At 34.4% G+C, this 136,263-nt stretch overlaps 3 protein-coding genes and 1 long non-coding RNA gene across 7 annotated transcripts; 3 read left to right on the forward strand and 1 right to left on the reverse strand.

Moving 5' to 3' along the window:
* The first annotated feature begins 17,663 nt into the window (after positions 1–17,663).
* On the forward strand, positions 17,664–24,835 carry LOC120348267 (glial fibrillary acidic protein). The gene is made up of 10 exons (XM_078110892.1): positions 17,664–18,058; positions 18,703–18,795; positions 19,515–19,716; positions 19,958–20,114; positions 20,544–20,705; positions 20,899–21,024; positions 22,912–22,973; positions 23,197–23,358; positions 23,711–23,803; positions 23,959–24,835. The coding sequence occupies exons 1-10, from the start codon at positions 17,848–17,850 to the stop codon at positions 24,047–24,049; spliced, it is 1,359 nt and encodes a 452-aa protein (XP_077967018.1). The 5' UTR covers positions 17,664–17,847; the 3' UTR covers positions 24,050–24,835.
* A 9,668-nt stretch (positions 24,836–34,503) lies between these two features.
* Positions 34,504–34,905, forward strand: LOC144427165 (general transcription factor II-I repeat domain-containing protein 2A-like). The gene has a single exon (XM_078115934.1). The coding sequence runs from the start codon at positions 34,504–34,506 to the stop codon at positions 34,903–34,905; it is 402 nt and encodes a 133-aa protein (XP_077972060.1).
* A 10,609-nt stretch (positions 34,906–45,514) lies between these two features.
* LOC120340235 (ikaros family zinc finger protein-like) lies at positions 45,515–70,196 on the forward strand. Of its 4 annotated transcripts, none has more exons than XM_078110902.1 (12): positions 45,515–45,603; positions 45,943–46,097; positions 61,318–61,576; positions 62,282–62,455; positions 63,011–63,148; positions 63,337–63,504; positions 63,840–64,007; positions 64,625–64,732; positions 65,030–65,622; positions 65,914–65,971; positions 66,375–66,505; positions 66,686–70,196. In XM_078110902.1, exons 3-12 carry the CDS (start codon positions 61,396–61,398, stop codon positions 67,361–67,363), a joined length of 2,397 nt encoding a protein of 798 aa, XP_077967028.1. In that variant the 5' UTR covers positions 45,515–45,603; positions 45,943–46,097; positions 61,318–61,395; the 3' UTR covers positions 67,364–70,196. The 4 variants fall into 4 exon arrangements, with proteins under 4 accessions (XP_077967028.1, XP_039264478.1, XP_039264477.1 ...); XM_039408544.2 differs by lacking the exon at positions 45,515–45,603 and adding an exon at positions 50,291–50,339 and having other exon boundaries at positions 45,901–46,097; XM_039408543.2 differs by lacking the exon at positions 45,515–45,603 and having other exon boundaries at positions 45,902–46,097.
* A 5,472-nt stretch (positions 70,197–75,668) lies between these two features.
* Positions 75,669–84,406, reverse strand: LOC144420967 (uncharacterized). The gene is made up of 3 exons (XR_013474811.1): positions 77,516–84,406; positions 77,131–77,204; positions 75,669–76,977 (listed from the first exon to the last, which is right to left on the reverse strand). It is a non-coding gene; the product is annotated as an uncharacterized LOC144420967 (long non-coding RNA).
* Positions 84,407–136,263: the final 51,857 nt, after the last annotated feature.

Raw genomic sequence — 136,263 nt, forward strand, 5'->3', positions numbered from 1 at the left:
TGCTAAAACGCTTAAAACAGTGAAAAACCGTCAAAAACACCAATAACCCTGCTAAAACGCTTAAAAACAGTGAAAAACCGTCAAAAAACACCAATAACCTTGCTAAAACGCTTAAAAACAGTGAAAACCGTCAAAAAACACCGATAACCCTGCTTAAACGCTTAGAAACAGTGAAAAACCGTCAAAAACACCAATAACCCTGCTAAAACGCTTAAAAACAGTGAAAAACCGTCAAAAAACACCAATAACCTTGCTAAAACGCTTAAAAACAGTGAAAACCCGTCAAAAAACACCAATAACCCTGCTAAAACGCTTAAAAACAGTGAAAAACCGTCAAAAAACACCAATAACCCTGCTAAAATGCTTAAAAACAGTGAAAAACCGTCAAAAAACACCAATAACCTGCTAAAACGCCTAAAAACAGTGAAAAACCGTCAAAAAACACCAATAACCCTGCTAAAACGCTTAAAAACAGTGAAAAACCGTCAAAAAACACCAATGACCCTGCTAAAACGCTTAAAAACAGTGAAAAACCGTCAAAAAACACCAATGACCCTGCTAATACGCTTAAAAACAGTGAAAACCCGTCAAAAAACACCAATAACCTTGCTAAAACGCTTAAAACAGTGAAAAACCGTCAAAAAACACCAATAAACCTGCTAAAACGCTTAAAAACAGTAAAAAACCGTCAAAAACACCAATAACCCTGCTAAAACGCTTAAAAACAGTGAAAAACCGTCAAAAAACACCAATACCCCTGCTTTGAACGCTTAAAAACAGTGAAAAACCGTCAAAAAACACCAATAACCCTGCTAAAACGCTTAAAAACAGTGAAAAACCGTCAAAAAACACCAATAACCTTGCTAAAACGCTTAAAAACAGTGAAAAACCGTCAAAAAACACCAATAACCCTGCTAAAACGCTTAAAAACAGTGGAAAACCGTCAAAAAACACCAATAACCCTGCTGAAACGCTCAAAAACAGTGAAAAACCGTCAAAAAAACACGAATAACCCTGCTAAAACGCTTAAAAACAGTGAAAAACCGTCAAAAAACACCAATAACCCTGCTAAAACGCTTAAGAACAGTGAAAAACCGTCGAAAAACACCAATAACCCTGCTAAAACGCTTAAAAACAGTGAAAAACCGTCAAAAAACACCAATAACCCTGCTAAAACGCTTAAAAACAGTGAAAAACCGTCGAAAAACACCAATAACCCTGCTAAAACGCTTAAAAACAGTGAAAAACCGTCAAAAAACACCAATAACCCTGCTAAAACGCTTAAAAACAGTGAAAAACCGTCGAAAAACACCAATAACCCTGCTAAAACGCTTAAAAACAGTGAAAAACCGTCAAAAAACACCAATAACCCTGCTAAAACGCTTAAAAACAGTGAAAAACCGTCAAAAACACCAATAACCCTGCTAAAACGCTTAAAAACAGTGAAAAACCGTCAAAAAACACCAATAACCCTGCTAAAACGCTTAAAAACAGTGAAAAACCGTCAAAAAACACCAATAACCTTGCTAAAACGCTTAAAAACAGTGAAAAACCGTCAAAAAACACCAATAACCCTGCTAAAACGCTTAAAAACAGTGAAAAACCGTCAAAAAACACCAATAACCCTGCTAAAACGCTTAAAAACAGTGGAAAACCGTCAATAAACACCAATAACCCTGCTAAAACGCTTAAAAACAGTGAAAAACCGTCAAAAAACACCGATAACCCTGCTAAAACGCTTAAAAACAGTGAAAAACCGTCAAAAAACACCAATAACTCTGCTAAAACGCTTAAAAACAGTGAAAAACCGTCAAAAAACACCAATACCTCTGCTAAAACGCTTAAAAACAGTGAAAAACCGTCAAAAAACACCAATAACTCTGCTAAAACGCTTAAAAACAGTAAAAAACCGTCAAAAAACACCAATAACCTTGCTAAAACGCTTAAAAACAGTGAAAAACCGTCAAAAAACACCAATAACCCTGCTAAAACGCTTAAAAACAGTGAAAAACCGTCAAAAAACACCAATAACCCTGCTAAAACGCTCAAAAACAGTGAAAAACCGTCAAAAAACACCAATAACCCTGCTAAAACGCTTAAAAACAGTGGAAAACCGTCAAAAAACACCAATAACCCTGCTAAAACGCTTAAAAACAGTGAAAAACCGTCAAAAAACACCGATAACCCTGCTTAAATGCTTAGAAACAGTGAAAAACCGTCAAAAACACCAATAACCCTGCTAAAACGCTTAAAAACAGTGAAAAACCGTCAAAAAACACCAATAACCTTGCTAAAACGCTTAAAAACAGTGAAAACCCGTCAAAAAACACCGATAACCCTGCTTAAACGCTTAGAAACAGTGAAAAACCGTCAAAAACACCAATAACCCTGCTAAAACGCTTAAAAACAGTGAAAAACCGTCAAAAAACACCAATAACCTTGCTAAAACGCTTAAAAACAGTGAAAACCCGTCAAAAAACACCAATAACCCTGCTAAAACGCTTAAAAACAGTAAAAAACCGTCAAAAAACACCAATAACCCTGCTAAAACGCTTAAAAACAGTGAAAAACCGTCAAAAAACACCAATAACCTTGCTAAAACGCTTAAAAACAGTGAAAAACCGTCAAAAAACACCAATAACCCTGCTAAAACGCTTAAAAACAGTGAAAAACCGTCAAAAAACACCAATGACCCTGCTAATACGCTTAAAAACAGTGAAAACCCGTCAAAAAACACCAATAACCTTGCTAAAACGCTTAAAAACAGTGAAAAACCGTCAAAAAACACCAATAAACCTGCTAAAACGCTTAAAAACAGTAAAAAACCGTCAAAAAACACCAATAACCCTGCTAAAACGCTTAAAAACAGTGAGAAACCGTCAAAAAACACCAATACCCCTGCTTTAAACGCTTAAAAACAGTGAAAAACCGTCAAAAAACACCAATAACCCTGCTAAAACGCTTAAAAACAGTGAAAAACCGTCAAAAAACACCAATAACCTTGCTAAAACGCTTAAAAACAGTGAAAAACCGTCAAAAAACACCAATAACCCTGCTAAAACGCTTAAAAACAGTGGAAAACCGTCAAAAAACACCAATAACCCTGCTAAAACGCTCAAAAACAGTGAAAAACCGTCAAAAAAACACGAATAACCCTGCTAAAACGCTTAAAAACAGTGAAAAACCGTCAAAAAACACCAATAACCTGCTAAAACGCTTAAGAACAGTGAAAAACCGTCGAAAAACACCAATAACCCTGCTAAAACGCTTAAAAACAGTGAAAAACCGTCAAAAAACACCAATAACCCTGCTAAAACGCTTAAAAACAGTGAAAAACCGTCGAAAAACACCAATAACCCTGCTAAAACGCTTAAAAACAGTGAAAAACCGTCAAAAACACCAATAACCCTGCTAAAACGCTTAAAAACTGTGAAAAACCGTCAAAAAACACCAATAACCCTGCTAAAACGCTTAAAAACAGTGAAAAACCGTCAAAAAACACCGATAACCTTGCTATAACGCTTAAAAACAGTGAAAAACCGTCAAAAAACACCAATAACCCTGCTAAAACGCTTAAAAACAGTGAAAAACCGTCAAAAAACACCAATAACCCTGCTAAAACGCTTAAAAACAGTGGAAAACCGTCAAAAAACACCAATAACCCTGCTAAAACGCTTAAAAACAGTGAAAACCCGTCAAAAAACACCAATAACCCTGCTAAAACGTTTAAAAACAGTGAAAAACCGTCAAAAAACACCAATAACTCTGCTAAAACGCTTAAAAACAGTGAAAAACCGTCCATAAACACCAATAACCTTGCTAAAACGCTTAAAAACAGTGAAAACCGTAAAAAAACACCAATAACCCTGCTAAAACGCTTAAAAACAGTGAAAAACCGTCAAAAAACACCAACAACCCTGCTAAAACGCTCAAAAACAGTGAAAAACCGTCAAAAAACACCAATAACCCTGCTAAAACGCTTAAAAACAGTGAAAAACCCTCAAAAAACACGAATAACCCTGCTAAAACGCTTAAAAACAGTGAAAAACCGTCAAAAAACACCAATAACCCTGCTAAAACGCTCAAAAACAGTGAAAAACCGTCAAAAAACACCAATAACCCTGCTAAAACGCTTAAAAACAGTGGAAAACCGTCAAAAAACACCAATAACCCTGCTAAAACGCTTGAAAACAGTGAAAAACCGTCAAAAAACACCGATAACCCTGCTTAAACGCTTAGAAACAGTGAAAAACCGTCAATAACACCAATAACCCTGCTAAAACGCTTAAAAACAGTGAAAAACCGTCAAAAAACACCAATAACCTTGCTAAAACGCTTAAAAACAGTGAAAACCCGTCAAAAAACACCGATAACCCTGCTTAAACGCTTAGAAACAGTGAAAAACCGTCAAAAACACCAATAACCCTGCTAAAACGCTTAAAAACAGTGAAAAACCGTCAAAAAACACCAATAACCTTGCTAAAACGCTCAAAAACAGTGAAAACCCGTCAAAAAACACCAATAATCCTGCTAAAACGCTTAAAAACAGTGAAAAACCGTCAAAAAACACCAATAACCCTGCTAAAACGCTTAAAAACAGTGAAAAACCGTCAAAAAACACCAATAACCTAGCTAAAACGCTTAAAAACAGTGAAAAACCGTCAAAAAACACCAATAACCCTGCTAAAACGCTTAAAAACAGTGAAAAACTGTCAAAAAACACCAACAACCCTGCTAAAACGCTTAAAAACAGTGAAAAACCGTCAAAAAACAACAATAACCCTGCTAAAACGCTTAAAAACAGTGAAAACCCTTCAAAAAACACCAATAACCCTGCTAAAACGCTTGAAAACAGTGAAAAACCGTCAAAAAACACCAATAACCCTGCTAAAACGCTTAAAAACAGTGAAAAACCGTCCAAAAACACCAATAACCCTGCTAATACGCTTAAAAACAATGAAAACCCGTCAAAAAACACCAATAACCTTGCTAAAACGCTTAAAAACAATGAAAAACCGTCAAAAAACACCAATAACCCTGCTAAAACGCTTAAAAACAGTGAAAAACCGTCAAAAAACACCAATAACCCTGCTAAAACGCTTAAAAACAGTGAAAAACCGTCAAAAAACACCAATAACCCTGCTAAAACGCTTAAAAACAGTGAAAAACCGTCAAAAAACACCAATAACCTTGCTAAAACGCTTAAAAACAGTGAAAAACCGTCAAAAAACACCAATAACCCCGCTAAAACGCTTAAAAACAGTGAAAAACCGTCAAAAAACACCAATAACCCTGCTAAAACGCTTAAAAACAGTGGAAAACCGTCAAAAAACACCAATAACCCTGCTAAAACGCTTAAAAACAGTGAAAAAACGTCTAAAGACACTGGAAACCTTGCTAAAACGCTATAAAGACAGTGAAAAACCGTCTAAAAACACTGGAAACCTTGCTAGAACGCTAAAAAACAGTGAAAACCAGTCCAAAAATACTAGAAAATTGCTAAAACGCTTGAAAGCTGTGGATTTTCGACTAAAACACTGGAAACCTTGCTAAAACGCCTAAAATCAGTGAAAACCCGTCTAAAAACACTAGGAACCTTGGTAAAACGCTTAAAAACAGTGAAAATCCGTCTAAAAACACTTGAAAACTTGCTAAAACGCTTAACAAGGTGGAAACCGGCAATAGCACTAGAAATCTTGCTGAAACGCCTAAAAACTGTGAAAACCCGGTTAAAAACACTTGAAACTTTGCTAAAATGCTTAAAAACAGTGAAAAATCGTCAAAAAACACTACAAACCTTGCTAAAACGCTTATAAACAGTGGAAAACCGTCTAAAAACACTGGAAACCTTGCTAAAACGCTTAAAAACCGTCTAAAAACACTAGAAATCTTGCTAAAACTCTTAAAAACAATGAAAAAACGTCTAAAACACTAGAAATCTTGCTAAAACGCCTAAAAACTGTGAAAACCCACCCATTAAAAACACATGAAACTTTGCTAAAACGCTTGAAAACAGTGAAAAACAGTCTAAAAATACTGAAAACCTTGCTAAAACGCTTAAAAACAGTGAATAACCAACTAAAAACACTAGAAATCTTGTTGAAACGCTTAACAACAGTTAAAAAACGTCTAAGAACACCTGTAACCCAGCTGAACGCTAAAAAACAATGAAAAACCGTCTAGAATCACTAGAAATCTTGCTAAAACGCCTAAAAACAGTGCAAAATCGTCTAAAAACACTAGAAACCTTGCTAAAACGCTATAAAAACAGTGAAAAACCGTCTAAAAACACAAAAATCTTGCTTAAACGCCTAAAAACAGTGAAAAACCGTCTAAAAAAACGACAAATCTTGCTAAAACGCTTAACAACAGTGAAAAAACGTCTAAAAACACTGGAAACCTTGCAAAAATGTTTAAAAACATTGAAAAATCGTCTAAAAACACTAGAAATCTTGCTAAAACGCTTATAAACAGTGGAAAACCGTCAAAAAACACTAGAAACCTTGCTTAAACGCCTAAAACAGTGAAAAACCGTCTAAAAACACTAAAAATCTTGCTAAAACGCCTAAAAACAGTGAAAACCCGTCTAAACACACTAGAAACCTAGGTAAAACGCCTAAAAACACTGAAAAACCGTCTAAAAACACTGGAAACCTTGCTAAAATGCTTAAAGACAGTAAAAACCCGTCCAAAAACACTTGAAAACTTGATAAAACGCTTAAAACAGTGGAAAACCGTCAAAAACACTAGAATTATTTCTAAAACGCCTAAAAACTGTGAAAACCCGGTAAAAACACTAGAAACTTTGCTAAAACGCTTAAAAACAGTGAAAACCCGTCAAAAAACACTAGAAATCTTGCTAAAACGCTTATAAACAGTAGAAAACCGTCAAAAAACACTGGAAACCTTGCTAAAACGCTTAAAAACAGTGAAAAAACGTCTAAAAACATCAGAAACCTTGCTTAAACGCCTAAAAACAATGAAAACCCGTCTAGAAACACTAGAAATCTTGCTAAAACGCTTAAAAACAGTGAAAACCCGTCTAAAAGACTAGAAATCTTGCTAAAACGCTCAAAAACAGTGAAAAACCGACAAAAAACACTGGAAACCTTGCTAAAACGCATAAAAACACTAGAAATCTTGCTAAAACGCTTAAAAACAGTGAAAAACCGTCTAAAAAAAAAATCTTGCTAAAACGCTTAAAAACAGTGAAAAAACAACTAAAAACACTGGAAACCTTGCTAAAATGCTTAAAAACACTGAAAACACGTCTAAAAACACTAGAAAACTTGCTAAAACGCTTAAAACAGTGGAAAACCGTCAAAAACACTAGAAATATTGCTAAAACGCCTAAAAACTGTGAAAACCCGGTAAAAACACTAGAAACTTTGCTAAAACGCTTAAAAACAGAGAAAACCCGTCAAAAGACACTAGAAATCTTGCTAAAACGCTTATAAACAGTGGAAAACCGTCAAAAAACACTGGAAACCTTGCTAAAACGCTTAAAAACAGTGAAAAAACGTCTAAAAACACTAGAAACCTTGCTTAAACGCTTAAAACAGTGAAAAACCGTCTAAAAACAATAGAAATCTTGCTAATACGCCTAAAAACAGTGAAAACCCGTCTAAAAACACTAGAAACCTTGATAAAACGCTTAAAAACACTGAGAACCGTCTGAAAACACTAGAAATCTTGCTAAAACGCTTAACAACAGTTAAAAAACGTCTAAAAACACCTGTAACCCTGCTTGAACGCTAAAAAACAATGAAAAACCGCTAGAAACACTAGAAAGATTGCAAAAACGCCTAAAAACAGTGAAAAAAACGTCTAAAAACACTGGAAACCTTGCTAAAATGCGTAAAAACAGTGGAATATCGTCTAAAAACACTAGAAACCTTGCTAAAACGATTGAAAACAGTGAAATACCATCTAAAAACACTAGAAAACTTGCTAAAACACCTAAAAACTGTGAAATCCCATTAAAAACACTTGAAACTTTGCTAAAACGCTTGAAACCAGTGAAAAATCGTCTAAAAACACTGAAAACCTTGCTGAAACGCTCAAAAACAGTGAAAACCGTTTGAAAACACTAGAAATCTTGCCAAAACGCTTAACAACAGTGAAAAACCGTCTAAAAACACTAGAACCCTTGCTAAAACGCTTAAAAACAGCGAAAAAACGTCTAAAAACACTGTAAACCTTGCTAAAACGGTTGAAAACAGTGAAATACCATCTAAAAACACTAGAAAACTTGCTAAAACGCTCAAAAACAGTGAAAACCCGTCAAAAAATACTAGAAAATTGCTAAAACGCTTAAAAGCTGTGGAAAACCGTATAAAAACACTGGAAACCTTGCTAAAACGCCTAAAAACAGTTAAAACCCGTCGAAAAACACTTGAAAACTTGTCAAAACGCTTAAAACAGTGGAAAACCGTCTAAAACACTAGAAATCTTGCAAAAACGCCTAAAAACTGTGAAAACCCGTTAAAAACACTAGAAACTTTGCTAAGACAGTGAAAAACCGTCAAAAAACACTACAAACCTTGCTAAAACGCTTAAAAACAGTGAAAAAACCTCTATAAACATTGAAAAATTGTCTAAAAACAGTGGAAATCTTGCTAAAACGCATAAGAAGCAATGAAAAAAGGTCTAAAAACACTAGAAATCTTGCTAAAACGCCTAAAAATAGTGTAAAAACGTCTAAAAACTCTAGAAACCTTGGTAAAACGTTTAAAAACACTGGAAAACCGTCTAAAAACACTAGAAACCCTGCTAAAACGCTTAAAAACAGAGAAAAACCGTCTAAAAACACTAGAAATCTTGCTAAAACGCCTAAAAATAGTGAAAACCCGTTAAAAATAGTGAAAACCCGTTTAAAAACACTAGAAACCTTGCTTAAACGCTTAAAAACAGTGAAAAACCATGTAAAAACACTGGAGACCTTGCTAGAACGCTAAAAAACAGTGAAAACCAGTCCAAAAATACTAGAAAATTGCTAAAACGCTTGAAAGCTGTGGATTTTCGACTAAAACACTGGAAACCTTGCTAAAACGCCTAAAATCAGTGAAAACCCGTCTAAAAACACTAGGAACCTTGGTAAAACGCTTAAAAACAGTGAAAATCCGTCTAAAAACACTTGAAAACTTGCTAAAACGCTTAACAAGGTGGAAACCGGCAATAGCACTAGAAATCTTGCTGAAACGCCTAAAAACTGTGAAAACCCGGTTAAAAACACTTGAAACTTTGCTAAAATGCTTAAAAACAGTGAAAAATCGTCAAAAAACACTACAAACCTTGCTAAAACGCTTATAAACAGTGGAAAACCGTCTAAAAACACTGGAAACCTTGCTAAAACGCTTAAAAACCGTCTAAAAACACTAGAAATCTTGCTAAAACTCTTAAAAACAATGAAAAAACGTCTAAAACACTAGAAATCTTGCTAAAACGCCTAAAAACTGTGAAAACCCACCCATTAAAAACACATGAAACTTTGCTAAAACGCTTGAAAACAGTGAAAAACAGTCTAAAAATACTGAAAACCTTGCTAAAACGCTTAAAAACAGTGAATAACCAACTAAAAACACTAGAAATCTTGTTGAAACGCTTAACAACAGTTAAAAAACGTCTAAGAACACCTGTAACCCAGCTGAACGCTAAAAAACAATGAAAAACCGTCTAGAATCACTAGAAATCTTGCTAAAACGCCTAAAAACAGTGCAAAATCGTCTAAAAACACTAGAAACCTTGCTAAAACGCTATAAAAACAGTGAAAAACCGTCTAAAAACACAAAAATCTTGCTTAAACGCCTAAAAACAGTGAAAAACCGTCTAAAAAAACGACAAATCTTGCTAAAACGCTTAACAACAGTGAAAAAACGTCTAAAAACACTGGAAACCTTGCAAAAATGTTTAAAAACATTGAAAAATCGTCTAAAAACACTAGAAATCTTGCTAAAACGCTTATAAACAGTGGAAAACCGTCAAAAAACACTAGAAACCTTGCTTAAACGCCTAAAACAGTGAAAAACCGTCTAAAAACACTAAAAATCTTGCTAAAACGCCTAAAAACAGTGAAAACCCGTCTAAACACACTAGAAACCTAGGTAAAACGCCTAAAAACACTGAAAAACCGTCTAAAAACACTGGAAACCTTGCTAAAATGCTTAAAGACAGTAAAAACCCGTCCAAAAACACTTGAAAACTTGATAAAACGCTTAAAACAGTGGAAAACCGTCAAAAACACTAGAAATATTTCTAAAACGCCTAAAAACTGTGAAAACCCGGTAAAAACACTAGAAACTTTGCTAAAACGCTTAAAAACAGTGAAAACCCGTCAAAAAACACTAGAAATCTTGCTAAAACGCTTATAAACAGTAGAAAACCGTCAAAAAACACTGGAAACCTTGCTAAAACGCTTAAAAACAGTGAAAAAACGTCTAAAAACATCAGAAACCTTGCTTAAACGCTTAAAAACAATGAAAACCCGTCTAGAAACACTAGAAATCTTGCTAAAACGCTTAAAAACAGTGAAAACCCGTCTAAAAGACTAGAAATCTTGCTAAAACGCTCAAAAACAGTGAAAAACCGACAAAAAACACTGGAAACCTTGCTAAAACGCATAAAAACACTAGAAATCTTGCTAAAACGCTTAAAAACAGTGAAAAACCGTCTAAAAAAAAAATCTTGCTAAAACGCTTAAAAACAGTGAAAAAACAACTAAAACACTGGAAACCTTGCTAAAATGCTTAAAAACACTGAAAACCCGTCTAAAAACACTAGAAAACTTGCTAAAACGCTTAAAACAGTGGAAAACCGTCAAAAACACTAGAAATATTGCTAAAACGCCTAAAAACTGTGAAAACCCGGTAAAAACACTAGAAACTTTGCTAAAACGCTTAAAAACAGAGAAAACCCGTCAAAAGACACTAGAAATCTTGCTAAAACGCTTATAAACAGTGGAAAACCGTCAAAAAACACTGGAAACCTTGCTAAAACGCTTAAAAACAGTGAAAAAACGTCTAAAAACACTAGAAACCTTGCTTAAACGCTTAAAACAGTGAAAAACCGTCTAAAAACAATAGAAATCTTGCTAATACGCCTAAAAACAGTGAAAACCCGTCTAAAAACACTAGAAACCTTGATAAAACGCTTAAAAACACTGAGAACCGTCTGAAAACACTAGAAATCTTGCTAAAACGCTTAACAACAGTTAAAAAACGTCTAAAAACACCTGTAACCCTGCTTGAACGCTAAAAAACAATGAAAAACCGCTAGAAACACTAGAAAGATTGCAAAAACGCCTAAAAACAGTGAAAAAAACGTCTAAAAACACTGGAAACCTTGCTAAAATGCGTAAAAACAGTGGAATATCGTCTAAAAACACTAGAAACCTTGCTAAAACGATTGAAAACAGTGAAATACCATCTAAAAACACTAGAAAACTTGCTAAAACACCTAAAAACTGTGAAATCCCATTAAAAACACTTGAAACTTTGCTAAAACGCTTGAAACCAGTGAAAAATCGTCTGAAAACACTGAAAACCTTGCTGAAACGCTCAAAAACAGTGAAAACCGTTTGAAAACACTAGAAATCTTGCCAAAACGCTTAACAACAGTGAAAAACCGTCTAAAAACACTAGAACCCTTGCTAAAACGCTTAAAAACAGCGAAAAAACGTCTAAAAACACTGGAAACCTTGCTAAAACGGTTGAAAACAGTGAAATACCATCTAAAAACACTAGAAAACTTGCTAAAACGCTCAAAAACAGTGAAAACCCGTCAAAAAATACTAGAAAATTGCTAAAACGCTTAAAAGCTGTGGAAAACCGTATAAAAACACTGAAAACCTTGCTAAAACGCCTAAAAACAGTTAAAACCCGTCGAAAAACACTTGAAAACTTGTCAAAACGCTTAAAACAGTGGAAAACCGTCTAAAACACTAGAAATCTTGCAAAAACGCCTAAAAACTGTGAAAACCCGTTAAAAACACTAGAAACTTTGCTAAGACAGTGAAAAACCGTCAAAAAACACTACAAACCTTGCTAAAACGCTTAAAAACAGTGAAAAAACCTCTATAAACATTGAAAAATTGTCTAAAAACAGTGGAAATCTTGCTAAAACGCATAAGAAGCAATGAAAAAAGGTCTAAAAACACTAGAAACTTTGCTAAAACGCTTAAAAACAGAGAAAACCCGTCAAAAGACACTAGAAATCTTGCTAAAACGCTTATAAACAGTGGAAAACCGTCAAAAAACACTGGAAACCTTGCTAAAACGCTTAAAAACAGTGAAAAAACGTCTAAAAACACTAGAAACCTTGCTTAAACGCTTAAAATAGTGAAAAACCGTCTAAAAACAATAGAAATCTTGCTAATACGCCTAAAAACAGTGAAAACCCGTCTAAAAACACTAGAAACCTTGATAAAACGCTTAAAAACACTGAGAACCGTCTGAAAACACTAGAAATCTTGCTAAAACGCTTAACAACAGTTAAAAAACGTCTAAAAACACCTGTAACCCTGCTTGAACGCTAAAAAACAATGAAAAACCGCTAGAAACACTAGAAAGATTGCAAAAACGCCTAAAAACAGTGAAAAAAACGTCTAAAAACACTGGAAACCTTGCTAAAATGCGTAAAAACAGTGGAATATCGTCTAAAAACACTAGAAACCTTGCTAAAACGATTGAAAACAGTGAAATACCATCTAAAAACACTAGAAAACTTGCTAAAACACCTAAAAACTGTGAAATCCCATTAAAAACACTTGAAACTTTGCTAAAACGCTTGAAACCAGTGAAAAATCGTCTAAAAACACTGAAAACCTTGCTGAAACGCTCAAAAACAGTGAAAACCGTTTGAAAACACTAGAAATCTTGCCAAAACGCTTAACAACAGTGAAAAACCGTCTAAAAACACTAGAACCCTTGCTAAAACGCTTAAAAACAGCGAAAAAACGTCTAAAAACACTGGAAACCTTGCTAAAACGGTTGAAAACAGTGAAATACCATCTAAAAACACTAGAAAACTTGCTAAAACGCTCAAAAACAGTGAAAACCCGTCAAAAAATACTAGAAAATTGCTAAAACGCTTAAAAGCTGTGGAAAACCGTATAAAAACACTGGAAACCTTGCTAAAACGCCTAAAAACAGTTAAAACCCGTCGAAAAACACTTGAAAACTTGTCAAAACGCTTAAAACAGTGGAAAACCGTCTAAAACACTAGAAATCTTGCAAAAACGCCTAAAAACTGTGAAAACCCGTTAAAAACACTAGAAACTTTGCTAAGACAGTGAAAAACCGTCAAAAAACACTACAAACCTTGCTAAAACGCTTAAAAACAGTGAAAAAACCTCTATAAACATTGAAAAATTGTCTAAAAACAGTGGAAATCTTGCTAAAACGCATAAGAAGCAATGAAAAAAGGTCTAAAAACACTAGAAATCTTGCTAAAACGCCTAAAAATAGTGTAAAAACGTCTAAAAACTCTAGAAACCTTGGTAAAACGTTTAAAAACACTGGAAAACCGTCTAAAAACACTAGAAACCCTGCTAAAACGCTTAAAAACAGTGAAAAACCGTCTAAAAACACTAGAAATCTTGCTAAAACGCCTAAAAATAGTGAAAACCCGTTAAAAATAGTGAAAACCCGTTTAAAAACACTAGAAACCTTGCTTAAACGCTTAAAAACAGTGAAAAACCATGTAAAAACACTGGAGACCTTGCTAAAACGCTTGAAAACAGTGAAAAACCGTCAAAAAACACTAAAAACCTTGCTAAAAGGCTAAAAACAGTTGAAAACCGTCAAAAAACACTAGAAACCTTGCTAAAACGCTTGAAAACAGTAGAAAGACGTCTAAAAACACCAGAAACCTTGCTAAAACGCTTGAAAACAGTGAAAAACCGTCTAAAAGCACTAGAAACATTGCTAACATGGTTATAAACAGTGTAATACCGTCAAAACTTGCTAAAACAGTCAAAAACAGTGACAAATCGTCTAAAAACACCAGAAACCTTGCTAAAACTCTTGAAAACAGTGAGGACCGTCTAAAAACCCTGGAAACCTCGCTAAAACGCTTGAAAACAGAGAAAAACCTCAACAAACACTAGAAACCTTGCTAAAACGCTTAAAAACAGTGAAAAAACGTCTAAAAACACTAGAAACCTCGCTAAAACGCTTAAAAACAGTAAAAACCGTCTATAAACACTAGTAACCTTGCTAAAACGCCAAAAACAGTGAAAAATCGTCAAAAAACACTTGAAACCTTTCTTAAACGCTTAAAAACAAGGAAAACCCGTCTAAAAACACTAGAAATATTGCTAAAACGCTTAATAACAGTGAAAACCCGTCTAAAAACACTGGAAATATTGCTAAAACGCTTAAAAACAGTGAAAAACCGTCTAAAAACACTAGAAACCTTGCTAAAAAGCTTTAAAACAGTGAAAAAACGTCCAAAAACACTAGAAACATTCCTAACATGGTTATAAACAGTGAAATACCGTCTAAAAACACGTGCAAGCATACTTACCTAACCCTAGGTAAGGCCTGTAAGAGCGAAAAACTGAGCTAACTCGAGTGAGCCGATGGCGGCGGGCGGGGCCGGGCGCGCCCCCTCGGCGGCGCGCGAGAGAGTGCTGCTTCGCCGGCATCGGCGTCGAGAGAAGCCGAGCCGCAAAAAGTTAAGAGACCGCACGTGCAAGTATACTAACCCAACCCTAGGTAAAGCCTGTAAGAGCAAAAGACAGAGCTAACTCGAGTGAGCCGAGAGCGGCGGGAGTGGCCGGGCGTGCGCCCTCGGCGGCGGGCGAGAAAGTGCTGCGTCGCCGGCAACGTCGTCGAGAGAAGCCGAACCGAAAAAAGTTAAGAGACCGCACTTGCAAGCATACTTACCTAACCCTAGGTAAGGCCTGTAAGAGCGAAAGACAGAGCTAACTCGGGTGAGCCGAGAGCGGCGGGCGAGGCCGGGCGCGCCCCCTCGGCGGCGGGCGAGAGAATGCTGCGTCGCCCGCATCGGCGTCGAGAGAAGCAGACTTGAAAAAAGGTAAGAGACCGCACGTGCAAGCATACTAACCTAACCCTAGGTAAAGCCCGTAAGAGCGAAAGACAGAGCTAACTCGAGTGAGCCGAAAGCGGCGGGCCGGCCGGGCGCGCCCCCTTGGCGGCGGGCGAGAGAGTGCTGCGTCGCCGGCATCGACGTCGAGAGAAGCCGAGCCAAAAAAAAGTTAAGGGACCGTACGTGCAAGCATACTAACCTAACTCTAGGTAAGGCCTGTGGGAGCGAAAGACAGAGCTAACTCGAGTGTGTCGATGGCTGCGGGCGGGGCCGGGCGCGCCCCCTCGGCAGCCGGCGAGAGAGTGCTGCGTCGCTGGCATCTGTTTAGATAGATTGAAAAAAAAACGGCAGAATTTGTAATGTTAGGGCCCAGGCCATAACATCAATATTCAGTTATCATACATAAGTCAACGTAGGCTAATAGGTTTTGCATTAAATTTTTAGTTTTCTACGATGCCTACATTGTTGGCATATATTTCCGACCATAAAGATAGAAAGTCAGTTAACAATTTAGACTAGCCAAGCACATCATTCATCTTCGCTCGTCCTAATACTTGTCAATTCAGGTATATTAGTGATGTAACAATAAGTCAAAATGTTTCTTTGGTTATTTTTATGACTAAACAACACCAAATGCGATTTATTTGATTAAACCCCAGCAAATACAATGCGGGCCACAAAAAATGAGACTGTTGGCCACATATTCAACTTCGCTAGTCGCATCAGCTACCCATACCACTAGTCAATTCAGTGACATTAGTCATTTAACAATATGTCAAATGATTTTTCTGGTTCTTTTTATGACGAAACAAAACCAAATGCGATTTTTTTATTTGCCCTTGCGCAAATGCGACGATGGTCACAAATAAAAAAAGGCGGGGCACATGTGGCCCGCGGGCCTGGGTTTGTACTACCCTGGGCTAGAACATAATTTACGTATGTATAAATTTGGTGCTCCCGAAGCATCAGTATCAAGATGGCACACAGCCTGAACATAGTATGTGTACCAGCAGGTTAGGGTTGTTCAGGTTGTGCGTCATCTTGGTACAAATACTTCCGGAGCGCAGAAACTTTTGGGTAATATTCCATATTGAATACATACTTATTTATAATCAAAAAATAAATCGTTTTCTTTGTTGTGTAACAGTAGTATTAAGTACGGAGGATGCCAGATATTTTGCTAGAGTCGCAAACAAATCCCAGCTAAAAAAGGTAGTCCACCCCAAGTTTTGTTAATTCGCTACAGAGTGTCATTTCGTCAGGCGATTCCACAATTATTCAAGAAACTGAATATAGGGCATCTTTTTATATACGAATATTCTGCAAAATATGTTCCTTTATTGCAAATGAATTCGAGAAACGAAACAGATTTATTCGTGTCATTGGAGCAATCGTTAGAAATACGTGGGAATTTTATCGCTAGTGAATAAGTGCCAAAGGCATGAAAAATAGTGTCGTTAAATTTTTTCAAAGTGCTAGACAGTTTACAACAATTATGCCCCAAGGCAACAACGCTACGTCAAGAAAAGTATTACTAGTTATGACACGCCCAAAATAGTCTCAGAGTTGCTTCAATGAAAGCTGTATGAATATTACAAGTTGCCAGACAATTACGGGAACGTTATTTATATTTAACATCAAGAAACAAGTAGCAAAGAGTTCGCGATGACAGCATATTTTCTTTTGTGCAGTATTTAAAAGAAATTATTTAGAAACTACGCAAAAGACATTTTAATGCAGGAATTTGCTGTGATGAATGAACTGCGACAAATTATTCATACATAAACCTTTGTCATTCAGGTAGTACACACAGCATAGTTTCAGTGAATGTATAGCTCGCGCCCGGTTCAAACTGCAATTTGCAACAAATGTCTAATAACAATGGCTTTTATTGTGCAAAATTATCGTGGTGATACATATACTATAGATATATAATATGACAATGACTTTATATGTATTAAAATCAGGACCTTAGGCAATACACGTTTATGGCAATTTTGTTCAAGTATGTCCTTAATCGAAAGCAAAGTATAGTATACCAAATGCCGCACTTCCAGTAAATTGCAATGCCGTAAACTCACTGGCAACGACCATTATACCAGTTGTTTTTATTTATTTTTCATTTTTAAATATATATACCCATGCAATTACACGTTGACACTGATTGTTACTTGCATTGTTTGAAGTAATTACCCTTCTGTAACTGCCGATTAAATATAAATCGGTAAAAACTTTCAGACGGAGTCATTTGCTTCTTTCAAATGTGATGCTCAAAAGCGTTACACGCAATCAAGTGGTAATTTATATATATTGCCGCTTTTTGTTACTGAAATTAAACAAATATAAATTTATATTTACGTGGTAGTAAGTTAATGACTTCAATCCAATAACAAGAACACTGTCAAATAGACCTCAATAATCTCAGTAGCTGTAAAGGAAGATGCGTTATTAAACATTTTTTGGTATAAGACAAGTGGAAGTTTGCTAGCAGATGATCTATATTCATGATACATAATATACAAATAAGTATATAAATATGACAATATAAAAGTGGTACACTACGCATTATTCATCGCTCTTTTAATTATAAACAGCACAATTTGATATAAATCAACACGACGAAATAATCCACGACTTGTTCATATTTCAATGACTAAAATAATAAGCTTATTACTCGTGATCAAAAGAAAGGAAATAATGTGGAACTAAATTTATTTCTTCATTCTTGCTAATATTTTGGACTCGACTATTAATCATTCTGTACAGTACTTATCACAGTAACTGAAACAAATTAACAATATGAATACCAGAGGACGAAACTCAAGCTACAGGCGTACTTTCGGAGGACAAACCGCATATTCAACAGCTGGATCAAAGGGATTTGGTTCTCGTCTTATCCATGAAACTCCGATTGTTTCGAAAAGGGTTTCATACTCTTATTCTTCAAGTGGGGGTGTAGGTGGGAGCGCAGGAGCTTCAATGGGAATATCTGCTTCTGGCATGTCCGCAGGTAACTTTCTCATTCGTGACATTGTCCAGTATATTTATAAAATGACAAAAACATTTGTAATTCTTCAAAGATATTCCTGCATTTATTTCATAATAAGCATTTTAAGATATTTCATCGTACAAAGACTGCGACATATATTGAATTTTATGCAAAAAGATAAATTTTCAGCTTGAATGTTGCATTTTATATATTAATAATGAAAGACATTTTCACGAGTCTATCCAATTTCAAAACTCTTTTCCAAATCTTTTCCGCACGATGTGAGCGAACACAGCGACATAACGTACAAAACTAAAAATGCTTGGTTTAGGTTGGAATGTCCTGATTGTTTTTCAGTGATATTACATTGGTTAACACCAATGTTTTGATACAAAAGTAAAATATTACCAGGTCGTAAGTTTCCATCAAGTTCATGCATATGAAAACGAATAACTGGCTAACTAATCTCATACCCGACATGAACGAGATATATGGACCGGACGAGAGGCCGTGTATCGCTATATGATTAAACCGTCTTATTGACTTTCCTCTCTTCCCGAATAAATATCGTATCCTACCTAATTCCATAAGTAGATATTCACTGTTTTATATCTGTACAACAATTCGTAGCAAAAATATCACTTATATTTCGTATTCGTTTTCAGGTGGCATTGAAGGTGGTTTTAGCTCACTGAAATTGAATGAGAAGGAACTTTTGAATGGACTCAATTCTCGGTTTGCATCATACGTCGAAAAAGGTAAGAGATTTCAACATAAACATGTTTTCCTTATGCCAAATTTTTACATAGTCATAAATCACGTAATATATTATCTTCTAGACCAGGGGTGGGCAACATACGACCCGCGGGCCGGGTCTGGCCCGGGACGAGATCTTGACCGGCCCGCTGACTGTACATCAGTACATTATGATATCACATTATTACACTTTTAGTACATTATGATAAATTCATTATGTGTTTTTTGGTCTCTATTTTTTATAATATTCAAACTTTACTTTAAATGCGATTTATAATTTTCTTTCTTGCATTAGCGAATAAATATGTGATTAAGATATTGGATACTATTCATGTTATAATCCGGCCCACCGAGGACTTCATTTTCTCACATCTGTCCCGCCGACAAGAGAAGTTGCCCACCCCTGTTCTAGACTATGCTGTTTTTCATGTTCGAATTCTCTCAAAAACAAACCACTATTCTACATATCAATACCCTTTCAATATTTAATGCCATCATGCGATATCTTGTTGTTGCCATTTGAAACAAATTTAATAACCCATCATATATCCGACCTTCGCCTAACTGTCATACAAAATAATGACTTATATTTTATGTTGCGGAAATGACTGTTGTTGTCATGTACCTTTTATATCAAATCTTATCACAGATGTGACCTTACGATGTCAGTTTGAGAACAGGTAAAATATTTAAATGCATTGAACTTTTTATGATTATTTAGTTCGTTATTTGGAGGAACAAAACCAAATGCTTGAAAAGAAGATCCGTGAAGCAAGTGCTAAGAAAGATGTTGACTTGGGTGAAGATAAACGTGAAAACTTACGAAAACTCCGTGCTCAAATAGACGATGCCACGGTTGCCAAAATAAAAGCTGAAATGGCAAGAGATAACTTGAGAGGAGAAGCATCAGAATTGAAATGGAAGTGAGTACAACCTTCTCATTGGTCAATTTGGTAACTACGCAAATTTCATGCTTGCTTCCATTTCATGAAACTATCAGTCATTTATTGCTTACCATAAGCTGATATATTTAATTCCGCTCCTCTTATATCAGTTTAGTAGTGACTAATCTGTTTCTTCCCAAGTACGGGATAAAACTTCATAACGTGGATGGTCTATTATAAATTAGAACTTTACCAAAATCGGTAATTCTTTTGTTGTTAGACTTGACTTCGAAGGTCAACAACGTCAAGAATTGGACGATGAACTTGCAAGATTGCGTAAAGACGTTGATGACGCAACAATGGTGCGCGTTGATCTTGAGCGAAAGATTGAAACCTTACGCGAAGAACTTGAATACAACCGAAAGATACATGACGAAGTGAGAATATATTTAGATTAATATACTGCATAATTTCACTTGCTCAAGTGCAGGCTTGTTTAGTAAACGAACAATCAAATGTAGAATAAATATCCCACAACAAACTGAATAATACCACTAATATGAATAAAACACTGGAATATTACCCAATTGAACTATAACCTTACCGTATTCATTTATGATACATAACAAATTCGTGATAAAATAGGGTCAAAGCATGGCATTGGCAAACTATTTACCTAATTGACTGAACTAAAACTTGTTGCATTGCTTCAGGCGTGCAATTGATGAACCGATTGTTAAAAAATAATAATTATATGATTTCAGGATCGTGGTATGAATTGCCTGCTTTTAGGTACGAGCGAATGATTTAAGATCTAACGTCCACACGAATGTACATAAATTTAAATATAAATGAATATTTGACAGGAAATTGAAGATCTTAAGAAACAAATTGCTGAACAAGGAGTTAACATTGAAGTTGATGGAATCGCTCCTGACGTTGGAGAACTTTTGCGACAGATTAGAGCTCAATACGAAGATATTGTGATTCAGAACAGAGATGAAGCTGAAGCTTGGTATAAGAAGAAGGTAAAAAAAGTTATTCTAGAGATTTGCAAGTGGAGGATTAACAACGCATATATAGTTTCAAACAATGCGGTTCGGTTAAAAACGTCAGTTTGCGTGACCCATTTTTTATTGAGACAAAATTTTGAGCCGAATAGTTTAAGTGTTTGCCGAATGCCATTATCAGTTATAAATTGCAAATGATTTCTACTTCTAGTTCGAAGATCTTGAAGATAAAGCAAAGTCAAACCAAGGCGACCTTGAAAAGGTACAAGGAGACATTGGAGAATACAGAAAACAAGTTACTCAACTCGAAATGGAGCTTGAATCTCTTCGAGGAACGGTGAGACAAATGTACTTTTTGACTGCTCATACTACTTACTATTTTAGTGTTTTGTTCACACTAACTAATTTTTGCACTCATGGGTTATATATAGATTTTTAAATTATCACAAAAATAGTGCCCAAAATCACATTTTGCAAGTTTCATTTATATCATTCTTATATTTAACATAAACACCGTTGTTGAACTACCAAAGAAATTTGCTGAGCATCACTCAGATATTACTAGTAGGGTTTTGTTGTTTATTAATTCTAAAAAAAAACTCGTGTTTTAAAAGAGGGGCTTGTTTTAAATCAATTTTTTTTTACCAAAGTCAAAAGATTTCACCCGGAATGTTTAGCAGAGATATCAGAGAGACGTTTTGAGTCGCGATAATGAAGAATATGCTTATATCGGCGGTGATCTACTGATATGAACGATGAGACACCCTAGCCTAGCATATGTTAATAGCCTATGTTAAGAGTCCTCTGATGCAAAGACGCCACAACTAATCTGTTATGACGCCATAATATGGATTTCTAGGTCATGTATTGATCTCATAAAATGAAGTCATTGTTACTGTTAATACTGTTCGGATAATTTGTGCTTAGCATACTTTGTTTTTTAAGGTTGAAGTGAGTTTTTCAAGGTTATACAAACTCGTTTATTCGATCGCATTTCAATTTTCGCAAGGTGGTTTCATCGCAGCAGGGTCGTTCACGTAATGGGTTATCGGTTGCGTCTTACTGCGCCAACCACTGAAGTACAGCTTGAGAAGGTGTGCATGAGCCTCTATCGATATTTGTGGCGTTTTGAAAAATTTATTGCAAGTTTTCACATCCATTTTTCTTCATGAGCCTCTATCGATATTTGTGGCGTTTTGAAAAATTTATTGCAAGTTTTTACATCCATTCTTCTTCAACTTATTTAATACAAAAAAATCAAATAGTACAGCCATTTTGAACAAAACAGGCAAAAAAAACTTGATTTAAAATAATTGTTTCAAAACAATTCTTTTTGAACAAATCCCTAAACTAGCCTACTTTCTTAGTTGAAATGCATGCAATTTAAGCAGCACAGGTTAAACGTGAAGATTATTAAACTCTGTAATTTCAAATGGATAATGTATATATACATACGGTATATTTGAAACATAGCTTTTACAATACGATATCAGCGGTCTTCTCGACTGGTTGTGGGAAAGATGCATACAACAGTCTAAGCCTCGGGGCAAAGAGAACCGGCCGGCACTGCGTTAGCGATTTGCGTTGTTTAGCGGCTTATCGTATTACATTCCTTATATGGTTACATCGCGTGGTAATAAAATCATACATATTTATATTTCGCGATAAGGTGTTGTGAATCGAAGTCAAATAGCGTCAAAATAACATGTAACTTGGTGAACAGTCCATGCCACATAACTTGTGGAGTGCAACAATGAGCAAAACTATAATGTGACAATTTGGTTGAAATATGGTATTCACGACGGTTATGGATATGATTCATAAATGCCTGTTTGTTGAAAATTGTAAAAATTATTAGGTAATCAAATTTTATCAGTTTGACAGCTATATTTTAACGGATACACTCTCAGTTCCACCAGTCTTTCTAAAATACCAACAAAGTATATCTAAAATTTAATTGTAGTTGATGCTATGCCCTCAGGTGACGATCATTCTCTAATCACCTCATCAGATACTCGTAAAAGTTGACGCGCGTTCGTTTTGTTTACGGCTCGGTATACCATCCACAATTTTTGTGCAATAAGTTGTGGCTAAATAACCGAATTGATCAATTGTAAATTGAAACGAAGATTCTGGCAAACGACATAATACCACTCTTCATTTATGAATCCGTATTGATTCACTTCCTCCACTTAAAATTTTGATAAATTTTACTTTTTTTCAGAATGACTACTTGGAGCGCAATCTGGCTGATGTGGAGAAACGTTATGAATCAGAAGTTACAAGGTGGTTCTCAATCTTTGTGTTTCAGTATTGGTCTGAACTGCACACATTTGTATAACAAGAATGTACAAATGTTTAAACAAACCGGCGCTTGAGCCTTTCGTTGTAATAATGTAATTTTGGTGTATTGCCGTTCTTGAGATGACCTGGAAGTCTTACTAATGTTCGCGTTTGAAAAAAAATTCAAATGTTCAAGTGATTATATGCAAACATTTTATTTTTATAGGTATCAAGATCGACTTGCTCGCATAGGCACCGACTTGGAGCATGCTACTGGTGAAATGAAACGTCATCTTGCGGAATATAAGCGTCTAATGAGCGTCAAACTATCTCTTGAGAAGGAAATCAGAACATACCGGCGCCTACTTGAGGGAGAAGGAGACGGAAAGTACGTCTCTTTATGAGTTTATTGATCAATCGGAATTAGATAAATTACCCAAATATAAATCTTGTTCAAATAAGTTATCAAGTATTTATTAGTTATATGCAATAGACTACAAATGTCGTATTTCTGTCGAAGATTATATTAAATAATTGTCCTTCAGCGTTTTTTTTATTTTTTTTTCAAATGCATTCAATATTAGACTTACCATACGTCCCGTTTTAGGCGGGACAGTTCCACTTTTCAACGTCTTGTCCCGGCGTCCCGACCGGTCAGCCAAAAATCTCGCTTTTGCGTTCCTTTTTATTATCATTCGCATTACGTGGAGTAATTAACTCAAAATTACACATGTTTTCAGGCTTTCAAGCAGCTCGAGTTCGGAAAGTGATGACGAGGTTTCTACAAAAACCAAAACTTCAAAGAAGGTTATAATCAAGACAATAGAAACTAGGTGAGATATTTCTATGCTTCCAGGCACAGAGTAGAGAATTCTCGTGCGATGCAACACATATCTTTTCAACGTATTTCTTTTCTAATAGAGATGCAGTTATATTTAAAAAACCTTTTTACGATTAAATGTTCACGCTAATTGACACTCTTCTTCAGGGATGGCAAAATTGTATCTTCTAAGACATCTGAAAAAAGAGTCGATAGATCCAGCGAATCTTCATCTTCATCATCTGACGAAGAAGAGTAGAAAGAAAGGAATCTTAAACGTCCACTTGGAAACTTTTGCTTGAACAAATCTCACAAAAAAAGAATTTAACAATATTGTAGGAAACGATCAATATTGAAATATAAGTTTTCCAAAATCATTCCTGACCTTCTCTCATTAGGCCAAGCTCTCATTAGGCCAAGGCCTCATGAACACTCTCTACTTTCATACTTAATTGTGTGTAGATCTCTGTAATTTCACTAATTTGGCAAATTTTCTGAAAAATGGCAAAGAAAAGTAAAGTCTCCCCTAACCATATTAATGTCTTTAACATTGAGCATACGAAGATTAACGTTAGTATTCTATATATAAGACTTATGTCAACATTTTAATCAACTACTATTGCTTTACTACGCTTCCACCATTTTACATAAATCATGGAGAAAGTTTAAGTTACATATGACTTATAATCTACAGATATTTTATTACCACCTCAATGGCATTTTCGAGAGCATGTATTATATACTTTTAAGTAACATCTTTAATGCCAAAATGTGTTTACAGATTAGTTTAATTATTTGCCAAACAAACGATCGCTGCCTTATGTATACATATATCAAAAAAAATATTATTTAGCCTTTATTCGACTTCATGGCTGAAACACGCCGATATACTGTTAAAATATATTGCCCGCATGAAATAATGTGTTGTATATAAAAATTTAAATTTGGGATTTTGCTATCGAGTTATTCGAGATTTAAAACTTAATGATCAAATGTAACTGATCTTATTATTGAATAACCCGAGTAAAATATCATAATACACAGATTTTCGTTTCATTAGTTGTATTAGATCAACAAAAAGCTCACGCAAAACTAAACCACGGGCGCGCTAAATTATTAAGGCAGTTGGAATTATAGGCGATTAGTTGGTTAGCAGACGATTTTTTGCCAATTCACTTATCGGTACGTCTCATACATTTTGTATGCAATTCAATATCAATATCTTTCACTTCAGACGGATATGTGGTAAAAACATTGAACAGAGGTTTATTTCTTTGTATTTTACAACCGTGATTACATCTATTGGGTAGTAATTTAAACTTTATACAAATTATAGCACAGTAATAAGAATTGAGATATACTCAGGGACTACAGAAGTACTGGTACTGTTATTTGCTATCCCGTACCCAGTCAGTCTCTCATCCTATAGATACTGGACATTTAGCCGAGCAAAATTGATAAATATCGAAATCCCATCTACCTTAGGTAAGAGCCAGAAGTCAAGTCAAGTTTATTTTTCCAACCAGTAAAAAAAATATCACAAGCACAAACAAATTACGAGAAAATGATAATTCACACAGTTTTACTGGGGAAGAGAAGTCGCGTTGAACCAAAGCTGGTCATAGAGCAGAGACACCCAAGGTTATAATATTTAATTCAAAAGTTAGAATTCTAGAGTTTTGAAACTACTTGTGATGAACCTAATACAGAAAGGAACAAACTTGTATACTTGCTTTTATTATCTCAAAGTCAACTAATAGTCTTAGGCAGCACAACGCAAAGAATGACTTTCAAATCAATACACCATGGTATTAAAGGATGAACACTATACGACAGCAGGGTCAAATGTCGTGACTGTTTTATGCGTTGATAGATTTTAAGACAAAAATCACCACAATCTCCCCAGCTGATAAAAGTAAAACAATAAAAGTATAATAATAACAGAAGCATGGAAACATTAATCTTGAATAAAGGAATTCAAAAGTCGCCCCAGTCTACATAATGATCGGGCGCCCTTTTTAAACGACTCGGCCGAGGAATAGGAATCTTTTCCTTCTTAATTGGAGTAGAACTTTTATCTGCTACCTCAACTAAGTCATCAGAAGGAATTGTGTCATCGTTCTTCAAATCGGGAACCTCAAAACTGAATAGCGCATCCTGACGGGCTAATTCCGATACGGATTAAATCTTTTCAATTTCCAATTGCTTGCTGTCAGATTAAACAGTTTCAGGGAATCGCGCCAGATCACTCGTTGAAACCGTCTATTCTCGACCATCAGGATAACGGATTAACGAGTACTTGGTTTTAGCTTCAAGAAGCTCAACTTTTTCACAAATCGGGTCACTTTTTGCTCGTACGAATTTGTGTAAGAGTACTTTACCGTCATTCAATAGCCAGAATCGTACAGAGTTTCCAAGCATAAAGCGTCATTCAAAATTGAACAAGCGATTATGTGGCGTAGTATCAGTGGAGGTGCAAAAAAGTGATCTTGTCGCATGTAAAGCGTCTGGTAGAACTTCCTCTCAAGCACTTTCGGGCAGATTTTCTTGATAAGAGCATTAGTTTGATAGTTTCTCATATGGCCTGATTTGCTCTTTCGCATTGGGAATTTCATTTCGGATGATAATGAGTTGTATTGCTAATTGCATTACCCAAATAGGAAGTTCCTCTGTCGCTGTGATCATACTCCGGTAAATCAAACAAAGAAAATAATGATGCGAGACATTTAGTATGATTGCAGTCATGTCCGCACATGGGTATACAAAAGGAAATCTACTATACTCCAATATCACAAGTAAATATCGTCGTTTTCTTGCGACGATACATTCAAAATCAATACTAACTCTCTCCCAGGCCCGAGTAGCTCTAACCAAATGATAGCTACCATCGAATCTATAAAAGTTGGGTTTTATTTGACCACATTGTCGACGATTAGCGCATTTCCTGTTCACATCGTCAACAGAAAAGAGCAGAGATTGAGAGCGTATGAAATGAAGTAGTCGACGAACACCATGATTTTTCTACTGTCGGATGCCTCATTCCTGATTTCATGAGTGTTCGAGAGTTAAATGCGACCGGCCTTCCTCTTTGACTCAAAATGGCTGCAATGGTAAATTTGGACGCACCACACTCAATAACAAACGGTTCATCTTCATATGTGCACCCCTAGCACGCTTTGAACAAATCAGCTTTCAATTGATTAAAATAAGATTAAGCTTTGTCTTTAAGGGGAAACAATGTATTAGTCGTAAGTGGCTTGAATATTTCAGAAAATTTAGATATCCATTTCGAATAGTAAGCAAACAATCCCAAGCAACGTTATAATGGTGTTTTAAGATTAATAAGAGGTTGTAAATGATCAGGATCTGGCCGAATTTTGCCATGTGATACCAAATGCCCAAAGAATTTTAGTTCAGTCACTGAAAATACAGACTTATTTTTATTTAATGTTAAACCTTGCCCCTCCACAGCATTTATAAGAGCTTTCAATCGTTTATCATGTTGTGGTTGATCATCCCCATAAATTGTGATGTTATCTAAATAATTGTGGCGGGACTGGAATTGTGCGATTTTTTATTGTTTTATTTATATTTCTTGTCTAGTTATTGCATATGCGTTGGTGTGTGAATTCTGAGCCCTAATTCGCCCGACAGTTAGATCCAGTTACTCGACTCCAACCACCACTGCATATGTGAACTGTGCTGCGCAATAGTGTTGATTCAGGACTTCGGCAGTGTTTTCAGCAAACAGGATCGGATCAGGAGTGGGAATATTCTCGGTTGCCCGGAGTCAATCAGGAGTCCCAACTAAATCTATAATATAACCGATAGAAGTACCATACGTACAGGCATAATTTAAATTTTAAACGGACTTAAATTATCTGTACATAAATATTAAAACACAATCGTGCCTCGTTAGACTGACACCATTGGTGAATCCGTGTTTACCACTGGGGTACAAGCTTGAACCAGATGTAATATTTAACAGAATTCTGGGTTGCCAAGTAGTAGCGAAAACTCGCATGCCTGTATGTGCCGTTAATTTGTTGTGCATTACCGGTGCCAAAGAAATGCACCGTACCGGTATCGTATAACCGGGACTGTTCACTGTTATGTTGAACACTATAACCTGGTACCGGTAGCTGTATAACGAACAGATGAAACATTCTTTTGGCGAAGAATAATGTTAAATACTTGAATGTAATTGTGGCTATGCAGCATTAGTTCTATGCAGACTTTGCAATGGTTAAATGTGATTGTAGCGAACACTGAATTCATGGGACTGTGGGTTGGCCAAGCCTCAAGCAAACTATTATTCCCAAGCATTGGTAAAAATTGTTTTAGCATATGGTAATCAAATATGCATTAAATTGAGTCATGTTTGAAAGACAGCGCCTAGATATACCGTTTGAATTAGAAAATGTGTAAAGTTTTGGTTGGTTGCCTTTTTTCCATATTTTTCGATAATTGGATAAATGCATTTTTCAATCATACTGTGGGGTTAAAATTACTCAAATTTTCAAATGAAACTTCTAAATTATTCCTGAAATAGGGACTATAACTAATTTTTTATACGATTCCTGACTATAATCAGATAATGCATGAATGCCACATAGTTATAAATGCAGCGCTACTTTGTTTTCATAGTGTTTTGATGTGCTGGCAACTGGCAGTCAACCTGATTATTCATAGGTGCCATTTGATCTCACAATATAATATTGATGTTTTATTGAACATAGTAATGAGTGTGTGCTAGCGTACGTAATACCGCAGACTTTGCAATGTTTAGATCAGTTGTAGTGAACACTGATACATAGTCACTCCCTATGTGGTTTTTGTTACAGGCAGCAATGTAAATTTCAGCGATTCAAAAAAAAACTATTAACAAAGTTTAAATGTGAGTTTGGGAAATATAATAATGAATATTTTCAAATGTTTCAGATGTTTGTAGTGTGTGTAATGAACATAAAATACATCAACGCAGCATGTTTTTGATGTAGTGAACACTAAAATATGTCAAAATTAGATTTGTCAACAGGAGCGAAACATGAGTCATAGTTTTCCTTGTTCGGAGTCGGACTCAGAATTCGAATATCGTTTTCGGATCAGGACAGAGTCGGAGTCTGAAAATCCTGACTCCGCTCATCTCTGCTGCGCAACCCTGTGCAACTAACTTGTCCCATTGTGGCGTGGCTTTTTTAAGGCCAAATTAGCCATTTTCGACTTTTTTCAAACACGTTTGGCGTCAGAATTTCTGTTTGGCTATTTGGCCTTTTTTGGCTTATTTAATTCTTTTCTAGTGTCTATTATTAAAATCTTAGGAAATACAATATTTAGTGTATAATAATAGTACCTTGTTTACTTAACGCCTAAACATAACCAACAAGAAAATCATTGCAGTTTCTGCACCCGTTCAGGCAGGGTTGTAAGCATTTTCTCGTTTTTATAGTTTTGCGTGTTATTTGTCAGTTTTTAGTTCTGTTTCCAAAAGATAATTGTATAACTTAATTTTCATGATGACTTAGGCTATGTGGAGCTTTAGTTTAGTTGCAGTAATCAAAATTTAGTCTCACGAACGATCAACGATGTGATTAACTACCGTAAAATTAGCTATCAGTAGTCAGTCCCCCTGTAAGCCCCACGTAGTTAGATAATTTTTCTATAAAATTAATGATTTCGATATTTAAAAAAGGAAAAATTTTTCCATAGTCAAGTATGGTATAAAGACAATTTTTTAGGTACCGGTATATCACAAGTTTAAGCAGAAACATGTAGTTATACAGGTAGTCTATATCAGTGGTTCCCAAACTTTTTGTACCATCGCCCCCCTAAACTAGTTTATACAACTTCATCGCCCCCCCGGCACTGCAAAAAAAATTTGAAATTCTGAAACGAATATATTACAGACCAAATAAGAAGACAAATCATAGTTTATAGTGTTTTTCAATGAGATTGATGAGCTTGGTGTTCTTCGGCGAGTTTTTTATTATATCTATAATTACCCCGTTTACTGATGGAATAGCGATTTAGTTGTTTTGATAGCAATAGTGTCACGCATATAGCATTTAACTCCCTAAATTCACCCCGTTTCAAATTGAAGGAATGAAAACAAAATTAAATTTTCAAAACTTATAATAATAATTTAGGTACATCCCTAAAGCCTGATGACCTTCACCAAAATACATGATATATAACGGTATTCGGTAAAAGTCATCCCCATTCCTCATCCTACCACGTCCTACAGTCCGATCACCAGTTCATAGAATTAATCAGCCATTTGTTTTGGATTTGTGGACTCGGATGGTTCAGGAGTCGGCAAATTTTAAGTCGCTCGCAGGACAAAATTTAGGATTGCTATTCTTTTGCGAATCGCATATATTTTTTGAAAGTTAAAAACGGAACATCGTGCAAAAACTCCGACAATTCGTGAACTCAACTCAGTCATCTTATTAAAAAATTATTACAATGACATTTAATGTGACACTGTCTTGTTGCTGCATCACGCTTGATAGCTTTACGACGCCAAGATTGGAAGATTTTCTAAATCCTAGTCACTAATCCTAGTTCTTTGCTTGTTCTTTGTAATGTTCATTTTCAAAAACAAGAGAGCTAGGCCCAAATATATGGACACGTCTGTTCGCAGTCTACAAATATATTCACACCAAGCGAAGCAGTACAGTAGGACACAAAATGGCGTCCGATGTCGGCAGAACGTTTAATGATGTCATAGCAAACAAAAACAAATCTCACAGAGCTAACAGAAATATTTGAATTAAATAAAAGTAATAGCCTTTATCTTTTAACCAGTAAAAATTTCGAAGCAATCGGTCCAGTAATGAAAGAGAAAAGCGGTTTTTTAGATTTTCCACTAGATGTCCAAAAAGTGTCAAAGAGCAACAACAAGACCAACATAATATTGAAACGATCGTTATGTCCACTTCGTGTCCAATAATTGTTCGCCCAAATATGTACTTCCACACATCGAAGTGAATGTTTTCGCATGGTTTGTGAAATTTTGATAAAGATTTTCTTTAAAAAGATACATTCTTACAAAAATTAAGCAGTGATGAATCTCTCGAATAAAATATGAATTTTTGCCCCTATTGCAATCAATCAATCATTTATTCGTCGTCACAAAAACATCAAATGCACAAAAAATTGGTACAATAAATAATAATAATGATATTTGTGCGACAGGAGTCGCGAGGGACCATATTAGGTCTTCAAGCAGCGACACCTAAAGCGTTGTTACTGGTTCAGTGTAAAAAAATAACTACATTTGCTACAAACATTGACTATGCAATAGTCGTTATGATGAACATATTGTGAATCATTGAAAAAATTCGCAGCAAACGCAACTTTACTAAAATCATATAATAGAGAAAAAAAAAGAAAAACACAACTCAACTATAAATTTATAAAAAAGGCATATTTGAATAAATGTATATAAGTTACATAAAAGACAAACGACAAGCGAGGGGAAAATGGTTAGACCAAAGACAAAATTGTAAGTGATTAATTGAATAGAAGTTGGTAAGCTCTAGTAAATCATAAAACGTTGATATGTATGTATATATATATATATATATATACAATACGCTCCACAGTAAGTGGCCATAAAATTTACGAAAGAATGGTAGGCATATGCTTGCTCAATAAATTAAAATATAACGAATTTTGGCATTTTAGTGTAGAGGTTGCACCAAGGTTGGTAAAGTTAAAGTACCGGGTACTTTAGAAATAGACTCCTTACACCTATAGTTCCTCCGGCTTTTTGGGCAGCCATGGCGACAGTCTACAAATGCGACTACTAGGCTATGGACAGAAGATGGCGAATCATACTGAATACTCCAATCAATGGCTGATGGAAGAGAGATAATAACTAATATATTTACTTTTTAGATATAATTTGAAACCGTAATAGCCTAAAGATTTAATTGTACTTGGTAAGGCATTCCACAGTTTCACACCCGTGTATTTTATGGATTTCTGTGTCCTGCTTGATGAATATCTTGGGACATAATATGAACTTGACGATGCTGTCGCAGTCACTGGCGTTCTCTCTTTTTTGATGTTAACTATTCGACCAATTAGGTCCCGAGTGGATCTAATATCACCACTGACCTGTTTAATTTTATTAAAGTAGTACATTTTGTTGGCCTTGTTTATGAGAACTGCCAGTAAATTGCTATAAGTTTTATACGTTCTATATTGCGTGTTAGTACCATTTTTGAAGTGAGTTTTATACATTTTATGTTTCCTTTTAACTGAAACACGAATTCCCTTGGTTATCCAAGGTTTGGCTAGAAGTCTAGTTTTATGCCGACTCAATGGTTTTATTGGTGCGTGAGCATCAATGCTTAATGATTTAATAATTGCTACAAATGAGTCAAATAAAATATTTAAATTATCACATGTAATTTGGCAATTTGATATTGGGAGGATAGATGATTCTATGTCAGATCTATACATATCAATAAAGAAATTTCTCATATCACGCCTGAAAATTTGATTTTGTCTTCTTGTAAATATTGGAGTAGAGACGGTGCAAAATTGTGGGTAATTGTCACTTATATCAGTTAAAATAACAAAGCTCGATAAATCATAGTTTATGGCGTTGGTGAAAATATTATCGATTAGTGTGCTGGAGGTGCGAATTCCTTCTTGTTGGTTTTGTAATTAAGGGCAATGACAAATTGGCAAGATGCGTATCTATATATTTCATAGTGGCCAAATAATACTAATAATACCTACTAATAATATTCAAATCTGACACTTCTATGTTTTGGCATCGACATCTACTCAGTTCATTAAGCACTTTAAAATTATTAGCAAAAGCACCATGAAACTTTTGATTTGATTGCATTGCAATATATTCGAATATTTACTGCGCTATTAAACCCCTGCACTCAGCATCAACTTTTCTGCGTGTTTTCATTTGTCTAATTGTAATTAAATTGTATAGGCGAGTTAAACGAGTTCAATATTCAATGTTCAATATAATTTTTAGGATATGATAAAAATTTAGTTTGAACGTGTCTCACGATAAATTCTGTTACGTAAAAAATGTAATTTACTCTTCGAGCGTAGATAATAAATAAAATTAATTCATCGGTAAAACCGCCGTTTTGGATGTTTCCCCTGGCATAGACTTCCTTGTTTACTTTGGTGACATTGGCCAATCAACAAGATGCAAAAATAAACGTAACAATGCCCCCTTTCGCATCCACTCAGACACATTCCTCACTCAGCCAGACTTTCAGGCGTGGTCGTGAACATTACCTCATTTTTGCGATTTTGAATAATATTCGTTAGTTTTTAGTTGTTTTTCGGAAATTTAAATAAAATAAGTCAATGATCACCTTGTCATCCTAGGAGTTTTAATTTAATTGCAGTAATCAAAAATTAGTGTAGAAATAGCTGTGATAGACTAGGCTAAAATTCTTTACCGGTACTTTTAAAAAACAGATTGTTGAATGGTATGAATTAGAATGATAGTTTGAAACAAATCCTTCATTTTATAGGCAACAACTCGCGAAACCACTCCTAAAATAAGCATCGAAAATTTTAGAATGGTAAAGTATGGGAAGAATTTTCCGTGGTCAAAGGTCGGGGAAAGGTCCATTCAGCGTCCCTGGCCAGATTACCCGACCACTGGGATACGCAAATTACCGTACCTCACTGCGAAGACGAGTCCAGCAATCCCTTCGCGTGTGAGATCGCCCATGTGATTCAAACCCACGAAAGCACGCATAGTACAGTAATCAAGTGCACGATGCGCCGAGCAAAACCAGTTTTCGCGAAATCGCCCCCTTCGACTTTTTCGCCCCCTTCTGTATCATTTTCGCCCACCGGGGGGCGATATCGCCCCCTTTGGGAATCACTGCTCTAGAATATAAAAAGGTTATTTTTTTATGCACAGTTCAAGAAAAATTCTTCAAAATCGGCACATGCAATGAAACACCCGCTTACCGGCGATAAACTCGCGTGGGTATCATCGTTGGATAAAGTTCATAAACACCCTGATATGCAAATATTTTTGATGTGCATTATTTATGTTACCATATCTGTTCCATTCATTATGATACATAAAAACATTCAATTATTTTATCGAATACATGCTTTAGAGCAGGGGTCGGCAGCCTACGGACCGGATCCGGCCTGCGGAGCAACGTAATCCGGCCCGCGACGCTTCATCAAAATTTAGAGCCAAAACGTCGAATTTGTGAATTTTGCGAAAGGGTAAATTTTTACCATAACTTAATTTTACAATATACGCTCGAGGAGCATGTTATTAAACACAGAGCTATGGATTGTTTCGTTAATATCTGGTTTTTATTAATTAAACGGTATTACTTTTATTTATTTCAAATATTTCTGTGAGCTCTATGGGATTCGTTTTTCGTGTGCTACGACACGTCTCCAAAATGTGCTGCTTTATGGCGTTTCCTCGAACGCGTATCCCAAAGCATCCCAAATTTTCAGAACTAGATAGCCAAAGGAGGAAGGACAAGATAAAACAATTAAAAGACAGTTTAGAAAAGCAAAGTTCTTTCTTCCTGAAAGAAAAATTGGAGTGGAAAAATTAATTGCAGAACACATGGAGCCCTTTGTAGATGCCAAATTCGTTGGTATTGTAAGTTCTGATAAAAAAAAAAGTTGTTCTCAAATATCAGCCTTTCTGCTAGAACCGTGACTCGGCGAATAGAAGAAATGTCAAGAGATGTGAAACGTCGCCAGAAGGATATCATCAAGAACTTACAATTCTTCTCAATAGCAATTGACGCGGGTACGGATGCGGCAGACACAGCTCAGGTTTCAGTTTTCGTGCGCGGAGTAAAAGAAGCTTTTGACGTTGTTGAAGAGATTGTCGAACTAGTTCCTACGAAGGGAACTACAACAGGTGCAAATATTCTGAGCGCATTGCTGCTATGCATTGGAGACATGGACCTCGATCTATCAAATATGATATCAATATCCACTGATGGAGCCCCGGCAGTGACTGGTAAAAATCGAGGCGGGAGTTACGAAGCGATTTTTCCTCCCGCTTTGCTGACTTTAGTTCTCTTGAAAACGAATTCAGGCTGTTTAGTACTCCGTTTGATGTCAACGTAGTAACGTTTGCAAAAAATATTCAAATGCAGCTTCTTGAGATGCAATGCATAGAGGAAATGAAATCCTTCTATTCGAGAGATGTGTCACTGGTTGATTTTATAAAAAGTATCTTCTTGAGGGAAATCTCTATCCGAATTTGATAAACCATGCGAAAAAAAATCACATCGATGATTGGAAGCATATATGCGTGCAAATTATTATTTTCCAATATGAACATTACAAAGATTCATAATTTTCTTAAAAAAATATGGGCGCTCCGGAAGTATGTGTACCAAGATGGCGCACAACCTGAACATAGTATGTGTACTAAATTAGAGTTCAGGTTGTGCGTCATCTTGCTACACATACTTCGGGAGCGCCAAAATATGTCCGGCCCGCCAGTATTTGCAACCTTTAATTTTGGCCCGCGAGTGCCAAAAGGTTGCCGACCCCTGCTTTAGAGTTTAGAATCTAGATGCATCGCCATTTTGCTTATTCGTGATAATTGATTCAAGCATTGCCTTTACAAATGAGAATATCGGTCGGAGAGCGAAGACTTATCGATTGAAAGTTAGGGGATCCTCCAAAACAGAAACTGCGGTTTCGATTCATTCGCCCTGACTCCATAGTGACACCGCGTGTCCCATCACTAATTAATTAATTACTTGCTAATTATACGACATGATATATCCAAAATCAATAGGTCACTTCTGGTCCGAGATATGATAATTGCACATGCAAAATTTGGAGCAGATTCGACCTCGCGTTCGTGAGCTATCGCGTAAGATACGAAAGTGTCTAACAGACAGACAGACAAACAAACAAACAAACAAACAGACAGACAGACAGACAGACAAATACCTATCAACATAGCCTACTTACCGATCAAGATCGATAAGTAATAACCTGAAATCGCATTAGTATATTTCTGATTAGGTCATATTCTCCTGTGTTTAATGGTCAATTTATTCATCACAAGCGTTGTTGTGTGTTACCATTTCTGACGTTATTTTCCGCCTGTACAATAAACGGTAAAACAGTATAGCTTACCACAAGAAGCGAATAATCAATGAACAAACATTTTTTCGTTTTTCCTTCTCGTTTATTTTTCTTGACTTCTTTTACACCATTGTCGCGAACGAGATCTCAGGCAAGCAGTCACCATTATATAACGTGCTATGTCTGTTATATTGATAGGAAGCCTAACAAATTCAATACACCCTGGACGAGTGGGTGGAATTTGAACACTAACAGTTGTTTAATCTGTGACACCAGCATAGTTTATTGTATCGGATGGAACAATTTTGTTTATTTCATCTAAATTATATATGCAATTCGAAACATCACACATGATATTGTATCTTGAACAGTGGTCATGTTCAGAATACACGTTTACTACCATATTTGGCAATTGGATACAGCAGGGGTGGCCAACACGTCGATCGCGTTCGACCTGTCGATCGCCGCGTCTTGAGTAGTCGATCGCGTCTGATGTTGAGAAAAGTTGATAACATCCCTCAAAAAATTGCATTGAACCAGTTTCATGCAAGTTTGAGGAATTTTCAACACTTACGACTAAAAATTAGGCAAGTCCTAAATCAGGAATTGTATGATTCAAATAAATCCTAAATAAATGATGAAGCATTTACTCCGGGTACAATTATATAATCAAATTAACAAATTAAATGGAACATAAAAAATAAATTAAAAGATGGCGATTTCTTTAAGAATGCACCCAAAGAGCCAGGCTTACTGGCAGCGGCGGAAATTTTTGTATACGTGTATGCAGTTATCTGCATAATCACTACTCATTTGTTTTTGTACAGGACCTACATACCGATCAGTCAGTCCATCGCGAAATGTTTTGACGATTTTAGTCGATCGCGGTCGCGAGTATGTTGGCTATCCCCTATAAAATCAATGTCATCACATCCAGCGATAGGTATTCTCAGTTTATATTTTGGGAATTTGGCGTTATCAGTCTATCATATTTATGTGACCACAGGCTTGGATCTTTTCATTTCTAATCTTACACGTCCCCGCACCTTTGCACGAACCTGTCTGCAAAATTCCTAATTATTACCCCTTTACTTTGAAATTCCAAGCCTTCGTCAGTCTTTCCGCTTGAGCAAAGCCAACGGGATGCGAATGCAGATTTGAAGTTTTACTGCACGCTATTTCGTTTCAACACACTGCACACGCTGCTCAACAACTGCTCCAATTCATTGGAAAAATTATCTCGAATAAGATATCAGGTTTGGTTGGATACTGAACCATCCTGGCCATGATTGGTTATTGACAGGCTAATCCTGTTTTATTATGTAACCCACATTCCAAAATTAATTCCTTAGGAGTTCTAAAGACTACCTCGCGTGCGAAATATCAAAAATAGAGTTATTAACATTTTTGGAATACAAATTTGTGATTCAATTTGTTCACCTCCTGAAGTTCTTCTTATTTGTACACAATATTTGCTATCTAATTTAATAAAACTACTATCAATTATATGATCCTATGTTAATGGACGTATTAATCGCTCTGAAAGATGATTGTTAAAATTTGGAAAACCCCACTCTAGGATCGAGACAAAATTTATATAATATAGTCAACAATATATATTACGCATATAGCATCAACTAGGTACTATGATTTGGGGGTCAACAAAAATATGCATTTCTTCTAGTAAGTGATCGATTACTTCTAGTAAGTGATGTCATTCGAGAACGGCGTTTCATTCAATCAGAATTGGGAATGACTTTGTCTTTGCGATATGATCTAAAATGAAATGATCTATTCTTGGATAAAGAAGTATTGTTAATGTACAGTTTTCAGTTTGCATCATCCGAAATGAGCATTTAGGTATCGAGCTCGGCAGTTTTTTTACATTGTTTGTTTTTTATATACTAAATATGTATATATATTATCTTACATATATATATGAAATCGATTCGCAAGCATAAAACATTACGCGACAAATATTGCTTTTGTGTCAGTGGCGTCGGCGCGTGTTGCATGCACCGTTTGATGCCAGCTTAGCAGACAAAAATACTCAAATGGTACGTTTAGAAATGCTATGTGATTCAAAACATAATGCTACTGGGATTTTAGATTTTTACTTTTATCTGTCTGAGCAATACAACTGTATTTCATATATATGTAATTTAAATAGGAAAAGAATAGAGAAAAAGAATAGATCGAAATATCTTTATAATACTGTCTCGTCATCCTTGTGGAAACTGACACATACGGATCCGAAGCAGGAGGTGAACAAGTATAATTGACTTGCACGCTAGTAACCTCTAGTTATGTTTTTTGTTGTCATAGCAAAATTTTGTTCGCAAACGTTCCGGATAATTCTGTAAAATAATTCATGTTTTTTTTTTGTAATTAATACTGTGAATTGAAGTAATAATAAAATACAATAAATTAGCATGTAAATGTCATTTAATATAATATTTAAAAAATAAACACACATTGTCAGGGTCATAAATAACACTGCAGTATATGTCTCAGATTAAACCTAACAAAAATATGTTATAAAATTAAATTATAAAAAAAATCGTAGATTGCATGCGACCTCGGCACGATTGCCAACTTGGAAAGTGACCGCCCCAGAAGCCTGCGAGTTTGACACTCCTGTTTTAAGTTATGTTATTCGATGACGCCTTTTCATCCAATCAGAATCGGGAGTAATTTTATCGGTATCGGGAGTGATTTTATTTTTGCGGTATGATATACAAACGACTTCCAGTCATTTATTCTTGGATAGATAAATCTTTTCTAATGTACGGTTCTCATATTTTTGCATTCCAAATTAACACGTAGGCATTTCAAAGGTTCTGAGATATGTGCAAAATATAACCATGCACCAGGCTGTTTGGCGTTTTCGTTCGCCTGAATCAAGTTTCACCTTTTTTAAAGTGTTTGTTTTGGTTCGTTACACTTCTGCATTCACAAAAATCCAACTGATGTTCTGTGTGTACCAATAAAATATGGCTATACAACACACGCCGAATTAACAAGCGTATATTAGCATAGCTCGAACTACATAAAAGTGAAGTGCAATCACCACGCAAAATAATATTTAATTCATGTATTTGCATAAAACTTGTATTGCCTATTGTTTTTATATGTACATTTTAGTCGCACGATTTTGTCTATTTTGAAGAGGTCAGTGGGTTACTCCGAAATCTATCCATTGTTATGTGTCGTCAATAGAAAGGACCGTGGTTCCGTGGTGCAGTCCGTCCATAGAGGTCTCTTGGATCGAAAAATCAATGATTTGAACAATTTCGATTCATGAATGCATCCTTCAGCAATCCGATGCGTAATTCAAACACATTCTGTATAAGCTCTCCTTAATTAATATGCCTTAAATCCTCCCTTGAATTCCACTGTTATATTTGAAACAATTGGAAGCTATTGTTGCTAACTTATAGATTATACGCTGTAAACTTGTATTTTCGTGCCTGTTTTTGCTAGAATCGTGACGGCTTTTTAACATCATCTGCAAGTCGAGGAAAACTTGACGAACAATACTGTAACGTATGTATGTGTGTGTGTGTGTGTGTGTGTGTGTGTGTGTGTGTGTGTGTGTGTGTGTGTGTATGTGTGTGTGTGTGTGTGTGTGTGTGTGTGTGTGTATGTATGTATGTTTATTTGCCTCAAAAATGTAACAGTATCTGCATAATAATTAAACGGTATAACAGCGGCGGGATACATGTTCAAGACCTTACTGGCCTAAGGCCAGATGTGCGACATGCACCCCGTAATAAGGTAATAATAAGGTAACTTCGTCAATATGTCTATTTTGACCTCACTTTAACATTAATTTGTATCAATCAAGTAAATCATTCAATTCATTTGTTATTAACGCATAAACACTGATTATCAAGATATTGTATAATGAGAAAAGTAAATTGGGTATCTGGTAACACGTGAAATACATGAGAAGGATGCCCGAAGTTCAGACATTAATTAGAATTAAAGAGAAATGTACTCGAATCAAATCAATTACATTCACATAACTGTTGAACGTAATATAAACAAATGATGATTAACAAAAACATAGTACTGAGTTGAGAGCCCATTCATCAACAGTGTATCTTCCTTTTTTTTAAATACGCGCCCCTGAGTTGGTGTCCATACGATGAGAAATACATAACAATCAATATACTTAGCACGAAGCATACACATACATCTTTAATAGCTTGAAATTGAAAAAATTTAACATGTAAAAATATACCATGAGAGTCAGCGCTATTGCCACTGTCGATTTGTAGATATCGGTACAAGCGAAAGCTACGTCTGTTATCCACAGAAACACTAGAAAATTGAATTCCGAATTGTGTCATACTTTTTCATAAAAGAGCAATGTGCGGAGAATACATATGGCATTTCGTGTATCATCATCATCAAATCTGTAGATGAATTTTAACGACCCTAACTATACCCCGTACTATATCATGCATTTCCAGATATTTGCTAACATAATCCGGGGGTTGTTAAATATGCTCGAATATTGATGAGTGCAATATACGTAAAAAAGCAAGCAATGTCGCATTGTCAATTGTTTTTTAGGCAATTACAAACTCATATATCAATAAAGCAAAGTATCTAACCCTAAATAAAAATTTTAACTTTGCGTTTGGAAATGGATTATCGTGCATATGGCTTATTCAACGGTTCTTTCCATGTTTGATATTTATAGTTGTTTCGCTCCAAACCTAAAAGTTGTTTTATCTTTATGAATCAGTGAAAACGCTAAGAAAATTGAAAAACTCTGACACATTGAACAATCAGAAAAAAGGTCGTTGTTTTATCATCAACGCAAACCTTGGTTGCAATTCGGAGGGATGTCAATGTCCGTGATTAATGTTTGTAAGTCTAGCCAAAGTCGTACCACTCACTGCCAATCAATGAGTATAGTTTGTTAAAATGAGCAATTTTTTAAAAGGCCGTTCTTGAACAAGTTTACTCTGTAATGCAGAAGCTAATTACATGGGCTGAATGAACTACCGTGTATGCTAGGTTATCTCTATTATACAAACATTGGCGCAACTATGGAACCAGTTTTATTTATTCAGTTATCAAAATTACGAGGACTCTGACCTGCTTGGTTTGGAAAAACAATGGCGCCGACGTCTCCGAAAATATGCTCATGTTAGTGATTTTTACCGCGCCTTTGTATGCGATGTGAATGCAATGCGTTTCCACATCTCATGCTTTGAAATTTACTGGAAATTCCATTTCTCAACTGAACTTAATTTATAATAGATGTCAGTCTTATGCAAATAAAAATTTTCTAAATATATATTCAATGACCCAGTGTACTGAATCTGTATTTAAATCCAGATATTAAATATTCTACATGTTAAACTTCATCAAATATATATCTCAAATGTTTGTTTATTGCGCTTTCGTTGTTATTCGATTAGACATTATTTTTGGCGAGCGAGAACGGGAAGTGGAACTGAGAACTTTGTCACAGAACCCACTTAATAAATAGTCAATCATCAGGCTATTTGCAGCCTTCCAAGTTATCACCAGGTATTGTAAACTTTCGATAATCTGATGCAAGTCAATATTAGCAGCCCACGTCAGTGTTCCCGGGTTAAACATAACATTTGAGTCAAACATAAATAAAAATCACAATGCGTTTTTTTCGTATTTTATAGTTACAGTAGTGTAAACTTTATATCTAAATAGGGTGTCCTCTTTACAAATTCTCTGTAAAATTTAAATAATTATTTCATATTTCTGAGTATTGTATGGGAACATGGCATCCATTTCTTGTGTGGAATGACAGTGTTGCAATGCCCACGTAATGCACACAATGCGTTGATAAGTTACAAAAAGAATTTGATTTAATCTGTAGTGCTAAAACAAAGAGTTCAGATAATTAACCTTTAATTAGGTTTACAAAGCCACCCTGACTAGCTGATTAGATAATAATAGGCATTCCATGTATTTCAATACGTGCTTCAATTCGAAATAATTCCCTCGGAAATGAATAAACCTTTTCACTTAGTCCAGGTCTGTTAAACATTGCAGGTAAAAATCAGGAATAAATTTTTATAAACCGAAATATTGAAAAGAAAAGAGCATGTAGGCAACAGTTGTCATCAGATCGCACATGCAAACTACGGGGACACGTGCTGTGTTAATTAGCAGGATAGGAACAGCAATTCAAACTGCGTTTAGATGTAATCGAGACTAAATGGGTAGGCAGAACTCGGTGCCTCGATTTCTCTGAATGCATGCATACGCACGTTCATGATAACATCTGATAAAATACGTATTTTTGGTGTTGAGATTGTGTTTTTTTAGCGATTTTTTGCTGTGTATAGTTTTCTTATTTTGATATATTTTGCCATATTCCGTTAATTTCATAGATTAATTGTTAGAAGGAAATCCGGTTATTAACTTGGTTTTGAATGTTTAGTCAGGCAGCGACTTTCTGAGCAACTTTCTGTTTCTCCGAGAGAAACCAATTGCCTCAAATCTGACATTTGTCTCTGTCTGAAGATGCATTCAAAAATTCATATTCCACTAAATCTACCAGTGGACTTCCGAGAATTGTTTTAGTGTTGCGTTTTCAACGCCACGTGACTCGTATACGGAACACGCGATATTACCCTGCGCGCAAATCGCTCTTTGGCTTACGGCATATTAAATGGAATTTCGTCGGCGTGGTGTCCACTAAAATTTTTTGTTTCGTTATGTCGACTATCAAAGCACTCGTGGGAAGACGTAAATCTAGATTTCATTGATATTTATATTTAATAATATTATTGCTTGTTTTTATGCTACGTTCATGTTATTTTAATTAAAAATACAATCCATCCTGCTTTCCGAATTACCCAAATCAAGCAAATGGCGCATTCTTTGTAATGAAATTATCTAGTTACGGGCTTGAAAAACGAGTCTGGACCAAACACGTCTAACATTTAATTATCACAGTTTTGTTTCGATTACTACGTGGCATTATCGTACTGTGGAAATTTGCTTAGTTATACAATTAAGCAAGTGACACGTTTTCCAAAATGTTACATCCGAAAATGTAACTTCTTATTGAGTTCACGGGAGTTCATTTCTGTAATCCATACCTCTGGATAATTCTGTCTATAAATCAAACTTTAGCCAATTGTTGCATACCGGATTATCCCACGGGATGCGTGCGGTGGGTTTTTTTAACTACCGTTTTACTGTAGCATAAAGATATTTTTTGAAGGATTTCAAGTGTTTTTACCAAACCATTTCACTTGAAGATACTTGTTCCTCTGTAACTGAAATACCATTTGAAGAAGAGGCCGACTGTACTTTTAACAACAACTGTTGAATAATTACGATAACTGGTAAGATATCAAAACCTAAGTAACTAGTTGTTTTAATATTTTTCACCCCTGCATCAAAAAATTGCCAATACATTGTGAAATAGACACAATTGGTTGAATGGAAGCAATTTTTCTCGCTGGAAAGATTGCATTTCATGGCAAAATCAGTTGTGATCAGTGTTTGGAGACTCTTCAAACCACAGTACCAGTGGTGTGCATTTTTTTTCTTCGTGTCATTCCTATTTTTACAGATGGAATATCGTGCGATACCTTGGTGCCTCCTTTGTTAAACTGCCCCGCAGGCATTGAGACAAGATTGTGGGCTATGGAAATTACTGAAAATCTTTGTCTTTTCGCAAAAGAAGATGGAGAAAGGGAAACCTCTATTAGCAGTCGTACACGACAGGTCATCCACGCGCGTTTTCCTGACAGAATAAACCCACGCGCACTCTTTGGAACATATCTATACAAAGTGCTTCGGTTGAAACAACAATGACGGATTCCTTTTGTTTTAGTTCACCAAGGTTCCTGATTGCAGTATGGAAATGCATATGGTATGTACGCAAACCGGAATAGATGAATAGCTGAACATTCCAGGTAGAACGTACTAGAAGTTAGTCTAAAATGAAATATCATTTACACCGAACTGACCTGTAACGTTATAACAGAGTTGCTTATATCAAAGACTAAGAGAAGGTATGTTAATGTTTGCATTAATTTTATAGCATCATACATGACATTAAACACATCAGAGTGTGGTGTAGAGGCCCATTGCAGGAAATTAAGCATATATTCAAATAAAAAATTATGTCATAATTTTAATAAAAATAAAAATCGTATGAAGAGTAACAAAAATTGGAATTTGTTTCTATTCTGGGGATATATTTGAAAGTAGATTTGGATAAATATTATATACCATATAAAAAAGAAATTACTAAAAAATTGTAAGTAAACAGAAAACGTTAGTGTGATTCATCGTCATAGTGACAGAGTATAGTGTTCACGTAATTTAAAAAACAATTGTGTTTGTTTTAAAAATATTTTTGTATGCCTATTTATTTATATACTTAAAAGTATTTGACCATATTCTAACCATTGATGTCCGTATTCAAAAGTATCAGAATTCTAAAAAATCAAAATTTACCAAATTTTCGCATTAAATCCTATATATTCTGAATATGATGATGTTTGCATGTCAGAAAACTTTCTATAAATATCACTCATTACACAGATCACTTCCCTTTGATATTTATTAGATTTTGTTGTTAGCCTAGAGTTAAATAAAATATATTTTCAGCTACAGACAAGAAAGTCCAACAACGAAAGAGAATACGAGATATTATATTAAACTTAAACTATATGATTCACTGTAAAATTCCTGTTAATTTTGCGATTTTTTAATAACATGACTAAATATGTTGTGTCGAGTATGGTATACGACTTAGTTGAGGCTCTGCCCATCATTGTTATAAGCACGGATTAGTATTCGCTCATATCAAAATCCCATCTTCATTATGTCACACTTTCTGGCTTGCTTGACTGTACGCAAATTAAACTTAAATCACCCTAATCGGCGATGACCAATGGTGTGCAATGGAGCATTTTTTACAAAATTTCCTGATTTCGTCTTTTACAACTTTGCGTACTCCATTGTACGCGGAAACTACTTTATGTTAAACGCGTTTAACCCAAGGTGAAAAATTTCGATTTATGTTTTTGTAACTGCACTTTTTCCAATTGGCCTTTAGTCTGACCTATAGCGCACGGTTCTTTATAAAAAAAAATCACGTATTTTATTGTTTTAATTTTATGGCATAAGGACTTTGTCGTACCCGCTAACCATATCATAATTAGTCGCAAATGTAGCTACGCTAAGGTGTCATATTTTTGATTAATAGGATACTATTATAGCGCATTAGTTCGGAAAACTGCTGGCTTAAAGCATAGACACAAACATGTACTATGAAGTCAGTAAGATTAAGCTGCATTCACTATGAAAAGAATGTAGCAAAATTGATGGCAATCTGACTTTGATTTTCGTATAGAGTAGAATAACTAACAATATTTTTGAAGTAAATCTATGCCACCTGGAGTTTCAACTGAACTGCAAGATTTATAATATTTTGATCCAAACAGGCAGTAGCATCCCAGTAATGAAACGCATCTGTAATATTAAGTACAAGGTTTAAAAGAGTGAAATTACTCATGTTATTTATAGAGAAGTGTTGTATTAGTTAGGAGCAGGGAATGCGTGTGCAGTCCTATTCGAAAATTTAAATTTTTTTTTCACTACATTAGCGTTCTCAATTTTTCTATCAAAGTAAATACATAATATTAATGCTTCATGACGCCATGATTATAATTTAAAAAAATATTAATTGTGGTAAGTATTGAATTACGTTAAATTAAACCCTGTATGTATATATATATAAGTATAAACAAAAGTATTCGTAGTAATTGTGTCAAGGCCAAGTATTTCTAATTCATTGGCCGGAGAGTTACAACAGTTGGTAATTAGACATTACTACTTAGCAGTAAAAAATCTAGAAACGAGAATGGAATCAAACAATATTAATAATTCCAATATATGAAGAAACAGACTTCCAATTTGAAATAGTGTGATAGAATGTGTTATAAAAAGATTACTCTGTGTAAGTGTTACCTCTGTGATGTTTTTACAGTGATTTCCTTAGCTATTTAAAATATTTTCAACCATTAACAGCCGATGGTCAAAAATAATAATCAAAGATCCAAAAGTGGACAAGCAGAATTTGATGAGAAATTTCAGGCTTGTGAATCATTTATTCAAGGTGTCATTGTGAAATACATTTTAAGTGTCATAAATTGTTAGATGTATCACGTGCAACTTGTGAAAAGGTAGGAACTGGATTTGAATTTTTGTCGTTCGTCTTCCAATTTGATAACGTTTATTCAAAGTAAACTTCTCTCGTTTTGAGTTTTTTCTCATTCATACGAAATGACATTGTCTCCCAAGCCAAGCCGTCGAAACAATAAACACGAAAGTATTAGATACATTCTGGTATAAAATCGAATGATCAAAAGGTGATTACCAAACGAAACAAAAAAAAACAATACGTTCCCGACATCCATACCTTCCACTGGCTCACACAATGTTTATTTATTGCGATTACAAGATCCAGTGCCATGGCGTACCGGCCGATCACAGTCCCTATCTAGATTAAGTATGGTAAAATTGATGTATAGATGCCTAGAGGCAAAGCTTAGAGTGTCTGGTTGGAGTTGGAATTTATTTCTGGAATTCGTCGTTTCTTCTTTTTTTTATTTATGTAAATGATCGCATACTTATGTATTCGACCCTCAACGATGACATGTGTGATTTCGCATTTATATTATCACAAGATATACCTTTTTGAGGAGGTTTATCTGACTTCACACTCCATCTTTAATCATTTTTGAACGAACATGACAGGGTGGTAATTTTGACAGTAAAAAGTTACGTGACCAAAATACATAAGATGGCGTATAAAGATATTTAATACGAAGGAAGTGTAACATTATACTTAATTCGAAACTATTTCCCTTAACTTGAAATTTGTTGAAAAAATACTTTATTTTTAGTTTTATTTAAAATAGATAAAAGCGTATAATTTGCTCTTTGATTTTAAATTTTATTGTAGCTTGCTTATCAACGCTTAGCAAAACTCAAAACAGATGAGATACACCATAATGATATTTACTCAATTATGTCTACTTTTATACTATTTTGACATTCTTGCTACACGGAAGTATAAACGTTTTAGGTTTAATAATTTTATTCTGTATAATTTATAAAATGCTCCATGATTCATATTAAATGCAATGTTGCCAGTTTGACATTTTGAATCTAATTCAGGAGTTTTTCAGAAGTCAGAAAGATATTTTTCTACAGTCATTTACGATTCAAACCTAGCTTAAAATCTCTTACAACTTCAAAATACTTGAGTATAGAAACCAAGTAAGATCACAGATAATGAAGTATAGTTATTAGAAGCATAAACTGTTGGGTAATTTTCACCTCAAAGTGAGAATTCATGGATAATTGATAAAAGATAAAAATATTTTTTCAATTTTACATATTTGTTTACTTCAATATAATTTGTTTTGTCAATCAGAAGTCTGTCGTTTGCTATAGTACATGTGTTTTCGCTTTTCATTGACGACACTATTTTAATCTTTGATTGTGTATTTTTATTGTTGATTCAGATACGAAATCAACCTAATCTTTCAAAAAACGCTGATTGGTTTAAACAAACCGTGGCGTGCCTATCCAATTCAATTACGTTTTAAATCCATAGTCATCGACGAACGGGAATGTTGCTATATAAGTTTGATTTACATTTGCGCTGCGCCACTATAGCGTGATTTAACAAGAGGCAATGCTCAGTCCAAAGATTTAAGATGTCAGATTTGTTTTTAACAAGTCAATTTAGGTTAATTTTTGATACAAGCTATATATAGATTATTCAACCATAAGTGCAGATTTTCAATGTTTAAGATTGGATGACTAAAATTATCCGAAGAGATATCTCTTAACGGGTCAACGAATCTGAATCGAAAACAAATATATGTATATATTACAACCTTCAATACCACAGTCCAAATGCATCCGTATTGTTGCTAAATAATTTAGCGCAATCTTGCAAAAAATTCCAAGTTACATCAAAGGCGAATTCAAATTTATTTTTTGTCTTTCTTGCTATTTGACTTAAAAGCAATTTTCTCGATTTTCAACTTTCCTCAAACCTTTTATCCTCCATCAAGCATGATATATTGAAAAATGTTTTTATCGGTCAAAAACACAAACTGTTAAAAATTCCACTGCCGCAAATTGTATAGAATTGTGATCCGCGGTCGCATTCCATTTGGTAATTTTGATTCATGTAAAATGAAAGATTTCTATCTATTGACTTTGGCGGAAAAATTGTAGATTAGATAGAAGTAAAATGAAAGTCATTTTCATGACGATGCACCTTGCATTCTTTGGTATGCATTGTCGCCAATAAAATTTGACGGAATAGTGATTATCGTATGTCATTCTGTTGCAATGTACAACGGCACAACAGCAAATATTAATCGCAGTACATATGCAGGAGCTTTGAAGAAACGTTTTTGTATCTTAGAAGTGCCTCGAACTAGCGAGACACTTAAAGTAAAATGCAAATTCAAATTAAACAAACAGCATGTTGTTATAATCTGCTATTTAATCAATTTGATAAATCTTGGCACTGCACAATGCTGATAGTTAGTGACATATCTTTTGGTCATTTCCAATTATCAATCGTAACGCCATTACTTGGTGAGAACATTGTAGTTTGTCGAATGAAATATAAGGTTTTGATCGGAACCATATCCCATACATTTTTGTCAGTCTGCGGCGTGAAGGCGTGTACACGGTGCCATCTCCGATATCGATGACGCCTGAGGTCGCCTTTTCCTATAGGATGCCAGTAAACTTTGGATTGGATAACGCCCCGAGGGTCAGACTGTGGCATATTTCGGAACCCGTCAACGCCTCTTTACCTCAGGTAATAAGTTATAGCATTTGATACAGAGAGCTATTGCATCGTCCAGTATCACGGAAATCCCGAAAACCTGGCCGACCTATCGGTAGCAATATGTTCCAACGGTGGGAAATACTCCGCTTCTTACTTAGGTTGTTTTATAATTAGCAAAAACCTAATATGTGAACGATACAAATCAAAATATAAGTACGGAAGACTATCAGCGCTCGTATGTAAACACGTTCAGAATAACGACTTTTGATACTTTTCGACCAAAACATTTGAGTCTTGTATTCTCGCTTAGCTCGACTAGCTTTTTCACAAGAGTGCATTATTTCACAACAGCAATCGTGTTAGGGAAGTTTTTATTGATTACGATGAAAGAACACCCGACGCTAATGCCCAAAAATCGTGTCCTAATTTGTTTTATTGAATCACGACTCCAATGCAGTATGCTGCGTTTCATGCTTATTGGTGTGTATTAGCCCGAAGTTTGCCATAGGTGCTTCACAGCATTAGGCATTGAGCAGCACTGAGCTGGTGTAGAATGATTTTAGTGCTGACAATAAGTATTCAATCTATGCGCAATTATACATACTCGTGAATATTATATTACCTAAAACCTTCTCCAGAGTCAGGTGAGGTGAATACAACGCGGCATTTAGAAATATGTTGTGTGTATTGTATGCGTATTGTCATTTCACGTTTCACTTTTGTCAGTTCAGAGTGATTTTATGCCAAACATCGTTGGTATACCCCCTTTTCTCATTAGTGCCAAATGGTTTTATAATTCATTTTAAATGTTGACCACCCATATCGTATGATATGTACCGGTATATATGTTTCAAAAAAGATATAGTATAGTTTTTGTGTTGCTCTTAGTAATTTTGTTAGACCAACCTCGAGGAAAAGCCTGCGAAACATTCTTAAATACAATTATGAGCGAAACACATCGTCAGTATCGTGCCGCGTTGTCCACATAATACGAATTATTAAACGACGTACCAACGGTTTCCCGTTTCACAGTACCTGGGTAAAGTACATTTTTATTAATAAATTGGAACCTTGAACCTCCGATAACTATTGTAGGATAAAGCATTATACATAATTGCAACCATGTGGACTTAATATCCGCGTCAACCGATATACGTTGCTTATTAGTCTAGTGTAGTCTAACTCCTAGTTGCTGGCGGTTAGTAATGTAGCGAAGCTCAGCTGTATCAGACTTAATCAAAAGCTACTTTTGTTGAAGTTAGTAATTAATGAACTGATATGTAAACTGAATTTACCCGTCTTTCATATTATCACACAATTTGTATTCTCCGAGATATCAACTGCATTTTCTGATAATTTTAATCAACGGGTTGAAAATTCGTTGAAACTTTTGTCAGATAACGAGCAAAAAAAATGAAGTAAGATTGGGAGAACATTGGATCTCTATGAATATATAAAGAATAAGAATCGAACAAAAATTAGCCATCAATTTTGTAAATGCAATATACGTGAACTAAGATTAGAAAGTATGTAACCATTGTGATTTTTTGTCAGATACAAAGCGTTGGGAAAATTCCAGTAGTAATCCACCGAGAGGAATTGTGTGAGTAAAGATCCTATTGTCAATTTCAAACAGAGCTCAAATGGCATCTGTCATTGAAGTATATTTTTAAGGTATCAAATTCACTCAAAACTAGCGTTGCGATGTTTTGTCCGTACATGTGGTTTAATTTTATTGATTTAGAAAAAAACTGCCCGCCATTTTGTTTTTAGTATGAAAATTATTTACAAAAAAATAGTCTGAATTTGTTCTTCGATTTTTTGGAAGTATAATCGATAAATGTGTATTGGAACTTGCCCAATAATTGGTGTTTGATGTAATAGATTGTCTCCGCATGCAATTTCGCATGCGTTTGAAATAGTGTGGTTATGTTGTTTAAAATCGATGAAGCTTAAAACATAGATAGCTTGTTATGAAATAGCATGGATTATCTTTGAACAATGCATTATCGATTTCAACTACAAGAAGATAATATAGATATAATATTAATTGACATTTCGTGATGAAGGTGAATAATACTCCTTGTCGTATAGTGAGAAACTATATTAAATGAAGAAGATGTCCGGATGGCTCTGTTTTTTATCCTAATTGCGCTCAGTTGTTCCCCACGTACGCGTTCATACAGCAATTTTATTCAAATAATTCTGTTCATATGTGGCACTTTTTGTAACTGTATTGTGTAAACAAGTAATTGAAATGTTTTTTTTTATCTTTCTTGCAATCAGGCATAAATATGCATACTTATACGTATCAATGACATATTTTATTTACCTTGTGATAAAAACTTCACTTATCACAAGACAACTGCAAATACATAGAATCCGTCCGATTACGGATAACCGATTTTAAATTGACTCTGCCACATTTAAAAGTTAATTCAAGCACGTTTTCTTTTTTGGTCAATGAAAAAAATTCACCGATTAAGAAGCTGCCTTAGAAGACCCTTCATATTAGTATAAAACATGAGATTTGAAGTCGGTTCATTTAAAATGTCGAAATTGATAAATGCCTATCCTATACCAATATATATGTCTATCAGTCACGTCTTTGGAAAAATGTCAAAACTCCGTTTGAATAGAAAGTACTAAGAAACATCGAATCAATATATTGAACTATAATATATAGTTCAAAATAAAAAAAATATTCCGAACGTTATATTGAGCATACATATTGCTCAAGCAATAAGATAAATGACTGTTTAAGCGGAATCGTCCGCTATCTAACTATTTCTTGTCCAGTGTCATTACGAAAATTTACAATCTTTATCTTTTGGCTTGACTAAGTACAAGAAAACTGCGTTATACAAGAACTTTGTTCATTGTCTCGCATTTAATAAAGCACTCTATTGTTTTGACCTCACAAAAATGGTTCAAGCAAATACAGAACGATAATGTATTTGTCACGTCATAACGTTTTTAGCATATAAATTGTATGCAATGCTAAATTCGTAATTAACATTGAATATATATGGCGTTCAATACAAAGGATATATCGCTTGTTTTATTATTTATACAGCAACTTACGATATCGCCTCACTCTTGAGTAATTTGAATTGCCAAACAATAATTACAGATTTTTGTATTGTGGCAATCTATGGTCACCAGGAGAAATATTTCAGAAATACGAAATGTTATACACAAACATGCACTGCAGGCTTTTACTCCACTATAAAAATGGAACATCAGCAAGGAAGTATGTTCCTTGCGTCCCCCTCTTATTTACTAGTTGTAATCCAAGCTTTCGCCTTTTCAACTTCAATCGCTCTTTTGTGTTTGATATGATTCCGAGCTCTGTCCTCGACCGTTATGTTTGACTCTTGAAAATAGCCAAGGAAACAATAAGAAGAGATTGGTCCGTGAACCGTAAGATCTCGAACGTGAATTTTCTCAATGCCCGGAAATTAGTAATAATAATAAAAAGAGCATTGTCGGGGTAACTTCGACTTAGACGCTGTATGATTGATTATTTGTGTTTCGGCTTTACGATTAAGTGTATCTGAGCTATTAGGTGTGAAAGTAGTATTCGTTACAAATGCCTGTAACGTGTCACGGTCATTGGGACAGGAATTATTCAGAACTTAAAACCAGAATATTAGGCGACGTCAAAATCACGATTACAGGGTAGTCGTTTCCAGTGGATTGTCTATTAGAATAGTTGAACTGTCTCGTAGTTATGAATTCGATCACTCTTGTTGAGTTATCGTTATACTAAATCGAATTTATTGATGAGGATTTGCTTTCCCTTCGAGTACAGTATTATCAAATTGGTAAAATCGACATTCAACTTATTTTCTTCTCTCATAACTTTTGCCAACTCCCCAAAAATGTACATTTTTACATTTTCGGGTCATCGTGCATAATAAGTTTTTGTCATTGGGCATAGCTTTTAGTGTTTTCACACAAATTCAAGTAATCCAAACTACCGCTTAAGTCATTAACGCGATAAACTAACATTTTGTGTTATGGAGGAAATTTTGCTTTTCGTTATCAAGGTAATTAGAAAGGTAAACCTCACCATAAAAGTGTTCCCACTGTTATATGCAACTCTGTCCAAGACCTTAGACTCATAGAGAATACGTCAATTGGGAAATTTCGACAGAAACAGATTTTCGACCTTACAAATATGTCAGAAAGTAAACTGAGATGTTTTTTCATAAGCAAGCTTACATAAAATAAAAACATTGCGTTTCCTGTCGCATGAACGTATTTATCACTTCCAACGGTATGCATCGAATATATTGACGAATTATTCTTCGTATTGAATTCACTCAATAATCAATGTCTCACATTCAAAACATACCACTTAGTTATAATATCCATTCATGAAACAACCCAATAGGGAGTTGTATTTGTAAAACAAGTGGGGAAGTCAAGTTAGTCGAATTCTGTTTAATCCAATGCATATTACTGAAGGTACATAAGCTTCAAGTAAGACTACTATATCACTGTGCCTATATGAGTCGGACTATGTTCTAGGAACCGATTTGTATCCATATTATAAAGTTGTTAGATCTTCTGATATTTTTATCTACAAAGTAGTTCCCAATCCGATGATTTGCTTGAAAAGTTGAAATCTTTAAATAAACCAGCCAAATGGTATCTATACCAGAGACTGCCTAAAATTTGGAGAATGATACAACATGCGTCTGGCGGAAACTTTCGTATGAGTTACTCAGTAAACATATTTGTTCACATGAGTAAGATCTTGTATTACCCCATAGCTAGGTTTGTAAAGTCGTCTTTGCGATTTTGAAATCTTCCTGTAAACCACCGACCGGTTGGGAAGCACTACTCTACCGCTTTGTGTGTGCTGCTGTCATCATGGCTTACAACAAGACTTGGACGTTGCTTTGGCTTGTTTATGTATGATATCGGGCTTGTTTAAAACTGCATCAAGGAAGCAGGGATTGGTGTTCGCATCTTCTGATGGATGTATTTTATTTCTATCTCAAGTTTACCAGGCCCTAACTATGTAAATATCTACATCCACCATCTATTTGAAAAAGCAATATCGATAGTAAATAGGAAAGAGCTCAGTAAAACGACCAAAAAAAAAACTTTACACTTTCTTACTCATTCTTAAAATTGTACTAGCATAAATACAACAGGCATAAAAAGATAATTTTTCTTTTACAATTTGAATTGCCTCGCTAAGAAAGCGACGTTCTAACGGTGGATTACAAGTTCAGACACAACGGCAACATAGCAATGTCGACAACAGCGTAAATGATACTCCGATTTGGAATTCAAGTACTTGCCTGAAATTGGCGTCCATTATTAGTGGAGGAATAATGCATATGAATTGAATGTTCGTTCTAAATTTATGTTCCTATAATTTTTAACTTAACAATATGTGCTTTTGCCACTCTTTTCTAGTTGATTGAATTACTTTTATTCAGTCGTACTATTTACCAGCGTTAAAAATCGATTTTTAAGTTGACATTTAAGTTGTACTTTCGACATTTTTTCAGTCGATCAGACATCGGAAATAATACGAATTCAGTGAAATTATTTGCTTGATATTTAATTAATTAGTAAAAGGGGCAACGCAGAATCCAATTTTTAGTCGTAGCATGGCTTTACATATATACAAATATATATGAAATTTTGAACACATTATAGAGTATTTTACATTCTTAGTCTATTTTTCAACATATCCTATCTACATGCCATTACATATAGGTTGTTGAGATATATTTTGCCTCAGAATATTGGAAGTAAAGAGGAAAAGTGGAGAAAGTCGCTATAGTAAAAAGTTACGTGATACAGGTGAAAGATGAGCAGATACCATAGATTAATTGTTACGGTGCTAACATTACATCGACAACAACTAGATTTTTTTTTTTTTTCATTTTTATGATACAACTAAAAATTTTACTCAAGTAGTGCAGTATTTGCGGTATTATTCGAAACAAAATTTTTCGCTAATAAAAAGTATTAGTCCGAGGCAACATTTGATGACGCCGTACTGTTTTACCATAAATGGATGATTTTCATAAAAAAGACTGTCGGGTTGTAAATTTCCATTATTGCGGGATAATAATGTTGATACTTCAGTTTGTAATTTATACAAAAAAAAATGGTATTAGCATTTTTTCTTCAAATCATCTTCTTATACACAATACTGTAACATCGGGCGACATGGGAAGCATGCACAACCTAATTCCTCAATATAGGAACATTTCCGTTTTGCGCGGTATCCCTGAGGTTTCGATCATTTCGACATGATTCACTTTGCATATGAGCTATCGATAAACACGTGTGGAAATGAACTCCTAGTCATGATTTAGCACCAGTCCGTATTTGTGATTTTTATTGCGATAAAGCATCAATTTCTGAAGAAGATGTTTGAATGCGGAATATCAATACAGAAATTTCGACTTTTATTTTTGGTTGTTACATACTGGATTATTGGTAACTTCATGAATGTGCTAGCTGACATCTGACGCAACTAAATATTTTGGTATATCATAATAATTCAGGAACTATTTTATAAGATTAGTAGTAAGTAACCTGTTTCTATTGGAGAATTTGTAGATATATTATCTATTTGAAACAATAATGGTTTATTCGAATAAAGTTTTATAGCATGGAGTGAAAAAATCAAGCCAATACGAACAGAAAAAATTAATATGAGGTAGCGAACTCCACTTAAACGAAAGTCTTTGAAAAAACTTTTGATATAAAATTTCTTTGTATAGGTGGTGCAAGAAGATGATTAAAATATATAAAAGTTATATTCGATTTGAACACTTATGTAAGAATTGACTTCAAGTTTACCTATTAAAAGTAACTATGGAAACTGGTCGGGCAAGTATCGTTTCTGATCTATGATAGTCGGAGCGTAAAATTTAAAATTTGGTTTCAGCGCGACTTTGTTAAATTAGGCAAATCCTAAACCTAATGGTAGTTTGATTCGGTTGGTTTAGTTAGTAAACTATTACGACATAGATTCTTGCTTAACATTCGGATTTCGTACAATATTTAGAATTCCTTTACGCAAGCTATTTTTAAAATTCCCAAGCGAATAACACGGCAATTGCAACCGGGGACGAAAGTTTGGGTATTGGAGAAAAAGCATGTGGTTTTGCAAATATTTTACTTGGAGTGATACTTGAAAACAAAATCCAAGATGGAGATTTTGTTGTAATAAATATAGATCATGCGTGACTTAGGCGGTTATCATTGACGAAAACACAATTCATAATTGGAGGGATTCTGGCTTTTGTTATGGGGGTATTTTTTTAATCTTTTACATAATTTTGCAATCATATTTGTGCTGTATATTTGATGATAAATGTACTAACTTATCTATATGTAAAGTGTGAATATTACTTGTTCTGCACGAAATGCATTCATTGCGAAGTGCTTATGATATATAACAATAAATAAAAATTCTTTTACTTCTTGATTAGATGGCAGTCTAAACAGTTGCGGTAGCTTCAGAAGTATGTGCACCAAGATGGCGCACAACCTGAATATATTATGTGTATCAGGTCAGGGTTCAGGTTGTGCGCCATTTTGGTGCACATACTTCGGGAGCGCCCAATTACGTACTGAGAAATTTCGAAGTAAATCAAGAGCAGTTTAAATGCATTTGGTGGTTGTATGGTTGTCTATTGTCGTATAATGCTTGTCCCATTGATTGGACTAGCATGGTCGCCGACATGCTCCCGGCCAGGTCATATTTATCGCCCATGGTGTAATAAGTTTGGTAGGCTATATAAAACTCAAACGATGTCGGCCAATTCCAGTCTGGAACCTCATTTCATGTATCTCGTTCCAAAATATTAATAGAATCGTTTTGTTAGTCTACCTGCTTCTCACTATGTAGTAATATTTTAAAATTACCATATCAAGATCAAAATGCTTCCTGTTTACCCGTGGAAAATTTTCAATATTCATCTTTACTCTGACTAAATGATGATATGTATTTTCTGTAACATTTGTGTAGTGTGTGATGTTTATCAGTAATTATGATTGCAGAGTACTTTCAAAGTCCTGTATAGGTTGTCTAGTTGAAGATTTAGGATACGCCGAAAAGTTCCATATTCATAGCTAAAGAAAACCACATGAAATTCTATCACACCTTACTTTATTTACTACAGTACCTGTTACTCAATATAGCATTCAAATCAAATATCCGCATATGGAGTATATAATTTGGAAATAAGAACTCTCTAATTTACATTAGTTCTCCTCGCTTATAGAAATTCAAATTTTTTATAATTGTAAAAACGCTTGGTGTTACGCAGCTTTTGGTGTAATTTAACAGTAATTTGTTGTTTTCTTTAATTTCATTAAAATAAGTCAAGTGTGGGTACTGAATAATTCGCTCATGAGGATTGTTTTATCATTAAAAACGATTAACAAGAGAGATAGTTTTAATAAATATACTCTCGAAGTTACAAGTTCATTCCAGTTTATTTCACTGAAATGCCCAAGCGAACAAAGTAATTTGAGGCTTCCGCGAGCCAGTGGAAATTACTTTATAGAAATAGATTATACGGATGCACGTGAAAATGTTTAAAATTTAACTTGCTTTGTGGTGTAATAATATCAATTGGGTGTATTCAGCTTAATGTTATATTTATGCAATGATGCAACCTACCGCGCGACGTCAAGTTAAATACGCTATATGTTGCTAACACCAAAGGCAATACATTGAAAATAGACGTATTCTAGCGTTCCATTATTGAAAACAATGTACAAGTATTAGAATTTCCAGAGGAAATGCGCTTAGATTCGAATAGGATCGCTTTTTTATTAGAGTGAGATGGAAATATTATCAACAAAAAGAACAAACCGTGTCAAACGAGACGTAGTCCGATTTAAAAATTTAATTGGAGCTTGAAGATTGGGTTATTCAGCAAAAAGGGTAAACCTTAGTTCAGGCATAAGCATCGAGAATCAGCCATATGCTATGCTTTAATTGCAGTTTTTATTTTTTTCGTCTATTTAATCTAAATATAACTAGTATGTCGAGAGTTCCGACTGAGCTACCGCTATCGTTGTACCATGTACTTTATTTCTCTTGATTTTCTATTTTCAGTACTCACCGGTTAGCAGGAGTTGGTTAGAAACATTTTCACAACGTTACTATTACATACAAAAATAAAATAATGTACCACTTAGGCATGTTTTGGTTTTAATTTTACAATAAAATAAATGTTTTATATTGGTTCAAAATGAGCTTGCTCTTGTAGACAGCTTTTGCAAGACATGATGTCATAATTCATGTATATTATTCAAGGTTATTGGTACTCCATTAATGGCATTTTAACGCATAAATGTCTTTGAAAAGCGCGCAATTCATTATGTAATGGGCAATATCATGCTACATGAATTTATGCCACTCATTTCAATTGCTAGTTTGGTTAAAACAGTGTTTAAAATCTGCCTATATTTTTTCAATACGATTTTATGGAAAGAGTATGTAGCTTTAAAAATTACTTTTAGAGGGGTACTTCGCTAACAATTGCAATTGGCAGTGTGTGCGGTAGTCTGTGCACACAAATCAATCTGCGTCTACGCGACGCGTGATTCTCCGTATTCAAGCTAACTTTAAAAGGTAACTAGTTTAAAGCAAACGGTGGATAGGGGTTAAAAATAGCAGAATAAATATAAACGCTATTCAGTTCTGGATGAATCGTATTTGAGAATTGCCAGAAAGGATTACATTGTACAACAGAATGGATCATATCGCAATAAAGGTTCCGCTTTGCATCATGCTCGATTGTGCTCATTTAGGAAAAATATGTCTGAACGTAAGTAAGTAAAAATTTACGATAATCCCAAATAAATTGAGCCACCAATCCATGGGAAAATATTTTAGGAATTCATTTCTGACTCTTGGGAAATGATCTGCATTAGCACAATCCTATGTCTAATATAAATCTGGGATGGATATTATCTTATCATCTCTGATTTGGATGTGATTGATATTGTATTATGAATTCCCTTTGGAGATTTGATAAGTTGTACGAATTTAATTCCCATGGACAGTTTTTACTTTAAAATCATTTTTTATAAAAAAGAATGGTAAAAAAGAATAAATAAGACAGGCCCAGTGTGTAGTTAGTTATTCAAGTACAATTATGGTTTAGTGACAATTGATGATAACTGCTAACCATGTTTGTGCGATTATGCAAAGACAATATGTCTCCATAAAACCCAATTTCCGTTGTAAAGAAGACACTCCATTGTTCATTGGTTTCCAAATTTTCAAGAAACGGGAAAGGCTTCAGCAAATTTTTTTCAGCGAATGTAATTCCTATGCCGTAATTGAACAGCTGACAAAATTGTTTCCGTTATCGATTACAAAATAATACAAAAAAAATTTTAGGTTTGGATGTGGTTCACTAATTTGTTTAAAAAACAAATTTGTTTCAAAGCTGGACATACGTGCCTGTATTTACTGGTGAAGACAAAGAGTTTGTAATGTTATATCAGAGAGTTGGTTTAAAACGTAGCAATGTTGAGTGCATGAACAGAAAAGATATGATAGGCCTTACTCATTGTGGGAGATTTAATTTGTCAAAACGTGGTTAGTGTGGACAACATATTGGAAACCGTTATGAAATGACAATAATTTTTGTACGAAATAAACCTGAAAAGCTGAGATTGAAATTTGCACTCTTTAAATAAAATTTTATAAAAAAGTGCAAGGGGAAACATAACTTTAAAGTTTACGCAGCGTTGTACTCATATCCGCAGATACAATGAAGGTGCAGGTCAGCATAGAAATATGTTTGCCAAAATTTGATCACTATATTTATTAGTTTGTTTTATATCTACATTGGTATCGTTTTCCAGTATTAGTTTTAGGTCAATTTTTGGATATTTGTTTTGCAATGCACTCTTTATCGCTGGTTTTTGGTATACGTTTTCTCAAATATATCTGCCTTTTTGTCTACCATTCGTATTATTTTTCATTTCTAAAACTAAAATATGGAAATATCAAATCAGTATACTTGCAATAAATATTTGTATACTGCATTTATATTCGAATTTGCTACTTGAAATTACTATTTTACCGGTTAATCAAGGTAGTTCCTATTGCTTGAGTTAATTATAACGTTTAAGATGTTATTTTCAGATTAACATCTTTCAAGTTTTAATTTACACTATGAGAGTTTAGCGCGATCGCATTGTTATATTTCATTCAGCTATTTTGTGTACGTGACTAAATAAATGAAAATAATCTCGAGTAAGTGAAGAAGCAACATTATTTGGACTTATAATCACAACTGTGAATTGCTAGAAAGCAAGAATTTACGGCCACTTTTCTATATTGCAACTTTTCTACCGATAAGCGTTCAATCTGAATCCCGATTTATACTATCGGTAATTTCAATTTTGTTTCTATCCCGAGTATCAATCTTAACTACTCTTGCGTTTCCGCTAAAAACCTCTTCAACACAATTTTGCGTTTTTATTTCTCCATAAAACAGATGTTCAACAGAGTTCATTACAGACGTCCACAAGACTTCATCAATCTTACAGAGCAAATAAAAAAAAGCCAAACTAGGAACTCCGGTTTTGCTATACGGTACCATATTCTAATGTGAAATGTTAAAACAAAACACAGCTACCAGAATTTAAATTCGCCTTCACACTGGATTGTATATATGATTCATGCTTCATTTCATTTAACACATGGACGTGAATTATATCCTTACACTTGTGTGGCGTGGATGTGATATCTTGCAAATTGCCCCCAATATATTTGTCAAAACCGTCGCATTTAGGCACAATTCTTTGTATTTGGACTTGGTGTCATGCAGGAAAGTTTTTTTGTTGTTGCAATTATATAGATTATTGTTTTTTTTTTTAGTTTTTTTTTTAATTTACTGAGATTAAATTGCTAAAACGTAGCAACATAGCAAAAAGAATATATCTGCAGTTTTTAAGTCGTGATATCTAAATAAATGAATAAACTATAGGTTGCTACTTTTTAATTAATAAATTTTGAAACGGAAGAAAATACTTGGGTAATTTGAGTTGAAAAAATTACGTGATGAATACTTTAATATAAATTAATAATTTATATTTTCCAATCTTAATTGGTGACAACACGATCGGCTATTGATTTCTCGATGTTAATTTGTTTTTTAATTCTTAATTTATTCGCCTCGGCACTATTCAAGCCATTATTTCTCAGGATTTGTTCTTACAAAATCGATGAAAAACATAAAATGATTTATATGATGAATTGGCCATAACCCGTATGCTCTTACGTTAGTGCAAATTGAATGAATGCAACTTTACTGCCGCTTGAAGGTAATCACAAAACTGGCAATGGCGATTCAGTCAAATTTTTCATCCATCCGGTTCGAAAAAGTTTCGTCACTAGTTTTGAAGATGCATCTAAAAGCTTTAACGCAGATGATTAATTTATGATTCGGACAGTTTTTAAACGCTTCAAACTATTATAAAATGTGATTTTATCTATTGGCGCAAAGCGGAAATAATGCTATCTCTATTTTCTGTGTATTAATTAAGTGTTTTCATATTTTTAGAAATGCCATATTTATACATCTTTTTTCGCAATTCAAACTAGAATATTGCAAACATAATATTCACTTATTGAATTGGTAATGTCGGCATCAGTTATGAGTGCGGCACCAGCAATTATGCCACACGCATCACAAGATCCATCGATAAACGCACCTTCGTTGAGAGGTTCGCCAGATTTACAGACATCGAGAAGCGCAGAAGATAATCGTGAATCACCGAGTCCTACAATTATGGTGGAAAGCGACCCTTGCACTGAAGGAAGTGAGTACGCAAATTTTACTTATTTGTAATTGGAATTTTATTATTATTACACTGCTTAGTAAACAGAAGTAAGATCGTTTACAAATCGCGGGTATATAAGTTATCTTTCTAATGATAATACGTTACTTAATTCATTCCTAAAAATATGATAGTAATCAGTGGTATCTCGACAGTTTTTTTTTAGACAGTTTTCAACCGGTGTTCCGCCAGTCAAGGGGTTGGTTCTGCAAGTTTTCATTCAAATCTGATAGTCTATAATTCTGTATTATTATAAGTATATGGTTTTATTACAGGGGTTCCTCGACCCATTGAATGTTTCATTGGGGTTCCGCTACATCAAAAATGTGGAAAACCACTGGTCTAGATGTTTTTTAGAATTTATTGTTTACCAAGAATTGGATTGGATCAATTTATTTTTCTTGTCATTTATAATTTAATTGGCAAATATTTCGTTCTGCTCATCGGCATTTTGGAGATGTCAGACGATTATGAAATTTGTTTTATTCAAATCAAACGCCAAATATGGACAGAAAATAAGGCGACAGACAAATTTGTAATAATAAATATAAAATTAGCTGTTTTATGATGAAGTAACGTTTAATGTCAACAGAACGGATTTAGATTATTTTGTTGAAATTAATAATGTCTCACAATTAAAAAGTACTCAATAGAATAAATTAATATCTTAAAATGCAAATTTTACAGCAGAAAGTGGCACGGATACGAGAAATGTCAGCGACGATCGAACGACCATCACGTCAACATCGAAGAATGCCCCGCCCATTCCTGCACTCAAGCGTGATATAACGACCCCGCCTCCCTCCATAAGCAGTGATGCCAAATCAGAATCAAACTCAAGTCCGACATTTGTTCACGCAGGCGAGTCAAGACTTATAAGTTAAATATATAAACAGGAGAATTTTCTTTGACATATGAAAGCCGTTTTTGCATATCAGTATTGCTTTGGAAATTTGAACATTGCTGCTGTACTTTCATGTTCATAATTGCAATTATTGTTATTGTTTTTTATTAGATAACACTTGCATGCGTCATTTTATACTATTTTTTAGTGACTGGGTATGTGTATGTCTCATAACGTAGAGCCATCAGCTTGTTGTAATAGAAATGAAGCTCACAACCTATAACAATTCATGTCCTGATTTAAATATCTTTAGCATCTGATTCTTCATTTTGTCTTGTGAATTTATACGAAACACTATAAAAAGATCCCCTCCATATCATTGATATATACATGTCATGGTGCATCAGATTAGTTTGTTTGTTGCTTTCGGAATATATCATTTTATACACTCCCAAATTGAAGAACAACTTTTTTGAGTGTTTTTTGTGTTGTCTGAGGTAAACGGAGAGATTTGGTTTCCTGGGAATAGTTTGCCTTGGGATGATTCACATACTTTTTTTTATCTATCTCAGAATCGGATGTATCTAGCTCACCTATGCAACTATTAAAGAAAACCTCAAATGAAGATAGGAGTCGATTGCAAGGCAACGCGGTTACTTCGTATTCGATGTCAAGTCATATCCATGACGTCACAAAAAGCTCAAATGCTAGTACGTCTTTTACAGCGTTTCTATGATTTCGAAACACTATAATTATTTAGGACACATTTTATATCGCAAATTAGAAAAACCAAATAATCATCAAAGAATCATTTATACACAGTATCGTTGTCGATTAAATCACTATTATACCTCCAGTAAACACTCCATTAAAAACAAACAAACGTACATGTTTACAGGTCGTACCAGGATAGAACAAAACGTCGAAGAATCAGACAATGGTCAAGATTGCGAGAGCAAAGGTTCAGCTATTCATGGTAAAAACCTCAACCTCATATCTTGTGAAGATTGCGGGTTGATATGCGCCGGACAAAGTCATTACCAAGTTCATGTCCGGTCACATACAGGTACAAATATAATTTTGAAGTCTTTTTATTTACATTCGAGATTTTCATCGGGGCATATATGGGATTTTGTCTTACCCTGCTCCCTTGAAATTTTGGAATTTCTTGAAATCGTTTGTTACAGCAGAACTTATTACTCATAATTTCAAGTTTGCCATGATTTTTTCAGAAGCACCAGAATTTTTCAAAGATTGCGTCACATAATTTTAGTAAACGGAGTAATCTGTTAATTGAAAAATTAAATTGTTTCATGTAATTTATTTTTATTTCTCGAATAAAAAAATTAGGGTAATATCGGGCAGATTTATTTCATCGTTACTCACTAATTACACTTTTAGGCGAACGGCCCTTCAAATGTGCTATATGTGGAGTTGCTTTTACTCAGAAGGGAAATCTTCGCCGTCATTACAAAATTCATTCAGATGAAAAACCGTTTCAGTGCCCGGTATGCTCTTATAGGTGTAGACGTAGAGATGCTTTGAACGGACATATGCGAATACATTCAGGTATAATGTCATCTCGTTTGTGTTGCCTGTATGTTGCTCATGTTCAGCTCAGGCCTTAAGGACTTCAATGAAAAAATAAATTGTTATATCACAATATGGTATTACAATTGGTGCCTTACACAAAATGTAATTGTCCAACATTACTCAAAACGCATCTGAAATACAGAAACGACTGCTAGGCTTGCATTGTACCGATTGAGAAGGCCATATTTTTCCTGTACTTGAGTCTGAGACACCCAACACCAGTGTGCCATAGTATAATCTGCAACAGCATGCAATCTACCGTAACCAATTAATAACTAGTAAGAAAGTGCTTCAAGATCACATTACTGTATAAACATCGAAATGTAATATTTCATATATCTTTTATATATGTTTTGTGGCAAGCTGAAAAGCGGAGAAACTTATTGAGATCATTCTTTCCATTGTTGTGTGCTCTTTACTGCATAATTACTTCAATACATCATTCATTATTGTCTAATTACATTCTCCAAGTATGAACAAGACAAAAGTGCAACGGACAAACCAAGTTTTTTACATCCCAAACTGGTCAGTTTTGTACCTAATATTTGGATATGCCTATCACAAAATCATTATTGTCAAATTTGTCCATTCAGACGTCCGCCCTTACAGATGTGTGTACTGCGCACGAAGCTACAAGTCTCGTCAGTCACTGAAAGAACATGAATTTCAATGTCCGTATAAGAAGGACCCAGTTCTTCAAGGTAATATTTTATAGACAGCACAAAATATTTGCCAGAGTGTGGCGGCTTTAATTTAGACTTTTTTTTTAAATCCATCACTTTTTGTACTAATATCCAATTCATGTGCCCCCTGCTATGGATTTAGAGAAATTTGGATAGGTGTATTCATACCTGTCGTGACCAAGAAGACGAATATATTATACTAATATATGTTTAATATGAATGGACTACAAGAATTGAAGCATGCTGGCAAGTTTTCAAATCGTATATTGCGATTTTGTATTATTTAACTAATTATAGAAACTTATATTTTTCAAGTTGGGAAAACTTCCCCCAGTGAAAATCAGAAAACCAGCGAAGAACACCTTTCTCCGTCGATGTCCGACTCCAATCTCTCACCGAACGGATCAAAATCCAGAATGCTCCACAATACAGAGGAAAATGCAAGACATTCGAATTTGGCTGTTGCTGCTATTGGTGCACCAATGTCTCCTGGAAATGCACTTCAAAAGACCAATCTGCTGCAAATTGATCCATATTACATCCGCTCGTTGGCGGGTACTGATTTCAAAAACCATCCATCTATGACAAATATGTTTTCTCATGCCATGGGCTCAAGTCAACTTTCAAGTAGCAAGAGAAAAGCAACAACTCCACAAAAGATACCACGTTTTCACGATATGCCGGCGGGGCACCCTCTAATTCAGTTGCAATCAGCTTCATATGCAAGAGATGGACCTATGATTTCGCCTGTCTTCAAGTATTTAGAAAAAGACCGTTCATCTTCAACTTCTCCCAACTCGATTTCAATGCCGACCATGCCTCTGCCGTTTATGCCATCAAGCATTTTGAGTACCATGTTTCACCAGCAGCAACTACGTCAAGTAGCTGCGGCGACAGCGGCATTAAAGGTAGGCAGAAAAATCCTTTAAAATATATCATATTGGGCTATTGGTTGAAAAACAAAAATTTTGCATTGATAATATTAAATAAGTGCGCCAGAATCGCATTTCAAAAGCACGCAAGTTTCAACAATATTTACACGGTTAAGCATTGTACACAATTGAAAAAATTAAAACAAAATACTTTAGTTTGGGCCTTTTTAACAAATGAAAAGCTACTGTGTTTTATTTGCAGTTGTTTTATAGTTGAGGCCATCTCAATCTATCGCAGCGGTTAAGCTAATTCCTCTTTCTTAACAGCAGCAAGACGGACCTCTCGACTTTTCAGTCAAACCAGTTTCTAGTGAACAATCACACGGTAAGTTTCAAATAATAACTGTACCCATACAATCAATTAGTTACAGTTTCTAATTACAAATGCAACAAGTGACTCGTTGTATATACGTAAGTACATTTAACCTGCCCATTATATTATATTTATATATTTTTTTTATGCGATTGACAAGAGGTAGCAAAAGACTACTCAAAAAATAATAATAAAATGTTTAAATAGAATTCCACACAAAATTCCCCACGTGCCTGTTATTCTCAGAATTTGTAGAACAATCTGCTGACTACACAGGTATCTACATCTATTCCCCTGGTAGAGAAAATTGAAATGCAAATAGAAATGCAGGGCATGGTAAGTGCTGGTATACCGTAAAGAAGCTCAAATTATTTATACTGGATTCTGATTGACTATTTTATTGAATTTTCCGCAGATCTCCACAGAAAGGAATCTGGTGATCTGAGCAACGGAAAACTATCCGGAAGTGCTAAAAGAAAACGACCTCGTCCTCGCTACCTTAATGACAGGTTCATAGAATCAGAAATGGGAGTAAAACATAAAAAGGTGAGTGCTCGTGAACTGCCTTGGTATATTTTTACGATTTTTACGAAGATATGTTATTATATGATGATTTAAATTCGCGCAGTGAGTTTATTATTCTGCTAGTTTGAGTTCGGATAATTTGTTTTAAACTATTGCCGAGCAATAATAAAAAACAGATATTCAAAATCATCAAATATTCAGAATACTCGTGAAGAGCCGTCCTTGAATTCAAACGTTAAGTGCGAACCGGTAGATTCAGGGTGGAACCGGAATCCCGACTTTTCGACACTTGACCTCCGGAAACCCTCAAACCAATCACGAACTATTAATGGGGGAGAACGTGGGAGCAATAATCACTCGGGCGTAGAAGGAAGAAATACACCATCCCCTGAATCATCAACAATACGATCTGGCGACGCTTCTCTCAGCGGACTTCGTGTTTTCAGCATATCGAAAGAAGTAGAGGCAAGCGACGACAATATGAAGAATGCTAGTGAGATGAAAGCATATTTTTGTCAGCACTGCAGGTGTATTTTTCTTGATCACGTAATGTACGCCATTCATGCAGGATGTCACGGTTTCCAAGATCCCTTTGAATGTAATGTGTGCGGTTTTCAAGCCACTGACCGCTTTCAATTCCAGTCGCACATGACTCGAAGCGAGCATTATGGAAGAAGTGGATTTCCAAATTGTGGCCGCACCCCGACGATGCAACCTGAAATTCAAGATGGTGGATCGTCAACGGCTGCGCGGGAATATTTGGAATCTTTACTTGCTTATGGAAGAGGGAGTCTCCTGCAAAGAACAATAGCCGAAAATCTATTGAATGGCAAATCATATCAGGGCAACTCAAAAAAACAGAAAGTTACAACGCAATGAAAAAATAAACATAAAACCTTAGACTAGACTGGTCACAACTAACAAAACAATGTAGGTTTTTACAATGCGATTGCCATCAAAGTTAGCAGTAGCAATAGGGATGCACATAATTACCATGTGAGTTTCATATGCGGATTTTGTCTTATCATATTTCAAAGCTATTTTTATGTTTATTCAAGTGTCTTTGGTAAAATGTGTATTCATGAGTCACCAAGCTGTCTTTAATATAGGTAAAGTTTACGATTGTATCATATTTATACAAACTATTTAGTTGGGACACAAAACAAGCTAGCCGTATGGTTTAATTGTGATATTATTATCTGTGAAGACAATCAAGTGATATCGAAAAAGTATACAAACCAAATAGCTGCAAGCAAGAACAAACGAGAATTTTAATACAATGCGTGTTAAGAGTGTTACACCATTGCTTCCAAAATTATTAGCTCCCTTAGTATATCATAATATCGATTGGACTACATTCATTCACATTGTGGCTAAATCTGGCGTCTGTATTTGTCTGCGTCACATAAGAGTTGCCGGTTTAACAGCATTAGTGAGGCATCCGCCATGGGAAAATTTCAGTCCGGAAAGACCCCTGCAGCACGTCCGTACATTTGCTAATCTCATTTTGCAGTAAAAACTCTCTGTTGCAACTTATAAAGAAGTACCTCTATCAAACCCCCACGAATGGCTGTAAAAGTGCACATAATAACACTACCCCGTTAATATAACATTCTACCAAATATCAATTATTTAATTTTCATTTCTTCCAAGACAAATTCTGTGTATTTCCATTGTAAATATTACATACCAAAGAATAATTTCATTAATCTCATTAATGAAAGATTGTCATTTTTATTATAAAATGTAAAAAGAAGCTCTTAGGCGACATCTAAAAGCAGATTGTTTCTATGATGTCAACCTAGAGTGGAAAGTACAATACTTTTAGGAAATTTCAAGTTTCAACCTCACTCTTTGGCAGACATATATCACACAATTTCACCTATTTTTATTTGTTAAGTTTTGTTCGAAGCTTTCAATTGTTATATTAGAAGTTTCAACGCATTGTGCAATCGTTATATATTGTCTTAATTGAATTTATATATTTCCTCTTTTTCTTCTTCTTTCATGATATTGTTTCAATATTCATTGTTTCCATGGTTATCATTTTTAAATTCCATGCTTTAGGCAAAAAATATCAACGTTTCCAATTATATAATATTATATAACAAATATATTATAAGTATTTGTATAATTATTTCCAAAAAGTTTGTATTATATTTTCAAAAATAATACTATTGTACAAAAGTTGATTATTGAATACTATGCTTCTTACCTGGCAACCTGATACAAATTTTCAGTTTTAGGCCATTCACTTTACATAGATAGATAAAAGAACTCCTTTGAGTATATAAATGCCCTAAATAGAGTCACGAGCAATAAATAGGTGATGCCACCAACATAACTTTCCTTCCATTGATGATATTCATCAGTTTTTATCGTTACTACTAATTTGCGACACATTTTTGCTTGATGTTATTATTGTTTCAGATTTACAGAAATATTTTTTTGCATTGGCTATATCTTTTCGTGACAAATATTTAGCTTGTTAAATTTATGTATACAGGACAAAAGGTCAACGTCGTCTGTGTGATATAATGATACGTAGCCAAATGCCTTCAATTTCTTGCTTTTTTGTCCAAAGTTAATATAAATTGTTGTCTTACTTTTATCTGTCCAAAGTTATTTTAAATTATTGTTTTACGTGCATTAATCAAAGACATATCAACTCTCTATACCCGATAATGTATATTTCAGCAAATGTTTTCTTAGGCGCCTTCGGCGAACAGTTTCTGTCCAAGTTGTTATAAATTGTTGTTTTCCGAGAATTAATCGGAGATATATCAATGTTTCATACACGGTATTGTATTATCCAACAACAGTTTTCTTACCGAATTGCTTACCGCGTTATTGTGTAATTAAATATTAGGACCACGCCAAGTTTGCCTATTAATTAAACGTGTTCTTATGCGCAATCAACTTGATCTATTTATGTCGCACCCTTATCATACAGTGCAAGCAATTGCAAATAAGACTCCTTAAATATTCCCATATTTGTGCCTTTTTGTACGGGTGATGATTATTCGTTTAGAGAGTTTTAGAAATTTATTATATTGAATTTTTAGATTGTATTCATGACTTACAAGATTCATAATTATCGACGGTGTAATATTTTTATATTTCATTCAATAATATTCGATACTGTTAATTTTCGAGCCCGTTAATTTTGCACAAAAAAAGTCTCGGTTCACTCTTGAAACCATTCAAACTTTGGTGTCGAAAATCAATCAACTTTGAAAATTTCAAATAATTTAAATATTTTTACAGTTTCATGCAGACTTCATGCAGAAGTGCTTTTATCTGTATCTGCTTTAACTTTTGCACATCAATTCTAAAACGTTCAAGAAATTTAAAAAAAAACGTTATATTTCTGCAATCATTAACCATATTCATTTTTTAGGTTTCCTCTAGCTAGGCCAAGTTAGAGGATGAATGATACTATACCTTAGGTGAAATAGTTTCATAGGCATAGCACATTAGTTAAATATTTGATTATCATAATAACCTTAATAAAGTACTTTAGTCAATTTTAAGGGCGACTCATGCTTGGTTATAGTTAACTCAAACATGATCAGATGTCAAAATGAAAAAGATACGATTGACATCATAGTCAAGAACTGTGAAATCATTTTAAAAACATTCTCCTCATTTTTAATGTTCTTCTTATTCTTTATATGACAAAGGTATTGAATTATAACCATATTAGGATGTGTTTGTTGCAAAGAAATAAAGAAATTTTGATTAATAGTTATTCGATTAGACTTACCAATGAATTCAGTTAATTCAGAAGAACAACTTATTGAGTTGTACTAGATATATCTGACCTCATAAATCTTTCCAAGAAAGTTTGCTTAAAACAAGGTCACGCGCAATATTTCAAAAGTAAAAGACACCGTCACGAAATGTGTTAATGTTGATGCTTAGAAATTTTATTGAAGTCTTACAGCAATTAGACCATATGCCTATTTATTCAGGGGTTTCAGTACTAGAGTAGTGCTGGTGCTGGCTACGACTTCAGTGAACAGACAAGCTTCCTAAACGTAATATTCGAATACAACATGAAGCGTTCCATGTAATAAGTCTACAGACACGAATATAATATTTATTATCAAAATATAGTAAGACAGGAATAGATTTTACGACAGGAAATTGTTGACGACACGTCAATTTGATTTGAGAAATATCGATTCTGGATCCCGGATGTGATTACAAGACATGGTTTTCGGTGATATATTTGTTATATTATTTTATACAAAACACGAACAAACTTGATCAATGTTAAGAATCTAAACATATATTTAAAAAAACTGTTGCATGAAACAAATATGTTTCAACAAAGAGGGATGCGAAAAGTGGCAACTGACATTAACAACGTGATAGCACAATTTTTCCTACTGAAATAGTAAAATCAACATTAATCATAGATTACAAAAAAACGGTACTCCCGTATTGTGTGTAACAGGTGAGGTTTAGGCCATAATTTTATTCCGATTTTCTTTATTTTAGTTCTATTACGAGTTTTGAGACTGTCTGTGTTAGTCAAGCGAATATACCCCATGCCCATAGGTTTCAATCCCTTTACACAACTATAAAGTAGGCAAACAAAATTAGTTATCTCCATATTGATACACACACTTCTGGAGCGCTTATAAAAACAATGCAAACACATTGTGTATGGTCAAATACATATTAGGAAATAAAACATAGAATAAAAACAGAAAAGGACTTCTGAGGAAAGAAAAAGATTTCAGTTTTTCGTTCTGGCAATAGACAAGTAAGATTTTTATCCATCACAACATTGCTTAATAATTTAAAGTCCAGGTCAATAGGATTCTCTACTTGAGCATTAATAGTCCGGCAGATAAGGAGAACCGTGTTTTTCGTCAAACCTGTGCATTATAATGACGCACAACCTGAACCATAACCTGTTACAATACTATGTTCCGGTTGTGCGCAATCTTGGTGCACAAACTACGCAAGCACCAAATTTGCTAGGAAATAAAATCAATAACTTTTAGGTATTTGTTGAGTCCAGCTTTGGGTCGCGACCCATATACAGTATATATATGGAAATACTGTCGAAACCTACGCGTAAAATAAAGAGTACTATTTCAAAATACCCGTTTTTGTTGCAATTAACAATACAAGCCTGCTAATGCAGTCGCCAGTGGTTCAAGTGGATATACACCCGGTGGAGAACAGTCAATTATTTGTTAGCGAGAATTGTTATGCAGCGGGATGATCACGACGACGCAGTGAAAGATAATAATACCACGAGAACAAGAATGAGAAAATTGCTTAATTTTATATTATATCCCTGGGAAAGAATGTAGTTCATTCTTATGTTCCATGCCAATGCTTTTCAAACTACCAAAGACTCTCAACACTTTTGCTTCTTCTCTTCTATAAAAATACACTGTTATTATATATTCGCATTTCCATCTGTTTGTTCGTGCTCCCTGATAACCGATCAGCGGCCTCCAAGGAATACGGGATCCCCTTTTAAGAAACCCTGTCATAAACTAAAAGTGGCGACCGTGCTTCTTTTGCCTGTTGTCATGTTGTCCCTGGAATTCAGCTACAACAAAAATTTCACGAAAACGGATTTTTAAATTTTATGATTTTATTAATATTCTCAACAATGAATGATATACGGGTGGTAAAATGCCAAGGTATTCCAACAACATGATCATGTTTTGCAATTTACAACCAATATTTTGTATGTAACTTTGTTTCACAGAGCCCCAAGAGCTATAACTACAAATATCAAAAATGTGAGGCCAAAATAGTCATACTACAACATTGTCAAATGTGCTTTATTTACGATAGATAACAGATTTACCAAAAAGAATTACATGAAAAATGGTAAAATAACGACCAATTCAGCAATATCTACTTGGTGATATGCATCTGTTGATGATTTTATGTGTTTGTTTCAGAAGTTTAATAACAGAAATAATTGTGGTCGTTGAGGGTGTTTTAAAAAAAGGTTGCATGGAAAAAAGTTTTCACAAAATGTTAATGTTTGATAGTAGAAGAGAAGTAGAAAAAAAATTCCCATGTTTTTTTTTTCATTTGATAACCACGCCACAGAACTTCCCCGATAAGTATACGCAGCAATTGCGAGAGGCAGAAATGCCAAGATGGGATTTCATCGCATTGCAAACCAATATTAGCAATTCTTATATATATTCGCGCATTCCCATCTGAACAGCGTGGAAAAGATTATACCCATCTACACACTTTAAGAACTATGTCAGATGAGCGTCATATTATCGAATATCAGTAAAGGAATAGTGCAATGGGAAAAGACATATAAGTTGAACTTTCAGTAATATGCAATCAAATAATCCTATTGTAGAATATATATTTAAAATCATTTCGTCACGCCAACCGCAGTCCGAAACTTTTTGTCTCTGGCTGAGCTTAGATACCAATTGGCACTCATGTAAACTGGTAAGACTGTAAGAGGCTCGCGATGGAGCAGATACTAAGAGTATCCACTCCCCAGCTGTCATTTGAGTGGGTACTGCTGCTTTTATTGCAGATGTTGGTCATGTTACTGATCTTTTTGTATTAAAGATTTACTGACATCACCGATTTAAGGATGTTGGAAACCAACACGCAATATTACAAAACTTACTTTCAACACGCGGTTTGAATGAATGAAAAAGCTGAAACTAGTATTCTTTAGAACAGCATACAAATTCTATGGAATGAAATCATACACAAAAGCTCGTCAAAAACCTATAGCTCAATAATCAAGTGGAATTTGATGCATGCGCGTAAAAATGTGCGCGTTACTACGTACAACCGAAGCACGCAGGAAAATGTGTGTGATGTACTAGTATTCAAAACGTTTGACTCAACTATGTTGGCATAACAGGTGCACATCTCGGTTTCGCATACGCATACCTTCTATCTCCACAAGGATATATTAATTTTGCTAAAGTCAATGCCGCACTGGAAGGTTGCGGTTCTTCCAAAAGAAAACACGTTACACATCTTTAGATACCAGTGGATGGTTTTACATGGCCTTGTTCGGAGTGAAAGACGAGGTCAAATATTCCAATCCAATTCAACTAATAAAATATTTCCCAAGTCCCTAAGCTTAAACTAGGAAAACGAAATGCGCGCGGCAACGCAAATGTAGTTTGAAGAGCGCAATAGAAAGTGGCTAGATGCTGTCGATGAATCTTGGCTTGTATTAGTGAAATAAACTACCATTTATTCTACTAAAATTGAATTTCTGACATTGTAAGGAGGTTCAATATTACTATGTATGCAAAACTAAATCATGTAGTTATGAAATAATTGTTTTTAACAAAAAGGCGCTTCTGAAGTATTCGTACCAAGATGGCGCACAACCTGAACATCGTATGTTTACCAGGTTAGGTTTCAGGATGTGCGTCATCTTGTACCGAATACTTTAAATCTACTTAAAAAAAATTGCTCAAAATTATATACTCCACACCCACCTGGGTATCATTATATATTTCATATATATACATTATATCTAATCAATAAAAAACTCTATGTCCCAAAACAATGTTAAGGCCCGATTCTGCCGAACTATAAGGGTCGTGGAAAAAATGAAGATGAATAGTGTTGAATAGTTTCCACAGAAGTGGATTAGCCCAAATGTAAGTGGTTGTCATAGAATTGGGACGGTATGAGATATTGTAAACAAAAAACATCAAATCGCTTCAAATAGCAATGTGCTCTGATAAAAAATTGAAAAAGTAAATATTGGAAATGCAGCCAAAACGAGAATTAATATGCGCGAATCAAATACGCGATGTTTTACTCGTGTTTACTGAAGCATACACATCTCTATACATGTACTAAAAAAAATTGTAAATTGAACAATTTACACTTCGCGTGAGATTCGGAATTTGCTGTAGGACGCTCCAGACTTTTGTAATCTCGCCAGATGAAGGAACGGAGCTTTCTTGCTAGTGGCACTGGATTTGGCAATTGGGAGAAGAACTTGACCTGTTATTATCGAATTGATAAAGAAACCTTGTGTTGCCAGTGTACCACAGATCAGTGGTCGGCACCCACCGGGCCGCGGCCCATTGCCGGTCCGCGGAAAGGTTACTGCCGGTCCGCAGTGAGGTGAAACAAAAACGGGCAAGATGGTAATCAAACCTCTACAATCTAACCACAAGTCCTACGTCTAGAAAACAGCACCCAACTGCAAACCAAACAACACAACGCATTTGACTCAAATTTTGAGCAGTACGTCTGACTTCACAAACAATTGCCATGTCAGTATGTCGCAATAATGCTGGGTCAATTGTTTCCACTACGCCCGTATAAGAATGTCTCTCATCACTTCATATGAGATATCTCCAACAAAATGATTCTCGCTAAAAACGTGACTACTCCACTACTGACTCGTAGCTAACCGGTCATGCCTAGTCAGTGCTAATTCTATCCTTCAGAATCCGGATAATCATAAAGTTAGCACATCGGGTAAAAAAAATAGTTTTGGCAAAACAAACATCAATCAATACCCATACCAGAATCAGAAGGTTTACAGGCGTTGTTACCTTTCCCGAAATCTTATTAATGCGAGGCCTGGTTTCCAACATTAATAACTACAAAAACGAAATATCGAAGTAGTCTGGATGTAAGGAACACATTATGTGTGTCAATGTCGACCATATCTCCAATATGGGAACAGTTAATGGCTAGCGAACAAAAACAGATATTGCATTAAATAGAATCACTTTCGTTTTTTAGTTTGGTGTCAACATAAATTTCCTAATGCAGATAATTGATTGCATAGACTTAGTCTGTTTGTATAAAGATGGTCCGCCAAAATTTTGGTCAGGCCCTATAGGTCCGTCACTTGATAAGGGTTGCTGACCACTGACATAGATATTGTTTGTTTATAAGTAGGGTTACCACAACGACTAACATACCGGTTATCATATATATATTCGAAACAAAATCCGGAAGAGGCTTAGTAACTCAATGAAAAACGTGCACTTGCTTTTGGGCATTTTGAATAATTTAACGGCAGTACAGCGAAAATTAGATGTCAATTTGACTTATTAATCAATCATATAATATTATTTATTACATGACATTATAGTAGTTCTTTTTCTCTCTCCTCACACTTAAGTACTGAAGAGGTCGTAAATCAATGGACTTCCTCCGTCCTTTGCTACTGGAACCTTCGGGTATAATCAGAGAGATGAAACTAGCCTAGAAAGCCACGCCCACAATAATAAAACAAACAAAGTTAATCGCGTTTCGAGTTTCTGCAGCTTCACGCTCCATTGCAGTCACTTGATTTGCTCAGGGATTGGTGAAGACGGTATGTTAGTCGTTGGTGAAGACGGTGCACAAAATAGAGTGGAAGTGGTGACTCCTCTACGGCACATGGGCCGGGGCCACGGCCCATCGAAATGGGCCGTGGCCCATCAAGTTGTGTAAAGGGATAAAATAATGAAGACTAACAAGAGAGCAATGCTCAAATATATGGACACGAAAACTATTTGCAATAATTGCATCACGCTGTTACACCGGCAAATATTTTTTGCATTGATGAAACCGCGACCACCATATTTCATAACATGTTGAACACTATTGGAAAGATTGTAATGCTTCTTTATTAGCATATTGATGTTGTTTACCGCAGAACTGTAATGAAAAAAGGCTAAAAGATGAGCATAAACATTGCAGCTGTGCAAGCGTACAAAAAAATGGAATAAGTTAATTTGACTGCAAATGCAGTAAGAGTAAACATGTAAATAAACTTGATATGATTTGGCACATACCTACGTCATTGACTGTACAGTGGTCATATATTTCATTCTCACATCTGCAAATTGCAACAATTTGATTTTTAAAATAGGTGAGTATCGATCAATTTATATTTGATAAAACTGAACAATCACAGCAATATAAAAAACAGATGACAAAATGACTTATAGTTGTCTTTAAACGTGTTCCCATATACCGTAAATGAAATATTATTTACTGCGTCATTGCACTGAGGATACGAGAATATTCACCACAGCAACACCGTTCAAAAATGGATGCTGAGAAAAGGCACATAGAACGGAGGGTATTAGCAACTTCATTATGGTACCTAATTTGGTCATCTGTAATCTTAGATAAAATCATGCTCAGAAATTCAGCAGCATCAAACATTTCAAATGGCCTAGCATGGAAATCGTGAACAAACAGAGAAAATTCATATGCTGAAATACGTCTTGTTGCTTTAGCTGGTGAATATAGCATTCTGCGTCTTAAGAGATATCAGCTTGCAGAAATTACATACTTGTGTTATTGAGCACAAGCGAAAATCATGTTGTACATGAAGTGGAAGCCGAACCAATATTTGTAACACACTGTTAACCCAGCAAATATTCTTTGTATTGGTAAGACCTCGGCCACCATATTTCAGAACATGTTGAACACTATTGGAAAGGTTATAATGCTTCTTTCTTGGCATATTTATGTTGTTTACAGCAGAACTGTAACAAAAAAGCAAAAAGATGAGCATGAACAGGGCATATTTGTAGGCATACAAGTGAAATAGAATAAGTTTATGTGCAGATGCAGGTATGGTAGTAGTAAACATGTAAATGGAATGAACTTGATATGCTGCGTCACTTAGACTTACTTACCTGTGTATCTCGTTGAAAATTATTGGAGAAGTTGTAATGCTTTCTCCTTAGCCTATCTGTTGTTTCCAGCAAAACTGTAAGAAAGAAGGGAAAAGATAAAATAGCGAAAATATGAAATATATTTCACTATTAGACATTTGATATGCTGGCCACTTAAACTAATCAAATCCATGCTTCCGAAAACAAATAACTAACTGATCCCATACTGCCATACCAGACTTGGAATGGTACCTTACCGGTAACCAGACAAGAGGCTGTGGTTCGCAATATGGTTAAGCCGTTCTATAGGCTTTTCTCTCCATCGGGATAATTATGTAAATCTTATCCTTTTTGTAAAGTCTCTTCCTCTGCATATTTCTGTATTTACTGATTTATGTACACTAACCTGCTGCACATGTTGAAATTTTTGTGAAGTTTCTTCCTCTGCATACGGTACCATACGTATTTATGCAAATGTTGTTTCCAAAAAAATGTAACGAAACAGCGAAAAATTAGAAAGGCATAGCAGCTGTGCAGACATGCTGGCTCATTACAAAAACTTAATTTCAATGCAGGCACACACTCTGAACAAATATAATTAATGCAACTAGTACAGTAATACTGTACTAGTCTACCGATATCGTACCTGTACAGCTGTACCGGTACCGGTACGTACCGTAACGGACTACGGTACCGGTAAGACGGTACGTAAACCTGTAAACGGTACCGGTACGTGCCGTACAGGCCACAGGGACTGTCATAGCTTTCCCAGCTATCGTACCGGTACCGGTATCACTTTCGCTTAACACGGGAACCACAGTCTACAAATACTGAAATATATGGAAAGTGAACATTGATTGATTGAACACCGAGCGAAACAGTACCGGTAGTTTAACTTAACCTCAAAAACCTTTCGAGTTTATTGAGAAATAATTTGAAATACCAACTGATAACAGTAAATACCGCAGTCAACAAATATATGGTCACCAAGCGAAGCTGTAGTAATAGTCAACTAGCTAAGAAGTTATCGCAAACCGTTGCATTGCTGCATTGCGGGTACCGGTAACCCCAAACTTCTCGATTGGCCATAAGCATAAACAACTGTTAGCGGAGCAAGAATTACGATCGCTTCTCAGTTGATATGCCTTCGCGCAATCGCCACAAGGTGTCACTATTTTTTATTCTGATCACTTCTTTGAACACAAAAAACGAATCTCTCGAAGTCCACAGGAAACTTTAAAATAAATAAAAGTAATAGCCTTCTGGAGAAAAATTTTATCTTCAACCACTGAAAATTTCAAAGCAATTGGTCCAGTATTCGAAGAGAAAAGCGACTTTTTAAAAACGTGTCAAAGAACAAGAACAACAAGAGAGCTACGCACAAATATATGGACACGTCAGACCAGAGCGAATCAGTCCTTACCGGTACCTTTGACGCTACCGGTACCCTCAAAAAAGTTCTGAATTTCCAGTAGCAAGAATTTTGCAGAATCAAAACGTACAGCCAGTCATGACACTGACTAAAATCCGTGTTCCCCTGGATAAAAAATAATACAGCAAAATTTTAGACGAAATATCAAATTTCATAGAATTCACGCAAAATTTTGAAATAAATAAAAGTAATAGCCTTCTAGCGAAAAAATTAATCTTCAACCACTGAAAATTTCAAAGCAATTGGTCCAGTATTCGAAGAGAAAAGCGACTTTTTAAAAACGTGTCAAAGAACAAGAACAACATAATATTGAAACAATCGTTATGTCCATTTCGTATCCAACAAGAGAGCTACGCCCAAATATATGGACACGTCTGTTCGCAGTACAGTACGGTTTACCGTACCGTCAGATCACAGTCTACAAATATATTCACACCAAGCGAAGCAATACAGTAGGACACAAAATGACGTCCGATGTCCGCAGAACGTTTAATGACGTCATAGCAAACAAAAACAAATCTCACAGAGCTAACAGAGATATTTAAAATGAATATAAAAGTAATAGCCTTCTGGGGAAAAATTTTATCTTCAACCACTGAAAATTTCAAAGCAATTGGTCCAGTATTCGAAGAGAAAAGCGATTTTTTTAAAAATTTGTGAAGGGCACTTGGAAGCAAATGACATTCAAAAAAGTAACTTCAAGATTTTAATTTTATAATAAAAGAGAGGAATATCCAACAAAGCCTCACAGTCGCGTGGTGCAATTCCCAAGATGAACGCCAACTTTGGATAGATCTTCTCCAAAAAAGAGGATAGTAGCTGAAAAATATGTCATAAAAATTTGCAAGACTTGAAAAAGTGCATCAACTTATTCACCATCCAACTGCAGAACTGGAAATACCAGGATTTAGAAGACAATATTCAATTCAACAAGCCCTAATCAGCTGCAGAGCAATCAAGTTTAGCTATAAACATTGATTCAGAGTTAGAGATAAGTGCAATTTATCATGGTTGGACTAGTGTAACATCGGAAGCCCTGAATGATATTGATGTAAAAGAAACAACTTTATCAAATATCCTGCATATTATTTATACAACGATCATTTGTGAGGGGATAACTGGCAGCAGCAATTCCAGTTCTACAACAAGTCAACATTTTGAAGTGTCCTTTTCGAAATCTAATTCAAACAAGGGCCTGCACAGCTTAGATTGTTTGCTTTAAGATATTACATATTTTTCTAATCATTTGTTTCAAGAATTCACAATGTTCACCACTGGTGTTGATATCATCATGTTATCACCATGAAAATTTTTTCACTCAAAAAGTAGATAAATCAGTAACTTCAGCTCATTCGCCTGAGTGTAGTACTGTCTATTTATGCTTCCACTAACAGTATCATCTTGCAAATGACTTAACACTTCCTTCGAGCAATAATAAGAAAGTCTCTTATCATTATTTTGGATCACTAAATTGTGAAATATTTATTTCTTCTGGGAAAAGATGCAAACAGTGTTTTATAGATTTTCCTTGTTTTACTTTTATTACGAGCTCGGGGACTGATAGCCAAGTGAATATACATACACCTGTCCATGTTTCAGTTCCTTTACACAAATTGATGTAAAGTAGGCAAACAAAATTAGTTGAGGAGTGCCCAAACTTTAATGTGCGAAATTGAGACAAATCTGGTAAGTTGTGTGTAATTTGGTTCAAAACCTGGCATAACTTAGTCGATTCAAGGCAATATTTGAAAATAAACCTATCTTTTTAGTCAAAGAAAATATTGTCTACAATTCAAAAAAAGATATGATGGTTGGCTTTGTTGACTCGGTAGAGTCGAGAAAAGCAGAGAAAGTTCCTGTGCATCAGGAAGTTGTCAAAGCCCTTGACGTTATCTGCTCAGACCATCTCGCTAGCATTTTCTGGAAACTTTTGGATATAAAGAAGGATGCTCCAGTAATATGTGTACCAGGTTGTGCGCTATCTTGGTACACATACTACGGGAGCGCCTAAAAATGCTCCGGCCATTCCTTAGCATTGATGAGCCACTGATTTAGCTTGAAAATAATTTTCATACTGGAAATCATCCGTCGCTGGGACAACTCAAACAGTTCTAGATATGCTGTATTTTTATTATGCAACTTACATTGTCTATTGTCATGAAAATATACTATATTCCATGCAGTGAACATTTTGGTATGAAAAATAGATTACTTTGTTTAATTACTGCTGAAGAAATAAAAATAAAGCTGGAATCACATCTAAACGCACTACCTTGCAAAATAAAGTGAAAAGAGATCATGCTCTTAGTATAAGTATATTTCGACTCCATAATCAGCATAACAATACATTTGACAGATAAAAACAAATAAATAAAAACTGATTATGAAATCAGGGGAGCAAACAAAACCTTAGATAAGGTTTATAACGTACAAAATATAAGATGGAAGGTTTTGCCAAGAGGAAGTGGTACGTGTTTACTCACCTAAAATTATTAAGTTATTTCACACACGCGCACATGTACCCACCAACCACACACACACACAACCACTGAGAAGTTATTTAAGTAAGAATAAAACGCGATAAATTTAGGGTATACTATAAAGTAAACAAAAAAATAAATAAATATTAGAAAAAGAAAAAAAACTATTTGCCACACCATATTGATAATTTTGTAATTGTTGCCATTGCCAAATTGATCGATCTTCTAATCGTTAATTAAAATATAAAAGTAAGATTCTGTTGAAAACAAATTGCCAAGCTGATTATAGTTGGAGTCAATCAAATGCCAAGTTGCCCAACCAAAGTTGCCAGAATTGGGTGCATGAAGAGGTGGGCGAGACCATTTCATTCCCAAAATTAGAGCCTATTATTGCCAAGATTGTAATAAGTAATTAAAGTTACGGGTGACAGTGAAATTAGTATAATTAAGTAAAGTAGGATATGGAAATAAATTGGTTACAAGGGGTGTGAGGTTTTTCATTCTTGGGTATTGATTTCAGACAAGGATATAGGAATTAGATTGTTATTTCACAGGATATCGGAGTCTTTGTTTGATTTTTTCCTTATGTGTTTTACTTCATTTAATCACTTTGAAGTAACCTGAAAAACAAAAAATAAAACAGCGAGTAGATGTTTCAATGATTGGGTGAAGGGGAACGCGCTGAACTATTTATTACAGGCAAAAATAATTGTTTAATTAAATGCAATGTATTGTCATTATATAGCAATGGATAGATGATCTATGATGACATTCTGCTTGGGACAGAGAAAAATTTATCACACCATGCAAGAAGCATACAAAATTTTACTATCTATACCTTGGCCAACAAGTCAACTCAAACACCAATACCATGCCTTAACATAAAATGCATGCAAACATAAATGATATAAAAACCACATCCAATTAAAATGACCCACAGCAAATTAAAATCTGAAGGGGAGAATCCAACATAGCTCTACTACTCGCCTAGTTGCAATAATTAGTAACCTTGCAGGAACTATATTAAACTATCTACAACCCTTATACCACCACTCAAACATAAGACCATGCGTGTATGATAAGGACATCACAGCTAGAAAAAGGTAAAAACACGAGCGTGAAGTGATAGAATGTGTGCAGTTATTTAAAGAAAATATCATCCGAGTATGTCAGCTACCTATATATTTTAAAAAAATATATACTCATGCATGTCACAATACCATTTCTTTGGCGCTGGACTAGGTCTGGCCAAGTCATGGCAGGATATAACGATATTATTATAGCTGTTCAACATTTTCATCAAAACAATAATGTGCAAGTGTGGAGTGTCCCAAGTTTTTGTCATCGAATACCACCAGTAGTAATTTTAAATATTTGGAAACTAAATGAGACTTGACTTGTTTTTGAAAAGATTTTTTGGACTTTAACGTCTTCAAATTTAAGGGAAGAGAGTTCCAAAGTTTGGGTCCAGTAAAAGACAAGGAATGCTGACTCACAGATTTACTCGTGAAAGGTACGAATAAATCAGAACTACTTCTTCGGTTGGAGGTATTTTTGACAAGTATGTCATTAAAGCAATTGGGCAGCGCATTATTATGGAAGTCGTAAGCTAGGGATAATACTTCAAATTTCATCATAACTTCACCCTTAAGTATATTTAGTGATTTGAAGTAAGGGTCTACACTTTCACGTTTTCTTTTACCAAAAACTATTCTTAAAAAATTATTACAAATACTCTGCAGTTTTGAGACAAGTGTTTTATTACCATGAAGCCAGACTGAACAACAATATCGAATATGGCTAAGTAGTAATGATTGAAACATTGCTAGTAGAGCTGATTGATCAACACACTGGGATACTTTGGCAGAAACTGCTAGGTTTCTTTTTGTTTTACCAATAACATGCGCTATTTGTGATTTCCATGACAGATTTTCATGAAAGATAACTCCTAGAAATTTTATTTCTTTCACTCTTTTAAGTTCATTGCCATTGAGCAGTAGTTTTTGTGAGGATTTCAGACACCTGGACATGTCATTAATGTAAGCTAGAAAAAACAATGGGCCAAGTAAAGATCCTCGTGGATCTCCGTGCTTCATGACACAAATATTTGTAGAGAATGAGTTGTCATATTGCACAATTTGTTTCCTGTCTTGAAGGTAGCTCCTGATAATCCATAGTAATAGAGCTTACTTAAAAGGATGGAATGGTCAATGGTGTCAAAAGCTTTTGAGATATCAAGAAATATTCCAATTGCATGTTGTTTGCCTTCAAACGCCTTTAAACATTAGCAGCCATAGCAGTGGAGTGATGCTTGCGGAAACCAAATTGATGCGAGTGGAAAACATTGTTAGTTTCAAAGTAGTTTGACATTCTACTATACATTATTTTTTCAAGAATCTTAAAAAATGATGGTAAAAGACTAATAGGTCTATAGTTTCCAAGATCTGAAACACTACCCTTTTAAAGAGAGGAAGAACTTTGGATGTCTTGAAGCTTTCAATGAATAATCCACTAGATAGTGAAAGATTAAATATATATGTCAGGATATCAATAATATGTTCTGGAACATATTCCAATATTTTGAATGGAATACCATCGATTCCAAAACTTGACTTGGGCTTCATATCGCGTATGATATTTTTTATTTCTAATGATGTAGTTGGCCTTAAGAACATGGATGAGGATTCTTGCTTCCCAAGATATGAAATGTAATTTTTGTCACAGCCAGCTGGTTGTGGCATACAGTCGAGCAGGCTTTGTGCCACTTGGGAAAAGTGTTCATTAAATTTATTTGCAATTTGTGTATTACTGCAATCAAGTTCAATCAAAGAACAAGAATTTGTTTTATTTTTACCAATAAGTTCATTAATTATTTCCACACTGCCTTGATGTTGCCTTTGTGAGAGGCAAATTTAGATTTGTAATAATTTGATTTCTTTTTGTGGAGCAATCGAGTATAAAGGTTCCTGCATTCATTGAACTGTAATTTGTGCTTGTCATTTATGTTTTTATTGTTTATTAATTTCTTATAAAGTTTTTGTTTGACTTTGTTGAGTTTGCGTAACTCAGTATCATACTGAGGTTTGTTTGATCTGTTTGTCTGTTTTTTGTAAGGAAAAGATTGAGAGTAAGCAGTAGAGAATTTTTCAAAAAAATTTTCAAAGCAAGTGTTGGGAATTGGGATCCTGGATGCTGCTGAAGTCATCAATATCAATAGAATTCAGATCATTCATAAAAGTATTCAAGTTCGATGAAGTAAACTGGCGATAAAGCGTTTCAATTCTGGTCTGAATTTGCTTTTCTAGAAGAGAGCATTGTACAATTAGCAGATGATCAGAAACACATTCTGCTAAAACAGCACTGTTAATTTTTTTATCATAAACGTTTGTCCGCAGAACTTGAAGTTATCCTGGTGGGGCAGTTTATCAGAGAATAATAGGCCAGGTTGTGCATAATATCAACAAATAAGCTGGTATTCATATTGGACTCATCAATAAGATTATAGTTGAAGTCACCCATTATATAAATATAATTCAACCTGTTCATCTTTGAGAGAACTTGGGACTAGAGATGTATCGGTATCGGGTATCGGTATTGGCAATATCGGTCATTTTTCCGGTATCGGCCATGTATCGGTATCGGTTAAATTAAGGCCGATATTTCCGATATATTTATCTTTTTGATATGGTCCAGAATGTTTTAAAAGATAAGTTGGAATACTACTTTTTAATTTATTTTTTGTCTGGAGAGATCGTGAGCTATGAGCCATACATGTCCCCACCCCCGCGAGAGAATAGGATTCACGTGTTTTTAGCTATTCATCAGCCAAACTAGCTCAACTAATTTGGCTATTTTTGCTGTCAAATTTTAGTATTGACATTTTTAATATTACATAGTAATTATGAAGAAATATATCAACACAGCACATAACAAAAAGCAACTAGGCGCCCAGTTTCAAATCATACAGTGGAATTGGGGTGATTATTAACGGCACATGGACTTTTGTCACGGGTCAAAATTCTGACTGTTTGTCGTCAAGTACGAGTGTCATTTAGTCCGTCGACATCGATAAACTAAATTCCGAAATTTAAAATATATGATAGCAGTGTTCACTATTAGCGCACTTTTTTGCGAAAATTGCGAAGCACTTTCGCAACTTTTTTTAGGGACTGCGAAATAGCACTTTTTTCCGATTTTGAAGAGAAATAGCACTTTTTTTCGATTTTGAATGGAATAAAAATTCAAAGTTGACAAATGTTTTTGTGTGCGTATCAAGTTGACAAATAAGTAACATACTAGTACTTTTGTAACTCAATTCTGCATATCATAACGATATTTACCGGAATTCTAACCTATGTGGTGAAGACATGGAAGATAAAGCTTTTGCATTAATGGCAAAATTCTTGTTTATAATATGATTATTATACAAGCACACCGATTCCGCTTCGACCGCGAAAACGCTCGGCGGCGTCTTTGAAACCAGATGTCCGAATGCAAGGCAGTGCGTTTCTCTAAACGAGAGTGGTCATGTGACTGTCAATGACATCGATGATTGTGACCAAAGTAGACGATTTTCTAGTACTGGTTTGACAGGTCTGTGTTTTCTTCTTAGTGAATTTACTGGAGCCATTCAGAAATTTCTGATACTCGACGCGACATTGTTTAGTAATGGAATGTAAACTTGGGCCATTGTTTGTTAAATTAGAAGAAACTTTTAGCAGCATCTCACAGATTTGCAAAATCGCCAAATTGACAAAATACATACCTCGTATTAACATTTAACAGCCATTTTATTGTAACCACGAATGTTAAAAGCAAATGGCGTTTCGCGGAATTTTGCGATATTCAGTATTAGCTAGTCTAGTCATTCACGATAAATCAAACTCAGACCAGGGTCAAAAATCAATCTAAACTATTTCCTCATTAATATGCGAGTAGGGGTGGGCAAAATCGAATATTTTTTCGAATTGAATATTTTTAACGAATAAGAAATATTTTTTATGCACAGCAGGAGTCTAGAACGTCGGTCGAAAAATTAGCAAGGAAGCCTTTTCTACTGGTTAATTTCGTTATAATAGCTAATTGTTTTTGTCACCGCAATCGTTTTGGCGACTATATCCTGGGTTTGGCAATCCAGGCTTACGCGTGCGTTCACATCGGCAACAGCTGTTAAGGGCATCAACGACAAATTTCAAAACCAAAATAAACATTTGCGTTGACTTGATATTACTTATCAACGTTTGTAAATTTACTGTCCCAATTTTAAGCGAATGGTATTATTATTATCGATGCCGGAATGCAAATATTTAATACGATAATTAACTTTTATAATTTTTTTATGGTGTCTGTATTAATTTACAGATAAATCTCGCAAATCTGAGATTGTACCAATCCTGAATGTTGATTTAAAATTGTGATTAAATAATTCTGCAATAAAGGCATTTCTGCGTGGCCATAGGACGAGATGACTTTAATAAACAGCACTTCTTTAAGGATATTTTACATATGCGACTAATGCTAAAAACATTGGGCTCGAGTGCTCTGGTGCCTAATCAGGCGCTAATTGCAACTAATTCAACTCAAGTTTCAACGACTTTTTTCATCTTCACGATATGTTATCTTTTTTTATTCGGTACTGATAATGATAAATAAAAAATGTGTAATTGTTGATTGCAACATCGTGTCAACATCGTTTTTGCAAATTTAGAAACGTCGATAAGTAAGACAAGTAAATAATGTATTTTATGGAACTTTCATGAGATATTGGTGAGAAATATTATTTTGACCATGTCGAAATGCCATTATTGCCGATTTATTCACGTGTTTAGTTACTATCAGTGTTTTAACCCAAAGCTGAGTTACGTAAATACTTAACACTGAGTACTCAAGAGATAACCAATTTGCGGAGTTTTTCAATTATTATTTAATACGAAAGTAACACAGACACGATCTAAAATTAAAAGCATAGAAATGTCAACTATCTGCTTCACAAATATCGCATCCCGGGGTCAGTAATAATATTATTGTTCGCTTAAACTCGGGAGGGTAATTTACGAACTGATACAAATCCTACACAGAAGATAAAAATCAGAACAAAATCAATTTTCGTTGTGAATGCGCTCATTAATAGTTGTCTTTAAAATCTTCGCCGATGTGAATTCACAATTCTATCCGAAATATAAAAACCAAACTACGATGTCCGCCGTTACGTAGAATTAATATTTGCTAGTGAATAAAAACATGCTTTAATATAGTTTAACAACACGATCGCGGCGACAAAAAATTTACTGCAGCCTTCGATTATGACAAAATTATGAAATAATCATTGAATGGCAATAAAAATTTAACTTCATTAACAATAATTCTCAAGTAATAGTTTCACATTTTCATGATTTTGATCGTCGCTACATGCGAGCGAGTTTCTGTACATATAAACCATGATGACACTACTGACATCTGCGAGTTATAGATCTCTCCAAATTTAATTTTCGCGATTTTTAATGTTTCACTTTTAGATGCGGATGCCCGCTGACTACGGATAAATGGTCGATGTTTAAAAATAGGACTTCGGACCGTTGGGCAAAGAAAGCGCATTACGTCGTCGCGAATTGCAGTTTTGGTGTAATGTTTTAACTTCCCCCTAATCTCCCGTTGAAAAAATCCTGGCTGCGCCCCTGCCCGGTGATAATTCTAGCTAAAATGTTACAATTTTATTTACGGAATTTGCAAATTCACCATTTTGATAATCACGCCCTAATTATTGGTGCAAAAATACTCAAAATATCACGAATTTAATCATTTCCGATGTTACTAGGCGCAATTCATGACGGCGACAGTGTGCGTTGTTACATCGAAATTCACGATTGATTTTACGTTATACTCTTGTTCACGATTTCAACACTCCACCCGCCATGCATGGCTGAGTGGAAGGTTCACATTTTCGAAACATTACCTGGCCAAGGATGGGAGGGATCACTAACGAGCTAATTGAAAGCACATTAAAAGGATTATGACTTGTCATTTTTTTCTGGTTATAGCCTGTACATGTTATACCATGTGTGGGCTCCCGGAACGTCAATTTAACTTTTAATTTTCGACAATCAATTGTATGTGCGGCTCCTACATGAAACGGTAAATTCATGCTGCCAATATACGGAGTTTGAAATCTGGGATATTTATTTCGAATAGTCTATTTATTTTGACTCTTCTAAAATTAGGAAGCTTTGTTGGTACCTTTTTTGGTGCAAAGTATGAAATTGAAACGATACGAATATTTTGCCCAGTCTTATAGGCGAGGTTATGATATTAACGCAGAGAATATTTGTAAGCATATCACTGGATGGAAATATTTTGCACCAAGACTGTTTGCAGAAGTTGATTTATCGAATACACGGAAAGTATTTATTTATCATCTCACTTGCGAACATCGGGGTTTGGGCGGAATTATACGATTATGTTGTTGTTCTTAAATAATAACTTTTTCGATGAATGTTTATTTTACTTTTGTGTATTAATTATGATATGTTGAGTTTTCGTTTATTTCAAATTCAAATTGTCGGGAATACTCAAACAGGTGTAATAAGTGTAATATTGATAGTATAGTGTAATCGAGTAACTAACTTAGAAGTCTTTAGAGATGTCTAATGAACTTGATGTGTTACGGGTGTCGTAACCCCCGTTTTTTTTTTTTATTAAATTTGATTGTTCTACCTTCCGCTTATAAAACGACATCGTTATACGGTCATCTAAGGTAACTCTCGCGACCAAATCTTTTTGTTCTGTATGGCATCACCTTAGCGCCATTTATTACCGACTGAATTTTAATTGTGATTTATGATAAGTTATTTTCTGTTAGTTGGCGCTGATAACGTGGCTAATTTCTTTATAAACATTTTTAATATGTTTAATTTTAAAATTTTTTTTAAATATGTTCCTTACGTCTCTGCTATAATTGACAAGCGATAGCACAAGATTCAGCAGCAAATGATAAGCAAAGCTATTTTATAATCATGGGTTGCTTAATAAAGATTTGCTAATTATGGCAGGATATAAAGAACATGGCCTGAAATATATAATCAACAGAACGATGTTTATTTTTCAGTCGACGAAAACCCTTAATAATAACGATTGCCGAAATCGCGAAAAAAATGAATACGGATTTTCGATTGTGATCAGATGAATGAGAGAGCACATGTTTTTTTCTCTGTTCAAAGCAGATATAAAACGAATACCATGTTGCCGAAAAGCGGTTACGTGTTATCTTTCTTTAGCCAATCAAAATAGTTGTAATGGTATATACAAGAGGTTTCTAAACTTTACAAACTCGGAACGCAATTAATATTAAAATTACAAGTAATGGTGCATGGAAAAACGAATTTGATTTTATTGAAATTGAAACGCACACACATAAGAGTTTTATATTTCATGCACAACTAACCGATGCTACATGTGAGATTTGTGCACATGAACGATTATATATCGCGATTATTTATGTGAGAATGCGTACTTCTCTTTCAACTTTAATTTCCAGGATTTCGGCGTTCATGTGGTCGACTAAAAAAGATTTATCAAATGGATTGGTATTTCGCGTCACACTCAAAATTATTTGGGAACCACTATCATGTCATTCGTTTATTTTTTACATTCATGTTTTTTTCAAGAATCACCCTGTTGTATTTCCTGTACCTTCGCAAAGGAAAACTCTTTGGTGTCATCATTACTATTAGTGTAATTGAAAGTGGCGTTGAGATGCGAATATTTCATACTAGGTCTGCAGCATTAGAGAGAGCGTTATTTATAAATGCTGGGAGTACATGGCATTTCTAAAAAAAATTGCAAATATATGATGTTTTCTACCCGATTTGAACTAACTGGCACGCAAACCAATGCAAGTCGATATTTGAAAATTACACGTCTTAGCGTAATCCGTGAGACAGTATAATATAAATTAGGCCAAGCTAGCTCATGAAAGAGATTTCAAAGTGATCTTGCATAATATTTCGGAAAAAAAATCTTCGATAGAAAGTAGGTCACTCTATCTATAAAAACAGCGGTCCTTTCATGGTGATCTTGCGTTATTTCCCAAAGAAAAACTGGCCGGAGAAACATGACGTTAACCAATCTCTTGAAAGGGAAGAGGGTGGACTACTTTCAAGCATATTCTTTCGGACGAGGAAGCGTGTTATACTAAAGCGATATTGGTGATGGGTCATGGGGATGTCATTTTGCCCGGGTTTTGTACAAATGATCCCCCTCCCTAGCTATGGCCGGTAGTAACTAATATCTGCATGTATCAATCGGTGTCTGTTAGATGGAAGAAACAAGTTTGCAAGGCTTGTCTGTTCAGGCGGGAGTGCGCTTCGTTACTGACGCTGGTGGTTGATTGCACGAAACTTTTATTCCCGACAAGTGTGCTTATCAGGTGTCCTTTGATGAATTCGCTTGTTTTTAACAAGAGTTTAAACGAAACTCCGTTAACGGAAAGACTTCAATTCACAATATTAACGCAAGGAGCGCTTTTTCGAGTATCTATGCTGTTTGAAATGAGTTTAAACGAAAGCTAGGGCACCTAACTAGTTAAAATCAGAAAAAAGCACTTTCGCACTTTTTTTTTCGACTGCGAAGCACTTTCGCACTCATAATTTCCTTAGAGTTAACACTGTATGATAGCAATTGTAAAATATTTTATATTATAGAATAGTAAATGAAAAAAAACATCCTCGACGGTTATAGGTAGGCCTTCTTTTTGCGGTGCTGATTGATACTCTTTCATTTTGGCTTTGACTTATTGCGATTAGCCACAAAATAAAATATTTGTAAAATGCTTTTAATTTGAACGTAGGACGTTGGCGCTAAAATGTGTGGGTGATATTCGATATTCTTTTAAACTCGAATATCGAAGGTCGCGATATTCATATTAAGTTCAAATTGGACATTGGGCTTATGAGTTTTCTAATTGAACACCGAGATTACTAGCGTTACTGTACAATGTATTTTAATCAGTTGAAGCAAACACCAAACATTAATTTCATATTATGTGACAGGGGTCACCAACGCGTTGACCGCGGGCACCTAGTCGCCCGTGAAGACCATATGAGTCGCCCGCAGGTCTGTTCCAAACTGAGCTTAATAACAGCGCTTATGAGTAAGCTGCATCGATTAAATTTTGTCCTGCTATTCTTGTATAAATCACACTTATATGGGAATCGGGAATGGCACTATATTAATTATTGTAGCCATCAACCTGATTTTTATTTGACCCTCAGTAATGTGACGGATCAATTAACACTCTTCCAATTATGACATCACACTGATATCACTTACTACAAACCCGCGCTTTTTCTTGTCCGTTGGTTTGTGAAGCAGCAATAATATAATTATTCATTCCAAAGAAAAATGGCAGAAAACGATGAAAAACCCATCATTTTCACGATGATTGGGGGTGGATATATTTTTACCAACATGAAAACAGCCTGCGCGTGTCTCATTTGTGGGGCGATTGTAGCGACGGCAAAGCGAAAAGATATTTCAAGGCTTGTCACGGAATCTACCGCGCTCACTATCCAGCGCAGTACGGGCAGAAAAAGCTCGCGATTCAAATCATACAGCAATTCTATTTTACGAGACCATTGTTTTGTTAAACCTATCTTTGTGAATTAACATTTTTGACATAAACTCAGGATAGGATGGGATTTACATAATTATCCCGGGGGAGAAGATGGCCGATAAGACGGCTTAACCACATGGCGAACCAAGGCCTCTCGTCCTGTTACTATTTCATGTCGGGTATGGGAATAGGTAAGTTATTTGTTTTCGTAAGCATGGACTTGATGGCAAAGGAAGCCATCCCTACGGCAGCAAGGGGTCCAGCAATCCTCTTGCACATAACTATTCTCGCATGGGATTCTAACCTGCGAACCTAATGCTTAGCACACTAACGATGGCCACACCGCCGCGACTTTTTAGAAGTGTACATTGAATTGGTAGCCCGCGGCTTAATCTGTACCCAGAAAGTAGCCCTCGGCCTCGAAAAGGTTGGTGACCCCTGTTATGTGATATATCTTTTTTTTCGATCTGAAATAATGTGTACTATGAACAACGCTCAAAGACCATTGTTTTAACCCGTCTGCCCTACACAGCACACCTAATAAAGTAATAATTACATAGTATCGGTATCGGAATATCGGCCTTTTTGTAGTATCGGCGTATCGGTATCGGCGTTTTTAGCTGGTATCGGATCGGTATCGGCGACAAAAGTGGTATCGGTACATCTCTACTTGGGACAAGAGATTACGAAAATTAGCATTGTTCAATTCATCAGTTAGTGGTGATCTATAAATAGTACCGCAGGTTAATGTTTTATTTTCCAATAATATGTCAATGAATATAGATTCAAAAACCTTTTTGCACATTATAGTAATATCTTTGCGGACAATGTATTTCAAATCATTTCGAATGTAGAGACCAACACCACCAGTCCACCACCTCAGTGATGAGATCTACTATTATAGATAAAAACAGCCATCCAGTGCATTGAAATGGCCATTTGTACCAGATACAATCCATGTTTCATTCACAGCAATTACATGAGGCTTACAATTCAGTGAATTAACTTGTGCCTCAAATTTTGTGAAGTTTTTGGAAGAGGCTAAAGATCTGATATTGATTGAAAGAGTCATGAAACCACTTAGATTAAGGCTATCGTTGAATTTAAGGGCATTGACATCACTGGAGCAGATATATTGATTTGAGCAATTGTACAAGAAAACACTATCAATGTTGTTGAATTCATCAGTATCAGTATTGGCTGATTCAAGAAACATTTTGTTGAGGTAATCAGGATCAAGAATTTTGGTAAGTGCCTGGGCTTCAGCTTTTTCTGTATGAAGGGGAACAAATAACTCAGATATTTCAGAATCAGAGAGACAAGAGAATGGCATACAATCTATTTCACAAAGGAAACAGCACCAAGGTATTTCATCAGCTTCAGATTCAAGATTTTCATATTGTTGTCCAGAAATATTGGTACATTTTAAATGTATCCAAGAAGAACAAATGTCACAATAAAGAGCTTTTTGATTGATTCGAACTGATTTCTGGCAATTTCTACATGGGTATTTTAAATTAGTTTTCATGGCAGTGGCACAACAAAACAAAAATAAAAATGTAAAATGAATAAATTAAGTCAAATATCTAGTCTGGCTATATAGGCTTCCAGATGTTTAAAAGATGGAGAACCATTGATTAGACAGCACTAGCCTATTTAAATAAGAAAAATGGAGATTAGGAATGAGTTAATAGTTCCCCTCTGCTCATAGGCTACCGCTACGTCTTGAGGTTGGTCCCACTGCGCGGGCAGCAGCCTTGGAGTAGAGGGGACGAGAGAGAGTAGTGATATCACCCAAAGAAGATATTACTCGCCTTTTATCTAGGTAAGCGTAGATAATCCCATTCATTGTGCACACTTTTTGTTTTGGGAAGGCTTCCTTGGCAGCGTTGAGTAGCCTAGCTTGAGTCTGCTACGTGTCAAGGACTCAAGTGATGGACAATCCGCTGCCTTTGAGTTCTTTTTTTCTACCATACACCATATTCTTCGTTGATCTTCTGACGAATTTGATGATGATGGGGTTCTTCGGAGATCTTGATTTTAATTTGTGAGTAATATCAATGTCAGTGTTCACAATAGGATGGTTGGGCTTAAGGCTGTCGTTGAGAGTTTTCACTACGAAGTCTTCGAACTTATGGTATTCATTTTTTGGCACAGAACTACAGCCATGGAGAATCACACAGTTTCTTCGGCTGTATTGTTCTAAATCGTCCTGTTGCTTTTCACAAGTCTCCAGCCTGCCAATAATCTCCTGGATCTTGGAAGAGATTTGAGCCACGTCATTCTGGAACCTAATGATGTCCTATAGGACTGGTTGCCATGGTCTTTAGAGGCAGACAATAGAGTTGCATGTGACATTAGCTCTTCTTGCTTGGCCTGGAGAGATGAGATAGCTGCCAGAATCTGGGTTTGGACTTCCTTGTTCATCTTGAAGTAACGTTAGTGCAGTAGTGTGATTGATGGGTCTTACTACTTACTGAATACAGCGCGAAACACCGCAAAGAGCGCAAAACAGCGCGAAACAGCGCAAAAGAGCGCGAAACAGCGCAAAATAGCGCAAAAGAGAGGAAAACAGCGCGTAACCGAAGGAAACCAGCGCAAAACAGAGGGAAACAGCGCAAAACAGGAGACGCAGTCATTACCACCTCCTGCCACGAAAGAACCACGGCGCCTCTCGCCATGGTTTTATGGCGCTATTTCCGGCATATTTACAAGGTTATGTACCGGATTATAGGTCATCATGCGAAATTTTATCTACCTTTTTGGTGCTCCAGAAGTATGTGCAGCAATATGTCGCACAACCTGAATCCGCTACACACACACACACACACACACTATTTTCAGGTTGTGCGCCATCTTGGTGCACATACTTCTGGAGGTCCCTTTTTACCTAACCCTAACCCTAAAGCCAACCATATCCATATGAAAAATGTTCTAAATTATGGTACCCTAAATGTGTCACCAGCAGGGGCAGACCTGCCATTACAGCATTACTGGCTACATACGTTGGTTTGTGTTTTTAATTTGCTGCCGTGGTACTCCAACTCAAAACAAGGTGTCCCGAACTCATTGCAAAATTTTTTTCTGCTTCACTCTGTTTCCCTCTGTTTTGCGCTCTTTCGCGCTGTTTTGCGCTGTTTCCACACTGTTTTGCGCTGTTTCCCTCTGTTTTGCGCTGTTTTACGCTGTTTCGCGCTGTTTTGCGCTGTTTCGCGCTGTTTTGCGCTCTTTGCGGTGTTTCGTGCTGTATTCAGTAAGTAGTAAGACCGTGATTGAGTGCAAGGTGAAATTAGGTAAGTATGTAGATAGTATATCCAGTAAGATCCACGTACAATAATAGTACAGAAGGTAGTAGGCTATCGCACTTTCAGTCTAACCAAAGATTACAATAACATCTGCAAACTTAAACAGGGAATAATTCATCTACATTTATTTTTTAAGCAGTTTTCGTAGGAATATTTTCTGTTTTTTTTTCAAGAGGGCATTGTTGACGATTCTGGCTGTTTGATGGCACCATATTTCCTGGTAGAACTCACATAACTTTTCCAAGATGTCCAGCATGCTAGTATCGTTTTGGGCGATACCAATTGATTTTATATTAAAATTTTCAAAAACTGACTATAAATAACACCTTCGTGAGCATACGACAATGGTACGGTTAAGCGCCCATATTCTGTTTCCTGCATTACTGCAATCATAGAGTCAGTTATCAAACAGTCCGGTTCGGGATTAAATAATGACTGAATTCTTTTGCAGTCTTCCGGGTCTTGGCATCGTTTTTGCATTTTTATAAAATAAACCCAGCGATGTATTGGATTATATGGACCTCATCGTCATTCGACATGATAGTAGTGTAAATCTGGAAAACATAGGGAACAGGGGTGTAATATTAAGATATCACATTATTGATTACCATGAATGTCAATCAAACGGTGTCAATACTTGAAATTAAAATCGATCAAGCGCCTGTTAAGCTGGCGTGCACAATGTATGAATCAGGTAGTGTTTTATTGCCTATATTCAAAACCAATATTGCTCAGAAAACAGTTGCGTTTTATAGCCTTATGTATGAATAAAAACCCATTTTAGCAATTTTTGCCAGTAAGTCATATGGTCCGTCAAATTATGGTATCTAAACATACTCAAATCCAGACAAATATTAAGAACCGCACCTTTCGTTTTATCCATTACTTTGGCTGTGAATCTATCAATTAATTTCCCGACAGACTGGTGGGTATAGTAAACCTGGAATACTCTGTTCCAGTGTAGGGATTACGAGAACTGCATCACAGCTGAAGGCTGAAGGATAACATTTGATCACTTGATCCTTTTCTTCAGCAACAATTGTAAGTATTTGACCATATTTGGTAAAAATAGGGACAGTGGCTGCAATGATGTTCCACTACATTTTTTTTTTATAAATCACAGAAAAGGTTGTTTATTTGCAAAAATATTGTCATGAAAATATCACATTTAAGTATGTGTTATCTATAGAATAAAATCCAGAAAATATATTGATGATAAGATAATTGAATGCATGATCTGTCAGTCTGTTGGTGGCCCTGCATTAAACCTCTTCTAACACTTTTTGCCCTCTGTAGCTCTCTTTTCAATACCGGTAGCTGTCTTACTTTTGCTCATTCAAGGTAAACTTTTCTTCCATTGCCTCGTCAAGATCTATGAATACTGTCAGTTTATGATCCTGTAACATAAATGAGTCTAGTACAGTAAGAAGAATATATTAAGTTTATCACACACATTGAACCTAAAACTACTCGAACTTAGAAAAGGGAGTACTTCCCTGTTGAAGATACTCCTTTTCATCAAAATTACGTAAAGCGAAAAAGGGTTAAATTTTGCAATTTTCAAATGTTAATAGAAATATGTTCCGCTCAAGAGGCACGCGATTTTATAATTTCATATCAAAGTAGAATATATTAAGTTTATCACACACATTGAACCTAAAACTACTCGAACTTAGAAAAGGGAGTACTCCCCTGTTGAAGATACCCCTTTTCATCAAAATTACGTAAAGCGAAAAAGGGTTAAATTTTGCAATTTTCAATTGTTAATAGAAATATGTTCCGCTCAAGAAGCACGCGATTTTATAATTTCATATCAAAGGAGAATATATTAGGTTTATCACACACATTGAACCTAAAACTACTCGAACTTAGAAAATGGAGTACTCCCTTGTTGAAGATACCCCTATTACTCGAAATTACGTGAAACGTAAAAATGGTAAATTTTGCAATTTTCAAATATTAATAGAAATATGTTCCGCTCAAGAGGCACGCGATTTTATATATTTCATATCAAAGTAGAATATATTAAGTTTATCACACACATTGAACCTAAAACTACTCGAACTTAGAAAAGGGAGTACTTCCCTGTTGAAGATACCCCTTTTCATCAAAATTACGTAAAGCGAAAAAGGGTTAAATTTTGCAATTTTCAAATGTTAATAGAAATATGTTCCGCTCAAGAGGCACGCGATTTTATAATTTCATATCGAAGTGGAATATATTAAGTTTTTCACACACATTGAACCTAAAACTACTCGAACTTAGAAAAAGGAGTATTCCCCTGTTGAAGATACCCCTTTTCATCAAAATTACGTAAAGCGAAAAAGGGTTAAATTTTGCAATTTTCAAATGTTAATAGAAATATGTTCCGCTCAAGAGGCACGCGATTTTATAATTTCATATCAAAGTGGAATATATTAAGTTTATCACACACATTGAACCTAAAACTACTCGAACTAGAAAAGGGAGTACTCCCCTGTTGAAGATACCCCTTTTCATCAAAATTACGTAAAGCGAAAAAGGGTTAAATTTTGCAATTTTCAAATGTTAATAGAAATATGTTCCGCTCAAGAGGCACGCGATTTTATAATTTCATATCAAAGTAGAGTATATTAAGTTTATCACACACATTGAACCTAAAACTACTCGAACTTAGAAAAGGGAGTACTTCCCTGTTGAAGATACCCCTTTTCATCAAAATTACGTAAAGCGAAAAAGGGTTAAATTTTGCAATTTTCAAATGTTAATAGAAATATGTTCCGCTCAAGAGGCACGCGATTTTATAATTTCATATCAAAGTGGAATATATTAAGTTTATCACACACATTGAACCTAAAACTACTCGAACTTAGAAAAGGGAGTACTCCCCTGTTGAAGATACCCCTTTTCATCAAAATTACGTAAAGCGAAAAAGGGTTAAATTTTGCAATTTTCAATTGTTAATAGAAATATGTTCCGCTCAAGAGGCACGCGATTTTATAATTTCATATCAAAGTAGAATATATTAGGTTTATCACACACATTGAACCTAAAACTACTCGAACTTAGAAAAGGGAGTACTCCCCTGTTGAAGATACCCCTTTTCATCAAAATTACGTAAAGCGAAAAAGGGTTAAATTTTGCAATTTTCAAATGTTAATAGAAATATGTTCCGCTCAAGAGGCACGCGATTTTATAATTTCATATCAAAGTGGAATATATTAAGTTTATCACACACATTGAACCTAAAACTACTCGAACTAGAAAAGGGAGTACTCCCCTGTTGAAGATACCCCTTTTCATCAAAATTACGTAAAGCGAAAAAGGGTTAAATTTTGCAATTTTCAAATGTTAATAGAAATATGTTCCGCTCAAGAGGCACGCGATTTTATAATTTCATATCAAAGTAGAATATATTAAGTTTTTCACACACATTGAACCTAAAACTACTCGAACTTAGAAAAAGGAGTATTCCCCTGTTGAAGATACCCCTTTTCATCAAAATTACGTAAAGCGAAAAAGGGTTAAATTTTGCAATTTTCAAATGTTAATAGAAATATGTTCCGCTCAAGAGGCACGCGATTTTATAATTTCATATCAAAGTAGAGTATATAAAGTTTATCACACACATTGAACCTAAAACTACTCAAACTTAGAAAAGGGAGTACTTCCCTGTTGAAGATACCCCTTTTCATCAAAATTACGTAAAGCGAAAAAGGGTTAAATTTTGCAATTTTCAAATGTTAATAGAAATATGTTCCGCTCAAGAGGCACGCGATTTTATAATTTCATATCAAAGTGGAATATATTAAGTTTATCACACACATTGAACCTAAAACTACTCGAACTTAGAAAAGGGAGTACTCCCCTGTTGAAGATACCCCTTTTCATCAAAATTACGTAAAGCGAAAAAGGGTTAAATTTTGCAATTTTCAATTGTTAATAGAAATATGTTCCGCTCAAGAGACACGCGATTTTATAATTTCATATCAAAGTAGAATATATTAGGTTTATCACACACATTGAACCTAAAACTACTCGAACTTAGAAAATGGAGTACTCCCTTGTTGAAGATACCCCTATTACTCGAAATTACGTGAAACGTAAAAATGGTAAATTTTGCAATTTTCAAATATTAATAGAAATATGTTCCGTTCAAGAGGCACGCGATTTTATAATTTCATATCAAAGTGGAATATAATAAGTTTATCACACACATTGAACCTAAAACTACTCGAACTTAGAAAAGGGAGTACTCCCCTGTTGAAGATACCCCTTTTCATCAAAATTACGTAAAGCGAAAAAGGGTTAAATTTTGCAATTTTCAAATGTTAATAGAAATATGTTCCGCTCAAGAGGCACGCGATTTTATAATTTCATATCAAAGTAGAATATATTAAGTTTTTCACACACATTGAAACTAAAACTACTCGAACTTAGAAAAAGGAGTATTCCCCTGTTGAAGATACCCCTTTTCATCAAAATTACGTAAAGCGGAAAATGGGTTAAATTTTGCAATTTTCAAATGTTAATAGAAATATGTTCCGCTCAAGAGGCACGCGATTTTATAATTTCATATCAAAGTGGTATATATTAGGTTTATCACACACATTGAACCTAAAACTACTCGAACTTAGAAAAGGGAGTACTCCCCTGTTGAAGATACCCCTTTTCATCAAAATTACGTAAAGCGAAAAAGGGTTAAATTTTGCAATTTTCAATTGTTAATAGAAATATGTTCCGCTCAAGAAGCACGCGATTTTATAATTTCATATCAAAGGAGAATATATTAGGTTTATCACACACATTGAACCTAAAACTACTCGAACTTAGAAAATGGAGTACTCCCTTGTTGAAGATACCCCTATTACTCGAAATTACGTGAAACGTAAAAATGGTAAATTTTGCAATTTTCAAATATTAATAGAAATATGTTCCGCTCAAGAGGCACGCGATTTTATATTTTCATATCAAAGTAGAATATATTAAGTTTATCACACACATTGAACCTAAAACTACTCGAACTTAGAAAAGGGAGTACTTCCCTGTTGAAGATACCCCTTTTCATCAAAATTACGTAAAGCGAAAAAGGGTTAAATTTTGCAATTTTCAAATGTTAATAGAAATATGTTCCGCTCAAGAGGCACGCGATTTTATAATTTCATATCGAAGTAGAATATATTAAGTTTTTCACACACATTGAACCTAAAATTACTCGAACTTAGAAAAAGGAGTATTCCCCTGTTGAAGATACCCCTTTTCATCAAAATTACGTAAAGCGAAAAAGGGTTAAATTTTGCAATTTTCAAATGTTAATAGAAATATGTTCCGCTCAAGAGGCACGCGATTTTATAATTTCATATCAAAGTGGAATATATTAAGTTTATCACACACATTGAACCTAAAACTACTCGAACTTAGAAAAGGGAGTACTCCCCTGTTGAAGATACCCCTTTTCATCAAAATTACGTAAAGCGAAAAAGGGTTAAATTTTGCAATTTTCAATTGTTAATAGAAATATGTTCCGCTCAAGAGGCACGCGATTTTATAATTTCATATCAAAGTAGAATATATTAGGTTTATCACACACATTGAACCTAAAACTACTCGAACTTAGAAAAGGGAGTACTCCCCTGTTGAAGATACCCCTTTTCATCAAAATTACGTAAAGCGAAAAAGGGTTAAATTTTGCAATTTTCAAATGTTAATAGAAATATGTTCCGCTCAAGAGGCACGCGATTTTATAATTTCATATCAAAGTGGAATATATTAAGTTTATCACACACATTGAACCTAAAACTACTCGAACTAGAAAAGGGAGTACTCCCCTGTTGAAGATACCCCTTTTCATCAAAATTACGTAAAGCGAAAAAGGGTTAAATTTTGCAATTTTCAAATGTTAATAGAAATATGTTCCGCTCAAGAGGCACGCGATTTTATAATTTCATATCAAAGTAGAATATATTAAGTTTTTCACACACATTGAACCTAAAACTACTCGAACTTAGAAAAAGGAGTATTCCCCTGTTGAAGATACCCCTTTTCATCAAAATTACGTAAAGCGAAAAAGGGTTAAATTTTGCAATTTTCAAATGTTAATAGAAATATGTTCTGCTCAAGAGGCACGCGATTTTATAATTTCATATCAAAGTAGAGTATATTAAGTTTATCACACACATTGAACCTAAAACTACTCAAACTTAGAAAAGGGAGTACTTCCCTGTTGAAGATACCCCTTTTCATCAAAATTACGTAAAGCGAAAAAGGGTTAAATTTTGCAATTTTCAAATGTTAATAGAAATATGTTCCGCTCAAGAGGCACGCGATTTTATAATTTCATATCAAAGTGGAATATATTAAGTTTATCACACACATTGAACCTAAAACTACTCGAACTTAGAAAAGGGAGTACTCCCCTGTTGAAGATACCCCTTTTCATCAAAATTACGTAAAGCGAAAAAGGGTTAAATTTTGCAATTTTCAATTGTTAATAGAAATATGTTCCGCTCAAGAGACACGCGATTTTATAATTTCATATCAAAGTAGAATATATTAGGTTTATCACACACATTGAACCTAAAACTACTCGAACTTAGAAAATGGAGTACTCCCTTGTTGAAGATACCCCTATTACTCGAAATTACGTGAAACGTAAAAATGGTAAATTTTGCAATTTTCAAATATTAATAGAAATATGTTCCGTTCAAGAGGCACGCGATTTTATAATTTCATATCAAAGTGGAATATAATAAGTTTATCACACACATTGAACCTAAAACTACTCGAACTTAGAAAAGGGAGTACTCCCCTGTTGAAGATACCCCTTTTCATCAAAATTACGTAAAGCGAAAAAGGGTTAAATTTTGCAATTTTCAAATGTTAATAGAAATATGTTCCGCTCAAGAGGCACGCGATTTTATAATTTCATATCAAAGTAGAATATATTAAGTTTTTCACACACATTGAAACTAAAACTACTCGAACTTAGAAAAAGGAGTATTCCCCTGTTGAAGATACCCCTTTTCATCAAAATTACGTAAAGCGAAAATGGGTTAAATTTTGCAATTTTCAAATGTTAATAGAAATATGTTCCGCTCAAGAGGCACGCGATTTTATAATTTCATATCAAAGTGGTATATATTAGGTTTATCACACACATTGAACCTAAAACTACTCGAACTTAGAAAAGGGAGTACTCCCCTGTTGAAGATACCCCTTTTCATCAAAATTACGTAAAGCGAAAAAGGGTTAAATTTTGCAATTTTCAATTGTTAATAGAAATATGTTCCGCTCAAGAAGCACGCGATTTTATAATTTCATATCAAAGGAGAATATATTAGGTTTATCACACACATTGAACCTAAAACTACTCGAACTTAGAAAATGGAGTACTCCCTTGTTGAAGATACCCCTATTACTCGAAATTACGTGAAACGTAAAAATGGTAAATTTTGCAATTTTCAAATATTAATAGAAATATGTTCCGCTCAAGAGGCACGCGATTTTATATTTTCATATCAAAGTAGAATATATTAAGTTTATCACACACATTGAACCTAAAACTACTCGAACTTAGAAAAGGGAGTACTTCCCTGTTGAAGATACCCCTTTTCATCAAAATTACGTAAAGCGAAAAAGGGTTAAATTTTGCAATTTTCAAATGTTAATAGAAATATGTTCCGCTCAAGAGGCACGCGATTTTATAATTTCATATCGAAGTAGAATATATTAAGTTTTTCACACACATTGAACCTAAAATTACTCGAACTTAGAAAAAGGAGTATTCCCCTGTTGAAGATACCCCTTTTCATCAAAATTACGTAAAGCGAAAAAGGGTTAAATTTTGCAATTTTCAAATGTTAATAGAAATATGTTCCGCTCAAGAGGCACGCGATTTTATAATTTCATATCAAAGTGGAATATATTAAGTTTATCACACACATTGAACCTAAAACTACTCGAACTAGAAAAGGGAGTACTCCCCTGTTGAAGATTCCCCTTTTCATCAAAATTACGTAAAGCGAAAAAGGGTTAAATTTTGCAATTTTCAAATATTAATAGAAATATGTTCCGCTCAAGAGGCACGCGATTTTATAATTTCATATCAAAGTAGAATATATTAAGTTTTTCACACACATTGAACCTAAAGCTACTCGAACTTAGAAAAAGGAGTATTCCCCTGTTGAAGATACCCCTTTTCATCAAAATTACGTAAAGCGAAAAAGGGTTAAATTTTGCAATTTTCAAATGTTAATAGAAATATGTTCCGCTCAAGAGGCACGCGATTTTATAATTTCATATCAAAGTAGAATATATTAAGTTTTTCACACACATTGAACCTAAAGCTACTCGAACTTAGAAAAAGGAGTATTCCCCTGTTGAAGATACCCCTTTTCATCAAAATTACGTAAAGCGAAAAAGGGTTAAATTTTGCAATTTTCAAATGTTAATAGAAATATGTTCCGCTCAAGAGGCACGCGATTTTATAATTTCATATCAAAGTAGAGTATATTAAGTTTATCACACACATTGAACCTAAAACTACTCGAACTTAGAAAAGGGAGTACTTCCCTGTTGAAGATACCCCTTTTCATCAAAATTATGTAAAGCGAAAAAGGGTTAAATTATGCAATTTTCAAATGTTAATAGAAATATGTTCCGCTCAAGAGGCACGCGATTTTATAATTTCATATCAAAGTAGAATGTATTAAGTTTTTCACACACATTGAACCTAAAACTACTCGAACTTAGAAAAAGGAGTATTCCCCTGTTGAAGATACCCCTTTTCATCAAAATTACGTAAAGCGAAAAAGGGTTAAATTTTGCAATTTTCAAATGTTAATAGAAATATGTTCCGCTCAAGAGGCACGCGATTTTATAATTTCATATCAAAGTAGAGTATATTAAGTTTATCACACTCATTGAACCTAAAACTACTCGAACTTAGAAAAGGGAGTACTCCCCTGTTGAAGATACCCCTTTTCATCAAAATTACGTAAAGCGAAAAAGGGTTAAATTTTGCAATTTTCAATTGTTAATAGAAATATGTTCCGCTCAAGAAGCACGCGATTTTATAATTTCATATCAAAGGAGAATATATTAGGTTTATCACACACATTGAACCTAAAACTACTCGAACTTAGAAAATGGAGTACTCCCTTGTTGAAGATACCCCTATTACCTGAAATTACGTGAAACGTAAAAATGGTAAATTTTGAAATTTTCAAATATTAATAGAAATATGTTCCGCTCAAGAGGCACGCGATTTTATAATTTCATATCAAAGTAGAATATATTAAGTTTATCACACACATTGAACCTAAAACTACTCGAACTTAGAAAAGGGAGTACTTCCCTGTTGAAGATACCCCTTTTCATCAAAATTACGTGAAGCGAAAAAGGGTTAAATTTTGCAATTTTCAAATGTTAATAGAAATATGTTCCGCTCAAGAGGCACGCGATTTTATAATTTCATATCAAAGTAGAGTTTATTAAGTTTATCACACACATCGAACCTAAAACTACTCGAACTTAGAAAAGGGAGTACTTCCCTGTTGAAGATACCCCTTTTCATCAAAATTACGTAAAGCGAAAAAGGGTTAAATTTTGCAATTTTCAAATGTTAATAGAAATATGTTCCGCTCAAGAGGCACGCGATTTTATAATTTCATATCAAAGTGGAATATATTAAGTTTATCACACACATTGAACCTAAAACTACTCGAACTTAGAAAAGGGAGTACTCCCCTGTTGAAGATACCCCTTTTCATCAAAATTACGTAAAGCGAAAAAGGGTTAAATTTTGCAATTTTCAATTGTTAATAGAAATATGTTCCGCTCAAGAGGCACGCGATTTTATAATTTCATATCAAAGTAGAATATATTAGGTTTATCACACACATTGAACCTAAAACTACTCGAACTTAGAAAATGAAGTACTCCCTTGTTGAAGATACCCCTATTACTCGAAATTACGTGAAACGTAAAAATGGTAAATTTTGCAATTTTCAAATATTAATAGAAATATGTTCCACTCAAGAGGCACGCGATTTTATAATTTCATATCAAAGTGGAATATAATAAGTTTATCACACACATTGAACCTAAAACTACTCGAACTTAGAAAAGGGAGTACTCCCCTGTTGAAGATACCCCTTTTCATCAAAATTACGTAAAGCGAAAAAGGGTTAAATTTTGCAATTTTCAAATGTTAATAGAAATATGTTCCGCTCAAGAGGCACGCGATTTTATAATTTCATATCAAAGTAGAATATATTAAGTTTTTCACACACATTGAACCTAAAACTACTCGAACTTAAAAAAAGGAGTATTCCCCTGTTGAAGATACCCCTTTTCATCAAAATTACGTAAAGCGAAAAAGGGTTAAATTTTGCAATTTTCAAATGTTAATAGAAATATGTTCCGCTCGAGAGGCACGCGATTTTATAATTTCATATCAAAGTGGTATATATTAGGTTTATCACACACATTGAACCTAAAACTACTCGAACTTAGAAAAGGGAGTACTCCCCTGTTGAAGATACCCCTTTTCATCAAAATTACGTAAAGCGAAAAAGGGTTAAATTTTGCAATTTTCAATTGTTAATAGAAATATGTTCCGCTCAAGAAGCACGCGTTTTTATAATTTCATATCAAAGGAGAATATATTAGGTTTATCACACACATTGAACCTAAAACTACTCGAACTTAGAAAAAGGAGTATTCCCCTGTTGAAGATACCCCTTTTCATCAAAATTACGTAAAGCGAAAAAGGGTTAAATTTTGCAATTTTCAAATGTTAATAGAAATATGTTCCGCTCAAGAGGCACGCGATTTTATAATTTCATATCAAAGTGGAATATATTAAGTTTATCACACACATTGAACCTAAAACTACTCGAACTAGAAAAGGGAGTACTCCCCTGTTGAAGATACCCCTTTTCATCAAAATTACGTAAAGCGAAAAAGGGTTAAATTTTGCAATTTTCAAATGTTAATAGAAATATGTTCCGCTCAAGAGGCACGCGATTTTATAATTTCATATCGAAGTAGAATATATTAAGTTTTTCACACACTTTGAACCTAAAACTACTCGAACTTAAAAAAAGGAGTATTCCCCTGTTGAAGATACCCCTTTTCATCAAAATTACGTAAAGCGAAAAAGGGTTAAATTTTGCAATTTTCAAATGTTAATAGAAATATGTTCCGCTCAAGAGGCACGCGATTTTATAATTTCATATCAAAGTGGAATATATTAAATTTATCACACACATTGAACCTAAAACTACTCAAACTAGAAAAGGGAGTACTCCCCTGTTGAATATACCCCTTTTCATCAAAATTACGTAAAGCGAAAAAGGGTTAAATTTTGCAATTTTCAAATGTTAATAGAAATATGTTCCGCTCAAGAGGTACGCGATTTTATAATTTCATATCAAAGTAGAATATATTAAATTTATCACACACATTGAACCTAAAGTTACTCGAACTTAGAAAAAGGAGTATTCCCCTGTTGAAGATACCCCTTTTCATCAAAATTACGTAAAGCGAAAAAGGGTTAAATTTTGCAATTTTCAAATGTTAATAGAAATATGTTCCGCTCAAGAGGCACGCGATTTTATAATTTCATATCAAAGTAGAGTATATTAAGTTTATCACACACATTGAACCTAAAACTACTCGAACTTAGAAAAGGGAGTACTTCTCTGTTGAAGATACCCCCTTTTCATCAAAATTACGTAAAGCGAAAAAGGGTTAAATTTTGCAATTTTCAAATGTTAATAGAAATATGTTCCGCTCAAGAGGCACGCGATTTTATAATTTCATATCAAAGTGGATTATATTAAGTTTATCACACACATTGAACCTAAAACTACTCGAACTTAGAAAATGGAGTACTCCCCTGTTGAAGATACCCCTTTTCATCAAAATTACGTAAAGCGAAAAAGGGTTAAATTTTGCAATTTTCAATTGTTAATAGAAATATGTTCCGCTCAAGAGGCACGCGATTTTATAATTTCATATCAAAGTAGAATATATTAGGTTTATCACACACATTGAATCTAAAACTACTCGAACTTAGAAAATGGAGTACTCCCTTGTTGAAGATACCCCTATTACTCGAAATTACGTGAAACGTAAAAATGGTAAATTTTGCAATTTTCAAATATTAATATTGTTCCGCTCAAGAGGCACGCGATTTTATAATTTCATATCAAAGTAGAATATATTAAGTTTTTCACACACATTGAACCTAAAACTACTCGAACTTAGAAAAAGGAGTATTCCCCTGTTGAAGATACCCCTTTTCATCAAAATTACGTAAAGCGAAAAAGGGTTAAATTTTGCAATTTTCAAATGTTAATAGAAATATGTTCCGCTCAAGAGGCACGCGATTTTATAATTTCATATCAAAGTGGTATATATTAGGTTTATCACACACATTGAACCTAAAACTACTCGAACTTAGAAAAGGGAGTACTCCCCTGTTGAAGATACCCCTTTTCATCAAAATTACGTAAAGCGAAAAAGGGTTAAATTTTGCAATTTTCAAATGTTGATAGAAATATGTTCCGCTCAAGAGGCACGCGATTTTATAATTTCATATCAAAGTAGAATATATTAAGTTTTTCACACACATTGAACCTAAAACTACTCAAACTTAGAAAAAGGAGTATTCCCCTGTTGAAGATACCCCTTTTCATCAAAATTACGTAAAGCGAAAAAGGGTTAAATTTTGCAATTTTCAAATATTAATAGAAATATGTTCCGCTCAAGAGGCACGCAATTTTATAATTTCATATCAAAGTGGTATATATTAGGTTTATCACACACATTGAACCTAAAACTACTCGAACTTAGAAAAGGGAGTACTCCCCTGTTGAAGATACCCCTTTTCATCAAAATTACGTAAAGCGAAAAAGGGTTAAATTTTGCAATTTTCAATTGTTAATAGAAATATGTTCCGCTCAAGAAGCACGCGATTTTATAATTTCATATCAAAGGAGAATATATTAGGTTTATTACACACGTTGAACCTAAAACTACTCGAACTTAGAAAATGGAGTACTCCCTTGTTGAAGATACCCCTATTACTCGAAATTACGTGAAACGTAAAAATGGTGAATTTTGCAATTTTCAAATATTAATAGAAATATGTTCCGCTCAAGAGGCACGCGATTTTATAATTTCATATCAAAGTAGAATATATTAAGTTTATCACACACATTGAACCTAAAACTACTCGAACTTAGAAAAGGGAGTACTTCCCTGTTGAAGATACCCCTTTTCATCAAAATTACGTAAAGCGAAAAAGGGTTAAATTTTGCAATTTTCAAATGTTAATAGAAATATGTTCCGCTCAAGAGGCACGCGATTTTATAATTTCATATCGAAGTAGAATATATTAAGTTTTTCACACACATTAAACCTAAAACTACTCGAACTTAGAAAAAGGAGTATTCCCCTGTTGAAGATACCCCTTTTCATCAAAATTACGTAAAGCGAAAAAGGGTTAAATCTTGCAATTTTCAAATGTTAATAGAAATATGTTCCGCTCAAGAGGCACGCGATTTTATAATTTCATATCAAAGTGGAATATATTAAGTTTATCACACACATTGAACCTAAAACTACTCGAACTAGAAAAGGGAGTACTCCCCTGTTGAAGATACCCCTTTTCATCAAAATTACGTGAAGCGAAAAAGGGTTAAATTTTGCAATTTTCAAATGTTAATAGAAATATGTTCCGCTCAAGAGGCACGCGATTTTATAATTTCATATCAAAGTAGAATATATTAAGTTTTTCACACACATTGAACCTAAAACTACTCGAACTTAGAAAAAGGAGTATTCCCCTGTTGAAGATACCCCTTTTCATCAAAATTACGTAAAGCGAAAAAGAGTTAAATTTTGCAATTTTCAAATGTTAATAGAAATATGTTCCGCTCAAGAGGCACGCGATTTTATAATTTCATATCAAAGTAGAGTATATTAAGTTTATCACACACATTGAACCTAAAACTACTCGAACTTAGAAAAGGGAGTACTTCCCTGTTGAAGATACCCATTTTCATCAAAATTACGTAAAGCGAAAAAGGGTTAAATTTTGCAATTTTCAAATGTTAATAGAAATATGTTCCGCTCAAGAGGCACGCAATTTTATAATTTCATATCAAAGTAGAATATATTAAGTTTTTCACACACATTGAACCTAAAACTACTCGAACTTAGAAAAAGGAGTATTCCCCTGTTGAAGATACCCCTTTTCATCAAAATTACGTAAAATGAAAAAGGGTTAAATTTTGCAATTTTCAAATGTTAATAGAAATATGTTCCGCTCAAGAGGCACGCGATTTTATAATTTCATATCAAAGTGGTATATATTAGGTTTATCACACACATTGAACCTAAAACTACTCGAACTTAGAAAAGGGAGTACTCCCCTGTTGAAGATACCCCTTTTCATCAAAATTACGTAAAGCGAAAAAGGGTTAAATTTTGCAATTTTCAATTGTTAATAGAAATATGTTCCGCTCAAGAAGCACGCGATTTTATAATTTCATATCAAAGTAGAATATATTAGGTTTATCACACACATTGAACCTAAAACTACTCGAACTTAGAAAATGGAGTACTCCCTTGTTGAAGATACCCCTATTACTCGAAATTACGTGAAACGTAAAAATGGTAAATTTTGCAATTTTCAAATATTAATAGAAATATGTTCCGCTCGAGAGGCACGCGATTTTATAATTTCATATCCAAGTAGAATATATTAAGTTTATCACACACATTGAACCTAAAACTACTCGAACTTAGAAAAGGGAGTACTTCCCTGTTGAAGATACCCCTTTTCATCAAAATTACGTAAAGCGAAAAAGGGTTAAATTTTGCAATTTTCAATTGTTAATAGAAATATGTTCCGCTCAAGAGGCACGCGATTTTATAATTTCATATCAAAGTAGAGTATATTAAGTTTATCACACACATTGAACCTAAAACTACTCGAACTTAGAAAAGGGAGTACTTCCCTGTTGAAGATACCCCTTTTCATCAAAATTACGTAAAGCGAAAAAGGGTTAAATTTTGCAATTTTCAAATGTTAATAGAAATATGTTCCGCTCAAGAGGCACGCGATTTTATAATTTCATATCAAAGTGGAATATATTAAGTTTATCACACACATTGAACCTAAAACTACTCAAACTTAGAAAAGGGAGTACTCCCCTGTTGAAGATACCCCTTTCCATCAAAATTACGTAAAGCGAAAAAGGGTTAAATTTTGCAATTTTCAATTGTTAATAGAAATATGTTCCGCTCAAGAGGCACGCGATTTTATAATTTCATATCAAAGTAGAATATATTAGGTTTATCACACACATTGAACCTAAAACTACTCGAACTTAGAAAAGGGAGTACTCCCCTGTTGAAGATACCCCTTTTCATCAAAATTACGTAAAGCGAAAAAGGGTTAAAATTTGCAATTTTCAAATGTTAATAGAAATATGTTCCGCTCAAGAGGCACGCGATTTTATAATTTCATATCAAAGTAGAATATATTAAGTTTTTCACACACATTGAATCTAAAACTACTCGAACTTAGAAAATGGAGTACTCCCTTGTTGAAGATACCCCTATTACTCGAAATTACGTGAAACGTAAAAATGGTAAATTTTGCAATTTTCAAATATTAATATTGTTCCGCTCAAGAGGCACGCGATTTTATAATTTCATATCAAAGTAGAATATATTAAGTTTTTCACACACATTGAACCTAAAACTACTCGAACTTAGAAAAAGGAGTATTCCCCTGTTGAAGATACCCCTTTTCATCAAAATTACGTAAAGCGAAAAAGGGTTAAATTTTGCAATTTTCAAATGTTAATAGAAATATGTTCCGCTCAAGAGGCACGCGATTTTATAATTTCATATCAAAGTGGTATATATTAGGTTTATCACACACATTGAACCTAAAACTACTCGAACTTAGAAAAGGGAGTACTCCCCTGTTGAAGATACCCCTTTTCATCAAAATTACGTAAAGCGAAAAAGGGTTAAATTTTGCAATTTTCAAATGTTGATAGAAATATGTTCCGCTCAAGAGGCACGCGATTTTATAATTTCATATCAAAGTAGAATATATTAAGTTTTTCACACACATTGAACCTAAAACTACTCAAACTTAGAAAAAGGAGTATTCCCCTGTTGAAGATACCCCTTTTCATCAAAATTACGTAAAGCGAAAAAGGGTTAAATTTTGCAATTTTCAAATATTAATAGAAATATGTTCCGCTCAAGAGGCACGCAATTTTATAATTTCATATCAAAGTGGTATATATTAGGTTTATCACACACATTGAACCTAAAACTACTCGAACTTAGAAAAGGGAGTACTCCCCTGTTGAAGATACCCCTTTTCATCAAAATTACGTAAAGCGAAAAAGGGTTAAATTTTGCAATTTTCAATTGTTAATAGAAATATGTTCCGCTCAAGAAGCACGCGATTTTATAATTTCATATCAAAGGAGAATATATTAGGTTTATTACACACGTTGAACCTAAAACTACTCGAACTTAGAAAATGGAGTACTCCCTTGTTGAAGATACCCCTATTACTCGAAATTACGTGAAACGTAAAAATGGTGAATTTTGCAATTTTCAAATATTAATAGAAATATGTTCCGCTCAAGAGGCACGCGATTTTATAATTTCATATCAAAGTAGAATATATTAAGTTTATCACACACATTGAACCTAAAACTACTCGAACTTAGAAAAGGGAGTACTTCCCTGTTGAAGATACCCCTTTTCATCAAAATTACGTAAAGCAAAAAAGGGTTAAATTTTGCAATTTTCAAATGTTAATAGAAATATGTTCCGCTCAAGAGGCACGCGATTTTATAATTTCATATCGAAGTAGAATATATTAAGTTTTTCACACACATTAAACCTAAAACTACTCGAACTTAGAAAAAGGAGTATTCCCCTGTTGAAGATACCCCTTTTCATCAAAATTACGTAAAGCGAAAAAGGGTTAAATCTTGCAATTTTCAAATGTTAATAGAAATATGTTCCGCTCAAGAGGCACGCGATTTTATAATTTCATATCAAAGTGGAATATATTAAGTTTATCACACACATTGAACCTAAAACTACTCGAACTAGAAAAGGGAGTACTCCCCTGTTGAAGATACCCCTTTTCATCAAAATTACGTGAAGCGAAAAAGGGTTAAATTTTGCAATTTTCAAATGTTAATAGAAATATGTTCCGCTCAAGAGGCACGCGATTTTATAATTTCATATCAAAGTAGAATATATTAAGTTTTTCACACACATTGAACCTAAAACTACTCGAACTTAGAAAAAGGAGTATACCCCTGTTGAAGATACCCCTTTTCATCAAAATTACGTAAAGCGAAAAAGAGTTAAATTTTGCAATTTTCAAATGTTAATAGAAATATGTTCCGCTCAAGAGGCACGCGATTTTATAATTTCATATCAAAGTAGAGTATATTAAGTTTATCACACACATTGAACCTAAAACTACTCGAACTTAGAAAAGGGAGTACTTCCCTGTTGAAGATACCCATTTTCATCAAAATTACGTAAAGCGAAAAAGGGTTAAATTTTGCAATTTTCAAATGTTAATAGAAATATGTTCCGCTCAAGAGGCACGCAATTTTATAATTTCATATCAAAGTAGAATATATTAAGTTTTTCACACACATTGAACCTAAAACTACTCGAACTTAGAAAAAGGAGTATTCCCCTGTTGAAGATACCCCTTTTCATCAAAATTACGTAAAGCGAAAAAGGGTTAAATTTTGCAATTTTCAAATGTTAATAGAAATATGTTCCGCTCAAGAGGCACGCGATTTTATAATTTCATATCAAAGTGGTATATATTAGGTTTATCACACACATTGAACCTAAAACTACTCGAACTTAGAAAAGGGAGTACTCCCCTGTTGAAGATACCCCTTTTCATCAAAATTACGTAAAGCGAAAAAGGGTTAAATTTTGCAATTTTCAATTGCTAATAGAAATATGTTCCGCTCAAGAAGCACGCGATTTTATAATTTCATATCAAAGGAGAATATATTAGGTTTATCACACACATTGAACCTAAAACTACTCGAACTTAGAAAAGGGAGTACTTCCCTGTTGAAGATACCCCTTTTCATCAAAATTACGTAAAGCGAAAAAGGGTTAAATTTTGCAATTTTCAAATGTTAATAGAAATATGTTCCGCTCAAGAGGCACGCGATTTTATAATTTCATATCAAAGTGGAATATATTAAGTTTATCACACACATTGAACCTAAAACTACTCAAACTTAGAAAAGGGAGTACTCCCCTGTTGAAGATACCCCTTTCCATCAAAATTACGTAAAGCGAAAAAGGGTTAAATTTTGCAATTTTCAATTGTTAATAGAAATATGTTCCGCTCAAGAGGCACGCGATTTTATAATTTCATATCAAAGTAGAATATATTAGGTTTATCACACACATTGAACCTAAAACTACTCGAACTTAGAAAAGGGAGTACTCCCCTGTTGAAGATACCCCTTTTCATCAAAATTACGTAAAGCGAAAAAGGGTTAAAATTTGCAATTTTCAAATGTTAATAGAAATATGTTCCGCTCAAGAGGCACGCGATTTTATAATTTCATATCAAAGTAGAATATATTAAGTTTTTCACACACATTGAACCTAAAACTACTCGAACTTAGAAAAAGGAGTATTCCCCTGTTGAAGATACCCCTTTTCATCAAAATTACGTAAAGCGAAAAAGGGTTAAATTTTGCAATTTTCAAATGTTAATAGAAATATGTTCCGCTCAAGAGGCACGCGATTTTATAATTTCATATCAAAGTGGTATATATTAGGTTTATCACACACATTGAACCTAAAACTACTCGAACTTAGAAAAGGGAGTAATCCCCTGTTGAAGATACCCCTTTTCATCAAAATTACGTAAAGCGAAAAAGGGTTAAATTTTGCAATTTTCAATTGTTAATAGAAATATGTTCCGCTCAAGAAGCACGCGATTTTATAATTTCATATCAAAGGAGAATATATTAGGTTTATCACACACATTGAACATAAAACGACTCGAACTTAGAAAAGGGAGTAATCCCCTGTTGAAGATACCCCTTTTCATCAAAATTACGTAAAGCGAAAAAGGGTTAAATTTTGCAATTTTCAATTGTTAATAGAAATATGTTCCGCTCAAGAAGCACGCGATTTTATAATTTCATATCAAAGGAGAATATATTAGGTTTATCACACACATTGAACCTAAAACGACTCGAACTTAGAAAAGGGAGTAATCCCCTGTTGAAGATACCCCTTTTCATCAAAATTACGTAAAGCGAAAAAGGGTTAAATTTTGCAATTTTCAATTGTTAATAGAAATATGTTCCGCTCAAGAAGCACGCGATTTTATAATTTCATATCAAAGGAGAATATATTAGGTTTATCACACACATTGAACCTAAAACGACTCGAACTTAGAAAAGGGAGTAATCCCCTGTTGAAGATACCCCTTTTCATCAAAATTACGTAAAGCGAAAAAGGGTTAAATTTTGCAATTTTCAATTGTTAATAGAAATATGTTCCGCTCAAGAAGCACGCGATTTTATAATTTCATATCAAAGGAGAATATATTAGGTTTATCACACACATTGAACCTAAAACTACTCGAACTTAGAAAAGGGAGTAATCCCCTGTTGAAAATACCCCTTTTCATCAAAATTACGTAAAGCGAAAAAGGGTTAAATTTTGCAATTTTCAATTGTTAATAGAAATATGTTCCGCTCAAGAAGCACGCGATTTTATAATTTCATATCAAAGGAGAATATATTAGGTTTATCACACACATTGAACCTAAAACGACTCGAACTTAGAAAATGGAGTACTCCCTTGTTGAAGATACCCCTATTACTCGAAATTACGTGAAACGTAAAAATGGTAAATTTTGCAATTTTCAAATATTAATAGAAATATGTTCCGCTCAAGAGGCACGCGATTTTATAATTTCATATCAAAGTAGAATATATTAAGTTTATTACACACATTGAACCTAAAACTACTCGAACTTAGAAAAGGGAGTACTTCCCTGTTGAAGATACCCCTTTTCATCAAAATTACGTAAAGCGAAAAAGGGTTAAATTTTGCAATTTTCAAATGTTAATAGAAATATGTTCCGCTCAAGAGGCACGCGATTTTATAATTTCATATCGAAGTAGAATATATTAAGTTTTTCACACACATTGAACCTAAAACTACTCGAACTTAGAAAAAGGAGTATTCCCCTGTTGAAGATACCCCTTTTCATCAAAATTACGTAAAGCGAAAAAGGGTTAAATTTTGCAATTTTCAAATGTTAATAGAAATATGTTCCGCTCAAGAGGCACGCGATTTTATAATTTCATATCAAAGTGGAATATATTAAGTTTATCACACACATTGAACCTAAAACTACTCGAACTAGAAAAGGGAGTACTCCCCTGTTGAAGATACCCCTTTTCATCAAAATTACGTAAAGCGAAAAAAGGTTAAATTTTGCAATTTTCAAATGTTAATAGAAATATGTTCCGCTCAAGAGGCACGCGATTTTATAATTTCATATCAAAGTGGAATATATTAAGTTTATCACACACATTGAACCTAAAACTACTCGAACTTAGAAAAGAGAGCACTCCCCTGTTGAAGATACCCCTTTTCATCAAAATTACGTAAAGCGAAAAAGGGTTAAATTTTGCAATTTTCAAATGTTAATAAAAATATGTTCCGCTCAAGAGGCACGCGATTTTATAATTTCATATCAAAGTAGAGTATATTAAGTTTATCACACACATTGAACCTAAAACTACTCGAACTTAGAAAAGGGAGTACTTCCCTGTTGAAGATACCCCTTTTCATCAAAATTACGTAAAGCGAAAAAGGGTTAAATTTTGCAATTTTCAAATGTTAATAGAAATATGTTCCGCTCAAGAGGCACGCGATTTTATAATTTCATATCAAAGTGGAATATATTAAGTTTATCACACACATTGAACCTAAAACTACTCGAACTTAGAAAAGAGAGCACTCCCCTGTTGAAGATACCCCTTTTCATCAAAATTACGTAAAGCGAAAAAGGGTTAAATTTTGCAATTTTCAATTGTTAATAGAAATATGTTCCGCTCAAGAGGCACGCGATTTTATAATTTCATATCAAAGTAGAATATATTAGGTTTATCACACACATTGAACCTAAAACTACTCGAACTTAGAAAATGGATTACTCCCTTGTTGAAGATACCCCTATTACTCGAAATTACGTGAAACGTAAAAATGGTAAATTTTGCAATTTTCAAATATTAATAGAAATATGTTCCGCTCAAGAGGCACGCGATTTTATAATTTCATATCAAAGTAGAATATATTAAGTTTTTCACACACATTGAACCTAAAACTACTCGAACTTAGAAAAAGGAGTATTCCCCTGTTGAAGATACCCCTTTTCATCAAAATTACGTAAAGCGAAAAAGGGTTAAATTTTGCAATTTTCAAATGTTAATAGAAATATGTTCCGCTCAAGAGGCACGCGATTTTATAATTTCATATCAAAGTAGAGTATATTAAGTTTATCACACACATTGAACCTAAAACTACTCGAACTTAGAAAAGGGAGTACTTCCCTGTTGAAGATACCCCTTTTCATCAAAATTACGTAAAGCGAAAAATGGGTTAAATTTTGCAATTTTCAAATGTTAATAGAAATATGTTCCGCTCAAGAGGCACGCGATTTTATAATTTCATATCAAAGTGGAATATATTAAGTTTATCACACACATTGAACCTAAAACTACTCAAACTTAGAAAAGGGAGCACTCCTCTGTTGAAGATACCCCTTTTCATCAAAATTACGTAAAGCGAAAAAGGGTTAAATTTTGCAATTTTCAATTGTTAATAGAAATATGTTCCGCTCAAGAGGCACGCGATTTTATAATTTCATATCAAAGTAGAATATATTAGGTTTATCACACACATTGAACCTAAAACTACTCGAACTTAGAAAATGGAGTACTCCCCTGTTGATGATACCCCTTTTCATCAAAATTACGTGAAGCGAAAAAGGGTTAAATTTTGCAATTTTCAATTGTTAATAGAAATATGTTCCGCTCAAGAAGCACGCGATTTTATAATTTCATATCAAAGTAGAATATATTAGGTTTATCACACACATTGAACCTAAAACTACTCGAACTTAGAAAAGTGAGTACTTCCCTGTTGAAGATACCCCTTTTCATCAAAATTACGTAAAGCGAAAAAGGGTTAAATTTTGCAATTTTCAAATGTTAATAGAAATATGTTCCGCTCAAGAGGCACGCGATTTTATAATTTCATATCAAAGTGAAATATATAAGTTTATCACACACATTGAACCTAAAACTACTCGAACTTAGAAAAAGAGCACTCCCCTGTTGAAGATACCCCTTTTCATCAAAATTACGTAAAGCGAAAAAGGGTTAAATTTTGCAATTTTCAATTGTTAATAGAAATATGTTCCGCTCAAGAGGCACGCGATTTTATAATTTCATATCAAAGTAGAATATATCAGGTCTATCACACACATTGAACCTAAAACTACTCCAACTTAGAAAATGGATTACTCCCTTGTTGAAGATACCCCTATTACTCGAAATTACCTGAAACGTAAAAATGGTAAATTTTGCAATTTTCAAATATTAATAGAAATATGTTCCGCTCAAGAGGCACGCGATTTTATAATTTCATATCAAAGTGGAATATAATAAGTTTATCACACACATTGAACCTAAAACTACTCGAACTTAGAAAAGGGAGTACTCCCCTGTTGAAGATACCCCTTTTCATCAAAATTACGTAAAGCGAAAAAGGGTTAAATTTTGCAATTTTCAAATGTTAATAGAAATATGTTCCGCTCAAGAGGCACGCGATTTTATAATTTCATATCAAAGTAGAATATATTATGTTTTTCACACACATTGAACCTAAAACTACTCGAACTTAGAAAAAGGAGTATTCCCCTGTTGAAGAGGCACGCGATTTTATAATTTCATATCAAAGTAGAATATATTAAGTTTTTCACACACATTGAACCTAAAACTACTCGAACTTAGAAAAAGAAGTATTCCCCTGTTGAAGATACCCATTTTCATCAAAATTACGTAAAGCGAAAAAGGGTTAAATTTTGCAATTTTCAAATGTTAATAGAAATATGTTCCGCTCAAGAAGCACGCGATTTTATAATTTCATATCAAAGGAGAATATATTAGGTTTATCACACACATTGAACCTAAAACTACTCGAACTTAGAAAAGGGAGTACTCCCCTGTTGAAGATACCCCTTTTCATCAAAATTACGTAAAGCGAAAAAGGGTTAAATTTTGCAATTTTCAAATGTTAATAGAAATATGTTCCGCTCAAGAGGCACGCGATTTTATAATTTCATATCAAAGTAGAATATATTAAATTTTTCACACACATTGAACCTAAAACTACTCGAACTTAGAAAAAGAAGTATTCCCCTGTTGAAGATACCCCTTTTCATCAAAATTACGTAAAGCGAAAAAGGGTTAAATTTTGCAATTTTCAAATGTTAATAGAAATATGTTCCGCTCAAGAGGCACGCGATTTTATAATTTCATATCAAAGTGGTATATATTAGGTTTATCACACACATTGAACCTAAAACTACTCGAACTTAGAAAAGGGAGTACTCCCCCGTTGAAGATACCCCTTTTCATCAAAATTACGTAAAGCGAAAAAGGGTTAAATTTTGCAATTTTCAAATGTTAATAGAAATATGTTCCGCTCAAGAGGCACGCGATTTTATAATTTCATATCGAAGTAGAATATATTAAGTTTTTCACACACATTGAACCTAAAACTACTCGAACTTAGAAAAAGGAGTATTCCCCTGTTGAAGATACCCCTTTTCATCAAAATTACGTAAAGCGAAAAAGGGTTAAATTTTGCAATTTTCAAATGTTAATAGAAATATGTTCCGCTCAAGAGGCACGCGATTTTATAATTTCATATCAAAGTGGAATATATTAAGTTTATCACACACATTGAACCTAAAACTACTCGAACTAGAAAAGGGAGTACTCCCCTGTTGAAGATACCCCTTTTCATCAAAATTACGTAAAGCGAAAAAGGGTTAAATTTTGCAATATTCAAATGGTAATAGAAATATGTTCCGCTCAAGAGGCACGCGATTTTATAATTTCATATCAAAGTAGAATATATTAAGTTTTTCACACACATTGAACCTAAAACTACTCGAACTTAGAAAAAGGAGTATTCCCCTGTTGAAGATACCACTTTTCATCAAAATTACGTAAAGCGAAAAAGGGTTAAATTTTGCAATTTTCAAATGTTAATAGAAATATGTTCCGCTCAAGAGGCACGCGATTTTATAATTTCATATCAAAGTAGAGTATATTAAGTTTATCACACACATTGAACCTAAAACTACTCGAACTTAGAAAAGGGAGTACTTCCCTGTTGAAGATACCCCTTTTCATCAAAATTACGTAAAGCGAAAAAGGGTTAAATTTTGCAATTTTCAAATGTTAATAGAAATATGTTCCGCTCAAGAGGCACGCGATTTTATAATTTCATATCAAAGTGGAATATATTAAGTTTATCACACACATTGAACCTAAAACTACTCGAACTTAGAAAAGAGAGCACTCCCCTGTTGAAGATACCCCTTTTCATCAAAATTACGTAAAGCGAAAAAGGGTTAAATTTTGCAATTTTCAATTGTTAATAGAAATATGTTCCGCTCAAGAGGCACGCGATTTTATAATTTCATATCAAAGTAGAATATATTAGGTTTATCACACACATTGAACCTAAAACTACTCGAACTTAGAAAATGGATTACTCCCTTGTTGAAGATACCCCTATTACTCGAAATTACGTGAAACGTAAAAATGGTAAATTTTGCAATTTTCAAATATTAATAGAAATATGTTCCGCTCAAGAGGCACGCGATTTTATAATTTCATATCAAAGTAGAATATATTAAGTTTTTCACACACATTGAACCTAAAACTACTCGAACTTAGAAAAAGGAGTATTCCCCTGTTGAAGATACCCCTTTTCATCAAAATTACGTGAAGCGAAAAAGGGTTAAATTTTGCAATTTTCAAATGTTAATAGAAATATGTTCCGCTCAAGAGGCACGCGATTTTATAATTTCATATCAAAGTAGAGTATATTAAGTTTATCACACACATTGAACCTAAAACTACTCGAACTTAGAAAAGGGAGTACTTCCCTGTTGAAGATACCCCTTTTCATCAAAATTACGTAAAGCGAAAAAGCGTTAAATTTTGCAATTTTCAAATGTTAATAGAAATATGTTCCGCTCAAGAGGCACGCGATTTTATAATTTCATATCAAAGTGGAATATATTAAGTTTATCACACACATTGAAACTAAAACTACTCGAACTTAGAAAAGGGAGCACTCCCCTGTTGAAGATACCCCTTTTCATCAAAATTACGTAAAGCGAAAAAGGGTTAAATTTTGCAATTTTCAATTGTTAATAGAAATATATTCCGCTCAAGAGGCACGCGATTTTATAATTTCATATCAAAGTAGAATATATTAGGTTTATCACACACATTGAACCTAAAACTACTCGAACTTAGAAAATGGAGTACTCCCCTGTTGAAGATACCCCTTTTCATCAAAATTACGTGAAGCGAAAAAGGGTTAAATTTTGCAATTTTCAATTGTTAATAGAAATATGTTCCGCTCAAGAAGCACGCGATTTTATAATTTCATATCAAAGTAGAATATATTAGGTTTATCACACACATTGAACCTAAAACTACTCGAACTTAGAAAAGGGAGTACTTCCCTGTTGAAGATACCCCTTTTCATCAAAATTACGTAAAGCGAAAAAGGGTTAAATTTTGCAATTTTCAAATGTTAATAGAAATATGTTCCGCTCAAGAGGCACGCGATTTTATAATTTCATATCAAAGTGGAATATATTAAGTTTATCACACACATTGAACCTAAAACTACTCGAACTTAGAAAAGGGAGCACTCCCCTGTTGAAGATACCCCTTTTCATCAAAATTACGTAAAGCGAAAAAGGGTTAAATTTTGCAATTTTCAATTGTTAATAGAAATATGTTCCGCTCAAGAGGCACGCGATTTTATAATTTCATATCAAAGTAGAATATATCAGGTTTATCACACACATTGAACCTAAAACTACTCGAACTTAGAAAATGGATTACTCCCTTGTTGAAGATACCCCTATTACTCGAAATTACGTGAAACGTAAAAATGGTAAATTTTGCAATTTTCAAATATTAATAGAAATATGTTCCGCTCAAATGGAACGCGATTTTATAATTTCATATCAAAGTGGAATATAATAAGTTTATCACACACATTGAACCTAAAACTACTCGAACTTAGAAAAGGGAGTACTCCCCTGTTGAAGATACCCCTTTTCATCAAAATTACGTAAAACGAAAAAGGGTTAAATTTTGCAATTTTCAAATGTTAATAGAAATATGTTCCGCTCGAGAGGCACGCGATTTTATAATTTCATATCAAAGTAGAATATATTAAGTTTTTCACACACATTGAACCTAAAACTACTCGAACTTAGAAAAAGGAGTATTCCCCTGTTGAAGATACCCCTTTTCATCAAAATTACGTAAAGCGAAAAAGGGTTAAATTTTGCAATTTTCAAATGTTAATAGAAATATGTTCCGCTCAAGAGGCACGCGATTTTATAATTTCATATCAAAGTGGTATATATTAGGTTTATCACACACATTGAACCTAAAACTACTCGAACTTAGAAAAGGGAGTACTCCCCTGTTGAAGATACCCCTTTTCATCAAAATTACGTAAAGCGAAAAAGGGTTAAATTTTGCAATTTTCAATTGTTAATAGAAATATTTTCCGCTCAAGAAGCACGCGATTTTAAAATTTCATATCAAAGTAGAATATATTAGGTTTATCACACACATTGAACCTAAAACTACTCGAACTTAGAAAATGGAGTACTCCCTTGTTGAAGATACCCCTATTACTCGAAATTACGTGAAACGTAAAAATGGTAAATTTTGCAATTTTCAAATATTAATAGAAATATGTTCCGCTCAAGAGACACGCGATTTTATAATTTCATATCAAAGTGGAATATATTAAGTTTATCACACACATTGAACCTAAAACTACTCGAACTTAGAAAAGGGAGTACTCCCCTGTTGAAGATACCCCTTTTCATCAAAATTACGTAAAGCGAAAAAGGGTTCAATTTTGCAATTTTCAAATGTTAATAGAAATATGTTCCGCTCAAGAGGCACGCGATTTTATAATTTCATATCAAAGTAGAATATATTAAGTTTTTCACACACATTGAACCTAAAACTACTCGAACTTAGAAAAAGAAGTATTCCCCTGTTGAAGATACCCCTTTTCATCAAAATTACGTAAAGCGAAAAAGGGTTAAATTTTGCAATTTTCAAATGTTAATAGAAATATGTTCCACTCAAGAGGCACGCGATTTTATAATTTCATATCAAAGTGGTATATATTAGGTTTATCACACACATTGAACCTAAAACTACTCGAACTTAGAAAAGGGAGTACTCCCCCGTTGAAGATACCCCTTTTCATCAAAATTACGTAAAGCGAAAAAGGGTTAAATTTTGCAATTTTCAAATGTTAATAGAAATATGTTCCGCTCAAGAGGCACGCGATTTTATAATTTCATATCAAAGTGGAATTTATTAAGTTTTTCACACACATTGAACCTAAAACTACTCGAACTTAGAAAAAGGAGTATTCCCCTGTTGAAGATACCCATTTTCATCAAAATTACGTAAAGCGAAAAAGGGTTAAATTTTGCAATTTTCAAATGTTAATAGAAATATGTTCCGCTCAAGAGGCACGCGATTTTATAATTTCATATCAAAGTAGAATATATTTAAGTTTTTCACACACATTGAACCTAAAACTACTCGAACTTAGAAAAAGAAGTATTCCCCTGTTGAAGATACCCCTTTTCATCAAAATTACGTAAAGCGAAAAAGGGTTAAATTTTGCAATTTTCAAATGTTAATAGAAATATGTTCCGCTCAAGAGGCACGCAATTTTATAATTTCATATCAAAGTGGTATATATTAGGTTTATCACACACATTGAAACTAAAACTACTCGAACTTAGAAAAGGGAGTACTCCCCCGTTGAAGATACCCCTTTTCATCAAAATCACGTAAAGCGAAAAAGGGTTAAATTTTGCAATTTTCAAATGTTAATAGAAATATGTTCCGCTCAAGAGGCACGCGATTTTATAATTTCATATCAAAGTAGAATTTATTAAGTTTTTCACACACATTGAACCTAAAACTACTCGAACTTAGAAAAAGGAGTATTCCCCTGTTGAAGATACCCATTTTCATCAAAATTACGTAAAGCGAAAAAGGGTTAAATTTTGCAATTTTCAAATGTTAATAGAAATATGTTCCGCTCAAGAAGCACGCGATTTTATAATTTCATATCAAAGGAGAATATATTAGGTTTATCACACACATTGAACCTAAAACTACTCGAACTTAGAAAATGGAGTACTCCCTTGTTGAAGATACCCCTATTACTCGAAATTACGTGAAACGTAAAAATGGTAAATTTTGCAATTTTCAAATATTAATAGAAATATGTTCCGCTCAAGAGGCACGCGATTTTATAATTTCATATCAAAGTAGAATATATTAAGTTTATCACACACATTGAACCTAAAACTACTCGAACTTAGAAAAGGGAGTACTTCCTTGTTGAAGATACCCCTTTTCATCAAAATTACGTAAAGCGAAAAAGGGTTAAATTTTGCAATTTTCAAATGTTAATAGAAATATGTTCCGCTCAAGAGGCACGCGATTTTATAATTTCATATCAAAGTGGAATATATTAAGTTTATCACACACATTGAACCTAAAACTACTCGAACTTAGAAAAGGGAGTACTCCCCTGTTGAAGATACCCCTTTTCATCAAAATTACGTAAAGCGAAAAAGGGTTAAATTTTGCAATTTTCAATTGTTAATAGAAATATGTTCCGCTCAAGAGGCACGCGATTTTATAATTTCATATCAAAGTAGAATATATTAGGTTTATCACACACATTGAACCTAAAACTACTCGAACTTAGAAAATGGAGTACTCCCTTGTTGAAGATACCCCTATTACTCGAAATTACGTGAAACGTAAAAATGGTAAATTTTGCAATTTTCAAATATTAATAGAAATATGTTCCGCTCAAGAGGCACGCGATTTTATAATTTCATATCAAAGTAGAATATATTAAGTTTATCACACACATTGAACCTAAAACTACTCGAACTTAGAAAAGGGAGTACTTCCCTGTTGAAGATACCCCTTTTCATCAAAATTACGTAAAGCGAAAAAGGGTTAAATTTTGCAATTTTCAAATGTTAATAGAAATATGTTCCGCTCAAGAGGCACGCGATTTTATAATTTCATATCGAAGTAGAATATATTAAGTTTTTCACACACATTGAACCTAAAACTACTCGAACTTAGAAAAAGGAGTATTCCCCTGTTGAAGATACCCCTTTTCATCAAAATTACGTAAAGCGAAAAAGGGTTAAATTTTGCAATTTTCAAATGTTAATAGCAATATGTTCCGCTCAAGAGGCACGCGATTTTATAATTTCATATCAAAGTGGTATATATTAGGTTTATCACACACATTGAACCTAAAACTACTCGAACTTAGAAAAGGGAGTACTCCCCTGTTGAAGATACCCCTTTTCATCAAAATTACGTAAAGCGAAAAAGGGTTAAATTTTGCAATTTTCAATTGTTAATAGAAATATGTTCCGCTCAAGAAGCACGCGATTTTATAATTTCATATCAAAGGAGAATATATTAGGTTTATCACACACATTGAACCTAAAACTACTCGAACTTAGAAAATGGAGTACTCCCTTGATGAAGATACCCCTATTACTCGAAATTACGTGAAACGTAAAAATGGTAAATTTTGCAATTTTCAAATATTAATAGAAATATGTTCCGCTCAAGAGGCACGCGATTTTATAATTTCATATCAAAGTAGAATATATTAAGTTTATCACACACATTGAACCTAAAACTACTCGAACTTAGAAAAGGGAGTACTTCCCTGTTGAAGATACCCCTTTTCATCAAAATTACGTAAAGCGAAAAAGGGTTAAATTTTGCAATTTTCAAATGTTAATAGAAATATGTTCCGCTCAAGAGGCACGCGATTTTATAATTTCATATCAAAGTGGAATATATTAAGTTTATCACACACATTGAACCTAAAACTACTCGAACTTAGAAAAGGGAGTACTCCCCTGTTGAAGATACCCCTTTTCATCAAAATTACGTAAAGCGAAAAAGGGTTAAATTTTGCAATTTTCAATTGTTAATAGAAATATGTTCCGCTCAAGAGGCACGCGATTTTATAATTTCATATCAAAGTAGAATATATTAGGTTTATCACACACATTGAACCTAAAACTACTCGAACTTAGAAAATGGAGTACTCCCTTGTTGAAGATACCCCTATTACTCGAAATTACGTAAAACGTAAAAATGGTAAATTTTGCAATTTTCAAATATTAATAGAAATATGTTCCGCTCAAGAGGCACGCGATTTTGTAATTTCATATCAAAGTGGAATATAATAAGTTTATCACACACATTGAACCTAAAACTACTCGAACTTAGAAAAGGGAGTACTCCCCTGTTGAAGATACCCCTTTTCATCAAAATTACGTAAAGCGAAAAAGGGTTAAATTTTGCAATTTTCAAATGTTAATAGAAATATGTTCCGCTCAAGAGGCACGCGATTTTATAATTTCATATCAAAGTAGAATATATTAAGTTTTTCACACACATTGAACCTAAAACTACTCGAACTTAGAAAAAGGAGTATTCCCCTGTTGAAGATACCCCTTTTCATCAAAATTACGTAAAGCGAAAAAGGGTTAAATTTTGCAATTTTCAAATGTTAATAGCAATATGTTCCGCTCAAGAGGCACGCGATTTTATAATTTCATATCAAAGTGGTATATATTAGGTTTATCACACACATTGAACCTAAAACTACTCGAACTTAGAAAAGGGAGTACTCCCCTGTTGAAGATACCCCTTTTCATCAAAATTACGTAAAGCGAAAAAGGGTTAAATTATGCAATTTTCAATTGTTAATAGAAATATGTTCCGCTCAAGAAGCACGCTATTATATAATTTCATATCAAAGGAGAATATATTAGGTTTATCACACACATTGAACCTAAAACTACTCGAACTTAGAAAATGGAGTACTCCCTTGATGAAGATACCCCTATTACTCGAAATTACGTGAAACGTAAAAATGGTAAATTTTGCAATTTTCAAATATTAATAGAAATATGTTCCGCTCAAGAGGCACGCGATTTTATAATTTCATATCAAAGTAGAATATATTAAGTTTATCACACACATTGAACCTAAAACTACTCGAACTTAGAAAAGGGAGTACTTCCCTGTTGAAGATACCCCTTTTCATCAAAATTACGTAAAGCGAAAAAGGGTTAAATTTTGCAATTTTCAAATGTTAATAGAAATATGTTCCGCTCAAGAGGCACGCGATTTTATAATTTCATATCGAAGTAGAATATATTAAGTTTTTCACACACATTGAACCTAAAACTACTCGAACTTAGAAAAAGGAGTATTCCCCTGTTGAAGATACCCCTTTTCATCAAAATTACGTAAAGCGAAAAAGGGTTAAATTTTGCAATTTTCAAATGTTAATAGAAATATGTTCTGCTCAAGAGGCACGCGATTTTATAATTTCATATCAAAGTGGAATATATTAAGTTTATCACACACATTGAACCTAAAACTACTCGAACTAGAAAAGGGAGTACTCCCCTGTTGAAGATACCCCTTTTCATCAAAATTACGTAAAGCGAAAAAGGGTTAAATTTTGCAATTTTCAAATGTTAATAGAAATATGTTCCGCTCAAGAGGCACGCGATTTTATAATTTCATATCAAAGTAGAATATATTAAGTTTTTCACACACATTGAATCTAAAACTACTCGAACTTAGAAAAAGGAGTATTCCCCTGTTGAAGATACCCCTTTTCATCAAAATTACGTAAAGCGAAAAAGGGTTAAATTTTGCAATTTTCAAATGTTAATAGAAATATGTTCCGCTCAAGAGGCATGCGATTTTATAATTTCATATCAAAGTAGAGTATATTAAGTTTATCACACACATTGAACCTAAAACTACTCAAACTCAGAAAAGGGAGTACTTCCCTGTTGAAGATACCCCTTTTCATCAAAATTACGTAAAGCGAAAAAGGGTTAAATTTTGCAATTTTCAAATGTTAATAGAAATATGTTCCGCTCAAGAGGCACGCGATTTTATAATTTCATATCAAAGTGGAATATATTAAGTTTATCACACACATTGAACCTAAAACTACTCGAACTTAGAAAAGGGAGCACTCCCCTGTTGAAGATACCCCTTTTCATCAAAATTACGTAAAGCGAAAAAGGGTTAAATTTTGCAATTTTCAATTGTTAATAGAAATATGTTCCGCTCAAGAGGCACGCGATTTTATAATTTCATATCAAAGTAGAATATATTAGGTTTATCACACACATTGAAACTAAAACTACTCGAACTTAGAAAAAGGAGTATTCCCCTGTTGAAGATACCCCTTTTCATCAAAATTACGTAAAGCGAAAAAGGGTTAAATTTTGCAATTTTCAAATGTTAATAGAAATATGTTCCGCTCAAGAAGCACGCGATTTTATAATTTCATATCAAAGTGGTATATATTAGGTTTATCACACACATTGAACCTAAAACTACTCGAACTTAGAAAAGGGAGTACTCCCCTGTTGAAGATACCCCTTTTCATCAAAATTACGTAAAGCGAAAAAGGGTTAAATTTTGCAATTTTCAATTGTTAATAGAAATATGTTCCGCTCAAGAAGCACGCGATTTTATAATTTCATATCAAAGGAGAATATATTAGGTTTATCACACACATTGAACCTAAAACTACTCGAACTTAGAAAATGGAGTACTCCCTTGTTGAAGATACCCCTATTACTCGAAATTACGTGAAACGTAAAAATGGTAAATTTTGCAATTTTCAAATATTAATAGAAATATGTTCCGCTCAAGAGGCACGCGATTTTATAATTTCATATCAAAGTAGAATATATTAAGTTTATCACACACATTGAACCTAAAACTACTCGAACTTAGAAAAGGGAGTACTTCCCTGTTGAAGATACCCCTTTTCATCAAAATTACGTAAAGCGAAAAAGGGTTAAATTTTGCAATTTTCAAATGTTAATAGAAATATGTTCCGCTCAAGAGGCACGCGATTTTATAATTTCATATCGAAGTAGAATATATTAAGTTTTTCACACACATTAAACCTAAAACTACTCGAACTTAGAAAAAGGAGTATTCCCCTGTTGAAGATACCCCTTTTCATCAAAATTACGTAAAGCGAAAAAGGGTTAAATTTTGCAATTTTCAAATGTTAATAGAAATATGTTCCGCTCAAGAGGCACGCGATTTTATAATTTCATATCAAAGTGGAATATATTAAGTTTATCACACACATTGAACCTAAAACTACTCGAACTAGAAAAGGGAGTACTCCCCTGTTGAAGATACCCCTTTTCATCAAAATTACGTAAAGCGAAAAAGGGTTAAATTTTGCAATTTTCAAATGTTAATAGAAATATGTTCCGCTCAAGAGGCACGCGATTTTATAATTTCATATCAAAGTAGAATATATTAAGTTTATCACACACATTGAACCTAAAACTACTCGAACTTAGAAAAAGGAGTATTCCCCTGTTGAAGATACCCTTTTTCATCAAAATTACGTAAAGCGAAAAAGGGTTAAATTTTGCAATTTTCAAATGTTAATAGAAATATGTTCCGCTCAAGAAGCACGCGATTTTATAATTTCATATCAAAGTAGAATATATTAGGTTTATTACACACATTGAACCTAAAACTACTCGAACTTAGAAAATGGAGTACTCCCTTGTTGAAAATACCCCTATTACTCGAAATTACGTGAAACGTAAAAATGGTAAATTTTGTAATTTTCAAATATTAATAGAAATATGTTCCGCTCAAGAGGCACGCGATTTTATAATTTCATATCAAAGTGGAATATATTAAGTTTATCACACACATTGAACCTAAAACTACTCGAACTTAGAAAAGGGAGTACTCCCCTGTTGAAGATACCCCTTTTCATCAAAATTACGTAAAGCGAAAAAGGGTTAAATTTTGCAATTTTCAAATGTTAATAGAAATATGTTCCGCTCAAGAGGCACGCGATTTTATAATTTCATATCAAAGTAGAATATATTAGGTTTATTACACACATTGAACCTAAAACTACTCAAACTTAGAAAAGGGAGTACTCCCCCGTTGAAGATACCCCTTTTCATCAAAATTACGTAAAGCGAAAAAGGGTTAAATTTTGCAATTTTCAAATGTTAATAGAAATATGTTCCGCTCAAGAGGCAAGCGATTTTATAATTTCATATCAAAGTAGAATTTATTAAGTTTTTCACACACATTGAACCTAAAACTACTCGAACTTAGAAAAAGGAGTATTCCCCTGTTGAAGATACCCATTTTCATCAAAATTACGTAAAGCGAAAAAGGGTTAAATTTTGCAATTTTCAAATGTTAATAGAAATATGTTCCGCTCAAGAGGCACGCGATTTTATAATTTCATATCAAAGTAGAGTATATTAAGTTTATCACACACATTGAACCTAAAACTACTCGAACTTAGAAAATGGAGTACTCCCTTGTTGAAGATACCCCTATTACTCGAAATTACGTGAAACGTAAAAATGGTAAATTTTGCAATTTTCAAATATTAATAGAAATATCTTCCGCTCAAGAGGCACGGGATTTTATAATTTCATATCAAAGTGGAATATATAAAATTTACCACGCACATTAAACCTAAAACTACTCGAACTTAGAAAAGGGAGTACTCCTCAGTTGAAGATACCCCTTTTCATCAAAATTACCAATAACAGCTGAATATGGCAAACTTGATTGACTATAACTCAGCGACAAATAAAGATATAATATTCATTTTGGAATCGATGGAAATATATTTAAACCGTGCCGTGCCTATTTTGCTCATTTTCACAGAATTGTTGTAAGTTAGCAAGGTAATTGATTGCAGATTTTGTCGATGTGAATATTGTTAAAATTGATCCATCCAACGTCGATTTATTGTGCAAGAAAGGAAGTCAGCTTCTTGGGCCACTATAGTGGTCCGTGGCAGCAAAAGTGTTAGGGCTAACATTTGGCAGGTCGTTAACATATGCATCGCAAATTTTGCTACAAAGGTTAATAACAAACAATTTGTTATATTTGTTTTGACGGATACTTGTCCCACGACATTTAAAAGTGAAAGTATAATTCTATTAACTTTGCATGAGAAGCGCACGACCCCCTCAAATCGTTGATACCCAGGGCCAAAATAATTAGATCCACATTTTAAATACTGTGCCATGTAAAATCTCAGCAATTCCATGTGAAAGTTTTCCTCCGGGGATCGTGCACACAGAAAAATTGAATTCGCAGCCCTTTAAAATAACAACTTTCTGATAAAACAATAATATAAATAATAATAATTCGAGCAGGTGAATAGCTTTAAAAAAATTTTGTTGGGGTTGGGAGAAGAGTATGCATGTTACCTCTAGCACAGGGGTCGGCAACCTTTTGAACTCGGCGTGCCAGTTTATGAATAATGAGCACCTTTGCGTGCTAAACATTTTTATGCGTATGGTTTGCATAGCCATCTACCTGGTTTGAATAGTAAGCGGATGAGAAACAAAATCATTTTATTGGATAACGTGCATGGAAAATAGCTTACGAGAGATTTCGGCATACGGCATTTCTACACCCGACCTGTCTTTGGACGACTTAAGTAATAGGTATTAATTGAGGCCACTCGCGATTAGTTTTGTAGCCAGAAACAATGAAATCGCGATAAATACTAAAGAAGATAAAATTTATTTTGGTACTCCCGTATTATGTGCACCGTGATGGCGTACACCGTAAAGTAGTATGTGTACCAGGTTAGGGTTAGGCCATAATTTCAGGTACAAATACTACAGGAGTCATTTGGCTAGTCCCCAAACTCGTAATAGAACTAGAGATATATCGGTAACGGTATCGGCAATGACGTTTTTAATATTACGTAGTAATTATGAAGAAATATATCAACACAGCACATAACAAAAAGCAACTATAGGCGCCCAGTTTTAAATCATACAGTGGAATTGGGGTCCTTATCAACGGCTTGGGTTGCCACTTCTGGATACATTTTTTTTTAATCGAATCTCGAATCAAAAATTTTCGAATCGAATCTTTCCGAATCTGATTCCATTAAACTTTTTTTTGTTTATTGAATGCGTATGTTTGCTCAAAGTCACAAAAAAGCTCAAATCTAGAAGAGAAAAACTTGAAAGTGAAATAAGCTATATAGCAAGGATGATAAGGGTTTTTCAGTGAATAAGCCACACTTATTTCCATCGTGATAAAAAAAGATGTAGGTCATAGATATCCCCAATAAATGCATTGAGGAAAAACTTGCTGTTGCAACTTATCTGTGAGTCTTACAATATTGAGTTATTATTGTGTATCTTTGAGCTCCAAACACGCTGTACTTGTATCAGGACTGAGGCAATTTGACGGAATTCATATAAGAAAATAAGCAGGAAACAGTTGTACCGTTATGCCATAAACACAATAACAGCACTGCTTTCCCTAGTCCCACACCAGTATATGTGGTGTTTCGATTCTTGTTATATTGAATTGAGGCCGGCCTTATTAGCGATTCTTTATCTTCAAAATTTTCAGTACAATATTTTATATTTATGCTAGCAACATAGAGTAATACGCCAAAAACATTCTAATTGCATCTGAATTACTATAAATGGGAAATGCTTGCAAGAATATGACTGAAGACAATAAAATTAACCGCGATTAATTACATTAATTTCGAGAAAAACAATCGTTCACCCGACTACGATTGCGAACAAAACTTTCCATAAATATTGCAGACAATGTTATTTGTGGCTAACAGCGTTATTGGCTAACTAGGTCTTCGTTATTATCGTGGACTACGTTTAATTTCGTAATTCAGAAAGTCCAAATGTGCATAACGGACGCCGCGCTGACCAGCGATAATTGGTCGACGCTTCATCTCGATCAAACAGGGCTAAAGTAAGACGACATTCGCACAGTATGCTTGGTCTGGTATGAAATCTGGCACGTGTTGATTTAAACAGTGCACAAGTATAAAACAGTGCACAAGTTGCCTTACCTCAAGTATTATTTACTCCCACCTGTCCGTTATGACATTTGCTAGAAATAAGCTTGTATCGCGCTAACAGAATTAAAAGTAAGTATATACTACTTTTTTTTTGTATTAGCTATTACATTATGCCCCCCTGATTTCGTTTACCGCCACTCGAGTGGAAGCCTGACAAACGCAAACAAAATAAATATATATTTTAAGATGAGAAACATGATTGTCAATTAACATTGCCGGTCGATGAACTCATTCAGTAATAGTTCTCTTCAATTGTACGAAAAATAATTCACTCATAACAAAGTTCAAATTAAATTTCAATCAAAATTAAATATTATCTAGACGTCGGTAGCTGATTCTTTATCTAATCATGACAGGGCGTACAATAACTCAGTCGCAGCGCAGGTGTGCTGTTGAAAATTTTCATCAAAATTATCACGAATTTTTAAGTATACGATCTATTTAAATTCGCGCATAATAGAAACTTAGGCTATTTAGTGGAAAACTGAACTTGCAGTTTGGTGGAAATTACGCCACACATCATCTCGAGTGATGCGTAGAAGAGTGTGTTGTGCCGAATTTGAAACAAATGACGGCAGATAAGTAAAAAAGTCAATCACGAAAAATTCATTTTCAGTCATTTCCGTCCCGTAATTTGATGTTATTTGGAATGCCGCATAAACGCATTCGGCAGTTTTAACGCCGCCGAAAACAACGATTAACAAATGTTGAATGTATTTCTTTTGGTCCCGTAATTTGGTGTTATTTGGAGTGCGCATGCACGCATTCGGCTGATTTAAAGCCGCCGAAAACAACGATTTATTAACAAACGTTCAATGTTTTGTTTTTTTCGGTTAATCGCTCTCTTTTTCCGAATCGCGTAAATCTGATTCGAATCGATTCGGAAAAGATGCGATTCGAATCGATTCGATTCGTAAATCCTATTAACGGCACATATACTTTTGGCACGGGTATAAATTCTGATTGTTTGTCGTCAAGTACGCGTGTCATTTAGTCCGTCGACATCGATAAACTAAATTCCGACACAATTATTAGGTATTAATTTAATTTTGTTTAACTACACAATTACTTTATAGATATATTGACGTGACCGCCTATCCCTCTAGAACAGTAGTTCTTAAACTTTTTCGAGCGCGACCCAAATCTGAGTTTTATGAATACTCGCGACCCAATCCTAAATAACGCAAAATGTGTTTTTAATGTTAGTACAGTTTGACTCAAATACAGACAACTATTTATTAGAAACAGTCCATTGACTCAGTGAGATTGATGAAACTGAAATTTCCTTTTCATTATATCTTCAATACACAGCTCTATTTTACTTAACGCAAAACGCAAGTTGTCACGGGTATCGATGCAATTGCGAGCTTAGTTTTGATAACCGTCAGTGCCAAATATCCTCGCTCGCACAAGTGCCTTGTCGCGAATTGTAGCAGAAAAGGCGTCCGCTGTCTGTCGCAAACACGACATCCTAGCTGGCCTTCGGTATCTCTCGCAATATACAACTTTTTACTCATCAAATGTGCACACACTGCTTCGTTCGCAGTAAATGGTGCCTCGAGATGAAGTCACATTTTCTCTAGATATTGAATAATCCAATGTCGAGAAGCGAGCCTTTTCATTGCGTCGTCTATTACAATTTACATTACCAAAAAGACACCCATTTTTGGTTATTTTAATCCACTAAGACGACATTCCACGCGGTCAACACAACGACAAGCGACGTGCATGGTTACCGATACCATGAAAATAATACACGTGACTGGCATATCAGAATTGTGATGTAACAATGAGCTCAAGACAGTTCTTCCCGTGAATGAAATTTTATATTTCATTATTTTTAAATACATTAGAGTTAGAAGCTAAATTGAAACATTGGGAAAGCTGAAAATTCGTCCCTCTCCTCTTAGATTGACGACCTTGTCGCGACCCCTTTTTAAACCTTCCGCGACCCATGTTTGGGTCGCGACCCATACTTTAAGAACCACTGCTCTAGAATGTCTCAAAATATATGATAGCAATTCTAGAATATTATAAAATAGTAAAGTAAAAAAACATCCTCGACGGTTATAGGTAGGCCTTCTTTTTGTCGGTGCTGATCGATATTCTTTCATGTTGGCTTTGACTTATTGCGTCGACGATTACGATTAGCCACGAAGGAAAATATTTGTAAAATGCTTTTAATTTGAACGTAGGACGGCGGCGCTAGAATGTGTGGGTGATATTCGATATTCTTTTAAACACGAACAACAATATTCGAAGGTCGCGATATTGACATTAAATTCAAATTGGACATCCCGGCTTATGAGTTTTCTAATTGAACACCGAGATTACTAGCGTTACTGTACAGTGTACAGTGTATCTTAATCAGTTAAAGCAAACACCAAACATTAATCGGTATCGGTACATCTCTAAATATGACTGGAATAAAATTATGCCCTAACCCAAACCTGATACAAATTCTACGTTCCGGTGTCCGCCATCTTGGTGCACATACTACGGAGCGCCTTTATTTCATCGTTTTTGTTAGGGTTACATGTAGCTCACGGTGGAATGATGAAAATCAGCCAGGCGCGCAGTCAGGATTTTAAAAAGGGGGTGTTTCAAAACCGAAAATTTCCATTCCCTTATGAAGCAGTCGCCGCGATTACGCTCTCATTAAAAAGGCCGAGTTTTTCAGCGTATACCAACATTCTCTCCAGTAAAATATTCATTTCATGATAGCTACGAGAATCTAAAACTTTCTTCTATATTGATATAATCTTGTGTCCAACGTAACTCGCGGTTACGTCTTCTTGCGTCAAAATATAAACATTATTAGTCTGAAATACCACTCAATCTTTTGATGTAAAAATATGAGATAAACATGCCTAATGGCTAATTGTATTTAGTTTCGATTGATTGTATAATAACTCTCAGCGAATTTCAATTCTGGGCAAAAATAAAGTAATTATTATCGTTGTCGTGAAATAATTGTTGTGATTCAGGGATAATAAACACCAACTAAAAGTGTTTACGGCCTAAATAACACGTCACGCTGATAAAAACAATCAGGAATTTTAGCGAAAAGCAATCGCACGCGCTATTTGTGACTTTTTCAGTTTTCCATAAATTTGAAAGGAGGGGGGAATTATAAAATCGCGAGTGGAAGGACTTTCTATTAATATTTGAAAATTGCAAAATTTAACCCTTTTTCGCTTTACGTAATTTTGATGAAAAGGGGTATCTTCAACAGGGGAGTACTCCTTTTTCTAAGTTCGAGTAGTTTTAGGTTCAATGTGTGTGATAAACTTCATATATTCTGCTTTGATATGAATTCATAAAATCGCGTGCCTCTTGAGCGGAAGATATTTCTATTAATATTTGAAAATTGCAAAATTTACCATTTTTACGTTTCACGTAATTTTGATGAATAGGGGTATCTTCAACAAGGGAGTACTCCCTTTTCTAAGTTCGAGTAGTTTTAGGTTCAATGTGTGTGATAAACGTCATATACTGTACTTTGATATGAAATTATAAAATCGCGTGCTTCTTGAGCGGAAGATATTTCTATTAATATTTGAAAATTGCAAAATTTAACCCTTTTTCGCTTCACGTAATTTTGATGAAAAGGGGTATCTTCAACAGGGTAGTACTCCTTTTTCTAAGTTCGAGTAGTTTTAGGTTCAATGTGTGTGATAAACTTCATATATTCTACTTTGATATGAAATTATAAAATCGCGTGCCTCTTGAGCGGAACATATTTCTATTAATAATTGAAAATTGCAAAATTTACCTATTTTACGTTTCACGTAATTTTGATGAATAGGGGTATCTTCAACAAGGGAGTACTCCATTTTCTAAGTTTGAGTAGTTTTAGGTTCAATATGTGTGATA

The sequence above is a fragment of the Styela clava genome, chromosome 1, assembly GCF_964204865.1.
Source record: "Styela clava chromosome 1, kaStyClav1.hap1.2, whole genome shotgun sequence".
Classification (NCBI taxonomy): Eukaryota; Metazoa; Chordata; class Ascidiacea; order Stolidobranchia; family Styelidae; genus Styela; species Styela clava.

Bases quoted from the DNA above. Each gene is read 5' to 3' on its own strand.
- LOC144427165 (XM_078115934.1), top strand. From the start codon at position 34,504: ATGTCAAGAGATGTGAAACGTCGCCAGAAGGATATCATCAAGAACTTA.
- LOC120348267 (XM_078110892.1), top strand. From the start codon at position 17,848: ATGAATACCAGAGGACGAAACTCAAGCTACAGGCGTACTTTCGGAGGA. The intron at 18,059-18,702 runs GTAACTTTCTCA...ATTCGTTTTCAG, and splicing joins TGCTTCTGGCATGTCCGCAG to GTGGCATTGAAGGTGGTTTT. The intron at 20,706-20,898 runs GTAAAAAAAGTT...TTCTACTTCTAG, and splicing joins AAGCTTGGTATAAGAAGAAG to TTCGAAGATCTTGAAGATAA.
- LOC120340235 (XM_078110902.1), top strand. From the start codon at position 61,396: ATGTCGGCATCAGTTATGAGTGCGGCACCAGCAATTATGCCACACGCA. The intron at 64,008-64,624 runs GTATAATGTCAT...TTGTCCATTCAG, and splicing joins ACATATGCGAATACATTCAG to ACGTCCGCCCTTACAGATGT. The intron at 66,506-66,685 runs GTGAGTGCTCGT...TCAAATATTCAG, and splicing joins TGGGAGTAAAACATAAAAAG to AATACTCGTGAAGAGCCGTC.